The following is a 144,179-nucleotide window of genomic DNA, read 5'->3' as shown; positions in this document are numbered from 1 at the left end:
CTTAGAAAAAAAATGTTCCTGAATCATCGTAAATTCAAGAACACTGTTCGCTAATCCTGGATGACTCATTTTAATCGTAATTGTTTTATGTCCCAACAATAAAGCTTATTTTGAATTTACGCACTGCAATAAGTGTACATATTTCTAAGTGCCTGTAAGACTAGGAATTGCTTTCTTGTGATTTGTAAGTCCTGTTAACGCACTGGCACTGTTTATTCTGGCCATGAAGCAGCTGTATCAATACTTCCCGGATCATATCTTCATAATAAAAACGGTGAGATAAGAAAAGAGTCGATGGGAAGCTCTCACTGCCTTGCAACATAAAACTTCCTGCCCAGGAGAAAACAGCCTCTCGGCAAGAAAAAGACAGAGCCGCCCTCCACTCAATAAAAACATAATACCCACAATGCTTCACTCTACTTCTCAGTTACACCGAGTGGCAGCAGATGCCGGCTCATAAAAGTTACTTATAGTGGCTTTTAATTCAGCCCTGTAAAGACACCTCTACTACATCGGTTAACTAACAAAATAAAATAACAGGTCAGAGATTACACAGACGGAGGAAAACTGTAAAAAAAACTTCAATTCTAATTTATCTAATCTATAAATCTACCTACTTGGCCTAGTCTGCCCTTTTTTTAGCATATATTTTAGCACACTTAGATCTCCCTGATATATGCGTGCCTGACCACCTCACAACAACTGCATTCTGTGCCAATTAATGTGTCAGCTCACTTGCCACTGCGCTATAAATAAACTAAGTCATGCAAAGTAATAACCTGGATTTGTTTAAACTGACAATTTATTTCTTAGCAACTAGGCTAAAGGATAGCAAGCTAAACAGGCTAAAAGACAGCTAACAGGATAGTCACTCCTTATAAGGTGAATGTTTCTGCATTAAACAGTGCTAATTATGATATTTTCATTATTATATGCATCCCTGGCCAAAATATATGTTTTGTGAAAATACATTAACACATCCTAACACACTTAAATATGGCATTTTCCTACAAATTTGAGTGCACAATTTCTATTTATTTGCTGAGTTTAACACACACACACACACATATATATATATATATATATATATATATATGTATATATATATATATGTATGTATGTATATATATATATAAACATTAAATATAAAATGTGCCATAACTTTTGCACAGGCCTCATTTATTTATTTATTTACGTATTTATCCATCCATCCATCCATCCAATATGTAAATTCAGCATACTCTACATTGATGGGCAACTGAAAGTTCTTGTCATCCATTAGCAGTCCTTGGTTGCTGGGCAACAATAGTGTACTTTAAACAAACAATATTTCTTGGCAGAAGAATTGTTAATTGTGATTATTATTGATTGTGGTTATTATTAACAATTTTAAATATCTATTGAAAAGGAATGTGTTTTATCATATTTTATGTTGGCACTGTTCATAAAAGCGACTTTTTAATGGTGAGGGGGTTTTACTCGGCTTTGCATGCCTAAGAATGCCTCTTAGTTGATGAAATCACAGTACATTTAGTTTCTCATTGCTTATTTTCTTGTGGATTATATATATATATATGTATATATGTGCATGTGTGTTCTTTGTATTATGTGAACATTTCATGATAAATGTATTAATAGAAATGGTCCAAAATAAAATTGTGTTACATTAAAAAACATCAAAGTTCAATTCAGATATCCAAGGTTTTGTTATGACAGTGATGATGTCATCGTACTGGTCTTCTGATAATACAGTCTGTGACTTCACTTATTACTGTGATTCATGTGTTGGTTTTGGGAGGGGGGCATCGGTGGTCCGTTGTGCTAGTTGCATGAGTGTATTTGTGTGTGTTAATGCGCTCCATTATGTCTCCACTGTTTGAGAGCAGGGCTCGTCACCCATCTCCAGCACTTTGTTCTCAGCACATTGAATCTGCCTGCCACACCACAGGGGGCTCATCGTCTTCACTAAGACTGAGACTGACTCACTGCCTGTGTTCTTGTGGTTCATTCCTATAACATACTGTAAAAAGCAGAGAAGGAGCAGCATCTTCATACATAGAATTAACAGCATTAATTTACTCTGATGATGGAACTTCTAAAATAAAGAAGGAACCTGGAACACGAGAGTTTGAGGACTATAACCTTTATCTTCATTACTTCTAGATCCTATAATCAGGATTAAGTCCAGTGGTCCACATGATCAAAACAGGATTCAATATGCCAATCAAAATGTCCAAATAATAGTCACATTAGATATCCATCTATAGCATTAATTGTACATAACTGATATCTAATAAGAATATATAAGAATGAAGTGTCAGAAATGCAACATGTCGCAGGTGTAAACATTTCCAACAATGTGATTTTTAGGTGACCTGTATGTACTTCTCACTATAGGTGGGCAATATGATGACATTTATAATCATCATGATAAATTACATTTACACATTAAATCACAATATGACTTATTGTACTATAATATATCGTGAAATTGTCAGTACTTAAAGAATACTGACAAACGGCATTTATTACAAAGAGAGTATAATTTGTCTTGTTTTAGTGCTGCTACTGGTCTATTGTTGCCTGTTTCAATTTATCAAACTAATTTTTTTTTTAATTAAATAAACCTATTGTGTATTGTGGAAATGTCTTGAAGTATCGTGATGTTATATTTTGCCATATTACCAAACCCTACTTTCAACCTTCATCATTGTGTCTTTTTGTCAGTTAGTCCACCACAGAGGTGAGAGGAGCAGTCTAAACCCAAGCCTACTCTACACTGTAAAAAATGGCTCGTCAGATCAACCTACAAAAATTACTTAATGTGGTAAAAAGTAAATTAACTAGTTTTATTCAACCTAAATGACAAGCCATTTTTTTACAGTGTAGCAAAAGGTACTGATTTTGTTTGGTCATTTTTCCCCTAAATTCAGTCATCGCCGATGCCCACCAAAAAGCTTTGTCTCCCCCATCACATGCAGTCCAAGCTGTGAGAGTGAGATCCTACACAACACATCACCAGATACTTTCAAAATGTTGCTAACTCAATGTCATTAGACACTTGAGCACTCTTGGAGGAGAACGCTAACTGCTAATTCTGTTACATTAGCTAACAGATGCTGGCGTCACACTGATAGGGTGAAGGAGTGCCAACCTACCCACCCAGGCAGACTGAGGCTAAATGTATTCTACTGCAGGATCTTCCAACCTTTTGTAACTTGTGGCTCAGACAAACAACCACAAAAGCTTCCATGGCCCACAAGATCATTTAACCGATCTGAACCTTTTTTATGACTCTCCTAAGGAGATAGCTGAAGTTGTTTGGCAGCTACGAAGTGCTGGATCTCAGGCTGAATAGGATTTCTGACTAAATTTGATAGGTTTACATACATAGTCACTGTTTTGGATTGGTGATGTAAATTGTTTGTCTTCATAGCTTTATTTGATTAGACCTCTGAGTGTTCAGTACAGAGCAGTAGTTGCTCATTTTCAGTTCCCATGCATGTGAGCCTAGCGGCTTGATATTTACTGCTGTATTGTCTTCATTTTGGATTATGCTTGGTTTTATTGGTTTTCTCAGCTGGACACGATGGCCACTTCACTTGTAGATGGCCAAGCCTTGGAATCTTGCTTTTCAAAAGACCATTTATCCATGATGGATCAATTCTAAACGATTGAAGTGTGGAAAGTTTAAATTGACTGAAAGTATATCACTGAAAATATAAATTTAACTAGGTAGCATTCGTCTAGAATAATTGATGAGCATGATATAAATATGTTTTTATTTTTGCAAATAATTATCACAACAACGTTTTTCATATTTAAAATTATGTTTGGTTAAATGTCTATATTGTAACAGCCACAGCCCACTGTTCTATTAGATTCCTGGCCACAGATGTCTATGGCATCACTGGAGATCGCTTACATGGTTTCGCCACATGGGATCAAATGTATTGTTACTTCAATTAAAGTACTCCAGCAGAAATAAAAGTACAACAACTTTAGTAAAAAAAAAAAAGTAGCAGGTCCAAAAACTCCTGACAGTCTGAGTTCCCTGTAGGACTGAAGCAGAACTTTTTAGTATAGCCAACATCTATCAGTATAGGTACTGAAAGTTGTTAGGCTATATTTCCCTTTTTTGGGACTGTTTTAGCCTAAAAGAAAAGGCTAAAGTTCAAAAGTGAAGTAAAGCCAGAGAAGTTAAATTTGGTAATTAGTAAATACCTGTTAATTTCTAAGACAGAACTAAAGAGATATACTATATATAAGTATTACCACTTGAACATACAAATCTATCTAAATTACACTTGAGTATATGTATCTGAGTAAATGGAAGCAGTTATTATCCACCTCAATCACCACAGCAATGGTTTTATGATACGCAATAAAAAAAATATGTAAATTATTATATTAAAATCAAATGAGTCACTTGTTGGAGTAGAGGCAAAAATTCCCATGGAAATTCCACTGAAAACCGACAAAGCAAAGAATAATCACACCTCGAACAGAACACATTAGCAGCCTTACTATGGATCAGACTTTCAGATTAAAATAATGCAGATTTAAGAATTCATCCCTTTTACCACTTTAATGCTACAGCACAGGCAGAGGAGACGGAGACAGAGAGTGAATGGTTTCAATGCCTTTACCCCATTCAGATGATGATTAAAATTCATTGGCAGGCAGCATCCACACCCCACCCACAACCCCCACAGATTGCTGAGGCAATTTTGGAGCAGTCATAGCTTTCTCCGCACAAAATTAATTTGACAGGTTTGCATTAAGGCATCTGATCAATATCCACTTAGAGTGGTGAGGGCTAAGCGAAGAAAAATAACTGACCGGTGTGTGTTACGAGATGAGAAAAAATGAATCTTGGACACTCTCTCACTCTCCCTCCCTCTCTTTCTCCCTCCCTCTCTCCCTCTCTCTCTTAAGCTTGCACCTACATCAGGAGCCCCTGACCTCCAGCCATTGATCGACTGCAGTTAACATGACAAAAAGGGCTGGAAGTTATACCCCACTGTAGCTACCAGGGAACAATCAACCTAAATGTTTGATGGAGTGACTAGCATTACTTGGCCTATGTACAAGAAAAAGAAAGGGAACAAGAAAAAAAAGAAGAAAAAAGTGAATCTGTGGAAATGAAATACAGCAGTAGAGTTTTGACAGGGCCTCTCTCTCCATGCATCTTAACAGGCCACAGAGAGAGAGAGAGAGAGAGAGTTAGGAAAGGCCTGTTATCAGGAGAGGGCTGTGGCGGCCCGCCGGTGAACTATCGCTCAAAGCTCTGCAACTTTTGCCGGCCGGCGCGGCCTCGCTGCCGACATAAATCAATAGCGGCTTCTCAGCCTCGCCGTCTGACATAAACGGCCAGGCAAACGTTTGACAGAGCTTTTATAGAACGGGGCAGATGAAGATAGTTGGTCCTCTGTGAAGTTCGCTGACCTGTATGTTCGGTTCCTATTCTTTTCAAGGCCTGCGTAAAAACACTCAAACTTGACTTCTAAAAGCTGGATTTAGTCAAGAACTGGTCAAAAGTCTTATTTCTAAGACACATTATATCATTTGTAGGCCACTTAGAGCAGCAGTGAAAAGTCTGAATGCACCTGACTAAATATATGTTTTTCATAAAGCGACGAATGATGCTATTGCAGTTATCTGCAGAAATATATTCCAGCATAACTAAATTATTAGATGGACTGCAAACAGTCATTCAGAGTGGTTTAATGTGAAATGTGCCATTCTGTAGGCAGAACTGTTTACAGAGCTAGTTATAGTACACATGAGTCTGAAGAGTTTAAAAGGGAATTCCACTGATTTTTCATCATTTCTGCATAATTCACTGCTCACTGTAGAGAAACTTATTGACTCATTTTTTATTTATTTTTTTTACAGTGGTAGTGATAGGAACCAAGGTTCACTATATCTACAACACAAATCTAGATATTTTATTTACTAATTAACTAAATAAGTTTCCTTTGGGACTTTTTTGCCATAGAACACCCTTCTTGTATCCTTCCATCATGAAGGGATTAAAATAAACTGACTAAGATACGTTTTAGACCAAAAACATTATCACAAAACTAATGTAAAACAACGTCTTAGACATCAGGCTATTCAGAGTATTCATAACCAATTCATGTAATAACTTCCTGTGAGGGAGCTTTCAGACGCATCACATTCCTCAGACGTCTGGTTCCTATCACCACCAGTGTGAACAATTCTGACTCTCTAAGTATCTATAGAACAGAGCATTGCACCCCAAACCACTCTGAATGATTTTGTTGGCATGTTAACCATGTAATTATGCAGAAATTTAGAAAAATCAATGGTTCCCCTGTAATGCCTCAAAAAGCTCTATCAGAGAAAGTAATTACATTAAATGGTTACGAATACACTACTTGATGCATGAGACACTGTTCTCTGAGTGTTCTCTGATAGTTTTGAGATAAAGTTTCATTTTGAAATGTGTATAAGTTCTTTATGGCAGAGGGGTACATGATGTACGTGTTCCAAGATCCTCTAAATTTTGGAGAGTAAATAAAATATGTATATTTGCGCTGTAGGTTAGTTTCTCTACAAAACACCATTTTACATTAAACCACTTTGAGTGACTGTTTACATTTGAACCATTTTATTATGCAAGAATTTTCATTTAGGGCTTTAAAATGGATGCTAACACTGTTATAAGCTATATGGTGTACTTTTGTCCATTTTTTTATAGGTAATATTCTCTTACACAGTGTCAGAAACTACAATCAAGTCCTCTTGAGATGACTTAACAACCTTTCAATTATATAAGTTCAATAGCTGAACAAATTGGAGTTGGAGCATCTATTGAGTCAACCAGTTATCTTTTCTTCACAACAAACCCTTCTTTTTTTCATTGGTTCAGTACTAAATGCACAACATGTATAATGCCTGACATCGCTATCTTGATCATCCTGATTATCTGGAAGGTGGTGCTGTTTTTATTTCATTCATGATGCTGAAAAAGGTTTGGACTAGTCACAGTTCAATGTCAAAACAAGTAACAGGCAGAATTATGCTGGCTCTGAAGTAAACTAAACTTTATCTGTGTTACTATATTTAGTGTAAAATCTTTTTAATAAGATGTATAAGATCAGAACAATGCTAACATCAGTTGGCAAACTAGTTAGATTTTCCTAATTTAGCTGTAACAGGTTAATAAATTATTCTGAATAAACTGGACTGTAAAGCACTCACATACGTGACTGAAATATTATTTGTGTTATTTCATTAAAGTTTGCTGAAAGACCTAGTGTAAAAGACAAGTTCCAGTGTTTAGCAGTAGCTCATCTAAATGGGTAGCTTCTACTGATAAAACCAATAAGACCTGCTGGTCTGCAAAATGTAAATGTGGTTTCCAGAATCTGCTTCTTATTTGCTTTGAATTGGCCGGTTTTATTTTGTCTCTTCTCAAACACACATGTCTGCTGAACATCTTGCCAGTTTATCTTTGAATGAAAATGATTCAAATTAACTTCCTCTGTGAGCTTATAACTGAGCTTTTTTTGTCTGCTAATTTAGGCGTTATGGATTCCATCAGATACTTTGGCAGATGTAGCTACAAAAAGCAAGAGAGGCCAGACTTTTTCAGAATTTTGTTAGTCAATTAACTTCCAAAACAAATATGTTTCATTCAGATTTTCTCCCAATAAGTCATTTTTAAGCAGCCAGCAAGGTCTCCGAGTATGCGTATCTTTCAAAGTTCCACTACAAAAGTGTCTCAGCTGGCTCTTCATGAAACTGAGATAATAACAAGAGTGTCAAAAGCAAAGAGAGGCTTTTTAAACAGTTTTCATATCTTCACTACTATTCTATAATGTAGAAAATGTCAATAAAAACTTTCTGAGTAGTCGTGTCCAAACTTTTGACTGTCACTGTATCTGCCTAAGTGCCTCAGTCTGCACTGACCTCTGTTTTGTGCTGACCCCTGTGTGTCTCAGAATGGCTACTTGTTGCTCTTTGTACACAGACGTCATATCGTCTCCCACGTCCCGAACGCTGCGCATTACTCATTCACCCGCCGTCCTCCGCTGTTCCCCTCTCATTCCAAATACATTTTCCATTTGCTCAAAGCCCATTTCCTCTTCTGTTGGGTGTGCGCAGGATTGGATTGGGTTAATGTGTGCAGGTCCGACCCATTCATCTCTCCCTCACCTGAGGGCCTGTCGTATCTGTGTTAATGCAATGAGCGCCGGCTCACTCCAACCATGACTCCTCGTGCACAAGAACAAAGAGACTGAACTGAAGGGACAAAGAAAAGAGAACGGACTTCCAAAGCTGTCGAAAGTACGAGCACTGACCATGAGACAGGCTGGTTTAAGTCAGTTATTGTTGTAATCTTGATTTTATATTTTTGATATATGAACTATACATTAATATATCAAAAAGCTATGGAGAAAATGGGACTCCTAACAACTGTGCAAGAACTACCAGACCACTGAAATTGTCCCCATCAGATAAACAGACAAGCTTTTATCTCTGATAGACAGGAGAAAATTAAGCTCCACTCTTGCTTCAGATCTAAAAAATCCACAGGTGTTTCTGTCCATCCTTCCACAGTGAGAAGACAACTCAACACTATGAATCTTAAAGAATGTGTAGCTGTCAATAAGCTTTTACTGAGAAAAAGAGGTAGACAGAAAAGTAGAACATTTGCAAATCAAACACAGAAGCTGCTGCTGTTTTAACATCAATGGACTGACCATTTCAGAGTCCAGACCTTAACATCAGTGAATGTGTTTGGGATTACTTGGGTGAGAAGCAGAAAATGCAACCGACTTCTAAGACTGAACTTTGGAGGTGTGGATAAATATCCCGGCAGATTTCTTTGAAAAAAAACTAAAAGCGAGTCTCCTGAAAAGAATGTAAGCTGTAATAAAAGTAAAGGGTGGACACACTAAATACTGAAAAATGTGAACTTGGCTGTTAAGGATTCCGAGTATTTTTTTTGTTGTTTTCTGCCTTTTTTCTGCCCCTGAACAATTAATAACTTAATAGCCAAGTTAAAAACTTTGGATAAATACCATAGAAGAACCAATTTTGATTCCTTTTATATCACATCCTATGAATCCTGTGAAGTTTATCTACATTATACATCATAAATGCATTTCAAACATGATGTATGGCATACATAAGCGATTATAATGCATTATGCATACAGCATGCATAGGACATTTGACCAAACATTTCAAAAGGCTCTTTTTAGAAAGAGTCTGAAGATGCGAGTATGAAGATCTTTCTATGAAGTTTAAGGAACGTCCAGATCATGATAAGAGTTAACATCAATTAAAGGTTTTCCTAGAACTATTCCAAGCCAAGAACCATTTAGGACAGTTTAGTTTTAAAAGTGAATCTGGCAAAATGTTTTACCATTTTACAAATCAAGACTGTAAACATGATGATAACACCAAATTTTCATAAAATTCAAATCATAAACAAGTGTGGTATGATTTGAAAGTTTAAATCTGCACTTTTGACAGAATTTCTCTTTCTTTTTGAATGAGCTGCGAGTCAAAATGTAAGAACAGCATATCATGCGTATCATGGCATACGAGTCTGGTGGACCTATGCGGGTTAAAAACAGCGAGCAGCTTCCGAGGCAGCCAGCCTGGGTTATGACCAGAGAAAGTGTGTTTTTGGGCTATTAGTCCAGGATTTCAAGCAAGGATTTTAAACCACTCTCCTTTTTTCCTTTCTCTTCTTCTTGTTCTTGCAGAGTTCTGTGTTTTCTTTTTCTCTTTCTTTGGGGAGCAATGGGACTTGCATGTAAAGACATTTGCGACTCAATGCAATTTCAGCGTGCTCCCACGTTCCTGGCCTCGCGCCGATCCGCGTCTCTTCCCACTGAGTCCATTACAGCAGCGGGTGAACGGGTGTGCATGGTAAACAGGTTCCTCTAGGCACTTGTGGGCCATACTCTCTAGGCAGAATGTAGATTGAAGCAGACATCAATAAATAATTATGGGTCTTGAGACTTTTAAATAGGAATCTATGCAGTGTGAAACGCCGTTTAATCGAGTAACTTCTGACACTGTATCCATCATTGGAAAAGCTGCAGACATCGGCAGAAAAGCGGTGGCCTGTTCCTGCTCCGAGGATTACCAGCCATTTGGCTCTCTGTCTTAGCATGGGGCATTCGGTGATATTTAAATTCATCAATTCAGTTGAATTTCTTGCGGTCTCCGGGCGCAGTGCAACAAAACGAGGGAAAATCAAGCATACTGCGTAATCATAGTGAAGTAATAAAAGGAGAAGAAAAAAAAGACATCAAATTGATACCTTGAAGACTAATTTAATGAAGCCTGAATTCAAACGCTGAGAAGTTTGGTCGCTTTGCAACATTTCCATTCAGCGGTAATCATATCAGAAGTGATTGGTATTATTTGCAGAAGAGTACACAAATTGCGAATTCGTGCTCCACCTGCTTTTATTCTGTTCCACATTATGAGTGCATATCAATGAGTAAAAAGGAAAAAGGATCTCATATTCACCATTGTATCATCAAAAGTCAACAACCGACGCGTACGTCCCCGACACAGATATGATTACGGAGCACAATAGGACAACATTTGCTTCGGAAAATAAGCTATAATTCAGAAGCATGAGCGTGTGCTGGAGGAACATAACTTGTAGTGATGTAGTTAGATTCTCTTCCACTCTTTCGGCCAAACACGATCAGTTACAACCTTTGATGACTCACTTTATATCACACTGAAAGAGGAAAACTCCTGGGACTTGACTTCAATTCAGCCATTTACCAAAATATAAAACATTTCTGAGGCTACGACCCACTGTAGATGGAATTTGTTGATGTGCTCGGGCCAGGTTTTATTGATTTGTACAACTCTCCACACTGCGAGCTGGCAAGGAGGTTTATGGGGGCCGAGTAAAAACGTCCCCAGACCAAAGTGGCTCAGTCCCCACTGCTTATGGATGAAATAGCTTTATAAGGTGTCATTTTGCCAACAACAGACTGTAAATAAAAGCCAAAGACAAGTTGGTTAAATCAAAGCTTGTTGGGGATTTTTCAAAGATTTTAAAAATGACCTCTGGGACTTTAATAAATGTGTTTATGGATGGCTTGTATGATTCAAATACTTGAATATGTGTTCATTACACTGGTATTCATTTCCTTATTTCCTTATATATTTTGTATTCATTACCATTTTAGAGCTGCCAGGTAGTTACTGCAATAATTTTTTTTCAGCACTCATTCAGTAATGTTTGTTTACAGTCATAACATACCGTACTGTATTTTGTACAGATTAACAGCTGTATATTACCATAATTAACAACACCATCTTTTCTGAATACCATACATATTCACACAAAATAACTTTTTTACAGTTTTTTGAACGAAACAGCTATTCTTTCAAATGCTAGCAGGCTAACAGGCTTCTCTAATGATGCGCACAGTAAATAAGTAAAGAATTATAAGTAACACTGTTAAATGCATGACTTACAAGCTCCAAAATTCAGTTTTTAAGCTAGAGATGAATAGTTTTAATCTCAATGTGAGAAAGAGAATGTACACAACTGTTGGCTTGATGCTAACATGACACTGCAAATCCCATAGAAGCTGAAGCTAGCTAAAATGTACGATAATAAAATCATTATCGTAGCTGTGGTAGTCAGATAATTACAAAGAAAAATAAAGCTCTTTTAACATTTAAATAATGTAAAGCAGGCGGGATGGCGGCGCTGTAGCCTCACAGCAAGAAGGGCCTGGGTTCAATACCCTGGTCAGGTGCACATGGTCCTTTCTATGTGTTTTCTCCCCATGTCTGCGTGGGTTGCTCTGGATTCTCTGGATTCCTCCCACAGTCCAAAAACACGCAGTAAGGCCAATTAGAGATACTAAATTGCCCCTAGGTGTGAGAGGGTGTGTGTGTGACTGTGTATGTCTGTCTGTCTGCCCTGTGATGGACTGGCGACCTGTCCAGGGTGTTTCCTGACATCCGCCCAATGAGCGCTGGGATAGGCGCCAGCACCCCCCGCGACCCAGAAGGATGAATGATGAATGAATGAATAGATGATGAATGAACAATAAATTAATGAATAATGGAAAGCTGAAAAACAAAATTTCATTGCATTGAAGAAGTTGGTCCTTCGCAGAAAAGTACTTTTGGTGCCTAGTTTCACAAGAAAGCTGATGATACTGTAAGTTTTGATGTATTATTACAATATTGTTATAATAATACTATGGTAGCCACACATTAAGGTGTTTCATGCAGTATTGTCTGCCTGTGCTGTAAATGTTTTCCCAGAATTCAACACAGGATGCTATATAAAACTGTAAAACACATTTAAAGTATCATACTGGCTTAAGCACAGTACATTTTTTTAGAAATTACTGAAATTATTTACAGTGTATAGAAAAAATAAAAAAATCTTCACAATGGATGTGTTATAAGGCTATTAAATATGACTTTGCAGTGTCAGCCTATTGCTTTGGAAGACTGAAGCAATGTAAGTAAAAAAATATTAAAATGGTGAACAATGCTTAAGCACAAATGAATAGTAGTGAAATACGTTGTAATTTTGACTGCTGAACGACACGCATATATATAATCTCATGCAATTAAAATGATGGGCCAGGCCATGGTTTTTACTAACGGAGTCCAGATTATAAGTTCAATGTGAGACCAAATTTACCAAATGTAAATACAATTTAAACACAAATCAAAGGGAAAAGCTATATATATATATATATATATATATATATATATATATATGTATATCAAGGTGGCTTTACAGGGCAAGGAAAACATTCCTAACTTTTTAATGGAAGTAAATGGATAAATCATTTTTCCAAGTAATTTTGGACCATTTCTGTTGGTCCACTCATCTTGAAATTTTGAACCATCATAAAGGACAACTGATCTTTTCAAATTATGTCAAAAAATGGAAAATGACAAATATGGAGACAAGGTTTTGTGCTGACAGCAATGATATTTAAAATACCACTTTCCTAAGTGAAACAAACTTACTTAAAATAAATTAACTTAAATTTCTATTTAGTTGCTGAGTTTAACCTATTGTAACCTATTTACATATATATGTGTGTACGTGTGTGTATACTGTATCAAACACCTATATATTACACACATACATACATATATATGTTTTTTTTTTCCCTGACAACTAATATGAAAGCCATGTGCTCTCAGTCTTGCTCCCCCATATCCCCCCTTCATTACTCCTCCATATGCACAAATCACAAATTACAAATGCAGGATTCATCTTTATAAAGGTATTTCATCTTTGGACCCATAGTCAATTAAAGGTAAGTTAGGTACTGCTGAAAGCAGGAAATGAATGAAGGTAGCGGGTAGAGACAGAACATAATCAAGTGATGTGCTCTGGTCCTTAATCAGTCTCAAATCTGGTCTTTGAACCCAAAGAAAACCATCTAGACTTCACAGAGAACACGTGAGATGTTTATTCGTTTGGATTACTGTGAATGGAAACTGAGTTTCCATGATTTTGGTTACAACTGACCTCAACCAGAGATCATATCTGAATGACAATTAGATCATTACTGTGCATCTGACCAACATCACACGAGTCCAGAACAATAATAACTCAATGAAACTGCCTTATAGATCGATCTGACCCTCGGTCCCCTCCCCTCTTAACTGCCAAAAAGCCACTTCTGATTGAATCAACAGTATTGGCAGCTTTCAAATTACGGCACCTGAAATGCATTGTTGTTGAAGCGGGGCCGCGTCTACAGCTCAATCAATCTGCGAGAATCACATTGGCCTTCTAAACAAAAACTGCTCGGAGAGGTTTTTGGGCAACCAGTGTCACCAACCTGATTTCCACCAGTGCCCTCTGATCTGAAGTGTCACAGACCAGGCTGACACGGGGCGGTCACCACAAATCAATAGCCAGTGCTAGGGTCACTTCACCTTGTATAAAAAAGGAGACATTATATATTTATTCGTATAACAGCTCAAGTTATCCTCCTGCCACTCTAGATGAACCCCCCACACTAATGAGATGTCAATCTCAGGAAAAGCAGCTAGGCAGGGCTGGCCCGAGAGGCAGAGACACTAACATGTAAAACATGAATTTCAAACGCCACGTTTCATCACTGCATTTTATTTTGAAATGAAAACAAGTGTATCTGAAAATGACCAACAGAAACATTTTTAAGTGTTTATAAGTCTGTGTAGGATCAGTTTCATGTACAATGCAGAGAATAAAGCCTAGGGGTACAAAACCATGGCTATAATTACTAGTGCCATAAAAATGTGAAGAAACATGATACTGTGTGATTTTTATTTTAGCTTTTAAATATTGATTTCAGCTTTCAATTTAGTTTTTTTTTTTACATTTTTTCTGTGATAACATGCATCTATTAAATATAAATTATTCTCAAATATCCACATCCATCCATCTTCCAAGCCACTTACACTTCTGGGTCACGGGGGGAGCTGGAGCCTATCCCAGCAGTCACTGGGTGGAAGGCAGGATATACCCTGGACAGGTCACCAGTCCATCACAGGGCTTAAAAGATGATCATACATATATATATATATATATATATATATATATATGCAAAGCAAACACAGCTTTGAACAGTTGTACACACATAAAATCATAATAGTTTTCATTAATTCATTTCTGTAGTGATATCTTTATTTCACACTGATTTTCAGACTTCAGGACACATTTACTTCAAAAACAATGGGATCTAACTGATCACCGTGTGGCCATGAGGGACCTGGATGCAGTCTCATTCCTGCTCTAAAATGTAGCGAGTGGCTAAAATGTAGGGCTCCACCTATAGACTAAAACTGAAAAATGAAAATTAACCTCATGATCATCTTTTAAGTTCACTTAAAATGAAAGGGATTAGGTTTTGGGACAGCCACCTCCCAAAAGAATGTATCCTACATATAGATACACAAATTACTATTATTATTATTACTTATTCATTTATTGTGTAACAGTAAATATGCAAACTAGTAAAGCTGTCAGTGGTGACAGTCATTCAAGAACATGAACATGAGTCCTGTGCATCATTACTGGCCTATTTGCCTCATCAGCTCTATGATTGTACACTGCTTACCCCCCTTTAATTAGATCCATACAAATGTCATAACGCATGCCTCACAGGATGATATATTACCATGACACAAAAACACATTTCTCCTCTTCTTTGGCTGTTTTTTAACGCTGTGGGTGGAAGGGGGACTGCACACCAACCGCCTAGACTCCCACCCCCACCCTGGACCCCCCCTGAGTGAGGCCGTTGTTTTGGTAAATGGGGAGTTAAACAGATATATCCAAGCGTAAAATCTAAAAGTGTCCCCAGTGGGCGCCTGAGGGGTGCTGTTTGAAATCAACTACATATCAATTGAGCGGCATAGAGCAGATCCTATGATAAATTCTATTCCTCAGACGCCTATAAATTACATTCTCTCTCTTTCTCTCGCTCTCTTTTCAACTTATCCCCCCTTGACTCCCCCCCTTTTTTCTCTCATTCTACCCACCACAAACTATACCTTTAATGTTGTCCCCTGAGGGTTTTCCGCTGCAAACTCCAATTGAGTCAAAGCGACGTTCAAAGGGATATTTTCATAGCTTGAGTGACAATATTAGCACAGCGTCTGTGTGTGCGCAAGCCACTAATGCTCCTCCACATCTCCCCTAAATCTGCACCACCCCCCCACGGCCGTCCCGGCTCAATACTCTGCGTGTAATCCAGCAGTTCATTATCTCACTGTTTTCTGTAAGTACAAGCTTAGATTGAATTACTATAGGCTCTATTGTCTATTTGGAATTCTCCTTCCATGGCGCTCTGGTAATGAATGGGCAATTTACTACATCTTTGTGAAGACTTCTTCAGCGCATCAGTCACTTAATTACTCTGGCCGTAGTTTTATTACGGTACTGCTGCAGATCGGTCGAGGCCCAGTGAGCAGGGCAAAACCACTCTGAGACTGGGGGATTGTGGGTAATCCTGATAATACCTGAAACAGGTACTGAATCAGTAGCAGCAGTGAAAAAAACAGCGCTGAACTGTGGAAACATCCCTGAATTTTGATTCTGGCTCAGATAAATGGCAAGAATTAAAGAATTTGATTCTGATAAACATTAAGGATAAAAAAAAACACTCAAAAATGTTTGATATATGGCTGATTTTAAGAACAAGTAGTGTAACTGTTCATTCCACTTAAGTCTGAGCTGCTGGCTGTAGGTACACTTCTCAGAAAATGACTTGGCAAAACAAAATAGTACTTCAGTGTTTAAAGCTAAATGATGTCCTAAACAATAATTATGTGAGAATGTCGATGAATAAATCAGAGTCTTATGGAAGCCCTAAAGGGCCATGGATTTGCACATTTTTGATTCCCTTCCTTTTTACATGATTACGAGTTATTTTCTTTGGTTTTCTCAAGATCTTGTGATATTTATTATCACAGCAAAACAAATGTTGTCTTAAGATGTCAAGCTATTTATATCATTAACATGACGTAACAGACACTGTCTTATTGAGATTTATTGTGTCGCGATGATAACAAATATCGCAAGATCTCGAGAAAACAAATGAAAATAACTCACATAAAAAAACACAGTTAAAATAAACATGTGAATCCATGGCCCTTTATGGTTTTTAATAGAGTCTCCTCTCTGATTATTATCACCAAAGCTGCAGTAGAAAAATCAGTAATGCCTTACTGTAAGGCAGTGTTCATAAACTCATCATGACTACTGACTTCAATGTACATAAATCTGCTTGACATTAAAGATGGCAAATGCAATCTACTGATACCTACAGGAATAAGTGTTTATAATGTAAGTCTATGCAAGTTGTCACGAAGGGCTTATGTAGGTATCATGTCGTCTTATTAACACAGTCCTACAATAAAACGTTACCTGGTCTGGGCACTCCTGAAAATGTTCCGTATAAGTTTTAAGTGAAAATAAGTGCACATTCTCCACAGTGAACATACTTCTGCACATTTGAATGCACAATAACTGTTTAGGTGCTCAATTTAACATATTGAAAAATAATAATAAGCCATATAACGTGGCAGGTGCAAAAGTTATGGCACAGTTAATATTCTATGTTTTATTTTTTTCCAATATGCTAAACTAAGCAATTAAACAGACACTATGTACTAAAATTTTCAGGAAGATGACTTACGTAATTTTTTCCCTTCCAGGGATGTGCTAACATATTTTGACAGGGACGTTGAAACTTAAAGGTCCTGCATGTGAGATTATGGACTTTGCATTGACCTCTTCTTTCATTATCATCTAGGGAAAAGTGGCAGGATGTTTTTCTATCATTTTTCCCGCTGGCACTGCTGGTGGAACATGGGAGTGTCGTGATCTAACCTGAATGCAGGTAACAACGGCCATAATACACAAAGACATGAACTGGCCCAATGCCAATTCAACCATACCTTACAAACCCCTCTCCTCCTCCCCCCTCTGAGAGCAGAACAGACAGAATACAATGCTGCTCTCCATAGTCTCCCCCCATTTAGTACTCAGACCTACAGCCTGATGGGGCTCAGCAGGGTAGCCTGCAAATGGGATAGAGAGAGAGAGAGAGAGAGAGAGAGAGAGAGAGAGTGAGAGAGAGAGAGAGAGAGAGAGAGAGAGAGAAAGAGAGAGATGCTTTGCCTCAGGCCAAACTGTGTTCAACCCCCTCAGACCTGCCCCGTGCTTCCAGCGGCCACCGTCTGAATGAGGAAAGAGCCGCAGCCGCTGCTTCCCTCTGCACACCAACAACCAGGGGATTTGGAAATCTGGCAGGTTAACTGGAAAATCTCCATATGATCCAAATGTGATTCAAAACCCCCATCCAAACAGCGCAGTACCGCTCACCAATAATTTCCACTGGGGTTTCAATGCCCTCTAAATAGGAATGATATTGTTATGATATTGTTATTGCATGTAAGGGTGTCTATAACACGTTTTTTACAATACAGAATATAATTATTCCACTTGTCTGTTACACTTAAATGCTCTAAAGACCACTACATTTACATTTACAACCAGTAACCTAGTGAGGCAAGTACAATCCAAGCATACAGCTATGATAAAAGCCAACCTAGATGCAAATATTACACGAATTCGTGCTCACTTCAATAAAAGTGCATGATATTTGTAGGAGGTAAATGAGGAATGTCGCGCAACAGAAAAGTTCAGTACAATGACAAAGTGATGCTTTGAATTTGACTGATTCAAATGTGTACATCATGTTCAAATGTAAACAAGAGATTTCATGTTTATAATATATACAGTTGAGTGAAAATGTTTAAACGCCCCTGGTCAAATTACACCCCTGGTCAAGTTTTACTGATTTTCTGAGTGACTAAGTTAATACAGACCCTACAAGAAACAAAGTTAAATATGGCATTTGTAATACATATATCGCTGTTGTCGGAAGAAAACCTTGTATCTCCAAAACGGTAACTTTACAGGAGAAGGAAAAAACTTACTTTACTTTAAATGTACTTTATTTTACTTTTAATGTAAGTCAACGGAACCAGAGTTTTTTCAAAGTCATTTTGGGTCATTTCTTTTGGTCCATTGGTCATGAAATTTAAACACAATATGAAAGGCAACAGGTGTTTTTAAATTTTGTCAAAAACTAAAAAAATGTCAAAAATGGAGATACAAGGTTTTCTTCTCACAACAGCGATATACATTTGAATGGAAGTTAATATATAAACATTTTTAATGTTTTTTTTATAATAAAAATATGTAAGAAGAAGTAATTTTGGAACAAATCTATTGTTTCATTCATCATGAAATTTTAACAAAATGTGAAGGGTAACTGAGGTTCATTTAATACTGTGTGCAGCCTCCCTTTGCAAAGATAATAGCTCTTAGTCTACTCCTGTAATGCTTAATGAGACTGAAGAACGCACGGCAAAGAATCTGAGACCATTACTCCACACAGAACCTCTCCAGAACCTTCAGATTCTGAGATCCACACTGTGGACTCTCCTCTTTAGCTCATCCCACAGGTTTTCTATATGGTCAGGACAAGATACGGGGGTAGCCATGGCAAAACCTTAATTCTGTGGTCACAGAACCATTTTTGTGATGATTTTGAGGCGTGCTTTGGATCATTGTCCTGCTAGAAGGTCCAAACTATGTCCCAATTTAAGCTTCCTGACTGAGACAGTCAGGTTTTGATTTTATTTCTGCTGATACTTGAAGTCTGTGATACCATGTATCTGAACAAACTGTCCAGGGCCTTTGGAAGAAAAACAGCCCAACAGTATCACAGATCCACCACCACACTTCAGATCAAATATTTGGTACAAACTAAAAACATAAAGAATGCATTGGTGAGAAACACTAAAAATGACCAGCAGTGGTGGATGACAGAAGAGTTCTTCCCCTGGTGAAGAAAAACGCTTCACAACAGCCAGCCAGATCAAGAATACTCTCAAGGAGGTAAGTGTATCTATGTCAGAATCAAAAATCAGGAGAAAACTTCATTAGAGTTTACCACAAGTGGACCACTGTTAAGCCTCAAAACAGGAAGACCAGATTAGTGTTTGTCAAAAAAACATCTACAAAAGCCTGTACAGTTTTGAAACATCTTATTAACAGATAAGACAAAGATCAACTTGCACCAGAATGATGGAAAGAAAAGAGTAAGGAATAGGAAGGACCTGATAATGATCCAAAGCACACCACCTCATCTGTGAAGCATGGTGGAGGTAGTGTTACGGTAAGGGCATGTATGGCTGCCACTGGAACTAGTTCTCTTGTCTGCATTGATGATGTGACTGCTCACAAAATCAGTAGAATGAATTCTGAAGTGTATATGGCTATATTACCTGCTGAGATTCAGCCAAATGCTTTAAACTCATAGGATGGTACTTCACAGTGCAAACAGACAATGACCCAAAGTGTACTGCAAAACAACCCAAGACCCAAAGAAGTGGAATGTTCTGCAATGGCCAAGTCATTCCCGTGACCCCAGTCCAATTATTAAGGCATTTCACTCACTGAAGGGAAAATGCCCCAAGAACAAGCAGAATCTGAAGACAGCTGCAGTAAAAGCCTAGCCGAGCATCACCAAAGACGAAAACCAGGGACTGGTGATGTCTATGGATTCCAGACTTCAGACAGTTATTGACTTCAAATGATTTGCAACAAGGCGTAAAAAATGACAGTTTCATTTATGATTGTTAGTTTGTCCTATTGAGCTTCTTAAATGGGGTGGTGATGGTGGAGGGCTAAATTCTCACATTATTCACCTGACTTGGATGTAAATACCCTCAGATTAAAGCTAAAAGTCTCCAATATGACTCCAATATGCTATGACATGCAGCTAAAATAACTTTGTTCCAAATAACTTCTAAATATTGGACCCGAGTGTATTTTTATGTAGTACTTGCGTGATATGTGATACTAGCACAGAAACAGAATAAAAGAGAAATAAATTTTAAGATTTTGTTACATGAGTTTTGAACCTAAAGCTCATTTGGCCTACAACAGAATTTTCAGTATTATATACTGACTGTGTAAAGTAAATATTGGTATTAATCTCTATAGCATGAATCAGTAAGCAGAGGCCCTGTACATGCCAGCTAAATCCATTAAGCAGCAATTAGCCAGAGTTAAACACAGTGCTTTAACAGTCATCTGTTTCACTGGGCACAGATTAGCTCTGACAGCAAGTGTAGCAGATGACTGATGAGAGAGAGGAGAGAGGTTCATGCTAAAGCAATTGTACGTAAACGGTGATCATCAACTACATGTGTCAGATGAACAGGCTGAAAGGCAGTGTCACATGTTATTCAATGCTCAGCACTAGTTAAGTCAAAATGATCACAATCACGAAGCAGGTTATATGAGTAAAAACTGACAGTACATATTGAATGGGAAAAAACTTTGTTGCTTTCTTATGATTTTTAACAGTCAGACAATCCGATTGGCTATAAGGAATTCTACCCTTGCTGTTACATGTGGAACAAAAGGGAAAAAGGAAAAAACTGAAAAAAACAGGAATTTACAAGATTGGAGTTAAAAACTACACAAAAAATGCAATTCCTAACAACCATGCAAGATCTGGTACACTACCAAAACACTCCCCATCAGATAAACAGTACTTACAGCTTTCATCTTTGTGAGAGAAGAGAAAATCAAGCTCCACTCAGATCTGAAAAAATCCACAGGTGTTTCAGTACATTCTTCCACTATGAGAAGACAACTCAACACTATGAGTCTGAAAGGATGTGTAGCTGTCAAAAAGCTCTTACTGAGAAAAGGAAATAGCCAAAAAAGAACAAAATCAAATCAAAGAAGCAGGTGTTCTCAGAAAAAACAGACTGCTCACCCCAGAATCCAGACCTCAACATTGTTGAATGTGTTTGGGATCACCTAGATTATCCACCCATGAGAAGGAGAAAATGTGATGTTGGAGGTGTAGAGATATATGGAAATATAGAAGCTGTTATAAAGGAAAATTAATTAAATACTGCGTTTGTAAAGCATTTCTATAATTTTCTATTTTTTAATTTATTGAAAAAAGTTTCGTGCATGTACTTTGCTTTAGCTGTTTCTTTACTTTGCAAAACTGTTGTATTTAAATCAAAAGAACACTGTGTTTTAACATGAATAACATCATAGCTGGGATTTGCGCAAGCCGAAGGTCAGGATGATCCAACCTTCAGCATCTATTTGCTTTTTCTGCACTCCTTCTCATAAAGTAAATAAGACAACAAATATGCCTAAAAAGAACTTAACTGTTGCTTGCCCTTTGTTACTTGGATTTGCAATCATTACTACATACAGCACATCTAAACTGCATTCTGAATAAAACAATAAAACACCTTGACCGATAAAACAGCACCACTGCTAACCACACAGCAGAATTTCACTGCAAATTTCTAAAGCAGGTTAGAAACAAGAGCTTGTCCTTGTGTCACATGTTTAAAATGGAGTAATTTGAGGTAAATTGTTGCTTGGCAGGACATCATCTACAGAGCCCTTGTTCCAGGGGGACATGTGTGATGTACGTGTGCCTTATGGATCCTACAAAGCAGAGTGTGGCCCCTTCCACCCATCCTCAGATTCCAGCAAATTGTCTAAGCCAAGCTGCCAATTAACCCTGGGTCCCTCGCCGGTGGAGGGGGGAGGGGTAGGGGGGAACTCGCTGTTAGGTTAATTGCTTCATGTTACAGCATCACAATGTGAGTGAAGCTCCACTAGCCAGGGGAATCTTGCCGGAACATACGCGTGTGCGCACTCACTCACACGTAGGTGAGCCCTGTCAGCTTTACACTGGACCTGATTGTAGGACCTTACTGTACTGTTTAAAAGTCTTAGGCCAGCCAGGAAAATTATTTAAGACCATTTTGCTGTGCATTTTATGTGATTTCACTAGTAAACACATTACCACAAACACAAAAAAAAACACAGTAAAACATAACAAGGTGGTCTTGTTTTCAGTAAATGCATTGATAGCTTGTAGAAGAACACAGGTTTATTCTGGTTCTTAGACGTAAGGGTTGTACAACTATTCATTTTTACTAGTCGTCAGTCAAAAAGATAGTCAACAAGTTGGCTTGTCAATTTTACCACATTTTTTTTAATATTAGTGTTCTAAAACATCTGTGAAAAGTATTTTGTTATAAGCTTGCTAATAGGGGCTGGTTCTAGCAGCAGATGCTGCGGTTTGAGGTGTGAGATGTGCATGGCCAAAGAGTTTTTTCTGTTATATTTCAAGAAGTTTTAGCCTCTGGTACTCAGAGTTACATAGACTGTCTGATGTAAACTGCACGCTAAATTACACAGCTCTTATACCTCTCAATGAGAATTTAAACAGGCTTTAGCTATTTGTGCTTCCATGTACTAGCATTTTCAGTCCGATGGGGAACAAACTACAGTTTGTAAAGCTGAATACTGCTAGTTATAAATATGCTAATAGCAAGCAGTCACATCTGTATGCACCTAAAATTCTTTCAGAGAGAGATACAGGCCTAGTCACTCAACAAGGAAACATTCATGATCCGATGTTTGAAACTGTAGGTCATAGATAAACAAGATATCCTTGTGCATTTGCAGACCGGTACTCCAAGTTTGCTTTCATTGCAACGTTGTGCTAAATGGTCTGTGACTGCATGTTTTGCATGTCAGTCAAATGAGTCTTTCCTTTCTCAGTTCTTAAAACCTGACCTTAAATCTGAGGAGAGGAAAGGATTCCTCAAGAAAAGGATTTTTATTTCATTCAGAGGGACTTCATAACATGAATAAGCACTGAATAAAGTACTTATAGAGCAACACTTGAGTATTTGTGAACAATAGATGGTAAAAGATGTTTTATGAAGTAAATGACATTGTATTGACATAAAGGCCCTTAAACTGCAGCCACAATCATTTGTCTCATTTATAACACGGCTATAAAGCCTTTCCAATAAAATTTCTACTTTCTAGAAAATCTACTGTTACTCAAATAATACAACTGAACAAAAGGGTATTTTTACTTTTACTCAAAAAAGTAGTGCATATATGTATATTTATATCCATACACGTGGGAAATATGTATGGAAATTGTCACTTCAGTTCAAGAGAATCAGGTTCTTCCATAAAACTGATATATGGTGTTTGACTCACATCTTATGTCATCTTGGAAATACTGGCATTAGCCATTTATAAATAGTCAAGTACTGCATTATAAACATGCCATTAAATGCTTATTTTATTCATTTTATTTAATTATTATTCTATGCTTATACATGTAATGAAGTCCTTATGTCAATGGCCTTCAAATAAGGGTCTCTAAAGTTCTAACTGTTCCATATTTGTTTTAATAGCCAAAAACAAATCCATAATCATTAAGGAGGAAAACAAAAACATGAAAATGCTCACTTCTGGGGAGAAAGGTAACATATAAAATGTAATTTTTTCACTTGAATAGCACTTAATTGATAAAATGTGGAATTACAATTACGCTTAGTGGCATCAAGTGTCCACCTCAGATGAATCACTGTCTCACCAACTGAACTTTGCCCTCCAAACTTGAAACAATACCAAGCTGGACCTCCTCGGTTGACTCCCTGACCGTTAGCTTGGTTCTTTCAGAGCTGGAGCTGATGGCTAATTCATGACTAGAGAAAGCGATATTTTAGAGCAAGGTGGCGCTGTAATTACACTCCAGCCACATAGTAAAACTCTCCCTTTCCTTCTCTTTCTTGTCCACATTCTCACATGCCACGCTAAAACCTGATGCCAGCAGCAGCTGAAACCGTATCTTGCTCCATCAGACATGTCGTAGTTGGATGACAGTCTTCAGAATGATGGAAGGTGCTCGTTTTGACAGGCCGTGCTTGAAAGGTAGGTATTTGTAATGCTGGCAAGAAGTATTCAAATGCCACCCACACATCCACAGAGGTGGATGGCCATCTTTCACCTGGATGTCACAGCTTTGGGAGCGACGACAAATCTAAGAGGTGTTATTTGGACGCCAGTGACTGGAAAGATGTTGGCACTGCGTGTACCGAGCCTGGAGATTCTTTGCGGCGATGACAGACGCAGACGGTGTTTACCGCGGCCTTGCTAGCCGAGTGTCATGTGTAATGTGAACACAGAGCTGACCTGATGTCTGGCCGATGAATAAGTAACGATGAACTCAGGTTGAATCTCAGGTTGCCCGTTAGAATCATCTATGAGGGGCCTTCGGTAGGTAAATCAGCCCCTAATGATGCAAGCAGCCTGTATGTTAACAACAACTTGGTTTGCACTAAATCATTGGCTTGAACTAGCTAATAATTGTAGCTTTTAGGGGTCAAACCTTCATATCACAGGAATCCCTTTCTTCACACACATCTAAATGGTGTGAGAAAGGTGAATAATTAAACAGACCGTGTGTCAAAGAATGTGATCGCAGATGTGTGCAGCACTGTCAGTCACGTGACCTAACGTCTACGGCAAGTCCAACTCAAGGTCAGCGAGGGGAGGTAAATTTCCATTTGCGTTTTAATGTTACACTGTGACGTACAGTATCATGCACTGGCAGTTCTCCATCCTCTTTAGTAACACAATTTCCTCCAGCGCTTCAACCTTTCACTTCAAAACATAAAAACAAGGCTAATCCTCATGCCATATGCCGCAATATTACCACACATTCAATTAAACTAAAAGTACGCATTACAATGAAAAAGTCTGGACTACATCAGAAGTAGAGAAAAGCTTCGAGAATTTAGGACACATTATTACATTTTTCACCATGTTAATGGCACATACCAAGCATTATATATTAATAAATGCAGTCTAGTATAAATTCAATCCACTGTATAATAGTCCATCGTTTTCTCAGATTACAGTTTTTTCCTTTACTGTTCTCTCCTTGCACAAACGACAAAAAGTGATGCACAGCACAACTGTTAGATCAGCTGGCTGAATATCTGCCAAAATTGAAGACTCAAACTGAGGTATCAGCAAAATTCCTACAAATAATTAGAGGGTAGTCATAAATTGTAATAAACAACTGACGTGAAAAAAAAACTGGAAAATAACAAGTAATGTGGAAAACTGACAATTATAGTTGACGATTCAAAATCATATTAGTTAGTAAATAACTTTTAAAAGAATAGTAGCACTTCATATGTTGCTGCCCAAAGAAAAACATGTACATTTTACTGAAGAGGATATTCCTCATGAAATTTGTACCATTTTTACTCAATGTAAAGGACAGCTGCCATGTTCAAATGAAGTAGAAAAATAAAAATTAACAAAAATTGAGATTGATGCTTTTCTTTGGACAGCGACAATATATATATATATATATATATATATATATATATATATATATAAATAAGACAATAAGATGCACAGATGAAAATAAAATGCACATCCTTTACAGGGAACACACATCTGCACACTGATTTGTTGATTTGCTGATTTTAACATATTGGAAGAGAAAAAAAAAACATAAAATGTGGCCTGAGCTAAAGTTAGGGCACCTATTACTTTGTAAGTTTTATGATAAACCTAGGAAATAAAAAAACGTCATATTTAAGTTTGTTCCATGTACATTAAAAAAAAGGTTGAGACAGCACCTATATTATAATTGCAAAATATTTGTTTCTTGGACTTACAGATGCATTTTTCTCCTTGTAAATAAAGGAAACGTAATTTGACAAGGGGCGTGCAAACTTTTGCATACTACTGACTGACACAATTGAATCATGTAAATTTAAAGAGCTATTTTTTTCATGTACAGTGTTCTGCTATAGGGGTATATGGGCCGGCCTGGGTCATCTCCACAATCTCCCAGAGCAGGTGACCCAGGGGCTGGTGGGAGTGTAAGGGGGTGGGCCTGCGTGTCACATTCACTCAGACATCGTCTGCTTGTGTGCACAGCCGGCGACACCCTGCCCTGTTATTAAGCGTATGTAAACTGATCCAACGGCCCAGAGGGGTGGGCCGACACGTCGCATATGTGTGTCCGTGTATCTGTGTGTGCGTGTGTTGGGGTCACAAACGGAGTAATTAATTTCCATGCATCTCATTGCCAGGATTGCTTACTGATCCTGTGTGCGAGATCAGAGATGTCAGCAGGTAAATTGAGTCAGAGGCCCTGGCCCTTTTCCCAGCCACTCGCCCAATTTCCCCCCACCCTCGCTCTGACAAGGTGAGGCAGCGAGCGGGGCAGGGGGGCCGCCACACGGGCCTCGCTCTGACGGACAGGGGGAATTGGCCCAATAAATTGCGCCCTGTAAAAAGCAGTGTCTTGTTCATTAAAACACAGTGAATCTCTATTGCTATTCATTAGGAGGCTGCCTTACCAGACAAGATGTTTAATCTAGAGAGCACGCACCTCACCTCACCCCGGCCGGCCAGGCAGACAACACCGTCCCTCGGAAAAAGAGATTCTTATTTATTAACACGAGGTGACAGGTACTGAATAAGTTGTTGTTGTCCTCTTTTTTCCCCTCTCTACTCTGTTTCCTCGGGCAGAAAATTGCAGGCTTTGCTTATGAAGGGAGAGATTTTAGGGATGCCTGTCTTTCTAAACTAAAGCTGACAGTGCCCTGTTGGGTCAAGTAAACTGTCTATAGAAATTAGCATATAAAGAACATGGGGAAAAAGAGGGTTTCTGTCCTAAGATCACACGCAAAACAATATCTAGGTGAAAAATGTACCTGTGCATTACTGAGAGTGAACTGTTTTTCTTTTTAAATGCTTCTTTTACCAATTTAAAATTGCTACCATAAAAAACATTAAAAACACACCCAAACGTGTTCTTATTAAATCTACATTGAAAGGAAGCTGTTTTTATTTTCTATTTATATAAATTATTACTTTACAAAAAAAATTGTATCTACAAAACGGTCACATTTTGGCAGAAAAAAACATTGAGTGAAGATGTCATTTCTATTGGTCCATTCAACATGAAATTATGACACATGGTAAAGTACAGCTGGTGTTTTTGAATTATGTCAAAAAATGACAACAGCAGTGATATGAATATAATTTTACACAAATATAAGTCATTTTCTGTAGGGAAATAAACATTCCCCAACATGTTTATTGTTATTGACATGGAATCAGTCCTTCCACATATACTTTATAAATGCTCATTGATTTCTATTGATTTGGCATAAAAACTGTGATGTTTCAATTATATTGATGCTAACAATTATTATTTAGACATTACGTTATAGTTCAGTGAGAGGAAGTTGCAGACCCCCAAAAAAGAAGTTAAAGTTGTTTTACAAATAATAAAACTAGTGTAACTAGATTTCTAATTATATCTACTTTTCTATCCAGATAGTTATTTATTTCTATATTTATTCTGTAACACATTAGAACCTTTTAACAAACCTCCTCACTCTCATTACAGCACACTTAAAGCTTTGTTCAGAAGCACATTCTGTGGTTTTAAATGCATAAAGTGGCTCGTAAACACAAACCAGACACCAGGCCCAGAGGGATTCCATCTGGATTTACTCAAATCAGAAGGACTCGCCACTTCCTGTGACAAAATGCAGAGCCCAAGTGATAAAACAATATGGACATTCTTCCATACTAGCAAAAAAAAATTACTTATTTACTTAAAACTTATTATTTCTTAGTCAAAAGCAAGGCAAACTAATTAATCTGACCAAGCATCAAATAGAATAATAAAATCTGCCAATCTGCCTAATTCAAACAAAAAATTCTATACTAAATATATCCATAATTTTTTCACAATTTATTTTTATCAACATCCACAGGGCAAGAATCTGGCAACGCAACAAGCAGAAAGTAAGAGGTAAAAAGTACACAGTCTGCCACCCTGTGCCACCATGCACTTCCTGACAGCGTCAGAACTAGCAAAGACAAAAGAAAGGAAAAAGGAAGAAAAGTGGCTGCAAGAAAATAAAAAAAAAAATCAACATCAAAAACAATTTTTGAAGCACGAGTCCCATTGTGTGTGGTCTTGGGCTCGTCAGAAAAATGGACTGTATTCCCTTAGCCTGGACCTGCTACAAGGATTCCATCCATTTTCTGCCTCCAATCAATATTTATGAATCCCTGAGGATTTGTGGCATAAAGCACATAAACAATCAGCGGAGTAGATGGGCTGCAGCGTCCACAGCTCATGCTGGGCTGAAGAACACTCAGCTAGCCCTAACCACTTCATTCAAATGAGAGAGGCCTCCATTAGAACTGGCATCTCCAGATGAATAAACACAATGGGTCTCTACAGCTCCTAATAGTGGGAATGGAAGCAGGGCGCGGTGGTCCATCACCGCTGCTGCTGTTTGGGGACGAGGAGTGGACCGGCAGGAATTCTGTATGGCATGTTTGCTCACTTAAATGACTGAAAATGGGAAATAAATTATTTAATTTACTTAATTATTTAGTTTTAAAGACTGTTAATGGGACATCATCATTTACAAAGAGCCATGGGCCAAGACTGCAGTGTCAACAAACTTTAGCCTGAAAATAAATGTAACCAGTTAAACAGAGAATTATTTACACCTATAACCTTTTAATACTTTAATTTTATGAATATACCTCAACATGCAGTTGTATACAAAAGTTTGGACACCCCTGGTCAAATGACATGTTGATTATCTAAGTGAAAATAAGGGAACACATCCTCTACAGAGAACATCTGCACATTTTAAAGCACAGTTTTTGTTTATTTGCTGAATTTGACATATGGGTGGAACTGTGCAAAAGTTATGGCACACTTTATATTTTTATGTTTTATATTTTCCAATATGTTAAACTCAGCAAGGAAACAGAATCTGTGCCCTAAAATGAACAAAAAAGCCATATTTAAGTGTTATACATATTTACATATTTATATTGTATTATTTATCATTTAGCATTTTTTTGGTTCTGATACTGAATAAAACATTTAAAATAAATTTTCACAATTAGTTTATGATATTTGAATCTATAGTGATTTAAGTTATTGTATACAGAATGACGAAGCTTATTAATATGAGTCAGTTACATATCATTGCTGCCGCAACAAAATCTGGTGTCTTCAATACAGTAACTTTACAGAAGAAGGAAAAAGCACTTTCTTTACTTTGAATGGAAGTTAATGGAATTTTTACTATTTCTATTAATCCATTTATTAGGAAATTATCACATACTGAAAAGGACAACTGGTATTTTCAAATACTGAAAAAATGTAAAGAATAAAAAAATAAAACATGACAAAAATGGAGAATACCTGCTTTCATTGACCATAAACAAAAATATGAGAAATCAAAGATTTTAAAAATCCAACAAATTGTGCAACTTTAGCATAGTTTTATATTGTACTTCCTAACGTAATATTCCTCCAGCGCTGATAAATGCACAAGAAAAAAAAAACCCCTCCAAGATCTCTTACATCACCAAGTTCTCACAATTAATTGATTAATTAACAATTAATCGTCTTTTTATCTCCAAAACTGATATTTGTGTGGATGTATCTCCTTTTTTGTTTTAGAGTGCACCTATCAGCTGTGCAGGTGAAAACATGGCATGTAATTAACATGTCATAATCAAAATGACTAAGTTTGACACATTGTAATCACTGCATGGAGATTAGCCTGTAGCCAGGGGCCATCCATGCGGCCTGTTTTAATATCATTTGCATAATGAAAGCCCAGCGACAGTAATAGCTTTCCTTTCTCTTATTATCATCTTATTTCACCCTGGGCAGAGAAGACTGCCACCGTGTCTACCCATTACCTTGGAGAAACTGAGAGACAAAGTCATGCTCAACTCTGCCGCGTGTCTTTCCCGAACTCGCTCCGCCAGCCTGGCCTGCTCTTTCAGCACGAGCCGTTTGGCTATTAGAAGGGAAAAGAGCAGAGCCTAACAAAGAACAATGGCCGTGTCCTTAACAAGTCACCTTGATGAGGTGGGAGGGCTAACATGGTGTTGAAAATCTTAATAGAACAATTGAATGTGGAGAAATTTGGGAGGTAAAAAAAACTTTAAAGGGTCAATTTCACATCAAACCACATTTTCCTCAATTATGTAAAAGAAGAGTTTGATGAAGTATGTAAACACTGTTAAAGTTTTAAAGCGTATCATCCATTCCACAGTCCATACAGTTCATATGTGGAAACTTAGCTACAAATACAGCCTGTTTTAAATGCACTGTTTTTGTGATGTCACAAAAACTAACGTAATTAGAAACAGGCTATTCAGCCTACAGCAATTGAGCTCCACCCATTTACACTGAAGTTATAAGGAGTGTTTCAGCCTGGATTGTTTCTTAAATGAGACCTAATACAGGGTAGCCAATCAGAACAGAGCTCATTTACATTCATCAGTCTTAAAGGCACGGTAACAAATACTGTTTAAATTTAAGGGATAAAGAGAGATGGGAAAATTAATTATGATTGTTTTTGGTAAATAAACGTATACAGACATTATAAGTGGACATATAAAATGCAGGCCCTTCAATTTTCACAACATTAAGCTGCATTATAATCAATTGAGGTCTTTAAAAGGCCAATTTCTTACATTTTTCTTGCATGCTATTTCTCCCTGAGGTCTGCTTATGACATCTGTGTGGTTTTAATATTAATTTAAAAAGAAGCCATAAGTATCACATGATCATTTTAAAACCGTTCTTTATCCCTTAGATCAGGGGCGTCAACCTCGACCAATAAAAATTTCAACAAATCCTAGGGCCAGAGAGCATTAATACTTTGACACGCCAAAACTTCAACAGCAAAATATAGCCACTTGTAGTAAACATTCAAATATTACAAGTCAATACTTGATGCATTCAGGCTACATTAGATACAGCTAACTGTCAAGTCTCTTTAAATGTCCTCAGGATGTAGGTCTTTTAAAGCTACCAGTGTGCTTGGTCTTGACACCTGACATATTTCTTTGCTGCAAGTTAATTAATTCTTGGGATCAGTTTCTGAGCTGCTGAGTGTGTATAGTGTTTATGTTAGTTGAACTGCAGCTAAAATGCAGCTGGTGTGTTCGGTGACCTTGTGTTTGACACACGGGACCTTAGATTTAAACCAGCTATTTCTGTTACTGAGCCTTTAAGACAGATGTATGTATGTATGTAAATGACCACATGTATTGATTGGCTGCACTGTATTGTGCCTCATTCAGAAAGCAGTCCAAGCTGAATTGAACTTCAATGTGAACAAGTGGGCAAAGCTACTGTAAGTTGAATATGTGGATGTATGTAAATGTGTTGGTTTTTGTGATCACAGAAACACCAAATCTAAAACTGACTGTTTTTGCAGCTTATTTTCCACATATGGATTGAGGAGTGGATGTTATATCTGAAATTTTAACAGTCAAACTCATTTCTTTTGAAAAAGTTCAAAAAATGTGTTTTTCCAAGTTATGAGCCCTTTAATTGTCTGATATCTGTCATTATCTGTAGTTTTAGGAACAGCTTCCTCACTGGACTTACAGTCTCAACACACTGCACAACATATTACACAACAGGACCCAGATCAGCAGTGAGAGGGAACTTTTTCTCCTAAGTGGAGACGCAAGCTGACACTCCATCATGAGCCGTGCAGTATGTGACTCTTCTAATCATTGAATCCATGGCTCACTCACATCCCCCTGAGAGCGCAGCAGAGCTGCCCAAGAGCGGGCAAATCTGGCAGGATTTAGTCAAGATTTGGACACGTCCTGTTTTTCAGAGCCACACTAACATTAAACATTAAACAACACACTCAACCAGCACTGCAATAAGTGAAAATAAGTACACATCCTCTATAGGGAACACATTTCTGTAAATTTTATTGCACAATTACTGTGTACCACAAGTCACCCTGATGAGCTGAGAGGGTATAACATGGTGTCAGAAGTCTTAATAGAATGTAAAGTGGAGAAATGTAGGAGGTAATTCAGTAATTGAGATGTAAATAAAGTCATTCAGAGTGGTTTGATGTAAAACGCTTCAGAGTAAAGAAACTTACTGACTTTTTACATTGATTTCTTTACAGTGGGGTGATAGGAACCAGGGATTACAGTGTCTAGAATGCAAATACAGCCATTTTATTTGTTATTCAAAATGACCAGATAACCCACATGTCTTCAGAGGTTTTATATGTAATGATAATAACAGTAAGATAGGGGTAAATCTTTAAAAAAAATATTTGGGGGGACTGTTTTGCAGTTAAAACCCTGCATGAATCTCTCCACCATCAACAGATTTTAAAGACCAAAGCCTTTTCTCAAAACTGTCATAAAGCAATGTCTTGGGTATGTGAAAACATATTCAAGACCATTTCATAAAATAACTTTCTGTGTATTAAATTTCAGAGGCATTAAACTCTTCAGACATGTGGTTCCTTTCACCACCACTGGGAACAATTCTAAACAAAATAAGACTGTGGATAAGTTTTATAAAAATGATCTTCAATCTTTGTTCTGTAACCTTTTCTCATTACAGTTACCAGTCATTTTTGTATATCTTTATATCTCTGTTTCATGCATCGTCATGAATAATGTGTTGGTCTAACTGTTCAGTACTGGTCAGGAAAAAGAAGAACTATGTATTCCCACTTTATGCATCCTTATATTTTAACTACAATCATCGAAGATGGTTCTTCAAAGGGTCTCTGGTAAAGATAGTGTTTCTATATAGAACCATAAACACTTAAAGAACCATGTGCATGATCCTTTTTTTCTACTCTCTTAAAACAGATGGTTCTTCAAGCGTTCTCCATGTGCATGCTTAAAGGGTTCTTCGCATGGTGAAATGGTTCTTCAGATTGATAGAGAATGTGCTGTATATGGTATCTTTTTGAAAATGGTTCTGTTTAGCACCAAAAAAAGGTTCTTTTATTGGTACGATGTCAAGCTTGTAACAATAGAACAACCTTTTGGTGCTTTAAAAAAAAAAGATTTGAAAAGATTCTACATAGAACCATACACAATGCATTTTCCATGAATCAGAAGAACCATTTCACCAATGCGAAGAACCCTTTAAGCATGCACACGGAGAACCCTTGAAGAACCATCTGTTTTAAGAGAGTAGAAAAAAAGGATCTGCTTTATTGTGTGTGGCAATAGCGATATTTATTTGTTTTCTTCTGACACGAATCAAAGAAAGAAATGAAAGAGACAGGGTGACTGCATGTGTTAGAAATGCGTTTCTTCTCTGGTTAAATAGAACGCAGAAGAAAAATTAAATTGCGCTTTTTCAGACTTAAAATCAAAGAACAGAAGGCCCACGGGACTGACAGGGTGAAAAGGTGCTGAAGAGTGTTCTCACATGAAAGAACAAAGATGAAAAAGAAGACAGAGCTGAGTGTTAAAACTAATTGAATGTTAAACAGACTGTATTCATGGACTCCAATCTCACACCTGAGGCTGTATGTGCTTTAATAAGAACAGAATACAATGAACTCCAAAGGAATATGCTTACTTAGTCTATCATTCAGTGCAATTGTATGCAGTCACATATTGCTCTGAAACATTTTGTAAAATTAATATACTGTACAACAGAAGTACAGTATTAATTCCAGTCAAAATCCCTGTCTGATTCTTCTCCACTTTATTAACTAGCTTTTTCAACCATACAGGAAGACTACAGTTATAACCAGAAATCAAATTAATGTGCCATCGTGTCTCAGCATCCCATTGATTTCTGACAAAAATAAAATAGCGCCAAACATTTTTGCTCCATAAAAGTCGGATCGAGTTTTGTGCCGACGAGGAGCGGAGGATACCTCGGCTAATGTAATTCATTGTAACCTCCCAGTTGCCACATCTATGCAGCCATAAAGCTCTGATCCAGGCCGGGGGGGGGTCTCGGCAGAGTGGGACAGGGTGGGCACCCAAACCCAGCAGTATTGACAAAGACATGCATTTGCTAAAATGATAATGAATATTTCATGTGGACAAGGGTTTCAGAGCTCCTTGGGCGGATGTAAATAAGTGAAGAGCATATGATATTTACCCCAGTATAAAACATTGATGAGCACCAGGCCTATTTAAGAGGGCTAAACATGACATGGTGTTTACACTAGGGTCAGACAGAGGGGTCAGCCAGAGGCACAGGCTCCAGCTCTAAAGAGCCGGATAACGTTACAAGACAAAAAGGCAAATATTGCCCCAGCAGCAGTGACAGCCATCAGACTAATATACCTCTTTAGCGCTCCTTAGGACTCTCCGCCTGAGAGAGCACTCAGTACGCGTTCAGTGGACGCAAGCCTTGCAAAAGCGTGGTGTTTAAAGGTGATCATGGGTTTAAAAATGTATTTATGCATCAATTTGAAGGTAGCAAATATTACAGAGTTAGTAAAGATTACAATCGATTATAAAAACATTTCTTATAATAATAATTATTAATACATTGTTTATCTATTGTCAAATGTAAACATGCAAATGAAAAGCATGGCATGTTACTTTCGTTGGCTTTATTCCGTCACTGTAAATAACTAGTCCAGTTGCATTTGAATATTCAGTGTAAGTTTAAAAATAATTCTGAATCACACCCAACAAACAGAATCAAATCTAACCGTTTTGTAATCAAATAGAATCGTGGAAAAATGAATCAAATTTGAGACGTCTTGATGTACTGAATCATTTCCTAAAGGATCTTAACCAAATTATAATGAAATTAGAAAATTCTTAGTATTAGATTGTTTCCTAAAGAATCATAATCCAATCGAATCGAATCGTGGCAAAATATGAGACTTTCATGATGCTTGAATCATTTCTCATCACTAATCAGAATCAAATCGTAATGACACTAGAAAATTCTGTATGCCTTGCATTGTTTCCTAATGAATCACAATCAAATCAAAATGTGACAAAATTTGAGATTTCATGATGTTTGAATCATTTATCTTCTTCTAAAGAATCAGAATCAAATCATAATGACACTAGAAATGTCTTGGTGCATTGAATTCTTTCCTGAAGAATAATAATCTTAATCATGCTGTAATTTGAGATTTCAGGATGCATTTCCTAAAGAACCGTAACTGAATCGAATCACTGCAAAGTCAGAGACTTATACTGCTGCTGTTGATGGCTAGCTGTTGTAGACGGCCTTCTCTCTGAGCTAATCCCACAGGCCTTCAGAGGCAGTCTGAGTGCACTGCTGTCAGCTGCTGTGATGGCAATAGGGTCCGCAATCATAGAAGAGTTTATGCATCGGTGCCACTGCTATAATGACGATCATAAGCTTGTCAGACATTCCAGGCATGTCACCCAGGACCTGGGCTGCCTCTCGTTAGCTAATCGAGACTCCTCTGCATTAGCTGACAGAGGATGCTTAAAACTGAGACCCTTTTTAAGCGTGGTCAGTGGAGGAGCGTAAATACTTTGGCAGTGGTCAGAGCTGCTGCATTATGTATTTTGTGGGGAACTAAACAGAGGCTGTGCGGTCAGGCCGCAGAGCTGTTCAAGCCCCTCACTCTGAGCAAATGCATTTCTCACCACATGAATGCTGGCTGTTTGGGTGCATTACATCTTCAGCAGCCACAGTTATATGATCCTAGGCAGAGTGGTAGAGGCAGAGAGTTTCAGAAACACATGCACAGGAGTGTCACAGCAGGAGGAAAAGTGGAACTGACTACCTAGTAAGGCCTGACCGATATATTGGATGACCAATAATAAAAACTGATCCTGCAGAATTATCAGTATAAGCACTACCGTTCAAATGTTTTTGATACCGATACCAATTCCTTGATTTCAAAACCCAAAGGAATACAAAAGTGGGTGTAGCTTAAACCAGAATTGAGTGTGAGCTGCTGGAAGTGGTTGCATTTACTGTCCATAGCAGACTGCACATTAACAAGCGCTGATGTTAAGAATTTGCTCACGGCATTTCATTGGCATTTCACAGCCAATCAGATGTCTACATTATGCTTACTGGACAACAGGACAGCAGCGATAAAATATAAAAAGGCAAACTTTTGTGACAAGGAATGCAAGACAAAAACATGGTAAAGCCAAACATCTAATGACACATAATACCACTGATTTTGCCATATTGACCAGATACGGGCCGTTTTATATTGTAACAAACAGATGCCTCTGAGCCATTGCCTTTACAGAGACTACTGAGCCACCACCCTCTGACTTCTGTTACGGCAATGAGGCTGAACTGGTCAATTTAAGCACAAAACACCATAAAGATTACAGTACTAAAAACATGTGAAATGTTGAAACAGGAGACTAGCATGACATTTAAAAAAGACAACTTTCTGTGAAGAGAACTGCTGGAGAATAAGAAAAAAAGACAACAAAATCTAAGAATTCGGGGAAGCCCCTCCGCTACACTACACATATTTTGTCTACATACTCACATATAGTATCCATGCCAGTCCTTGTATGTACATTCATATGCAAACACCTGGTCAAATTACCTGTTTTCATTAAGTGATAATAAGCTAACACATCCTCTACAGGGAACAAACTTAAACATGGCATTTTTCTGCAAAAGAGTGTAAATTCTATTTATTTGCCACTTTCATCATGAAGGAAAAAAAATAAAACAAACTATAAAATGTGTCATAACTTTTGCACAGGCTACACTTCATGTTTTCTTGCTAAACCCCTGTGCAGAAGAAGTGAGAATCCCAACCTCACCTTAACAGGCCAGACTTGATTTTCATTCACAAACAGCTGTTTTTCGTTGTTTTTTATACTACTACTAGGTTTTCTCTTGTACTTTCCAGTTGGTATTGATATGAATAGGTTTTAGAGAGTAACTTAGTTAAGTAATGTTAACCGAGACTCATTTTTCAGGACATAAAAAGGAAAATAATCCTATTACAGTTTGAGAGAAGTGATTAGTCGTTGGTAATGGCTTACTTTTCTTAATTAACTACCCCAACACTGTTTAATACTGAACTTCTGCAGTTTGAGTATAAAAAATCTGACGGTTCACAGTGTACAACTGACAATCATAACAGTAAGTAAAGCACTGTTTAACTAAATCTTTTGCCATCTGTTTATTTTTTCTGGTTATGTAAGCCAATATTATCTTATATGGTATTATATTCAGTATTTTCATAATATTATATAATGTTATCAGATTGTTAAGCATGTTTGGAAGCAGTATTGGTCACAAAATGTTCATATTGGTCAGGTTTTGTTAGATAAGGCCTCAAGGAGGAGGCCTCGAAGGTGGCCTTAAAGGAAACAGGACTAAGAAGTTTGTTTTGGGGTACAATTTTATACTTCTGTGTAATTAATAGGGTCATAACTAAGTAAATATTGGTAAATAGTATTTTGTGACTTTTGCACAGGATGCAATTTTGCATGCATAACAAATGCTCACTGTAATTAAGAGATGGAAAATGGGGCCACAGAGCCTACTTTTGCACAGGGCTCAACAATATATGGGACGTCCCTGCACAAGCACATGAATTCATTCAATAGACTTGGCTCATGTTAAAGAATACAGGCGTAAGATACTTCCCTCACACACCACTGCTCCAAACACAACAAAGAGAAGTCAAAGCAAAGACACATAAAAAGACAAAGGGACGAGTGCATGCTTAAAAACTCCAGCAGGAGAGAGAGAGAGTGAGAGAGAGCGAGAGAGAGCAAGAAGGAGAGCGAGACGAAACTGAGCCACATTACATCTTGATCAACAGATGACTGATCATATTGAGCGCTGGCCATCTTTCACAAGCCCATTGTTTGATGACAGAACGGCGAGTCGCCTGTGTGCATCCATTTCCCACAATCCCCCCCTCCCTTCCTCACCCTGCCCCCTCCTCCCCTCCCCCTGGGGCGGGTGCATCAATAACGCAGGCGGCCGGCCGGTCGGAGGACAGGACAGGGCCTGCGCTGCCCTGGGGGCTCCCGCCGCGCGCCCCCACCATTACAGCCTGCCCATCCGTCATCACCCCGACCCCGCCTGGGGTCACCGCCACCCTCCGACCAGCCACGGGACGGGAGCGTCCAGGGCCTGCCTCGCTGCTCATATCACTCATATATCACACATCGCACTGTATGGTGTGCATCCACGCCACACTGTAAAGACTATGTTATACACATCATGCAGAATGCAGGCTGAGCGTGTCAGTCACACTCCTAAAATACAAAAAAGCAAACAAACAAACAAACAACAAAAAATCAGACATGGATGCAATAAGTTTTTATAAATCCTGGGTCCTGCATGGCATATGTGCCTTGAAACACCTACATACTGTCTTATGCAAAAGTCAGAGATCAACCTACATTCATTTACTTTCCATTTAAAGTACAAGTAACGGTTGTACTCTTTTCAGGAGACTTGCTTTCTGTTTTGCAAAGAAACCTGCAGGGATATTTTTCCACACTGCCAAAGTTCAGTCTTAGAAGTTGGTTGCATTTTCTGCTTCTCCTGATCCAAGTAATGCCAAACACATTCAGTGATGTTGAGGTCTGGACTCTGGGGTGGTCAGTCCATTGTTCTGAGAACACAGGCAGCTTCTTTGTTTGATTTGCGAAAGTCTATAATGATTTATTGACAGCTGCACAACCTCTCAGACCATAGCGTTCAGTTGGAAAGATCGACAGAAACACCTGTGGATTTTTTCTTATTTAAAGCATCTCTCAAAGATGAAAGCTTTTAAAATGAAATACTTTTAATTACTTTTACAAACGTCCTGGTTTTTCACTTATTTTCCTTTGGCATTCTCCTTCCTTACAGATTATCATCTATCATCATTATCATCCTAAAAAATGAATAACTTCTCTGACTTTCACACAGAACTATATAATTACTGTGTGGTTATGTGATTATGCAATGACAATTAACCATACAGCAAAATTACAATAAAGACCAAATTACAATAAAGATTGTTTACATTTATAGATTTTTTTTTATTCTAAACTTAAAGGTAATACCAGTACCTGAATTACATCCCATTCTCCTGTACTGCATCTTAATATAGTGCTAATGGTGCTAATGTGAAGCCTCCACACTGTAACACTCAGGTCGATGCCTGTTGGACTCAGCTCAGTAGGCACTGCATTGCTAATTGAATCTAATGGGCTGTAACGGTTGTCCAAAGGTTGGCACTTCCTGGAGCAAGCACAAGCCTTCACCTCAAGCAGGCCACAAGCTGGACCAAACAGACTGAGACCAAGCCAACATCCACACACCAGAGCTCATTTACACTGTAGTTTTGGGCTGTAGCAGTAGTTTACAGCTGAATAGACAATGATATCCACAAGTTTATCTGAACAGGAACCTATTATCAAAAATGATCATCTAATTTCGCTCTACTTCTAATAGACAGGGTTAAAAAATATGAACCTCTTAAAAATCTCTTAGTACAATTACTCCCCAAAAAGGATTTGCAATCAATTTGGTCAAGGTTTAAAGTGACGGTTCGGCAAAAAAAAAAAAACAAAAACAACAAATTTACACAATTATCAATTACCTCAAATGTAGTTGATGAGCTCAGATATATTTAGTATCTCTTTTTGTCCTTGATTATATACAACTACATGTATTTCAACACCAAAAACAAAGAAGCAAGGCTATTTAAGATGACTTAAAGGAGTATTCTATTGATTTTTTAAAGTATCTGGATAATTAAATTGTTGAGATGTAAACAAAATCATTCATAGTGTATTTTTGCAACATGCTAGAGAATTGCACCACTCTAGTCAGAATTGTTCAGTGGTGGTGATGGGAATCAGATGTCTAACGCATTTAATCCCTCTGAAAGCTCCCTTGCTGAAAGTTATTACATGAAAATGCTGTGAATACATTACTTGACGCCAGAAGCATTACTTTTACGACAGTTTTCAGATTCGATTTTGTCCTAAATAAAAACTTCATTCATGGCAGAAAGATACTTGCAGGGTGTTGTAAGGTAAAATACTACTTTGAAAATGTGTAGATTCACTGGTTATTTTATAAAGTAATGGTAATAAAATGGCTAGATTTGAACTGTTGACATCATGACACCTGGTTCCTATAAAGAAATATCAGTGTAAGTTTCTCTACAATGAACCATTTCACATCAAACCACTCAATGATTTTGGCTACATCTTAGTGATTGATTCATGCAGAAATTTAAAAAAAGTGGTGGAATTTCCTTTTTAACAACTTAACATGGTTTTAGAGAAGCGTATGATGATTGAGACATGTAGTTTGTGCAGTGATAACTTGTAAGCTTCTATTACTTGTTAGCTACATTAGCCTGGTAGCTCCAGCACAAAAACTAAAGAATACACTAAGCATATCTTGGCTGATAAAGTTTATGTGGAGTAGGGTTGTGTGCTCCCTGCTTAATCAAAGCTTTGAAGAGGTAAGTAAATAGAATGCATTACATTTTAAGTCACCCAGCCATTTCCTGCAGTTTATTAGGATTACTGTACTTATATTAGTCACCAGACACTTTTACACAACCAATTACGCTCCTCTTCCTTCAGCTAAAAAGAATGAATGACATTAATTAGCAAAACATGAGCAGAGGTGCGTCCAACACATGAAAACGGTTTAATAAGCCGTCCTCTCACCAAAGGGTGAACAAGAGTGGGGGAAAGCGGTCCGGCCCACAGTGAGCGTGCCTCTAACTGCTCACCGAGTAATGGGAGGGTCCTTCAACACCTGAGACCTCCTCACTTTCTCAAGGCCTTAGTGCCACCACTAAGGCCTGCTACCACCTTCTTTCCCTTTCTCTTTCTCTCTGCTCCTCCTTCTTGCACCAGCCTTTCTTTCATCTCTTCTTCCAATTCTCTGTTGGTTCCTCTTCCCATTTGCTGAGGGGGTGGCTCTCCTCCAGTTGAGAGCAAGAGGACAGAGAATTAAACAAACAAATACAAAGCTTCCTGAAGCAATGCTTAGAGGCACACATGGCTCCCTTTTTCATCTTCTCAATAGCCTCGCCTGCACGCGGAATAGATCAACACTCCAGCCTCGGCCTCTTCTGTTCTCTTTCTCTCTATAGAGCCGCGGATCAGCTGTATCAGCTCGCACTTTAGATCGCCACTTCAGATGGAGCTTTCTTCCTCCTGCTGACTTACTTTTTAATTAGATTGGCTGCTGCTTCTTTAATACTAAGGTTTAAACACTGAAGCACACAGTTTGCAAAAGGCTGCAATAAGCAAACAAGCCTTAATAATTTCACTGTGTGCTGTGAGCATCTAGAACAACAGCAGATGTTCGAGATGAGCTTCTGTGGGTGCTTTGACTGAGCCAATGTATTAATCCAACAAGGGTAAATACTTTTGGTTAAAATAATGCAGGCCAATCTTTAACCTTGTTAAATCACTACTGCAAATCTTAATACCATAATAGCAATATGGTATTTTGTGACAGGGAACCCTCAGGACCTGCAAGGCCTTCCGAGAAGGCCTTATGACTGTGAAATAAAAAATACATGCCTATAATTTTTAGTTCATTATTATTTAATTTAATAATGCTTGTTAATCCTTGTTATATTTAAACTCCGCAAATATTGTAATAATATTCTTATTTTCTTAGGTTTTGAGTGAAAATTATAGGATGTTTTTCTCTATGGCATCAAGGTAGAAACAGAGTTCTCCTATTTGTTAGACCTTCAGGAGCTGAACTGAAGGGCTAATGTGTCAGATTAACTGTTAACAGAATTAGGAACTGACAGTGGAACCAACCAATTATGGTTTGATTTCCAAAAGACGGCACTAACTTTGCAAGAAAATATCATTCTAGTCTTTCTGGAAGTCGTAGACATGTCACTGACTTTGAAGTGGTAGCCTAACCAGGTTTAAGCCAATTGTGAAAAATGGAAAACCATGGCAGCTTTATGTCAGGACTCTTTAATGAGTCACTGTAAAAGTGCTACACAGTAAAATGTTTGTTAATATCTTTTACAAGCTGCAGAAAAACAAGGATTTTCTTTTAGAAGCTTCAAATGTCTGCGTTTAATGTAGAACAGCCAAAACAAAGCAATGTAATTTGCTGTTAGCTTAGTGCTAACATACTACTAGAAACTCATAGGGGCACTAGCAAACATTAGTATTAATTTAGAGATATTTCTCCTTAGTTTTGACATGGCCCAAACTGAAGGCCCGGTCACAATTTACCATGGTATTTTACCATGCATGTAAAGCAGATGCCACACTTCTGCATTTTTAACCTAATCTCTTTCTGCCAGAGCTGATTCATATGGAGAATTATTTACAGTGTATTTCCCTGTACTTAGAAAAGAACAAAAAAACCTGTTTACTCAAAATACATTTATAATGTATTTTGTATAAAGCCAATGAGCAGTTGCTGCAAGAGTACTGGACAATCAGCATTGGTTTGACATTTAAAAAACTATTAAGCTTTAAAAAGAGCTATTTTTAACTACTTAATTTCAATTTAGCATCTAAAAGTAGACGATCATGCTCAAACTACCCTACTACCCCACAGGAATAACTACACAGCTAACAACATCACATCACACAGTGTGAGTAAATGCTGTTTCAGGACAGATTTGTTACAGGATTGAATCAGATTCATTCTAGTTCTCTAGTTCTTCTCTAATTGGTAGCAATGGATTCCCAGTATCGTGCAGAAAATGCTGGGTTGTGTCCTGATTTGAGAGAGAACGAACACTTCCTGCAAGGTGATTATGTGCAATAATTGTAACAATGCAGATGTTTAATGGGGGGATATAATTCACAGCTACAAACAGTGAAATCAGTCCTTTGTGGACAGGCAAATATTCTCTTCATCATCATCTGTATCTATGTGTCTCTGCAACAGACAATAAATCTCTGCTCAGTCTCTTCGCCAGTGTAAACAAAATAGCGCAGGCTTCCAGCGCTGACCATGCTGGCCTTGAAGTATCTACAGAAAATCAATCTGAAATCGAAAGCACAGTAAACAACAGCCCCGCCGACTCCTCGTCTGACTCAGGCATGGATTTTGAAGGGAGGAGGTGTGTCGGTATATTTAAGGATCTGACGACTCCCCCTTCCCTTAATTGAGCTCCTCCGTTATTAATTTTACTGTTAAATACTCAAAGAAAATGCTTCTAAGCGGCTCTCATTAATAAGCCTCTCTCCTCCAAGTAGCCTGACTAGGTGAGAACCATCGGCGTGGCTAATTATTACCTTGGTATGCAAATGCCGTTAGTCATGCTTAAAGTGTACTTTTTCCCTTATTTAATTAATTAAAACAATCATCTATGAACTTTAAATTAGTCTGGTGTAAAATAATCTCTTTTTGTCATTTAATAATTAGCAGCCGGTAAAGCGGCTGTATTAATTGCATTTAGGCTTACGCCCCGGGAGACGGACACGGAGGACGGGTCACTCCGCCATCTCTGCTTCCAGAAATAGCAAATTCCCATGAATTGAGGAAAGAGAGAAAGAGCAAGAGAGAGAGAGAGGCAGAGAGGAGGGAGGGAAAGAGAGTAAAGAGAATCAACTCTTTTCTGCGTGCCGTCTTTAAATTACCCCCGGGAATCGGAGGCAACCCTTAATTAGCCTAGCGCCGTGGTAAAATTGATTGAAATGCAGCACATCAATTATTAAGCGAAACAGTTTTTTTTTTTATAACTCCCCCACCCCACCCTGTAATTCTTTAGGTGGGAGTGGGGTGCGGTGAATGGTGAGGGTGTTACTTCTGAAAACAGCCTTCAAATGAGGGCTGTGTTTCAAAAAGGGTGTGCTGCGACTCAGAATCTCTTTCAGGCTCCAAATCTTCTCAAACCATGCTCACTGAGAGACTTCATATCAGCATCAGTGCTGCAGGAAGAGCCCGATGTTCTTCAGCTTTTGGGGTCACTAACTGGAGTGAATCTCCTGAAAGCATCACTGTATCAAGATTACTATAAAATGGGCCGAAACACCACTTCGAATTTTCTTTATGATAGTTAAGATGGTTTTAACTGATGGTTTTTCCAGAGCCGATGCCAGTGACGATATGTAGAGAGCAGTGTGCCTGATGGCCAATATAAAGGTCACATAAAAACTGTTAAATGTAGGTCATTCAAAGAAATTAGTACATTTACAGAACATACTTTTTGCACATACATTTACAAAGTAGTAAACGATGTTGCACTGCTATGTTTTAATAACGTTTGACTCAACATGACTCAGTCAGACCAGTTGGATGTGCCTGCATGACACCATGCCAAGCTTGCCCACCCTGACATCATCCTCACAAAACAACCCTTGAGGGCCTTTTCTATAACCTAGAAAACTCATTAGCCATTTAAGGGGTTACCGGCATTAGACCAATATTAAGCTTTATCTTAAATTTGTTCTGAGAAAGGTCCTAAGAAAAAGTCAACGTCAGAATCATGACGTGTTCTTAAATCGCAGAACTGTTCGCACCTTTGTGCTCTTGAGTGTGTAGATTCTGTTCTTACCTAAAAACAAATCCTAAATAAGAAAACTCGGGTCAAGGCCAGAATCTTCATGAAAACTGTGTATGTTTTAAGTATGTTCTTAAGTATAACATACTTCGTAAGCATGTTCTTAAGAACGGCTGGTTAATAAAGCCCAACGTGAGCATCTTCACTGGATGAGGCTGATGCTCCAATAAATGTATCGATATATTAGATGACCCAGAATATTAATAGTACAATGTTTATTTCATTCTGAGCACTGATTTCCATATTTTTTCAAGTCAGAGACCACCTTTTATTTATATATGCATATTACATGTTTTGTTAATCTTAACTTATACGTGAAAATTAATTAATTTATGTTTTATCCCCCCCAATATGTTAAAACAGAATAAACAGAAATTTTACAGTAAAATTTGTAGGAAGATGTTCTACATACGTTTGTTCCCTGTAGAGGATGTGTTAAGTTATTTTACTTTAGAAAATTAACAAAAGTTTGACTGGGGGTGAACTTCACAAGCAAAACATTTGAATGGATGTTAATATTTATACATATGCACATAGAGAAAGAGACAGAGAGATTTGTTTACATATATACCCATTTCACATAATTATATATGTGGCCTGTGGACACCAAAGAGACGTATGACAGGTTATGAGAACCGCGGCTACAACTATAACCTTGCGTTACATTATCCTAGGAATGATCACCATGACCTCAATTCAGATTAGTTAAAAACTTTTCAGAAGAAAGGATTTGTTTCAAAATTACCAAAAGCCTCTCACAGGCCAACACTCTACCACTCGACCCCTGAGGTCAAACCAACAACAGCAGTTAAATGGCCACTTACCTCTTTCTCTGTGGCACCACATCCAGGTCAAGATGAGGTCATAGCAACCACAATCTCTTCCTATCACTCATGCTGACCGCTATTGTTCAGGTGTCTTTAGATCTCTCAGCATAACACACCACTGACCATCAGTCTGGCCACCTGAACTTCCACGAGACCATGTCTGATTCCCTGTATCAAAAGCGTTAAGTAAATAAATCTGTAGCTCAGTCAAAATGCTAATAAAGCCAAAATGGTGTCACTGTAGTACTGTCTGTAATAAAAGCCAGTCTGACTGGCAAGGAAAAGCTTTCATTAGGAAAACAGTAATAATCGGTTTAATTGCTTTAATTACCATGCCAATGAAGAGCACTGCAGAATCACAGCTCACCACCACAGCTGTTGCCAAGAGTGACCTATTTCGCCTCACGTGCTGCCAGTTAGTGGCCATGAAAAGAACTGCAGCCTGGGTACATCTTGCTTGCTCTGTCCTCTATTTCTGAGTCTGCTCCCCTTCTAGCATTGAGATGACCTTTGATAAGAAGCAGCACAAAAATTTTCAATGATTTGTAGCCTTTGAAGTGCCTTAATTCAAAGCAGTTGCTTTTCAGCTATTGACTATTCTATTCATACTTTTTCTAGCGTTAAGAGTCACCTTCTAAAACAAACACACCCTGTATAAAAATTTGGGCTTTCTCCAGGGTCATTGCTTGGGTATCTACCTGACCCTCCGATGTCCTGCGTGTCCTGGTCATTGTCAGTGCTTACAGTGAGTGGAAAACTCATTTGGGCCTAATTAATTTTTCGCAGGGCCTCAGTGCTCCAGTTACCGCTCCAGACCTATGCCAAAGAACCAGGAAAAGGCCTCCAGAAGACATCCAACACTTCACACCGGACAAGTCAGAGGGCATCGCACAAAAGCATCTGGGGAACCCATTGTGGAACATGCGGGGTCAAGTATAGGTTAGGACGATGTTTTAATTAGGAGTCATAACTTATACATGATTTCTTTTCCTTATGGCCAAAAAATGATAATAGGTTTCTCCTGAGTGCTTCAGCCAAGACGGCAACAAAGGTGAGGCCATTGTGTACGGTCAAGAGGGGTAAAATGTAAAGAAATGGTCCAGGTACATTTGCTTCATGTAGTGAGTTCAACATAGAGGGCAATATTGTGTTTAGGCCCACCCCACCATGCATTCCTGCCCACAGACAATACAGGGTCAGGAGTTAGTTACCTCATCCTGCCAGAGCAAGGCCTTCCGCAAAAGGCTATAAACCCTTACAATACAACTGGGATACTTCTGATATCACAGATCAACAAAATGAGACTTGTTGATGTGGTGGATTTGTAAACCAAGACGTGATCTTTCATAATTCTGCTACACAGGTTTCAGAAATGTTACCAATCTATTCCCATCACGCCAGGTTTTTCTCCCAATCGATGAAAGGAAAAAGCCAACATATTACTGCACCCCAGCACTAACTTAACTCCAGATAATGCTCTATCAAATGAAATAGAGAGAAAAGAGTAAAGAATATACAGGGTAAAATACAATACAATAATATACAACTCAATTTCCAGAGTTATTTTGTAGTTCTTGTTTTCTTTTGTTTTTTGTTGGAGGATATTTTGTCCCCATGGTTTTACATGTTTTTATACTTTAACTTACCAACATTTGCAACCATCATGTTCACTTTGCAGTAACCCTGGGTTTTATTATGGGATTTTCTTTCTCACATAGAAATTAATTTCACTTTTTTAAAAATGTAATGAAAAAAAAATCACAGTTGTACAAAAATGTATGAAAATTTGGCCTATTTTTTGTGGTGAACATTAGCAAAGAACAGCTATAACTGTGTAACATTAGATGCCAGAAATCTTCCTTATGAAAAAGACAGCAATAATCTACAGGAATTTCTACAGAATTGCTAGTTTCCTTAAGAAATAGATTTAGTATAGTATACTATTTAAGTATATTAGTTAGATTACTATACGACTGTGCTACATAAATTAGCATAGCTAGGCCTACTAGCCAGCACTGTAACGTTATATAGCTCACTGTTCATTGTATTATACAGATATATCTATATATACAGACCTCCTTTTGTTTCCTTTTCCAAGAAACCTACACCAAAACTTGATTACATTTCCTGTAAGTCTACTGTAAACGTCCATTCGTTTGGGAAAGTTTTCTAGTTCGCGTTAACCGGCCATCAGGGATCAGGCCATGATGTGAACTGCTGTCTAACCAAGCTAAGACTGGATGTGTCACATAAATTATGTAGGATTACTCGCCTATAAAACGTTTGATATGGAGAAACCACGGAGTAGAAGTCCCGACCTCGGAGAAAACAGGCTTTAATGTGTGAGAGATGTTTAACGACACCGCGGTTAGTGAGCTTTTAGCAAAATAGCTACAGCTTAATGGGCAATTACATTAACAAATTGTTTTATGCACTAACCAGGAACACGTGTTACATTGTTCCGCCACCTGGTGGTCATTAGCAATAATGCAGGATAAAAACATTGGGACTGGTAACTCTGCTTACTACCAGACTCTTACAAATAAAACCCATCACTACTTGATAATTTAAAGAAAAGTTTATTGTGTAGGTATAGTTGATGCCTGGTGTGTGAAAAACACCGTGTATGTGCGTGTTTTGCCTCCCCCAAAAAACTCTGGGTTTTTTGTATTACGTGGCAACAGGGCTTGAAACCGCCAGTGAAAATGCGTTTAAAGAAAATTAAAAGTGATTTTAAAAGTTTGAATTTGTTAAAATAATTGTTGAATGTCATAAGGAAAGTAAAATATAATATCCTAATTACGATTTCAGTTCAACCTGTGATGGGACCAAGACGCTCAGATTATTGAGCTTTTGGCGCCCCCTAATGGTAAAAGTGAGCGAGAACACCTCGATCACTGAATCCTGTGATACGGTGATCAAAGCTTTAAATCTGTAAAAATAAGAATTAAATAAATAAAAAAAAATATTCATCAGATTCTTTAGAGCTTCTGTCCTGTGGTTCTGCACACTGGACAGAAATCAATACTGCGTTCAAACGTTTGGACTTGCCATGTGAACAATGTTACTTTATATACAATAATTTGCACAACATGGATTTAAACATTAAAAACTATTTGCCAGTCTTTTATTTGTTTTATGCAATATTTCACAAATTCTGTAAATAAGAATAAAATGAAAAATCCAAAACCTATTTACAAGTTTTTGTTTTGTTTTTCGCTGCTGTAAGATTTGATCTCCACTTTTGAAATATGATGAATCCTGGACATAGTTTTATTAAATTCATGTTATAAAGCTGTTTGCCACTTTAGAACCTTCTGCAGCTCTGTTCAACATTCTGGACACATCTACTTTTACTTGTGTTTTATTTACAAACAACCTTCTGGTGCCCTACTATTAATCCAAAATCTGTCAAGTTGCACAAAATTAGCATGTGGAAACATTTTATACATTCATTTGCTAACAAGTTGGTTTTATATGATTGAAAACAGCAATTCAAATCATTTTTTACACATTTTTAGATGCAAAAACAATATGCATCAAATGAGTCACTAACAGAAAAGGCAAAATAACGAAGGGTCAAACAGCATGTTCATGAGAATTAAAACTTTTTATTAGTGTATTTATGAAGTCTGCATATGCAACACGCCTGAAAAGCTTATCGCCTGATAACGTTCACGTCCTACCAATACATCTCTCTAATGGTAAAATAAGCTCACCAACTGTTAAATGCTTTGCCAAAAAAGAAAATAAAAGTAAAATAAAATTATATATACACATATACTGTATATGCATATATGTCTGGGCCACTTAACAGTTCTATTTGGTATCCTCTCCACACCCAGTCAAAAAAGGGCAAGCAGAGCGTTCCCAGTGTCTTAATGGCCTCCGCTTTAGGTTTCACACAGGCCATGATCACTGTCTTTTCCACACTAGTTGCACTTAAAGTACAATCGCAAGTGTAATAAGATCAACGAAACTAAAGAGAGACAAAGGTGGGAGAAGGGGAATGGATATTTCAAACATCTTGCCACTGTCACAACAAGTAAAGAAAGGCAGACAGCTAGATCACAGTCATTAGTAAGTTGTACAACAAGCACACACACTAAAGTTGCACAATTCTCCTTGTAAGAAGCAAATCATTTTAAGAGTCTTTTTTTTCCCCAATTGCAAGCAAATAGAACACTGCCATGTTTCTGCAACATCTGACGTTAGGTAGATGTTTTCCTTGCTGAAGAACCATAGGTTGTGGAAAAGCATCCAGGGCAGGCAAAGTGTCATTTGTCCAGAAGCCAAAAAAAGAGTTTTTTATTTCCTAACCATAATAGAAATAAAACAACCTAAACATGCCAGAGGCATATTTATGTTAATGAATAGGTAGGTAAATATTAGGGGCAAGATGTTCGGACAACAGCTTGAATTGGAAACAGGAGAATATAAAGATACTGTTCGTGAAAGAGTTCTACTAACAATTTTTTCGTATGATAGGACATTTCATTATGAAGCCATGTTGCGTTAAAAAGAGGGCATGATCTAAAAAAATATTCAATTCTAATAAAAAGGAAGAGAGCATTAAAGATTTTAAATATATTTATATATAAAAATACATGAAAATACAAAAAGTAGCTAAAAGAAAGATAAAGGAAAAAAATCTTGTGATTGTGAAGAATAACCTACTTTATTAACACTTAAAGCTTAAAAGGTTGGAATTTTTTTTGAAAGATTTGGATTGTGTGATCATTTTTATCAATTTTTTTTTATTTTTGCTCATACTTAAAAAGAAACCGTTTTCTAAGAAAAGGAAACCAGACTCCAAAACCACTCCACGGCGATCTAGTGAGCATTTCACCTAATGAACAAAACGGCAGCAGGGAGCGGCAATATGGGCTTCTACAGATATTGGGGAGAAAGAAAGAAAAAAAAAAATTGGTCCAGGTTTTTTCTTCCTTTTTCTTTTTGTTTTTGCTTGGTTTCCTTTTTGTTAAAACATTCCTATCTGTTCACGTTATATTTCAAAAGAAGCATGCCATACAACAGCACACTCCAAGTCAAAGGCAACATTCTTTTATAGTGGTTGGGCGCAGCAATCGTGAATTGTAAATGATTAAGGTGTCTTTTGGCAATACTGTCAAGAATCGAAGGTTTGGGGGGGGGCGCTAGGTGCAATAAAACTTTGACCTTGTTGATTAGTCTCAGCAATGATATCAAGGTTAAAAGGTATACGACTTTTTGCCAGCAAAAGTAAGCTTTGTTAGGCAAAGTATTTCAGGAAAAAAAAAATATTTACGGCAAAAAGTTTGTGGTCACTTCATCGAGGGGAGGGAATGCTTTACTGAAACATTTGTGCCAAGTTATCAACTGTCTTCTGGTACTTCTCTATTACAGACACACCTTCCCTGGTCTTCATTTATCAAAATGAAAATATCAAAATCAATATACATTTCAAATTCTATCACTAATACATTTAATATTGAGGATTTTAGGAGGGAAAAAAATAAAAAGAGCGAATAAAAGGTGCATGAAGCTGATGTGACAGCAAGTGCCATGTTCAGTTCCGAACAGTGAGAACGTCAGGAATGAGAGAGCAAGACAGAGAGATAAAGAGAGAGACAGAGAGCGAGAGACAAGTACTATGAGTGGGGGATTATAGCAAGTCTGTTGTTCTTCTAAGTTGTCATTTGTTGTGATTGTAGAATTTGTCATTTTCGAGGGTGGGGGTCGTTGTCTTGGTGATTAGGACATACTGGAGCAGCGGACAGTGGGAGAGCCCATTTGGGTCAGAACCTTGTCTAGCCACTGCAGCGGACCGTTCAAGTGCAGCTCGATCCAGCACGGAGTGCTCGTCACAGTCTGCCGTCTGACACACAGACACATACATCAGAATCAGTTCATGTTTTCTATACATAACATGTTTTACAAACCAAATAGCGACTCATTAAGACCTTTCTAACAATAAATTTACTACAAACCCAATTCCAAAGAAGTTGGGACAGTAGGTAATATCCAAATACAAACAAAAAGCAATAAATTTGCTAATCTTTCTTGACCTGTATTCAATTGAAAACAGTACAAAGAACAAACATAAACGTTTCAACTAATTTGTCTAAATGCTGCTGAATGTACACGCTTATTCTAAACTTGATGCCTGCAACATAATCCAAAAAAAGTTGAGACAGGAGCCTTTTTACATAACCTTTCCTTTCAATGACAGTTTAGTAGTCATTTGGGATCTGAGAACACAAATTGTTGTAATTGTGAAAGCAGAATTTCTTTTTCCTTCCTCACTTGATATAAGACTTCAGGTGTTCAACAGTCTGGGGTCTCGCTGTTGTATATTGTGCTTTATAATGCGCCACACATTTTTTGTGGGTAACCGTTCTGGATTGCAGGCAGGCCAGTCTAGCACCTGCACTCTGTTTCAATGAAGCCACAATGTTGTAACACATGCAGAATATGCATACTGGGCTTAACAAGGAGGGTGCAAGATACCCATGCCATTCGCACTATCACACCACCATGCCATGAGAGACAGCGTTTTTTGATCTTTACAATGGTAACATCGGGGGTGGTCTTTTTTCCTCTTTTGCCTGGAGAGCACAATGTGAATAATTTCCATAAACAATTAGTAAGGTGTCAAACCACAATAAATGTTTCCACTTTGCGTCAGTCCATCAGAGATGACCTTTAGCCCAGGGAAGTTGGCGGTGTTTCAGGACACCGTTTATATACGGCTTCCGCGGAATTACAGAAACACATCTTTTTAATGCAGTGCAGTCTGAGGGCTTGACAATCATATGCATTCAGTAATGGTTTGAGACAGCACACAAAGAACTCTCCAGATTCCCTGAATCTTTTGATATCAGAGATGATATCAGAGTGGTTAAAAAAGGTGAAAATATTGTGTGGCTAGAGAAACAACTGAAAACACCCACAAACCAATCTGCATCAGCCCAACATCAGATTAAATATAACATAGGTGTGATTTTCAAAACCAAGGAATACGTCTGTTATTTGTCACAAAACCCAACATACTGGAATTTGACACTTTTACATTTCTCTACCACGTCACCTTAGAAAAACTGTGGGCTACACAGGCAGCTACCTAGCTTAAGCTAACTACCTAGCTAGCCAAGCCAGCTACACTGACCAACTGTCATACCTTTAACACTGATTATTGCTGTTACTGACCTCCCTGGGATCCTAAGCAAAATTCTACAAAGCGGCCCTCCTACCTGACCCATGTAAATCATTTGCAACTGCCACACTGTCGCCCCTGACACCCCGGTGCTCCCACTACAATCCTCCCTCCTTTATAACAATTTGTTCCATGTCAGTCTAAGAATAATTAGACTTATACATAACAGAATGAGGTACAAACAAATTATTTATAGTTATAGATAATACTACTATTAATTTTATCAGCTGCATCAGGCCCATTTAAAGTGGCTCCCCCACATTTCCTTTTACACACTTTCAACTATAAAATACTACTTATACTATGGCTTGGCTGAATATTTGATGGTTATTATTTACTGAGAGATGTGCATCCATATTGCCCAGCAGGCCCTGCTAATCAACATTTTAAATTGAGTATTTAATTAATATTGTCAACCCAGCTTTCTTTTTGCATTAGTTGTAAATAAACCTTAAACTGAGAGATGAGATAATCATTGTCTTGTTTTAAAATGATGTGCGCCTATCATGCCCATATTCTGTCTGGACTGGACTGGTCTCTACAGAGGCTGCTGCTGCGAGTCTCATTTAGTGCACACGCATTTACAGGGGACGCGATTATCTTTTCTGAGCTACAGTTAGTAAACACCGCTGCTCGTTGGCATTAAAATGCAATAAATAGCTGTATTCCACTTTGACATCAAACGCTGAAACGAGAGAAGTTTACCTGATGCCTATTCCCACAATTCACTCGTGCATAGTTTCGGTTCATCTGCCCATCTTTGACACAAGGGGAACGGGGGGCCCTTGTGTGTTTTGCAGGGCCCTACGCAACATGCATAGTGAGCGTACAGGGCCGAAAGGCTTCGATTGTTATTAATAATCTTTTTCGTCTGCTAGAATTAATAGAATAAGCTCAACTGACCTCACATTTGGCAGAATCCTCAGTCCTTTTCATTTCCTCAGTATAGGAGAATGAAGAACAATATACTGATGCCTTTCCTGCCAGCATTCTGCACAGACCCACCTAGTCTGCCTCTGATTGACTAGTACTCGTTGCCATCATTAGGTGTCTCAACCCACTTTGGGGGACACGGCTGTGACTGTGTTCGTTTAAAACATCACACAGGTAAAGTTTGGCAAGAATATATATCAAGGAGAAATGTTTAAAGTGACCGACAGCTTTGCATCCGAATACCAATAACACTTCTCTATGAGAGGAGAGCCTTGTTTACTGCAAGCTTGAGTTATTTGTTCATTAGCATGGCAGTGTACACTAGGCTTATGTCACATGGTATCACCTGGTATCGGATGTTGGTATTAGTGAATTTTTATGAGGTTGAGTACAAGCAAATGAGCATCGTATCGGCCCTATACTTGATAGCAGTATAAGTATCAATGCATCCCTACTCGTAAAAGGTGAGGCCTTTCTGCAGACATCAGTTTCAGAATGAGCATATTTTTACAAAAAATAATGAAACTCAAAAGTTGATTTTATTTGCATTTTACTTACTGTCCCAACTTTTTTGTAATTGGGTTCGTATTATAATTACTACCTGATTATCAACATCCCTACCTGTACTCAGCCCCCCAGCCTTTGACAAAGCTCATGCGAATGGTGCACATTCTGGTCAGCTGATAGACAGCCTCAAAGCCCTGGTTCACCGACTGGGCCAAGAGGGCAGCAAACTCCTGGTTGTTGAAGATCTTCAGGTTACAGCCTAGGAAGAAAGACATAACATCAAACAGGGATGTCCTAAACTGAACTGAAATCAGTACTGCTCAATATTGTAGCTACCACCCGGAATATTCAAAAATGTTAAGTCTCTGCCATTTTGCCGTATTTCCCTCTCACAGAAAACATGAATCTATAGGATGTCAGGATTTGCTGCTCAATGCAGTGCCACATAGAGCAAATGGCCCACCACTCATTCACCCAGCCTTCATACTTTCACCGCCATAGCTGCAGTTTCGTATGGACGTTTCAGAGGGACAAGACTGTGTAAAACAGCAATGTAACATCACATATCGCAGTACTAAATTTTGTTTAGTGCCTAATTCAGCAGACAGTCATTTCATATTGGCCCTCTCTCATGTAAACAGGCTTTTGGGGACTAAAAGGACGATATCCCGTTGAGCATACTGCTATCAGGCTAACTGAGTCCAATAACATTTAGAGAGAGACAGTAAAAAACCAAATAGTAACATCCAAAGTAAAGAACAAATGTTATAGAAACATCTGTTAAAAGCTTCAAATATCTGTGTTTAAGCTAGAGAACTTCGGTGAAAAAAGCTGATTTAACCACTGTTAGCTTTGTACCAACATAATACTGAAAATCACATTAACAAGAGAAAATTTGCAACGAGATCAAGGGTCATCAAATCCTTTACAGAAGAGGACAGGGTTAAGACTAAAGTAAGGTGTTATTTTATATTTTTCACCATTAAGGCTATTTACACAATGGTTGTAGAAGGAGACAAACCACAACTTACACCAATGAGGCTCATTTTCAGAGGTGAACACAGTTTAAATGTCAGTGTGAAACTACTTTAAAATGAAAAACCAAAACAGCCCAGCAGCCACTTGTAATATCTACAATGCCACTGTTGTTAACCTAGCCACCTTCTGTAACACATGTAAACTTGAGTGCCCAGCTCAAGCAGTAACACTTATATTAGGCTACTTCACATGCTGGACAAACTTGAATAACAGTGTCAGTTTAAAGTGTCACACTATGAACACGCTAAACAATATTTTAAAGTAACTGTCAGATTAAAAGATCAGGGCAAGAAAACTTGATTGACACAATGTTAATCATATTATTCACATCAGATTGTTCGAACTAACAACCACACACAAGCTCAGGTTGAGTAGCACTGAGAGAAAGGAAAGGTCTCCAAATAAAACCATGGCTGGACGAGCACACATGCAGCTTACCTGGGGGGATTTTGCAGACAGTCGCAGGGTGCCAGCCATACCTCTGGTTACAGTTGGGGCTTTGAACAAAGATGGCACTGTCACTAAGACACTCAGCAAACACTTCTCCACCGATGTAATACAGCCTGACTCCTCGGCCTGCACACATCATCAACAACAGCGTAAACGGGACCACAAATACTAACCCATTAACAGATACATTAGTCCATTTCTTTCCTTTGATGGGATGGAAACGTTTCTCCTTGGTAACAGCACTTCTACTGATCCTGCTTGTGTGATCTGTGTAAAGTGCCCAACCAAAATCATATACCTTATTATTTAAAAAAAAAATAAAAAAAAATTATCTGCCAATACCAATAAGATAAATGATATCCCCATACTTAAAGCGCTATTCAGATTGGATTAGTTTATCAGGAGCTGTCTGCACCTTTTTTTTGTGTTTTTTTTTGTTTGTTTGTTTTTTTTTTTAAACACATCTCCTCAGTTGTGAAACTCTCGCATGCAGATGTCAAATTACCACCGGGCGAGAGAAATTCTTTTGGTTGTATTTTATTTTGATCAGAATTGAGCATCAGGTCCTTAAGAAACGGAGTGACACAACTAGTCATTATTTATAGAGAACTTTTTAAAAAAAAAGTTAGACATAATGCTTCATATCTGTAGTTACCATTGTAATTGCCCCTTTATACTTATAGCTTATTGTAATTGACCTATTAACGAGTCTACAGAATCTTACTTTTCTTTCACAATGATTTTTTCTTCGTATACTCCTGATAATGATACCCAGGTGGAGTTGATGTTTCATCACTCAGACCAAGTTTATGGTTGACTGAGCCTTCAAAACCATCCAGTTTCCGTTTCGGAAAATCTTTTTACCCCCAGCACGAGGCAACATTTGCCTGGAAAAACACGGAGATGTGTATCTGGACGGAACTAAAATTATCAGAGCACTACTGAGTTTGGTGAAAAAAGTAGGTAATTTGGCCTGTAGTTTTTTTTTAAGAGGAGATGGGCTTAAAAACAACAACATAGTCAACCTGGATGGCAATAAAAGTAACTGTAAAGAGAAGCACCAAAAAGCACCTGTAAGAGAGTAGAAATCACTGCAGGACCACATGTAAGCTTAATGCCGTTTGAATAGGAATTAAGGCAGAATTATTACTCATGAGCTTAAGAAACTTCACAAAAGAAAACAGAATAATATTTGACAGTTAACAACACACAATATGATCAAAAGTATGTGGACACCACACAACTGCACCTATATGAGGGGAAGGCCTTTTACAAAAAATTAGGAGGGTGTCTGTGGGAATTTGTGCTCATTCAGTCAAAAGAGCACTTGTGAGGTCAGGCACTCATGTTGGATGAGAAAGGCTGACTCGCAAGCAATGGTCCCATTTATCCCGAAGGTGTTCAGTGGGGTTGAGGTCAGGGCTCTGCAGGCACTGTACAGTAGCGTTCCTCTACACCGAACTTGTCAAACCATGTCTTTATGGAGCTTGCTTTTTGCAGTGGCACATACACATACAGGGCTTTCCCACTGTTGCCAGTGTTGGAAACAAATAGTTGTCTAAAATGTCTTGTGTGCTGTAACGTTAAGATTACCCTCCCGAGGCACAGTTCTTGTGCTGATGTTACTTTCAGAGGCAGCTTGGAACTCTGTAGTTAGTGATGCAACAGAGGACGGGTCATTATCACATGCTACATATTTATACACTCGCTGATCCCACTCTACCATTGGGTGGTCTACAGTTTCATGGCAGAGCTGTTAATTCTCCTAGATGCTACTGTTTCACACTCACATTTGACCATGGCAGATCTAGCATTGCAGAAATTTCGCAAAATGACTTGTAGCAATAAGAGCACCTTATAATAGTGCAAAATTTTAACTCACTGAGCTCTTCCATAAGACCAATTCTACTGCCAATGTTTGTCTATGGAGACTGCATGGCTATGTGCTTAATTTTACACACTTGTTAGCAGTTTGGCTGAAACACCTGAACCCAATAATTAAGAGGGGTGTCCCCACACCTTTGGCCACATAGTGTATCAGGAAGTAAAACACTAACACTACTGAAATCTTTTTTTGACCACAAAACAACACTGGCCAACATCATTAATTATCTGAATTTTTAGCTTCTGTACATCAGTTAAACACCTATATTGGCCATAAAGGCCCTAGTGTATACCTATGTGTCTCCGGGTCATCTCCACAGTGGCATTGCGGTTAACGTTGGACAGGAGGCCCAGACAGAAGCGTTCAGAGTTGGAGGGGTCCGTGAAGCCGTCCACAGTGAGGGAGGGCTGCGAGGCATGGAATGTCTCCCCCACCCGCTGGTTCAACTCATAGTAGGCTATGGAGCACCAGAAGGCAGGCTCTGAATAGGTCACCGGCTGCAGATCTACAATAAAGACAAGACACACGGTTCTCAAATTTGTAATAATAATAATAATAATAATAATATTATAAAAAAAAAGTTGTGCTTAAGCTCTAAACTGATTTCTGATCATTTTCATAATGAGTGCTGCTAAATCTGAGCATAGCACTGAAAGCAGTGTGGGTTCAGGAAGATGATGTAACAGGTTGCCCTTACCCATGCCATGATTGACGGGCGAGAGCGTGCTCGGCGACAGTTCTGCAGGAGAGCCTGGCCAAGAAAATAGAAAATGTATTTTTAACACTTCAACACATTCCAAGACAAACTGAGCGCCTACACACCAAAGAACCACAGGGATAAAAATAAGCCCACTCTTCCTTTCTACTTTCAATCCTAATTGACTTTAATGGACACAAATGTTTATTTTTAAGTATTATAATGTAAATATTAAACATCAGAGTCTAGCAAAAGCTGAACAAGACTACCACAGTAAGAGCATGAAATACTTTACTGGCTAAAAGGCACAAACACACACACACACACACACACACACACACACACACACACACACACACACACACAGCCATTCCCATGTAGTGTTAGACACTGTGGGAATGTACCTGTGTCCATACTTTGATTCAACTGCTGGTCACTGGTCTCTCCATCCTCACTGATGTAGCCTGGCGGAGGAGTCTCTGTGGATGGACCAAAAACACCACACAACATACACGCTTACTATATTTTGCATATGCACACTGGCATGAAAAATGACAACTCATGCTGCAGTTCCTCTGTAATCAGCTAATATACAAATAGATGGGATGAGGACACTGTAAACACATGATTTCAGTAAAAGATGCCATAGAAAGAAAGGCATGCTGGGTACCTGGTATGTAGTTGTTAGGGGGTTCAATCCCAGCAGGAAAGTTGGTGTTTTCAGGAATGTTATGGGTGTAGTCATCCAGAGGAGGCAGCTCAGTCAGAATCTCCGTGTGTCTTGGCACTAGGACAGGAGGAAGGACTACAGAAGCAAGCATTCAAAACCAATGCATTAGGTAAGAATCAGAGAAACTGTTAAAATAACAGAACAATTGTTTTTGGAACATGCTGCACAAATGTTTACATGTTGCATTTTCCACACAATAACATATTAAAAGCTAAGCAGCTTTAAGTTACTATAAATGTTCATCCCCCAAAAATTTGATTTACAGTGTAAAGCCTTTAAAATTCAGGAAGCTGACTAGAGCAACCAAGAGAACCAATTTAACATATTTAAAGCATGCTTTTCTGCACCTGGTGTCTCCACCCGCTGGTAGTGGTAGGGGTTGACGCACACCTCGTCCTTTTTGAGGTTGAAGGCGTACTCGCAGGTATCGATGGCGCGTAGCTCATGGTGGCTGTGCAGGTCCGGCCATCGCCAGAGACGACAGTAGATGACATGAGGCAGCCCCTTACGGTGAGACACCTGCAGACGGCCATCCAGGGATCTGACACGGGCACACACAGGAGAGGAGAGACAGAGATAGAGAAAGAGAAAGAGAGAGAGAGAGAAACAGAGAGAGAGAGAAACAGAGAGATAGAAAGAAAACAGAGGAGTAGAGGGAACGTGCCAAATGGTCAGAGGAAGAAGAACATGGATGGAGAGAGGGAAGAGATTTGGTTTAGACCTAAAACAAGCCTGTCAAGTACCAAAAGTGTAACTTTTTAAATAGTATTACAACTACAAAAAATAACTACCATTAAGCTTGTCCCTAAGAGGATGAGAGTGTATGAATAAGAAAAACGTGCTAAACAATAAACTAAACAAGTTTAACTCAGCTAATACTTAGCATTTTAAATAAGATCTCAAATTTTAATCCTTCACTTAGATTAAAATCACTAAGAAAGGCCTGAAAAGTTAAAGTGAAATACACAGCCCCTGGAGGAAGAGAACAGGAAGGCTTCTGCGCTCTCTCTCCGAACCTGAGTGGACCGGATCCCACGGCACGGGTGAGTGCAGCACAATGACAGGAGAGGATAGTCACCTGGTTTGGTCAGGGTAGCTGTATAGGCCTGAGGTATCCCACTGTTCTATCGTATTTGGTGTACTCAGTCCCCAAATTTCAGAGCAATTGCTGTGCACAGAAAAGTAAAAAAAAACAAAAAGAAAAAGAAAAAAAAACAAACAAAAAACACAAACAAACAAAAAATGATAAACATGGGGCATGATTCATTCAAAAATACCAAGGTGATGTACAATGGTGGGATATAAAATGTGTTTTTTCTTTTATTGGAGATGTTCTGCGTCTGGAGGCTGCAATGCAGTTCACCTCAAATAAAAGAAGCCACTCAAATGGACGAACCACAATACGACAGTGAGATGAGGGAAAAAAAAACAGGACAAACTGACAAATGTACTTCAATAATTACAGTGTGTTACAGTTCGGCCGCTATGTTACAATGGAATTAAAGTGAGTTGAGGAAATGTTAAGAGATAGTTTTCATGGCGGGTTGGATTAGACAGTTTAACATTTAAACATGCAGTACAGGACATAAATGAGTTGAAAACAGAATGATATTTTTCTAAAAAATACTACATTTTCATTCAAACTTTGTTAGACATGTACAAAACCTTGGGCAACCTTTGAAAAAAAAATAAAGTTTAAAAGACATCACTGCTGTATTTCTACAAAAGTAATTAATTAATTGATTTCAAACATATTAAGTTGAAAAAATGACATGGTGTAGTTAGGAAAAGCAAACGTCTTCAGCAAGTGTTGTTTTCCATACATCTCTATTCTGTTCCTTTCAGGAGTCTTGAGTATTCTATAGTCAGGAGGAATGGGGCACTCATAATGCTTTTTAGTTTGCTTTACATGGTTACCAAATAAGTAAAACTAATGCATGATTTTCAAGCCATCATTCAACAAATGTCAAGCTATCTATCGAGCAGTTGCTAAATGTTACAGTGCTGCTAACTAGGAGAGAGGAACTGGTTAGCATTAGCTTTGCTAGCAGGCTAAAAGCTTTGCCAAACCAAAACATTTTCATGATTCTGGCTTACTAATACATGGAACACAGGTTTAGATGATTAAAAAATAATGATTCAAATCTGAGAGAGTGAAACTGAGCAACCACTGAAGGGAGGAAAGACGAAATTAAACCTGTTCTGTGGTGTTTGGATCTGTACGCTGACAGGCTACCTTACGGTTAGCTTAGTGAGCAGGCTGCAGACCTGAACAGTGCCACCCATGACAAGAGTACAAAAGTACAGTGGCAGTAAGCTGAAATCGAACCTGTTCTGTAGTGTTCTGTTGCTTAAATGACATCAAGTTAGAGGACAACAGAAAGTCAAATGACTGGTGTTGGAGTGAAGTGCAGTGTGTGCAGAGAAAATGCGATTTTGTGTAGCTCTTTGCCGTAGCTGAGATGCTGTCATTATGGCTCTGATTTCCCCCCTTTTTGTTAGCGCCACCCATCAGTGAGCTCCCACACTAATCAATGAGCCCTCTAAAACCTAAACAATAAATTTGACACGGCAGAAAAGGAGGTTGGTTAAACTGGAATTCTGATTGATCATTATCAAAAACAGAATTTCAAATGTGTCACATCTCAGTTTTTTTTTGGCTTATTTATTAATAATGATTTTAATACTGAAAGTACATTGTGCAGTTATTTTGGGTGAGACAATAACAAAAGGGGATTTGGCCCTAATCATACTGCAAGCAGTGATGTTTCAATGTCTTATCTCTCATCATTATTGGGGCCTTATATTAGGGGGTAGAATGACGACCAGTGGTGCTTTCTATGCTGAAATTCTTTCATTAATTGATTAGAATACATAACCTGTGTGTAGGAAACCTTCTGGAATCTAAAGGCAATAGAGGAAAAAAAAAAATAATCAAAGAAGAGTCCAACTGAAAAAGCATTATTTGGTTACCTTCACTGAACCTCAGAGTATTAAATCCCCTACTACCTGAAGTGAAAGGGCAATGAGGGTGACGCTCATGCAGTGGCGTTACCCGAGATATTGAATGATACTCTGCTTCGGATATAATGTGTCCCTTTCCTTCAGGATATTAACTTCTTATTATGTGCCAGGGAAAAGCTTGATAAATTGATGGGTAATTTTATTCCTCACAGGCGGTTCACTGACGAATAAAAATCTGCCCAAACCCTGCCCACTATTTTTTTGAGCAATTAAGCAGTGATCAAAGAGCACATCACTGAGAACTGTAGTAGCAGGCGTTAGCAGCAAATAACAAACTACATAAAAACCAAAAGACCAAAAAAATCTTTTTCCAATCACTGTACCCAAAATAAATGTTTTGTATGCTTACAATGTTTTGCCACAGTGCTGGAGTTTGCATGGCAATGAGAAAATGAGGCAAAGGGCAAAATCAAAAATAAAGGCCAGTAAAGAAGTGAAACTACCCACGTTCACATTAAGTGAAATGAGCTGTGTTAGGGGAAGGGGGCTTAGTTTCAACATCACAGTAGCTGGAAGATTTCTCAACAACCTCCTCGAATACACAAAAGCATAGTTGCTAAACAGAATACAAACCTTAAATTAACAATCACTCTTCCAAACCAAGAGACCAATCATTATTTAATATTTCAAATATGCTCCTTCTATTATTCCAATATAATCAACGGTGACCATTGTGATAATAGCCATTTACTGCATACACAAAGCTACTTAAAAATGACATAGCTCATATCACTATCTCTCTTTTCTACTCTTAATATGGACTATCCACATGTGAAAAGAAAAATATTTAAAGTACTAAAAGGTTTATGCCAACAAGAATGCATGTTTATTGGCAGTCATCCAAATATATGCAATACACTGTTCTACTCCAAACACGCCATTTTTAGAATCGCTTTTAAGTCTAATTCTTAACAGAATAGCTGTAGCTTTGCATACTTAAGGTTGAATTGAGCACTTAAGCCTTCTATACCAACAGTATCAGTGAACGTCCGATTTCCAGACTGGTGACACACATTTTGGGGGAATTAGCCCCAGTTCCCTGGAGTGCAAGAGACCCCAACCCCACTCCTCCACTAAGAACCCATCTGCTAGCAGCCCATTGTCTCAAGAGGCCAAAGCCACTCCAAAACAATCTCTGCATGCTTATCACAGTCAGGATAAAACCTAAAGATGACTTTAAGTCAATTGCTCTTGATAGGATAACTTTATTTATTAAAAATTACAAGTTATTTGAAGCAGAAAACATTTTGCTAGCACTTCACTTCTCCACCTCAATGCCAAGTCTCAATGCCAAGTCTCAAAACTGATCCCAGAAGAGATTAAACTAGAGGGGCAGACCACTGCATCAGAGAGAACCATATGTCCTCAGCCTATAATCTAAGAATTATGATGGCTGAAAAATGAGCAATGCAGCTGATACGTCTCCTCCTCAGGTTGCGTCCTCTGAACGCACGCCAAGTTGTCATTTTCATAATCCTGTAAGAGGTAGGTGTAAACCCATCATTTCAGCGAGGGTCTCTAATGTATAGTGCTCTTTGTTCCATGATAAATAACAATGGGGTTTGGGGGCTAGAAGTTAAGTGCTGAATGCTTATGTGCAAAGCTGTGATAACCTAAAAACAGCAACATTTAGAGAAAAGCAAGCTTTCCTTTAGATATGTACATAACTCTTGTACAATAAGCTATTCTACAAGTAGTGGCATTAGCAAACTACATTTAAGTTGGGCAAAAGTTTAACATTAAAATCTAGCTTATGGCTTGGCCAATACATTTATATTTGAGATCAATAAAAAACTATTTGACTTGAGTTTTTTTCCATCATATTTCTACTTAATCAAAATTAAAACAGCTATCTTTAGGACAAAATTAGTATCCTGTGTCAGTATTCTGCTTTTTGTCATCATTGCTTAACCAACAAACCCCCCCCCATTACAGGACCAATGTGATATCCTGTCTGCTTAGAAGATAATGTCATCTGCTCTACGTAAATACTGACCTGGAGACCATTATGCGCTCCTTCATCAATTGATGGAATTATACGTGCACATACAGTCTCCATTCTCGGCGGATTTATCAAAGTGGATGAAAACGGGGTCTTAATACCACCACACAGAGGCAGCCAGACAACAGAGTGCTAATGTTACAATCAATAAGCTTTAGAAATGCAACCCCATCACTCTCGCTAGGAGAGCTGATGGAAAAAAAAAAAATGCTCTTTGCATCTCTGCACTCGCTGAAGGCATGTCTACAGATACCCTATCAGTGCTTCTTCTCAAAGGGACCTGGGCTGATAGCGGGGGCTGCCAGGAGCTTCAACCGGAAGTTACATTATCACAGATAAGGGTTTGTTTTCCTTAAAACAGGACAAACAAAAACAGTGAATAAGCACACACGACTGTGATTCAACACTTGTGTGCAGCGTTTAGCAACCTACATGCGAGCAAAAGCCCACCAATGGCTCTAGTTTCAAATGACTAATAAAACTAATTGGAAGCAGCTGCAGCTGAGATTGAGATAGATTATCCAAATAAGAAACAAATTTCAATAAAATATAAAATAGCTCCTCAATTTTATCAGGGGAAAAACTGCTAATCCATCGCCACACTTATTATTAACATTAGTTTATGATAGTTATAATGGCAAACTTCCCCATCTATTTAATTATTTCTAAATAAGCTGGTTTATCAAGAGCAAGAGGGTTTATCAAGCATTTATCATCCACACATAGCTGAAAATCAGCATTCAGCGCATAGTAGACTCAAAACCATTAATCAAACTATTCAAGCTTGAGTGCTCATTTCAAAACCCTGAAGTGAAGTCTGGTTAACAGTGTGGTAACAAACAGTAGGTGCATTCATCCACAAAAGGTAAAAGATCTACTGGGGGCGTAGGGGAGAGAATATTTCTTCCCACCAATATCTTGCTAGAGATGTCCATATTTTTCTCACTCATACAAACATTTAAATTAAATACTTTTGTTCTTAAGCAACACAATTCCAAAAAATTACGACAACTAAATGATAACTTTAATTCAGTAAAAGCCCCTTTAATTAAACCAACAAATACAAAAAAGAATTACTTATTTTCAGGTCTTCAAATAAGCTCAAAGGACTTGGATCATATGCATGTGTAAAAGTGAAAAAAGTAATGGAGACTAAGGGGTCAGTCTGTATTAGGAGGCATTTGAGATAGTTATTACAAAACATGAGAACTAGTGCAGACGATGTCTTCAGCCATTCCCACCAATCTCCAAGGTTAGCGGTCTGATTAGAGCAGAAAAAACCCACACTGGCAGTAAACTTTCCCACCCTGAGAAATCTCTCCAGACAAGCTCTCAAGGGAAGAAAGAAGGTGAATGAGTTCCCTTGACGAATTTAAAGCACCACAATCAGCTGACATGGGTCATCTTTGCTGTATAGGGTGACTAAAGTCTTACTAAAGATGGCTGACCTGCGAAACCCTGTAGGATCTTAAGTGGCAGGACTTTAATATAATCCCTTGTTGTAGATGCAGTGTCCACTAAACGCACCTTCATAAACTCCAGCTTTAGCATGAACAGCTTAAGATTTTGGCTTTTTTTCCTTTCTGCCAAACGTAATGATCTCATATGCGAGTTAAAGCTGATAATTCAGTCTTCATAAGCTGAATACAAATTAAAAAGGTGTGCTCGTTTCTATTTTTTCAAAGAAAGCTTAGCATAGATAATTAGTTTTTTCTTTTTAACTTGTGGGTTTTCCCATCCACCCATTTCTGGAAATTTTAAAAATTTGGAGGAAAAAAAATGGATGCAAAAGCCAGAAATTCAAAAAAAAATAAATAAATAATAAAAAAAATAGATGAGGTGAAAAGTTTATCAATGAAAGTGAAATGCAAAAGTCAGTGATGAAAACAGATTTTTCTAATAAGCGTTAACGTAACTGGAATGATCAGAACACTTCTGATGTTATGGACATTCCCAAAGGTTACATGGGTGACAGCAAAGCAAGACAGCAACTTCAGTCCTCACTGAATGGGCCACTGCCCATGAGCCCACCTGCCAACTCCACATTGTTAGGGCTACAGTCATGTACAATTAACAGGGGGCTGTTAAAACTGTTCTTTAACTTGCTTTTTTGTGAATTCACTTAAAATTAAGTAAGTAATGTTAGAATAAAAAACAAATATTAGGGATTCACCGAGAGAGATATCAGAGACAATATCCGATATGGTTCATGCACATATCTGCCCCTAAATAAGCATTTATAAAAGTAGAACTTGGGACTACATCTACCTGGACTAGCATCATGGACAAATGCAGCATTTACTTCTATACAGCTACAAATATATTAAAATGAATAAAACACAGACATTTTAACAATAGTAGTCCAGCGTCACCTAAACATTCTGCTCTTTCGGAGTACAATAACTAATTATTGGTCTGAAACATCGGCCAAATGTAAACATCTGTCCGATGCCTGTCAATTTTTTAAGGAATTATCTGCTAATCTTGATTTAATGCATAAGATTACCACGCATCTCTAATGAATATGAATGTGTGATACGTCAGTAACGCCAAAAAGATGTGAGATGCCAAGAACTGAATTTGTTTCCTTTTAATTGGCTCTTCAAACACCGATAATGTGCTTCTTTTGGTAAAACACAAGGTTTCAATTTGTTGTGTCTAAACACTCTCAGATTACAGCCTTTCACTCTAGATAGGTTAATATCCGCCAAAGTAAAAGCAAGAAAACTCAACATGATGACTGAGCCTCAGAGTGCAGATGAGGTGAAATGGGAAAGGTACAAGAAAAGGAGAAGTAAAGTCAAACTGACAGACTTGAACTGAATACAGCGTGGATGTGTGGTACAGACACAATACAAAGAAACAAAATAAAGCAATGCCAATGTGGTAGGTGCACCCTCAGTATTAAATAAAAAAATAAGGCAATATTAATACGACAGTTGGGATTAAATACATGTCCAATTAAAACTTCGGAAGTATCTTTTCACAGCATAGGGGGATACTTTTTTGATAGCTATGAGTAAACATAAACTGCATGATAGCAGGGGGGAAAAGCAAGGCTTGAAAAGGTGTGTGAAGGCATGAAAAGGTGTGTGTTTATGTGGAGATGGCGTTCTCATTGGCTTTGGCATACCTGGGAATGGTCACACACTTGGTGTTGTTGCTCTGTGTGGTGATTGCTTTCTCCAGCTCGTCCAGCTGGCCTGTCTTCTTCAGCTTCTTCACCAAGCTCTTCACGGCCTTCTCGCACCATTTCTCCTCCTGGCCATTCTGCTCTCCGCCCCCACCCGCTCCAACCGAGCCGCTGGCAGATTTCTTCCAACCCAGCAGGCGCTTCACCACCGGAGGGGTGAATGGTAAGATGGACGACATTGTTGGGGTTTCAGGCGAGCGTTTGGTCAGCCCCCTCCTGGGCAGGTAGGTTAGAGATGCAGACGGAGGCGAGAACTCGCTTTCCTAACAGGGATTTAGGAAGAGGGCCACTGGGCTAGGGTTCTGTGGGAGCGTTAGTGGGGGGGAGGGGTAGGGGGCGGGAAGAGGCGCTTAGGAGATGGAACAGGGAAGGGAGGGGGCGAGGGGTTACCTGAGTGAAGAAAAACAGAAATCAAAAAGTCTGATGACAGACCGTGCAAAACACAGGCTCAAAAGGGATTAGAGGAGAACCTCCATACTGTTCCCACACCCCGAGGCACACCCCTCCAACCTAGATGCCAAGAACACTACTGCTACCGATTCACATGCATTGCAAACACAAATAAAACAAAAAGGGTTAACAGGTTCATTTAAGGCAACCTTGACAAACTGAAGAGCAAAACTAACTTGGTTATCAGTATCCCGCAGGCAACAGCAAAATAATTAGGTCAAGTGGTCTATGATTTGTCAATTACTAGGTTTGCTTTAAGCCAGTGCATCTGCATTTCCTATGAACAATATATAAAAAAGGTTAGTTAAAAGAGCTGTAAGTGAACTAATGAAGCAGTGCAGCAGTATTTTCTATAAAGAATGAGAAGCACGGTTTCTTGGGGGCACAAGCCTGACCACAGAGCAGATTACAGATAATGCAAGCCAAAAGTTCAATATTTGATTCATGGAGAGGGAATGCATGCATGCAAGCCTTTTCATTTCCCAGTATAATTTTAAAATTGGTTCCACTCAAGAAGGAGACACACCATGCCATTAGGTAAGATCAGCCTTTCTTGTTGCAGGCAGCAGTGACAGTGATGTCCTCTGACCTCACTGCCCGTTAAACGTTGATTGTGAACATGAGGAAGTGGAAGTAAACATTAGGAATCCAGGGCTATTGCATTAGCTTTACAAAATGGCCAATTCCCAGAGAGAGCCTTGCTGCCATAAGCTTATTTATCATAGCGGAAACGAGCCACAATGAAGAAAGAATGCTTTCCAAATGACCAGCAAAAACATAGCTGGAGACAAAATAAATGGAAAAATTAGTGGATATAAACGAAAATCCCAAAGCATCAGCATTCAAATCACTGCTATCCCTAAAACAGACGCATTCAAGACTGAAGCTAAAACACTTCAGTAGTTGATGAGAAGGCACAAGGGTAAACCGATGACCATATTTTAAAAGAGAATTCAACCAATTTTTCAAATTATCTTTATTATTAACTGTTCATTAACACGTAAACAATGTTACTCAGCAGTTTGATGTGAAATGCTCCATTTTCTGAGAAACTGAGGCAGAACTGCTCACAGTAGTGGTGATAGGAACCAGGCGTCTCAAGTGTTCAATGCCTTAAAAAAGCTCCCTCATAGTTACAGCATGATATAGTTCCAAGTATGTTGCCTGAGGTATGGTTTTATGATGGCTCTGAAATAACGTTATGGCCAAAACCATATACTTTTATAAACTGTTATGGCAGAGACATGCATGCATGATGCTGCAAGGCAAAATAATCCCTAAAGAAAACTTATTTTCAGACTGACCACTATTTTACAATTTTTCAACGAAACATTAAAAAAACTGAAGGTACGTGCAGGTTTACTGGTGGTTTTGGATAGTAAATTAAATAGCTACATTTGCATTGTAGGCGTCATGACCCCTGGTTCCTATCACCATCACTGTAAAGAAACCTGAGTCGACAAATTTCTCTGCAAGACGCCATTTCACATCGAATCACTCCGAATAACTTTGTTTACATCTCAACCATTAAATTATATACATTTTTCTAACAACAGACGGAATTCTCCTTTAAGCAGCTGGAGGGGTACTACGTTCACTTCATAAGAGTCGTGTAAAGCAGGACACGAGTATGTGAGCATACAGCGAGCCAAATTTCAGCATTAAAAACCTCTAATACAACTGTTTCAGGACTAAAGTCCGTGGAGCTGATGGCTCGTCTTGGAGAGCCTGGTGCCTAATTAATCTCTTTATGCTGCGTTTGGAGAGTGGAGCGTGTGGGAAGGTCTGGCGATGGCATTTGGTTCAATGACTAACCTTTCAATTATAACGGTCTATACCGTTTATTGTACGAGCATCTTTACACAAAACTGACTTGTGTAGGAGACATGCAGCAGACGACCGATGCGGCTAAACAGCAGACATGTAAATAACATTAGCTAATGCCAAAAGTGCACCAAGCTTAACGATTAAAAAACCCATCTCAAACTTCTACACTCGATTAGACAACAAAACCGACAAACCGGTAGCGGGGTAGCAGAAAAATTGTACCCAATAGGCCATGCTAAACGAGGCTGAAGTTGGCTTCCTATTCGCCAGCTTCTTGTTTGAATTTTCCCGTTCCACCTTAAATGGTGCAGCAGTTACATTCTGGCGCCTCAGGCGTTATAATAATAAGCGCTGCACCATTTAAGGTGGAACGGGAAAATTCGAATGAGAAGCTGACTTCAGCCTCGTCCAAGCTAATGCCGAGGCAACGTTAGCAATCGCTAGCTTGATGCAAAAAGAGTTAAATATCTATTCCCTAATTTAAAAGGGATTTATGGGTACAGCACTTACCTCAAGCAGACGGACTGATGGAAATGGAGGAGTTGGATGGCTGCATGAAAGCGTCGTCCGACCGACCGAGTCCCCGGAGCGAGAGAGAGGGCTGATGCTAGCGGCTACAAACGAGAACAAACCCGGAGCTTGAATGCAGCTGGAACCGGCCCCGATTAAAAACACAACAGCATTTTAAGGGGTTTTTGTAAATGAAGTGAATGAGGGAGCTGTGGTAGTTTTTTAGCGATGAAGGAGGTGTGTTCGTGCGTTTTCGTGGCGATGCCGGAGCTCGAAAAACCCGCTAAGTTAAGCTCGCAGCCTTCGCCACTTTGTTTGACAGAAAAATAAACAGGTTAGAGACGTGTTCGCGAATCAGTTTATTTTCGGGGGGCAAAAAAAACTCACCTGAACAATGAGTGGTCGGGCTTTATGCAGACGCAAAAACATATATATACTCCACAGCAAAACCCGACTTTTATCTCTATTCTTGAGTGTCTAAAAATCGATTTTAAACTGTATTTTCTTTCCCTCTGTGGCCAAATTACAGCAGCAGACGACGGCGGCCTCTCGCATGCGAACAACCTAACTTAACGCACGGAAAGCGTTAAGTCCCGCCCTTGCGTTTCTAGTGGTCTAAACGAAGAGCCCATGCGCTTACGACCCTCGTCTATTGGTTCAAATTCGACGTCGATCATCGCCAGTATTAATTATGCAAAACAGAGCGCGATTTCTATTGGTCGTTCCGACTCGTCACTCGTTCGGTGACGTTCGGATTCCAGGCCGCAGGCTGTGGTTTGTCGACGCGGCCGTCCGTCTGTTCACTTCACAACAGAGCTGAACGGAGGAAAAAAACTGCTAACTGGGTTACAGCTCCATCAAAAACAACGAGCGTATTCCTCCGCCATTCAACAAAGAAGAAATAAATAGGACTGCAAGCAACTTGAGATGTGGCCTGTGCCCGGTGCTTTCAATCTACCATGCGAGAACCCTTATAATAAATAGAAAGACCCCAATGAATAATGTTTAAATGTTATTAATCTCAATGTGCATTACAATCTTGTTCAAATTATAACGTCAATCTCCTATTAGACTACACAGAAGATTTTAGTGAGCGCCAATGATGTCAGTGAACCTCTGCAGGAATGTATGTATCGGCTGAATGCGAGAAAAGTGTCGCAACAAATGGGATTTTATTTGTAGGAAAACGTAACAGAAAAAAAAGATAATTGAACTGTAAAATACATTGAAACTATAATGCAATGGAAACGTTAAACAGTTTATTCCACGCGTGTCCTCCAGGTGGTGCTGCTGTGCGTTTGTTCTGTATAGTGGTTGTCAAGAGCAGCTCCATACACAAAGTGTCTGGATTGACTTTTCACGTCACCTATTCTGTTTACAAAATTCAGTTACTTAGAGCAATGGATTCATTCGTTTGTTCCACATGTAATATGGCTTTCAGATCATCGCATTTTCTTGCGAAGCATAAGGAGAGATTCTGTATTGGGGATGCTGATCATCAGACACAGGAGTCTGATTTCACTCAAAACATGGTACTGTTTTTTTTTAAATGTGTCGTGCTGGTTGGGTGTAATAACTACACTGTGGAAGTATTGTGGAAGATTTTGATATGCATTGCTTTCTGTGATGGTAGATATTTTGTATCATGTTTTGACTATGATTGATAACATTTTAAAGGAAAGAAAGGCATGCCTTGGCCTTTGGGCTGCATTGAGAGGTTCGACAGGTTCACACAATGCCATTTACAGGAATGGAATAGAATAGAATAGAATTCAGTTGCTGTCAGAACAACAAAACCTTTTATCTCCAAAATGGCAACTGTGTAGGAGAAGGAAAATGTTCTTAAGTTTTAGAGTTATTGTAAAAAGATTTAATTCCAAGTAGTTATAGAGCATTGCTACAGAGCTTAATACGATATAAAGGGCAACCATATTTAATCCATTTTTGTGAATTATCTTTTTTTTCCAAGAAAATTGTTGTTGGTAGTGGTCTTTTCACATACAAGAAATAAGAAGTGCTATGGTATTTAATGTAGGTTTAATATAACTTGCATATGAGGAACATAAATGCATTTTTTGACACAGCATTTTTTGTCAGCTGTTATTCTGAAATAATGATTGCAAAAGCTTCCTACAGGGTGAGAGGATCAGAGAATTGCGAAGGAAACATCAGCAGGAAAGGCCTTATAAAGGAGCCCAAATGACCCAGCAGAACTTTGACACAAGAACTCAGCACCAGCTACGAAAACCCAACAGCGAACCAGTAAGAATCACGCATAAACAGTCCCACAAATGTTTTATGGCCTCAGCTTTTGTTGTGATTGCCACCACATGCCTAATTGCAGTGATTTCGGTTCGTTTGATAAAGAGTTGTGTAAATAAATTTGCACAGACAGCAGACAGAACAGATCAACAAATTCAAGACCTTTCTGAGATTCCTAAGCGCCAGGCACCACAATCGAGTGACAGCAAAAAACTGAACAAGCAAAGAAGAGGTAATAATGCATTCCCTATACATGTTTAGATCTAAATATAACTGAAATGTTTTATGTAGTTGGACAGAACAAGGTCACACAATTAAAAAAGAGGAAAACAATTACATTTAACAGAATATTACTTTAAAATCAAGTCTGTTTGGCTTATGCATTGTTAAATTGTAAAACCTATAAAAGCACATGCATATTGGCATAATATGAGCTACGCTACCACAGAAAGCTGTGTTTTTTATAAGTGCCAACTTTTCACTATTGTTAAGACAAAACCTTGTATCTCCATTTTTGTCATTTTTCAGTTTTTGATATAATTTGAAAATGACTGTTGCCTTTTACACAGTGTGTAATATTTATGATGAATGGAACAAAAGAAATGATGAAGAATGACTTGGAAAAAAGTCTGGTTCCAGTGACTTACATTCAAAGTAATCTTCTGTAAAGTTATCAATTTTGAGATACAAGGTTTTGTTCCGACAACAGCGATTTATTTCTTTACTAATTGCAGAGATTAATCGACAGGAGCTCACAGTTCAAAACAGGAAAGTAGCTCAACTAGAGAAAATGCTCTTAGAGCTGAAAGAGCAGGAGGAGAGGAACACCACACTACTGGAGTCCCTCATAGATCACCTACAGCACAATCCCACTGAACCTATGGCAGCTACCTCTAAAGGGTTTGAAAGAATTTCCTTAATTTTTTTACAATTTATCTTCTTAAATTTTTATGTATTGATGACCTGAAGTCTTGCTATAGTAATTCTAATGTGTATGTTTATTTTTTAATTCTAGAGACCCAAATTAAGTAAAAGTAATGTCTAAAATGTGTGTTTGGTATTTTGTTGGTGACATCCTGTATAAATAAAAATAATGCTATGGCTTAGTAAGGCATGAGAACAAGATAATCAAGTAAGATAACTTAATAAGACATGGGAATGAGATCCTAATGCATGGCCACAACTTGGTAAGGTGTGGGAACAAGATCCTAAAGCGTGGCCACGACTTAGTAAGGCATGAGCCCATTCCCAAGCCTTACTAAGTTGTGGCCACAACTTAATAATCTTATTCTCACACCTTACTAAGTTGTTGTCATGCATTAGGATCTCGTTTCCACACCTTAATAAGGTGTGGCCATGCATTATTTTTATTTATACAGAATGTCACCAGTGGGGCTTCATAGTCAGTTAGAGCATTTTTAAAAGTCTCATTATATAAAATTTATTTTTTAAAAAAGCAGTAGCATTACTGAGTCAATAGAGGAAAACCTGTACAGCTCTAGTTTAAAAATTCAGAGTGCTTATTTTTGCACTGTCATATGTCTTTACATGCTGATGAAACAATCTTAGGCTCAAAAGTGCCCAACTATTGAGCACAATAGTTTTTGGGCCAGACTCCTAATGCTACCAGATTAATCATCAGTGTGTTATTCAGCACAGGTGACTTTACAAAAACGTTCTTGCTTGCAGTTCCATATTTCCTCCAGAGAGGTCTCCAAATCCTCAAACTCAATGCTGCTTTAAACTTCTGCTAATAACACGTCCCACACCTTATCTCGTAGGCGAGACAGTCTCCAAAGCAGCAACCCACACCTGCTCATACCTGAGACTAGAGAGGGAGTAACACAAACCTACATACCTGTTTATGGGGGTGGAGTCCTTTCCTCAGAAATCAGGTAATGTGTGCATTTACTTGAGGATTACTGATAAATTCATATTTCAGATTCGTTGCTTTGGCCTTTAAAATGGAGCTGACTTATGAAATAAAATATAGCTTTATCTAAATGGATCCATGCAATCTGATAATCTCTTTCCACAGCACTCTCCATCTCTCCTATCTCCAGAACGGCGGGACGGATCCTCAGATATTGGCTCAGCTGCAGGACTTGTTAAATGAAGCCCTCAAAGTGGAAATACTGCCTGGGAAACAGCCTTTGCCCAAGACCTATCACAATGAGAGAACAAAACATGGGCCAAGTATACCTATATCCAAGGGCCAAGTCCTAGCAAAACGTCATAACCGTTTGAAAATGCCAGCTGTCCTTCACACTGTGTCAACATTTTATGACAATTAGACCACTAAATGGAATAAAATCTTGTTAACGTACATTAAACCTATGTCTTTTTCCTTTATCCTATAAAGTTACCATTTTAGAGAGATGAGGTTTCATTATGACAGCAGATATGTTTTTTTTTAATATTACTATTGTGCTAACATTTTTACAATTAAAAAAGTTGTACAGTATTGTACATTTTGTTTGAGATAAACATTTTTATGTGCTGTCTGTAACACAGAGCCAAAGGACAATAAGAAAGATTTCTTTAGAGAGCTCATCTCCACTGAGATCGAAAACCAGCGCTTGGAGGAGGAAATCATGAGACTGCAGTTAAGAAAGAGAAGATCTGCATTCACCAGAACAACTCCAAACTGTAAGATCTGAGCCCTTTAAAAGCTGCATAACTCCGTTTGGCAGCAGTCCTGTGTGAAAAAGGAGCTTTGACTTTGTTTTCCTTAGACCAACCTAGTGAACAGGAGATGAGGAGTATGAAGATGGACATTGACCTGTTAAAAAATGAGATTGAGATTAATCATCTGAGGAAGCTGATTAGGAGCAGGAAGGTGGAACCAACCCTAGTGACTTTTCCTCCTTTGGTCAGTATAGATTTAGTGGTCAATATAGAGATACAGTTTGAAAATCAAGCTTACACAGTTTAATTTGCTTACTCGAAATTAAGTTAATCAGCCGAAGTATGTTTGGTGTCTGAAGTTTGCTTCTTTAGTTTTGCATTAGAGCTATGATGCTAATGTATCTAGCAATGGAAGCTTAAAGTCACCAGTATTGCAGAATGATGTTTAACATTGTGTAAATTACATGCCTAAATTATTGCACACACATTGCTTTAAACCATGTCCAGTGTTTCCCTCAGGTTAGACACAAGTCGGATGGTGAGGGAGGTTATTTGAATATGTGGATATCCGGATGCATATAATTTGTTTACCTAAGTTGATATTTGGATAAAACATTGAATATGCATTTGGATAACATGGGAAATCCCATAGAGGAGCTAGTGAAAATTGGCGGTATCATAACAATGAAATCGGATCGGAAAAGACAAATGATTCTTTTAAAGCTGTTAGGTGTGGTGATTTATTTGTAACGATATGAAATAATTTATCTTTGAAATTTGTTCAAATGGGACAAAATGGAAATTACATATTGTTATAATAGGACAAAATATACTTTTAGCTATGCAATGTACTTGAGTGAGGGCAAAGTTGACCACATTTAAACCAAAATTATTTCTTTAAGATAAGATTTTACGTAATTTGCATATGGGACTTGTAATCATGCAGCAGTCTTTTCAAAATTTGTGCATTGTCTCATGTCATACTACTGCTACTGTTCTTCTGATCTTCTTAGGAGGAACCCAGATCACAGACACCATCCCACAACACATACTCCATGGATGTATCAGAAGGCTTAGGTCCTGCTCCCTATGACCCAACGTTTGTATTTTGTTAAATAAACATTAAAAGAACAGGCAAAAAATCACGTCCTTATGTGTCCCCTACCCCAAATGTAGCCCATCAGCAAAGACATGTTTGCATCATTAGTTTGCACTGGAGATAAGAGGATAATGTAGCTAACAGGTAATGGAAGCTTAGACGATTTTGTCAATACCTATGTCCATTTTTATCATACACAGCAACGTTGACATAAAAATCAACACAGTTTGGGAAAAAATGTGATGCTTTATGCATGCACAACATGCAATCCTAATTGTTGGGTAAAAGCTTCCATTATTTGTTAGCTATACTGGCACTGTAGCTCTACTTCTGAACCAAAGAAGAAAATTTCAGACACTAAACATGTCTTGTTTGACCAGCTACATTTCTGGTAAAGGGAAACCTGTAAATTTAATGTTTTACAAAACTAGTTATGTATGATGAAATGAACCAGCAACCCAGTATTCAGTGATGCCAATCATACGCAACAACATGGAAGAATCCACTTTATCTCTTGTGTTTTGCTGTTGCAGGGCAGGTTTCGTGGTGTTTTATGATTTCCTCTTAGGCTTATGTCCATCATACAGAGTGTGTCGCCTGATGGTAGGGTTATACAGCGGAGAGCAGTGTCTGGGGAGCCCTTCTGTGTTGCCCCCAGTCTACTGTGAGCCCTTCATCTTATCCACACACCCTCCTCGACACAATCAAGGACAAAAAGCAGTCCTCGCCTCCAAGCAAGCAGTCCCAGAGTAAGCGGTCAATGGTCTGAAATGGATGTTTTCAATAATATAAAATTACTTTGGGTGCATGTAAGGTATAAAATGATTTTAAAGTACTAGGAACTACATGTTTCAAATGATTAGTAGGAAACTTTAAGAAACTGACTGATGACTAGAGCTGTAGGTGATTCTAAAATTGAGTTTAATATTCATATTACTATTAATATTAAACTGTTTACTATTAAGAATGAAGTTACAATATTATCCAGAATGCCTCGTATTTCAAAACTGTTGATCAAACAGTAATTTATTCATTATTTAATCATTTCTTGTTATTCTCAGAAAACTTGACATTTTGAACATCTAAATATACCTGTTGATGTTGAGTTTGTAATATTTAAATCTATGTTTTATAAATAGAAAAAATGTATATTGACAGAGTGATTCCAAAGGGATGCAACTAGGATAATCCACTAAAAGTCAAATTATAAATATAATTTGTGTAGAAATTATGTCTGACTCTGATGTTCTACCTCACTTAGGGTCCAACCTGCCCCATCGGTCTCTCTAGTGATGCAGGTGCAGGCCTCAGGAGGATATGATGTTTACGGACAGGAGGTTACCCATCTAGCTCCACGGGGTTGGGTGAAGCTGGACATCTTCGACCATCATAATCGCATCATTAGTGGAAGATGGAAAATACCTGTTCGCATCCTTCCAGCTAAACCCTCGATGACAACGGCAGAAGTCAATACTGTTCCACAGGTTTATGCAAACACATTTACTATCCATTCACCACTGGTAATGTGTTATTGGGCCAGATTTTTCCAGCGTCTCAGAGTAAGAGTGGATTGTGTTGTTAATCACCTTATATCACATCCTTGACAAATGAACCATGAGGTGTTCTCTGAGATGCTCTAATGTGTTGTTTTTATGCCCATGTTTTATATTTGATTAACATTAGAGGCATAATTTGAGTGTCCTTTTTTAATTGTTTGATTTTCAGCATTGGCTGGTGGTGCATAATACATAAATCTGATTAATGTGCTCTCTACTCTAGCTGGACAACACAGAACTGTACCTGAGGATTGTGAACGCAAGAGATGCAGAGATTCAGAGCGCTGTTCCAATCAGCATTTACACTGCAGGGATCTACAGATATGCTCCTGTGGTATGCATCTGAAATTTCAATTTGATGTTCTATTAGTTTGTGTTCTTAGTATGTTCATATTTTTAGCTGTACCTACTATTTCGGGTCATGTTATCTGCTTTTTTATATGGAATGTGTTAAAAAAGTTTTATTGGAAACTATTTTGCCTGACAACAACCTGCATGTACCTTTCTGTCATGAGCATAAAACCCCAATTCCAAAAAAAGTTGGGACGCTGTGTAAAATGTAAATAAATGTAGGTGAAAACAGATCAAAACAGTGCAAATCTCATAGACCCATATTTTATTCCCAATAGAATATAGAACACAGATGTTGAAAGTGAGATATTTAACCATCATTTAGAACTTGATGGCAGCAACGCATCTCAAAAAAGTTGGGACAGGGCCTTGTCTACCATTGTGTAGCATCCCCTCTTCTTTTAACTGCAGTCTGTAAACATCTGGGAGGTGAGGAGACCAATTACTGGAGTTTGGGAGAGGAATTTTGTCTCATTCTTGTCTGATGTAGGATTCTAGCTGCTCAACAGTCCTGGGTCTCCTTTGTCGGATTTTCGTTTCATGGTGGGGCAAATGTTTTCTATTGGTGAAAGGTCTGGACTGCAGGCAGGCCGGTTCAGCACCCAGACTCTTCTTCTCCGAAGCCATGCTGTTGTGATGGATGCAGTATGTGGTTTAGCATTGTCTTGCTGAAATATACAAGGCCTTCCCTGAAAGAGACGTTGTCTGAATGGGAACATATATTGTTCTAAAACCTCTATATACTGTTCAGCATTGATGGTGCCTTTCCAGGTGTGTAAGCTGCCCACGCAATAGACACTAATGTAAACCCACACCATCACAGATGCAGACTTTTGAACTGTGCGCTGATAACAAGTTGGATGGTCCCTCTCCTCTCGAGTCTGTAGGACATGGCTTCCAAAAAGAATTTAAAATTTTGAAAGGTTTTCTATTTTGTCCATTTTAAATGAGCTTTGGCCCAGAGAAGACGGCAGCGTTTCTAGATCATGTTGTCATATGGCTTCTTCTTTGCATGATTCAGTTTTAACTTGCATTTGTGGATTGCACAATAAACTGTGTTCACAGACAATGATTTCTGGAAGTGAAATGGCCTGAAGATCATGAGCATCTAATATTGACCGTCAGCCTTGTCCCTTGCGTACAGGGATTTCTCCAGATTCTCTGAATCTTTTCATGATATGTGCTGTAGATGGTGGGATATCCAAAGTCTTCCCAATTTTACGTTGAGGAATATTTTTCTAAAATTGTTCCACAATTTTTAGACGCAGTTTTTCACAGATTGGTGAACCTCTGCCCATCTTTGATTCTGAGAGACTCTGCCTCTCTAAAATGCTCTTTTTATACCCAGTCATGTGATTTATTTGCAGCTTGCTCCTCCAGCTGTTTTTTATTAGTACCACTTACTTTTCCAGCCTTTTGCTGCCCCTGTCCCAACTTTTTTGAGCTACGTTGCTGAATGAGTTCTAAATGAGTTAATGTTTTTCATGAAATGGTAAAATGTCTCACTTTCAACATCTGATACGTGTTCTATGTTCTATTGGGAATAAAATATGGATCTATGAGATTTGCATATCATTGCGTTCTGTTTTTTATTTACATTTATTTTACACAGCATCCCAACTTTTTTGAAATTGGGGTTGTATTTTACAAATACATTTTAGTTCAAAATCTTATCTCAGTATCTCAGGCATCACTTTTAATGGTGTATTCATAACCATTTAATGTAATAACTTTCTGTGATGTAACTTTTACAGACAAACACTTCAGACATCTGTTATCCATTTCACATCAGACCTCTCTGAATGACTTTGTTTACATTTTAATCATTTAATTATGTGGAAAGTTTGAAAAAAATTACTGGACTTCTCCTTTAAATGATTTAGCACTTTTGTACATTGTCAATATGTATATTAACAAATGGATCCTTAAATATTTGCATATTTCACTCCAAAACACTCCACTTACTGTGTATTGCAATTGCAATTTGCATTACTCAGCAATGTCCTACAGGGGGCAGAGAAGTCACATTGCAGTAACAGTATTCTCCCACTGGTGTTAGTTTAAACAGAAACTTCAGCCTACTGTGTTAATGATACTCATGATAAATGAAAGTTAGTGGGAAGATGCAAACAATGGTGAGATCATGCTAATTGGACCCTGCTAGCTTTCATTCATTGTCAGCCTCATTTTCATTCCTTTGGCAAGAGTGGCATTAAGAAGATATAAAACAGTGTAAATCATACTATATATTGCAATTATCTTATTTCACTGTAAGTACATGAGGGGTTAATTCAGTTCAAACTACAGCAGCAAAAACAAAGGAATTAAAGGAATTGCTTCAAGATATGTTTTTTCAGCTTCATGACTTGTTCTTGCATACATTACCCTCTCTATGAATTTAATGTGGGCAGCTTTTATGATGGTCCCAGTGAGTCTTTATACTGAACTGATCAGCAAGGTCACAGATAAGATGTTATAAATTCATAGTGTTTCTTAATTGGGTGTTTTCTCTTCTCTTATGTAGACAACTCCAAGGCACCGCTTCTCCAGGCAGTATTCTCGTGAACCTGTCAGAACTCCAGCAGATCAGAGTGCTCAGGTTTATATACCAGCCTTCACCCAGAGCCTGGACCCACCTTCAACAGGACTGTTTGATAACCCTGAGTGACCAACAGGAACTTTTGTCTGCAAATCAAAGAAAAGCACTTCTGCATTGCGCTCATCATTTGTAATAAACAAGATCTTGTGTGCAGTAATTACTGTAAATTTAATGACTTTTAAAGCATGCATTTTTTAAGACTCAAAAGTGACAATATGTAAGATATAATCAAGTGAAAGCAAGGTTTCTACTTGTTACTTTTAAGTAAAAATGTACTCTAGGTCTGCTTTCTGCATAAATGCAGTCATGTATTCATCTTCAAAAATAATAAACAAGCCTAAAATTTAAAGAGCTCATAAATTGGGAAACCAAATTTTCCTCAAACTCTTTTGTTTTATTTTTGTTTTTTCTCTAAATGATTTATGCTAATCATAAAAAATATCTTATAATGACATTACTGATGACTTGAAAAAAAAAACATGTGATTTATTTATGTGTGTGTATATATATATATATATATACATGTGTATACATATATATATATATATATATGTGTGTGTGTCTATATATATACATGTATATATATAGTTTTAAGTTCTATGTCTGATGTAGTTTATTATTGTTATAATGTGTTTACTTTATCATTCATTAAACATTTCCTTATTAAAAATGAATGAAGTAAGTGCTGTCAGTATGAAGTGTAGCTACATCTGCTTTCAGGTTAACAGTCTAATCTTTATGCCAAGTTCTACTGCTCTAGCTGAAAATATGTGGGTTTCTATGGCAGGATGGAGGGACCAAAGAAAGAATAGCAGGGACAGACAAATAAATACTCTAAATATGAAACATAATTATGTGCTTTGAGCCAGAAGTTCAGTATTTACATCAAGACTTGAAGATTCAGTAGTAACTGAGATAGTAACAATAGAAGAACTGTTTTTGGTGCTAACCAAAAATTTAATTCCATAGCACCCTTCATACATTAGAAGTGCAGCCCAAAGTACAGTACAAAATAAAAACAAAGAAAGAAGAGAACAAAAGTAATCAAGAAATAAAACAGACTAATAAATAAAAATGCAACAAATAAAAGCAGCGACAAAAATCGAAATTAAATGCACAAGATAAAAGTATAAATAAAAATAAACTAAAACTAAAAATGCAACCAACTCAAGGAATGAAACATTCAGAACGCAGCCTCAATTTGTGCTCTAGTTTAAACCCCGCCCCCTCAACGCATGTGCGTAATTGGACGCTCCTCCTCATAAATCCGCTTCTGATTGGTCGAATCGTGTTTGGCCAAAACTTGTGGTGGTGGCCATGGCCTCGCTGCACCTCTCTACACTGCCTGCAGTTTTTTGTATATTATTAGCAACAGGTAGCAGTTTTTAAGGCTATCCCAATGTAAATATACAAAAAAGCTTCTGGACGTAATAGTGGACGTAATATAAAGATAAGAGAGATAAGATAAGAGTCTGTCTTCGTGTGAAGTGTGATTTTCATGACTAACTTTTCTCAGATTCCAACTGTGGGTTGTATTTTTATCTTCAACCTTCAAACATTTTTACCTTCTTTATTTAAACCAAACAAATCCACAGTCTTTAATTACGAAAGGAATGGCTTCGTTATGCTGATTACTCGTCAGTTAAACGCTGCAAAACTTTAACAAAGTTAGCTAATTAAACCTTAAGCCGGAGGCAAATGCGCGCGAAAAAAATCGCTTTGGCGCCAAAACGCTTCTTCGTGATGTTGATGATGTTTGTAGAGTTTTAATGGTGTGATATTGACGAAGTTTCCAGAGTTTTAATGGTGTGATGTTGATGAGGTTTAGAGTTTTAATGGCGCCTTCTTCTCACTGAGAATAAATGTATCACTCTCCAGGTGTGGCTCAGAAATGCGGGAATGGACGCTGGCAGTGCGATGATGGTCAGTGCATCCCCCGGAGATGGCGCTGTGACGGAAGTGGGGACTGCCTGGACGGCTCAGATGAGATGAATTGCTGTATGTTTTAGTTTTTGTGTGTTTTAAGAGCGGAACCCAAATGATGTGAATGTTCCAATACAAAATTAAAAACTAACTTAAATGTTTAAAACAGTTTATTGAAATTTAAAACCCTCATGCCTCAGATCTCTTATTAGGGTTTCCTATTTGCTGTCTATTGAACTCAATATAACTGAAAGAGTATGATAAGTATATTTAAATGGGTATTTGAGAGGGTTCTCACAATTTCTGTATGATTGAATATGTAGTCATTGAGTGTTTTAATGTGAAATGCTCCTTTCTAGAGAAACTAGTCAGAATTGTTCACAGTAGTAGTGAAGGGAAGCAGATGTCTAGAGAGTGTAATACCTGTAAAAGCTACCTTGCAAAGTTATTTAAAAAATATTATGAATACTAGACAATATAAGAAGTTTTATTTGTACAGTAGTTTGGAGAGGCTGTTGGCCTCAAACATATTTTTAAAAACTGTTCATAGTGGAGAGGTACATGCAGGGTCTGGTGTGTGTGTGTGTGTGTTTATAAAATATAATCTTTTTTACCAGCTATGCCTTTGTTCTACTGTCACCAAAATGACATTTAAACTCAGACACATGTAGGTTCACTGGTGGTTTTGGATAGTAAATAAAGTGAAGTTTTTCTGTAGTTAACCATTATTTAGATTGACACACTCTTAATGACTTCAGAATTTTTTATTCAGAAATAATGGTGGAACATGCGCAGCATAGATTTTGCACATATATTAATTGTGCTTTTGTGTCATGCTGATGTTTCAATGTAGGGAGTTGATTCGGGTAGCTTTAGGTCCGATTTCTACATTTTATAAATGTTTGTTTTGGCATCACTAGATACATACATGAAAAACATTGGACACTGGCATCAATACACAATTCCTGTATCTGTTTGTCCTTCACTTCGCTGTCACTTTTAGTCTTAAGGATGTCTGTTATGCCCAGATGTCTTCGTATGTGTTCCTATAGCCTGCCCACAGGAGGACTTTGAGTGTGCTGACGCCACCATGTGTGTGACCAAGTCAGCAGTGTGTGATGGCCGTCCCCAGTGCAGAGACGGGTCAGATGAACTCAACTGCAACCAAACCTCAGGCTGCCTTCTGGGCGACTGGGCGTGCAGGAATAGGGTCTGCATCCCCCAGGAGCTCCGCTGCAATGGGGTGGATGACTGTGGTGACCGTTCAGATGAAGAGGGTTGTGGTGAGCTGCTGTGGAACCTGTGGTCAATTTAGATCTCATGTTTGTACATGTCACATGCTGTTAAATGTATGACACAAGAACATTACTGTGTGTTGATCTTGTCAGGGCCTTGTGGAGATCTGAGCGTGCGCTGCCCAAATGGATTATGTTTGACCCAGAGAGAGAGATGTGATGGAGTTGCCCAGTGTTCTGATGGGAGGGATGAGCCAGTTACATGTGGTATAGTGATGTCTTATGTTCGTTTTTCAGTATAAATGACAGGCTTACTTTGAGGTATTCTTCACACCAAATTGTCAGACACTAATGCCTTTGGGGAAAAAAAAAAAATACAAAAAATCGTCATTAAAGGTAGTTTGCTCATATTTCGAATAGAAATGCAGAAACAAGAATACCAGACTTTTTACTTTGAGGGTCTGTGGTAAACTATTGCTGCCTTTTTTTCATTTATTAATTCATTTCTTTGCACTGTTTTAGGTAAAACATGTGCAGTCAGAAACGGTGGTTGCAGTCACACATGCACTGACCAGCTTTGGGGAGCATTGTGTTCGTGTCCTACTGGGCTGAAGCTCTCTTCAAACGGGGCCAAGTGTGAAGGTAGGCACAGACATCTTACATCTGAAATATGACAAGCAAGTATGAACTATGCTTTGAATGTTACCCAGTACTGCTCTGTGGACATTTTTCCTGCTCCATAGATATTGACGAGTGTGCTCAGCCTTACGGGCCCTGCATGCACACATGCATCAACACCAAAGGATCTTTTCGGTGTCAATGTCACTCAGGTTTCAAACTTCAGGGTAATAATGTGTGTCAAGCTCAAGGTACCTTCTCAGAAATAAATTCTAATTATTATTGTTGTGTGTTTTTATAACCAAACTGATTATTTAATGTTGCTTTTAAGGAAATGTCACCAAGCTTCTTACCACCAAGAAGGGTTTCATTGGATTAGTCAATGTAAAAGCCAAAGTATACAAGACCCTCTTTGCGATTGATAGCGACCCTGTAGCCCTGACATTTGGCCTTGCGCAGAACCTGTTTTTTTGGGCTGATGGAAAAGGCAACATCTATAAGGCTGAAGATCAGAAGAGCAGAGTGCTTTATTCAGGTTAGCTGTGTTGCCAAGACATTTTTAGGTGTTTATTTGGTTCACTGTGTGAATAGCACTTCCTAACTCATTTGTATTTTGCCTGTACTAATTGTAATCACTTTGTTTTAATCTATCTTTAATACTTTTTCTTTGCTCAGGACATAGTGGCATTAAAAGTCTAGCTGTGGACTGGCTCCATGGACAACTTTACTGGTCCAACTTTAAACTAAAAAGCATCCAAACAGGGTCTTTTGATGGTAGTGCTGTAGGCATAGTCATGTTCAAAGATACAGACCCAACAGATTTGGTCCTCCTGCCAGTTGAAAGGTATGTATTCAGTTTTACATTTGTTAAGTCTCTGCAGCTGTACATTAAAGCATTACTGCCTCCTTCTGTTCCTTGTAGTACGATGACTTTTTTTTTTGGGACCTTTTCGTCCTTTCATTGTAGTGCCTTGTTTTGGATAAACAAAGGACCAAATGATGAAATGACTGTTGAGAGAGCTGGGATGGACGGCTCTATGCGCACAACTTTGGTTGTTGTAACTGCTCAGTTGCCGAGAAGCCTTACTTTGGATGTGGCAGCCCGACGATTGTATTGGATAAGCGATTTCAAAATGGTAAGTGCTCTTTACTTAAATCTGTAAATTTATTCCTTTCATCAGTGTATAATATCTGCACTGAGAGAGATTTTGTCTAGGACTTGTTTTATGAATAAAACATTTTCATTGTTCCAAAAGCAGTTTTAGTAAATGCTCTATAGTTTTTACCGCAATTTTAATGCTCAGTCTGTGTGTGTTGCAGTCAATTGAAACGGTGAAAACAGATGGTACAGGACGTCATACCTTTAAAGAGTTCTTTAACGGAAGGACTACTCAGAGCCTGGCTGTGTTCAGTGGCTGGTTCTACTGGTCTGATGGCAAGCGTCTGTGGCAAGCTCCTCAGACCCAGCCTGACCAAAAGAGTTTTGTTCTGAAAGCAGCACTACCGATCCTAACAGTATATCACGAGCTCCAGCAGCCTCGAGGTAAATAAATTTCAGCAGTAGTGCCTGCTTTTATTTTTATTATTATTATTATTAATAATATTATTATCATTTAGTTTTTTCTTGGAAATCAAAATCTAAAGCACTTTTGTTAATATGTTTCTGTGCTGTAGGTTCTTCTCCATGTAGAAAGTCAGACTGCCAGCTTTGCTTGCCCTCTCTAGCCATTCGTGGCAGTTTTACCTGCTCTTGCCCCAAAGAGAAGCTTCCTGTGGCACAGGGCTCATGTGAAAGTATGTGGTGGATGTTGTGTACGCCGACAGAGATCTCTTGACACTGAAGATGAGCAGTGCTTAATTTATTTTCTTTTTTCAACATGACAGGTTTTAAGCTTGCCTATGCAACGTCCACAAGCGTGTACACAATGGAGTATACAACAGAGGGTCCTGTAAAATCTCTTCTCTTCACCTCGGATGAAGACATTCAGGCTTTTGATATTGACTGGAAAAGAGGATGGGTGATTTGGGCTAATGGCACAGGTCATGTGAAGGCTAGACTTTTCACAGAAGATCTTTCACAATATATTTCAACTTTGAAGCCTGGTATGTAGCACAACTGCCATTTGTCATTGGTCAAATCATGATTCTGTCCATTTTTAATTGTTAATTTACCTAAAGTTCTTGAGCATTAATTGTGATTTTCTTAGCATGCACTGTCAAAGTTGACCAGAAGACTGGAAATCTGTACTGGGTGTCTTGTGATGATCTGTCTATTGGAGTCACCCACATTATCCTCCCTGATGAGAGCATCTCTCAGCAACTGTACCAGGCCAGTGAAGAGATAAACGATGTATTTATGGATTGGCAAAGAGGCCAGTTGTACTGGCTGGAGGATGGTCAGATCATCAATATGAAGCTAGGCTTGATGGGTGGGAATGCAAAAGCCATATACAGTTTTGAGGAGAAGAGAGTCAACCATATTGTGCTGGACAGAAGAGCGAACAGCTTCCTTTGGAACTTTCAAAATGGTTTGTATTTTTTCCAGATTATCTTTAAAATGTACAACTTCCACCTTGATATGAAACACATGCTGTCGACTCATCACACCTTATTTCCTTCACGGTTTTAGAGCTGCAAGTAATGAGTCTTCTAAAGATGAGGAAGTACTCTGCTGGTAAAAAATGGTCTATTCCAGACCTGATTGTAGCTGCCTATGAGCCCTTCATGGTGACCATGCTCAATGATGTCATCACGCTGTGGAAACGGCAGGATGGGACGCGTGTTTGGGCGGTCAGTGTGGAGAGCGGTGTATTTGGAGTTACCATAGCTATGAAAGAAGTAAAGCAAGGTCAGTAAAGCTATATCTTTTTTTTTTTTTAATTAAGAGCTGAATGCACTTTGTTTTAATCAAGCAGATTAAAAAGCAGAGTAAAGCTCTTCTGTCTTAAATTTCAAATTAACCTTAAGGGCTGCAGCACAGATTACTCTGCTGTGATACACCTGTTTTAATTAGGTGGGCTTAATTAGTGTGGTCAATCCTAATTGATTGATTGGATTTCGATGCTGGATTCACGGATTGATATTGCCACTATATTTTGATCACAATTCAAACGAAGAAAATGATTACGTTGTTGCACAGCTTACTAATGAACATACATGTATGAGTTCTTTGGTGCTGGTTGTTTGCAAACTTTGGTTTTCGGCCTCTCACAATTGTTACATAATTGCCTAATCGCAATTATTTGTGGTTGCACATTTAAGCTACCTGCAGTGATTTTTCCACAGTTAGGTTTCACAGTTCAACAAGATGTCAATTATAGTTGAGGCAAATATAATAAGAGTAAATGCATTCAATGAGACATTAGGCTTATAAAAAAATTTCACATTAACTTGGTGCTCAAACATGTTTACAGGGCAGCGCTGCGTAATGACCACTAAAAACCACTTTGAGACAGCACAGACTTGTAGGCAGAGGTGAAAAGATCTTTAAGCAGATTTAAAATTAAGAACGAGAGGACCTGATGACGGGTAGACTATTCTACAGTATTTGGCTGATGCAGAGAACGCACAGTGCCACTTAAACCTCTCTTGGGTCTGTGAAAGGCATTTTATAAGAGAATCCAAGAGACCTGGAGGTAGAATAGGAACAGCAAATCAGAAATATAGGAAGTAACCATTATAACATTTTAAAAACAAATGTTCATTTGAGAGCTTGTTAGTTTATAAATGTTAACTATTAAAGAAAGGCCTGTAAAGGGAAGTGTACTGTCTTTCCTTACTTTAGGAATATGGAAGTTAATGCTGGTGTCTTTTTCTGGTAATGCTTTTCCCCCCCACCCCCTCTTGCATCAGAGGAAGGCTTTAGGAATGTGTCACCCACTCGAGTGACCTGTAGCAGCCCCTATGTCTTGTGTAGACAAACACCAGTCTGCATCTCACAGATCCAGCTGTGTGATGGAAAGAAAGATTGTCCTGATGGATCAGATGAGACATTCTGTGAAAATATCTGCAGAAAACAAGGTAACTTAAAAAGAAAGTGGAGATAGATTGGCAGATGTAGTTTATTGATCAATGGGAAATTTGGGTGCTGCAGAAGCAAAAGAATGAATTTCATAAACACAGTTTAATACACGTGTATGCATCCACAGTGCAAAACATCTGTTGAAACATCAATTGAAATTCACCTTCAGATGGGAAAATGTGTTCAACGTGACTTGTTTTTAAAGCGTTTTTCTCATCCAGGTGACTTCTTGTGCAAGGACAGAAAGTGCGTTAATAGAGCACTTGTCTGTGATGGGCACAGTGACTGTGCTGATGGATCTGATGAGGTGGGTTGCCCCACTTCTGTTGCAAACACCAGCAAGGAAGCTTCCGTGAGGTGCCGTTTGGGCTCAAAACCCTGTAAGGACAGCAGTGAATGTGTCCTGCTTAATCATGTATGTGATGGAGAGGTGGACTGTAAGGATGGCTCTGATGAAGAGGGATGTGAACATCAATGCAGAGCAGGTTGGTAGTACAGAACTGACCTTTGCCTTATGATGTCCAGTTTACAGGATGCATGTGAAGTCATCTTAATGTTTCCCAGATCAGTTCCACTGCGCTCATGGGCGAAAGTGTATAGACAAGAAGCAAGTCTGTGATGGGACTCCTCAGTGTCAGGATCGCTCTGATGAGATGAACTGCTTTACACGCTCGGAAAACTGCAACCATCACTGCGACAATAAGACTCGCTGCATTCCAGAAAACTTCCTGTGTGATGGGGAGAGAGACTGTGTAGACGGCACTGATGAAGCAGACTGCCGTGAGTCTTATGGACACTGATGTATATTGTAAAATATCGATGACACTCTTTTGTGCTTTGTTAGATCCATTTTAATTGTTATTTCTTGTGACTTTTCCAGCTTCAGCCACGGTAGCTCCTTCAGATAAACCCTCCACTGAAACAAGCTGTAAAAGTCCCTCTGTACTGTGTGAAGGCACATTACTGTGCATCAATCAGTCTCAGCTGTGTGATGGGAAACTGGACTGTCCTGATGGTTCAGATGAGTTCTCGTGTCCTACTTGTCCTTTGCACTGTGATGAAGGGGCAGTGTGTCTGACCAACCAGCAGTTGTGTGATGGAAAAACAGACTGTAGAGATGGCTCAGATGAAACAAACTGCTGTACGGTCTGAGTTTCTAAATGTAAATTGTTCGTTAGGAAATGTTGAACAGGACTCACTTTTTGTTCCTAAATGTCTGCTTTTTCAGACAATCAAGGACGCAAAGGTACAGCAGCCTCATCCCTGAAGTGTCCTCTTGGTTTCAAACCGTGCAGGGATGGAAGTGACTGTATTCTCACTAGTCATGTGTGTGATGGAGAGAAGGACTGCAAGGACGGGTCAGATGAGAGCGACTGCAAGCGCAACTGTAAAAAAGGTAAAGATTTGGAACAGGATTGTGGAAAACTCCTTCTTTTAAACCATTTAGAGGTTTGCATGTTAGTTGCAGCACTTTGTATTCAACACAATTTTTGTAGTATAATCTAAATAAAGAATTAATAGGTTGAGAATTTAGTGCTCTGCACATTTGTGAATTCTTTAATTTGACATGACTTGTTAAACTTGTAAAGGATTTCAAGAGCACAGAAAAGATAAATGTGCAATGCATGGAGTAGAGCATTGATCTTCCCTGAAGTTTTGGTCTGACCTCAAAAAGACGTGAATTTTTTTTGTCCGAGCCCAACCAAACACGCGGCATCATGCATTGCATCTGAACTAGTCCTGGGCGATTTCTAAAAATAATTTGCATCCCCCAGCAAAATTATGCAGGTTAGGTTAAGCGGTGGGGGTGCAGAGTAAAATTAAAAAATAATGGGAATGGGGCTGTGAGAACCTATGTTAGAAGAATGTTAGAAGTTTGAACGCTATTCGAGATGGACACATGACATGAGCAGTATGTTCCTATTTAGTTCAGACCAATTTTTTTCGCATCTCTAGCATGGCAAACTAATGTACTCTGTGTTCTGGCAATGACAAGTGTTTATAATTTTGCTATAGCATAGTTTTGTTATTGTGTATTGTGATGCCACTCTTATCAAAGTCACATTCATTTCTGTTCTTCTCTCCCACCAGACCAGTTTCAATGTGCCCACGGTATGATGTGTATAGACATGAAGCAGGTGTGTGATGGGACTCCTCAGTGTCAGGATCGCTCTGATGAAATGAACTGCTTTACATGGTCTGAACACTGCAAGCATCACTGTGACAATAGGACCCGCTGCATTCCAGAAAACTTTTCTGTGTGATGGGGAGAGAGACTGTGTAGATGGCACTGATGAGACAGACTGTCGTGAGTGTTTAAATGGACACCAGCTGATATGGAAAATGTTTCATATTGCATCAGATTTGTTCTGATTAATGTTATTTGTAACTTTTTCCAGCTTCTACCATGCTAGCTCCTTCAATTAAACCCTCTATCGAAACGAGCTGTACAAGCCCGTCTATGCGGTGTGAAGGTACATCACTGTGTGTTAGTCAGTCACAGCTGTGTGATGGGAAGTTGGACTGTCCTGATGGATTTCGATGAGCTTTTCTGTTTACATGCATGCTCAGATCCAGGTAATGTATGAATGAGACCTCTGTGACAGTTTGGTACAAGTTTGTGTTTCCATTCTACACATATTTTGTTATTGGAGATAATGGGGTATCCCATTTTAACATAATTTTGAGTATGGTAGAATGTGTTTTTTGGACTCACTGTTTGTTTTCTTGTGTAGGCCAATTCCTGTGTACGAACAAGAGAAGGTGTATAGAGCGGGCTTTTGTGTGTGATGGCTACTCCGACTGTTCTGATGGTTCAGATGAGCTGCAGTGTCCTACTTGTCCTCTGCACTGTGATGAAGGAACTGTGTGTCTGACCAGCCATCAGCTCTGTGATGGAAAAATGGACTGTAGAGACGGCTTAGATGAAAGAGACTGCTGTACGGTCTTTGTCACTACCATGTACATCATTCCTTTACAGCAAGCTCTCATCACTTGTTCTTACATTTCTGAATGCTTCTATTTTGCAGTTAACTCTGTTAGAAAGACTACAGAAGCTTCATCCTTGACATGTCCTTTGGGCTTCAGACCATGCGTGGATGGAAGCGACTGTATCCTCAACAGTCATGTGTGTGACGGAGAGAAGGACTGCAAGGATGGGTCTGATGAAAGGAACTGTGAACGTAGATGTAAAAAAGGTGATTTAGAAAAATACTTTACATAGCTTTCATTTGGATCGTTAGAGCTTTAGTTGCTACAGTTAGTATTACACTTTGTCTGTATTGAATAGAGATTAGCACAGTTCAGTCTTAACTTCCAGAATAGTTATATTACATTTTTGACATTGCCTACTTCTAATAACAGCTACATAGAATTTAGTGTAGACCTGAGTGCCGGCAAAGGACATGGCTTTTGTGAAGCTTGTAACTTTCACTGTGTTTCCTTGTAACCGTCAGGCCAATTTCAGTGCGGAAACGGGAGATTGTGTATAGAGAGGAAGAAGGTGTGTGATGGGACTGCTCAGTGTCAGGATCACTCTGATGAAGTGAACTGCTGCAGTCATCCCTGTGACAAGAACCGCTGCATTCCAGAAACCTTCCTGTGTGATGGAGAGAGAGACTGTGCAGACAGCAGCGATGAAGCAGACTGTCGTAAGTGTTGTGATGGGGAAAGGGATGAAGGAAAAATGTGGACCATCTGGGGGGCCCCGAGGAACAGGTTGGGAAGCACTGTGCTAAATCAGTTCAATTCTTAAAAAAGACTTCTTTTTATAACCAAAACTGTAAAGTAAATTAATCAGACTATTACTCAATTAACCATTAATGTAATTGGATTCCTAATTCCTAAACACTGACTGGCTTGGAATCAATACTAAATGTTTTTTGAATGTCTTTACAGCAAGACCAAATGGAAATATGGTAAATAGAATATCTTCCAACGGTGTGTCAACACTCTTACCTGCTCGGACTCCAGTCTGTAGAAGTCCCTCGGTGTTGTGCGAAGGCACGTCAGTTTGCATTTCTAAGAATCAGCTGTGTGATGGAAAGACAGACTGTCCCAATGGCTCTGATGAGAGGTCCTGTATAGATTATTGTGCAAAAACAGGTAATGTTTTTAAATGTGGATAATTTACAGCTGGTCTACTTTTCACTAAAATAAGGAGGGGGTTTGCAACTGGTCTTAACAGGATGTGTGCTGTTTTGTGTTTGTTTTACTAGGTGGCTTCTTGTGTAAGGACACAAGGAAGTGCATTGAGAGATATCTTGTCTGTGATGGACAACCTGACTGTACTGATGGCTCCGATGAGGTGGATTGCCCCAGTGTTGCTGTAAAGGCCACAGATGCAGGTCCATTGAGGTGCCGTTTAGGGTCAAAACTCTGCAAGGATGGCAGTGACTGTGTCCTCCTTAGTCATGTGTGCGATGGAGAAATGGACTGTAAAGATGGCTCTGACGAAGAGGGATGTGACCTTCAGTGTAATCCAGGTCAGATGTGACATAATGGGGCAGCTGAATTTTCTTTCATTATAAGTTGTCAAACATCTGCTTTGCAAATATCTGAATTTTTATTAATTATATGTTTCCAAACATCTGCTACATATACAGTTTTGTACAAATACCACACTTCCATAGATGCTGCAGGATGCTCTGATCTTTATTTGGCCAGCTTTTTCATCATGCGTCGCAGTAGTTGTTGGAAGTGGGTACAGCAAAAGCTGTTTACAGTGTTCACCAGGTAATGTAATAACTAGCATTTTCTCTCAGGCCAGTTTCAATGCATTCGTGGCAAAAAGTGCATAGAAAGGAAGCAGGTATGTGATGGGACTCGTCAGTGTCAAGATGGCTCTGATGAAGCAAACTGCTGGAAAGCTACAAGGAGCTGTGCCCTGCGCTGTGACCAAAACAGCCGCTGTATTCCAGAGGTCTTTATCTGCAATGGAATGAAGGACTGCTGGGATGGGTCTGATGAATCTGACTGTGGTAAGTCTTTTCTACTAGTTTTTTTTTTTTTCCCCCACTCTCAGTTTGATCAGTACTGCTGACATGGCTTATACTTGGAATTCTTGTGAGCAGCTCATATTTTAGTTTCTACTTCCATTTCTGATCTTTGCACATCCCTTTCCCTTTTTCTGCCTTATTTGTCTGCAGGCAATCCAGCTGCTTTTTCGCACTGCAAAAGCCCATCTGTACCCTGCTTAGGGAACTTAAAGTGCATCTCCCAGAAACAGCTCTGTAATGGAAGAAAGGATTGTGCAGATGGATCTGATGAGAGACCCTGTATTAAGAACTGCCCCTATGATGGTAGTGCATTTCAGATAACTTTACGAGTAAAACGCATCTGAGGGGAAAAAGGCACCATCAACCTTTTATTTATTGATTGATTTTTATTTTTAAAGTACACTTTTCTACTCCAGGTGACTTCTTGTGTAAAGACAGACGGAAGTGTGTTGACATGAATCAGGTCTGTGATGGCCGTTTTCAATGCACTGATGGCTCTGATGAGGTGGATTGTCCCACTGTGGCCGCTGACACCACCACATATCCCAGCTCCATTGAAGTGCCGTTTGGGCTTAAAGCCCTGTAAGGATGGCAGCGACTGTATCCTGTATAGTCACGTGTGTGACGGAGAAGTTGACTGTAAGGATGGTTCAGATGAAGAGGATTGTGATGTTAGTTGCAGAGCAGGTAAGGGAGGGGGTGTAATCAGGCAATCAGTGGTTACAGTAATAAACTTTTCCATCTGAGTTTTTTCTTTGTCTTTCTTACTGTCTTTCTTTTATGTACTTTTTTAGGGCAGTTTCAATGTGCTCATGGAAAGAAATGCATTGATTCTAGTCTTGTGTGTGACGGGAAGCCACAGTGTCAGGATCGCTCTGATGAAATGGACTGCTTTACACGCACGAAAAGCTGCAGCCATCGCTGTGACAACAAGACCCGCTGCATTCCAGAAAATTTCATGTGTGATGGAGAGAAAGACTGTGTGGACGGCAGTGATGAAGCAGACTGTGGTTAGTTTATTTATTTATTTATTTATTTATGTATAAAATAATAAATAATAATTATCAGGGCTGTATTACTTACCAAAGTGCTGAAACTAGGCCTGAGTGATATCTAAAAATAATTAGTATAATAATCTTCCCCGCCCCTCCCCAGATCCACGCTTAAACGTTTTAGATTATACCTACTTTTTGTGCTATTTTTGGCTTATGTGTTTCTGACTGATTTACAGAAAATCAGATATAATACTGATGACTCTTTACACTTTCTCTAAAATATTTTGAAAGCTATTTAACCTCTCACTTTAACAGTTGTTACATACATTTATGAATTCCTGCTAGTATGGTTTTGTGACCGCTTGGCCTGAAACACACTTCGCACAAGGACATGAACACGGACCCTTCGGGCTACGCTGACAAAAATAAAATATGCCGTAACCTAGTGGCTCCTTAATGCCCTGCAATAATCCATTGTTTTAACTGTAAAAGGGAGTAAAAATTACATGTGTATATTTATATGTGTGTGTGTGTGTGTGTGTGTGTGTATATTAGATAGATATGTAGATATAAAATATGCAAAACTATCATGCTGTTTAATTTTAAAGAGTCCTCTCCAAAGTGGTTATCGCTATCTGAAGCATCATCAGCGGCTTAGTTGTCAGTTATAGTTGGTTATTTGATTACATGATCCAGGCCTAAGCTGTGACATTGCATATTTTCATCACAGACGGCTGGATAATTAACTAATGAGTTGTGAAGTGGATGCGTTAGATGAGGGACAAAGTGATGCGGCCTTTGATGAATAGTGGTTATAAGCTCTTAATATTATCTTGTCTAGGCTACCCTACCCAGGTCAGAAACTGTGATAGCCCCTCTGTCTTGTGTCGAGGGGGGAGATTGTGCATCTCTAGCACTCAAGTGTGCGATGGAAAGAGTGACTGTCCCAGATGGCTTCGATGAAGAGTCTTGCCTCAAAAGATGTCCTAAGCGAGGTAACAGGAGAGTTTGGACAAAATACATATCTTTAAAGCCTATATACACACCCCTGAACTTTAAAATCTGCACCCAGACCGGGTGGATTTTAATTATTGATGTTTACCTTTCATTATTGCATATAGGTGACTTCTTGTGTAAGGACAAGAGGAAATGTGTTGAAAGGTCTCTTGTCTGTGACGGACGCAGTGACTGTGTTGATGGCTCTGATGAAGTGGGTTGCCCTACTGTTGCCTCAAAGACCAGCATGGTGGCTCCCTTGGGGTGCCGTTTGGGCACAAAGCGATGTAAGGATGGCACTGAATGTGTATTACTTAGTCATGTATGTGATGGAGAGGTGGACTGTAAAGATGGATCTGATGAAGAGGAATGTGAGCATCAGTGCAGAGCAGGTAATGAGGTTTTCCCTTGTTTTTGTATTTCTTATTTATTTATTTTATTTTTATTTATTTATTTATTTATTTAAAAACATTTAGACTTAAATCTTTTCCAGATCAGTTCTACTGCGCTCATGAGCAAAAGTGTATAGATAAGAAGCAGGTGTGTGATGGGACTCCTCAGTGTCAGGATCGCTCTGATGAAATGAACTGCTTTACACGTAATGAAGTCTGCAGCTATCACTGTGACAACAAGACCCGCTGCATTCCAGGAAACTTCCTGTGTGATGGAGAGAACGACTGTGTGGACGGCAGTGATGAAGCAAACTGCCGTGAGTACCGTTGTGAAGGGTCACAAAAGGGGAGGACAAACTATCATGGCAAATTTTTTATTTTTTTTTAATTATTGTTTTAATAACGAAAAAATACAATAAAAATGCAGGTCATGAGCGGTTATGGGTTATTATAGCTTGCCTTGAATGTCGTGCCTGGAGTTGTTTAGACTGAGTCAGTGTAGTTTGTTTGGTTTGTCAGCAGCTGACAGTAATACAGCAACACTAACTATTTAGCAGCTTTCAAACTGCGATGATTTGAAAACGTCGTACCTCTTTACAGCTGACACCCCTAATTGGTATTAGGGATGCACAGATATGTGAACTGTGGGCTGATGCCGATGTCTCATAAATAAAGCTTTATAAATTTGCTTCAGTGTGTAGAGTAGGGAAAACGCAAGGTGCAGAGCATGAGGTCGCCAAGAATTGGAAACCTCTGGTCTAGATAATGCTTTGTAGCACTTGCTGCGTCTTTTAATCTTAACCTTTCTAGTTTTCCTATAGGGATAGTTTCTTCATATTTTAAGGACTTAAAATTCTCAGAGTTACGTTCTGTGTGAATTAATTGAAAGAACACATTTATACTCATTTTAATCCTTTTTCCAGCTCCTGCCACTAAAGTTCAGGCATACAAATCATCTTCTAAAATCAGCTGCACAAGTCCCTCCGTTCCGTGTAAAGGCACATCACTGTGCGTCAGTCAGTCTCAGCTGTGTGACGGGAAATTGGACTGTCCTGATGGATTTGATGAGCTCTTCTGTTTACATGCATGCTCAGATCCAGGTAATATGTGATAATATAGTGTGTGTCTCAAATGTAATTTCCATTCCAGATATGGTTTCTAACTGTATACTGTATTCCTTGTTTAGGTCATTTCCTGTGTAAGAACAGGAGGAAGTGTATAGAGCAGGCTTTGGTGTGTGATGGCCACGCTGACTGTCCTGATGGTTCAGATGAGCTGCACTGTCCTACTTGTTCTCTGCACTGTGATGATGGGATGTTGTGTCTGACCAGCCAGCAGTTCTGTGATGGAAAAATGGACTGTAGAGATGGCTCGGATGAAAGGAACTGCTGTATGTTCTGCTGTAATGATGCGTACATGTTGACGCCTCTAATTTATTTATTATTACTGTGTATATATTAATTTTTAATTTCTAAATTAGACAACAGTGGACGCATAGCAGCAGGAGCTTCAACCCTGAAGTGCCCTCTGGGCTTCAAACCATGCAGGGATGGGAGCGACTGTATCCTTAACAGCCATGTGTGTGATGGAGAGAAAGACTGCAAGGATGGCTCAGATGAGAAGGACTGTGAACGCCAGTGCAAAAAAGGTAAATGGAAATGTTGGCCCGTTTGTCAGTATATCAGTGGTTCAAAATGCAATTAAAAGGGATTTCCACTCATTTTCCTAAAATCATTATAATTCAGTTGTTCAGACCTGAAATTTTTGCTATGCAGCACTCTCTACTTTCAATGGATTTTAAATAAGATTTTAGGCCAGTGGCTATCTTAAAACAATGTCTCATCAGGCAGCACTGATATTGGGACACCTTACCCCTAGGTGTGAACGCGCAAAGCGGAGGGGTAAGGGCTAAGTAGTAGGGGCAAGACGTGAAATGGGATTGGGCCTTTATCTTGCATGAATCAACCAGTCAAATCCTTGGTAAAATTTAACTCTAGTAGTCAGTGCAACATGAGAGCACTGAGAATGATGAGATTTTTGTTTCCCTTTGACCCATCAGGGCGTTTTCAGTGTGCTCATGGAAGGAAGTGCATAGACATGAAGCAGGTGTGTGATGGGACTCCTCAGTGTCAGGATCGCTCTGATGAAATGAACTGCTTCAAACTGTCTGAGGATTGCTACCATCACTGTGACAACAGAAGCCGTTGCCTACCTAAAAGCTTTGTCTGTGATGGAGAGAGAGACTGCTTTGATGGCACAGATGAGACTGGCTGTGGTGAGTTCAAGAAGGCATTGACATTCCACTACTTTTCTGCTATTGTTGTCATGCATTTCTTTATTGCTCAAGATACCCCTGTGTGTTTCTCTCAACACGTAATAGAATCGTCCATAATTAGTTAAAACCTCATAACATTTAACACTCATATCATTATTTTTTTTACTTTTATAAAGTTATGGTTTCACGGATGTTTGAAGAAGGTTACCTTGTGACAGCGACATTCACATTTGTGTACATCATTGTAAAATAGTTGTCGTTTTTCAGCACCAGGGCCATGTTGGAGTGGGCAGTTTCAGTGTGTCAGTGGCCAGTGCGTGTCCACAAAGCTCCGCTGTGATGGTCATGCAGACTGCCACGATCATTCTGATGAGAAGGGCTGTCGTAAACCTCCGCACTGCCCACTGGGGGAGCGTTGTCCCAATAGCCATGAGTGCCTTCTGAAGGAGTGGCTCTGTGATGGTCATAAGGATTGCACTGATGGTTCTGATGAACAGGTAAGGGCCAGTTTGGCTTCTTCCAGCTTCATTTAAGCACTCATCTTTATCAGCAGGAATTATTTTTATGGTTTATCACATTTAAAATCTGAAATGATGTGGTTCAAGATGTTTTTGTGATTAGTTGGAAAACCACATGGATTTTCTTTAGAGATGCTGTTTCACAAGCCCACTGTGTGCTGTTATTCAGGATTCCACAAAGACTGATCTGTTTGAGTGAATGTTGTTTTAGAATTGCAAGTCATCTGTGCTGCAGTGTGGGGAGTTCCAGTGGTCGTGTGCATCTAAAATTCAGTGCGTTCCCTCATCTTGGAGGTGTGACGGCACAAGGGACTGTAAAGATCAAAGTGATGAAGCTGGATGTAAGTAAACTTTCTGTTCCTGATGCTGCCGCAACGCTATTGTTGGGTAGGCCTGCACAGTGTAGACAACTTTATATTACAATGCACTTTAAGACATGTGGGGGTACTTACTTGCTTACTTACTCAGTCAGTCAGTCAATCAGTCAATATTGTTATAATGATGAGCAGTTTCATATTGTAGCGGCCCAACAATATTATCCCTTAAGGAAAATTCAAGTTTGCTGTTTTTGTCCAGGTGGAAAGGTGAAATGCCCCACTCACCTGTTTCAATGTGTAAATGAGGAGTGTGTGAACCCTGAGCTGGTTTGTGATGGTGTTACTCACTGTCAGGATGGCTCTGATGAGGGTCTGGGGTGTCTCAATAACTGCTCCAGCTCACGAAGGCCACAATGTGAACACTACTGTATCAGCACTCCCCAAGGAGCGGTTAGTGATTATACAGCTTGTTTATAGAAGATTTGTCTCTAAGTGACCTGAGTTTAAGATTAAGTTGTGCTCTGATTTTTCTTTGTTTAACGTCTGTATGTGAAGTTTTTGTGCATAAGTGTCCCTTGTTGTTCTTACTCTTCTAGAAGTGTGGCTGTCGGGCTGGCTTTAAGCTCCAGGCAGATGGTTTATTTTGTGTAGATATAGACGAGTGCAAGGATACTCAGCCTCCTGTGTGCAGCCATAAATGCCATAACACACACGGCTCTTATGTGTGCCAGTGTCAGCCAGGTTTCTTACTGGAGCCAGACGGCAGCACATGCAAAAGCCCAGGTAGGAGCAACAAATCAGTCATAAAACCATTAGGTTCAGCACACACATTGGCTCTTGTTTTAGAGTTTTGATATGGTGGTGATAATTTGCATATACGCTTGCTGAATCGTTCCCTTCACAACATATTGTCATACATACATTATGTGGATTTATAATGATTTTCACAGTCTGTGCAGTTTAGAAATTCTAACAGATGTATTTCATTCACTATTAATCTGGTTCTTTATCTTATGCTACATATAGAGGAGCCCCATCTTTTGGCCGCAGTGCAGTTTGAGCTGTTGTTTAAAGACCTGCGGAGCGGCAACCTCCAGATACTGCTTCCCCCAGGGCAGACGCCCATCTTTTCTCTGGACTATGACTGGATGGAACAGAAACTGTTCTGGGTTAACCTAGAGGAAGAGAGCATCAAATTTGCTGTCCACGGAGACAAGGGCAACATCAAGGCACTTGTTAAAGGTCTGAAACTGAGAAAATTACACTTGCTTCATTTGTTCACTAAAAGCAGGGTATAATTCTGGTTATAATTTTTGGATGACATTGTAGGGTTTAAATTGAATAAAATGGGGTACTTTTATTTAAGCTGGATTTGTGTTTTGTAATTCTGTATTTTGTAATTCAGTACTTCAGCCTTTTCAGTCTGTATCTTTGTTCCCCATTCTCATCCATGACTAGGTGTTAAGTCAGACTCCATTGCTGTGGACTGGGTTGGGAGGAACCTGTACTGGGTGGATGGTGTTGCTAGACAGATTTTGGCAGTAAGACTTGGCAGCAGTGTAGTGAAGCCCCAGAACTACATAGTGATTGTGGATGAAGACCTGGAGCAGCCTCGCTCTCTGGTGCTCCTACCACAGAAAGGGTGAGTAAGAGTCCTTCCTCATGTAAATAGAAGACACATTTGTTAATGTAAGTGATCTGTTTTATTTATTTTTTGTAAGAAGTGTGTGTGTGTGTGTGTGTGTGTGTGTGTGTGTGTGTGTGTGTGGAGAACTTCACTCCTACCTCCCTCATTGATTAACTAAACCACTTTATTGCCTGTACTGGTATGATACTTCAGGATGATGCTGTGGTCAGAGATTGGCAGTGAGCCACGGATTGAGCGTGCTGGCATGGACAGTTCACAGAGGAAGGTGGTGCTACGCCACAGTCTGAGCTGGCCTGTGGCCATGGCTGTGGACATTCTGACTGACAGAATGTACTGGACAGATGAGAAGCTCAAACATATTGCTTCAGCCACACTGGATGGAGAGGACATCAGGGTAATTGGAGCTTTGTTTCCTAGAGAAGTCTCTCTAGGAGAATCATTGCTCTAAGATCAGTGAGGGATCACTTTGCTCTGAAGGTTAAAAATCTTAAGTATAAAATCTTGTGAACCCCTTTAACTTCATGGTGTAAAAAAATGTATTGATACTGTGATGCATTTATTTAAAGTTGGTGATTCAAGTACATTTGAGTATTAATTAGGGTCCATGATTTGACTAGTTCCTTAAAGAGTTGTAATGGAATCTTTTAAGTTATATTTACACCTTCTGACCAAGGGTCCATGCAATGAAATTTTTTTCTTAACCTTCTTTCCTGTGTAAAGATCCTGCAGCTCACTGAGACCCCAAGCCCCTTTTCTGTGGCAGTGTTTAATGACATGGTATATTGGTCCGACACCCAGAGGCGAGCAATTCTTGGGGCTCACAAAACTACCGGCAAGAACTGTACAGTTATTCTAAAAAGACCTGGTCAGCCATTTGGGCTCAAAGTAAGTATTTACCTTCCGTTACTGTGTACAGCTGTGAAACTGTCCTGTATCTGTTAAGAACACCAAGAGGTTTAAAATGTGATGTGCAGTATTATACTTAGCTTACACAATTACTGTCTTTTGTATTGTCCAGGTTGTCCATCCACTTATGCAGCCTAAGCTGTCTAGGCCCTGTGAGAGCCTCAGATGTTCCCACATCTGTCTGCTGACCCCAGGATTACAGGCAGTATGTCGCTGCCCAGCTGGGCTACTGTTGGCTAAAGATGGAGTCACTTGTAGCCCACTTGAAGACTCCTCTTCATTCCTCCTAATGCTTTCTCCTTCTGTGCTCACTCAGGTACAAACAGCTATCATTTTATAAAGAATCATTTGTCTGTTGCATTTGTTCTGCCTAACCTGAACTAAAATGCCATGTTCTTACTAGATTTGTTTTACATCTGGTAGTACTATAATTTAATCAAATACACTTTTGTACTAAATTTAAATCATGATTCTCTGTGGTATTGTTCATAGTTTTTACAGGGTTGATGATGTTGGGGGGGAAAAAAGTCTATGAACATTCCACATTGTACTGTAATGAATCCAGTTAAACTTGATTAACTGGACTAATGCTCTCATTGTAACAGGGACATGCAGTTGATCAGTGTTCATTAAGTACTGATGAACAATATGCACAGAAGCATATTGTGACAATTTATAACAGTAATAAATGTTGCAATATTCCCCTCCCTCTTCACTGTTCTGTTATTCAGTATCATGTAATTCAGATGTGTACATCTGAGTATGTTTTCATGCACTTGGTTAATCAGATAATGGGAAAACTCCGGGCTTACTTGAATTTCTGCTTTGCATCTGGCCAATAAACTCAAGATGACGTCACGTAAACATAAGAAGAAGAAGAAAAAGAAGAATATTTAAAGCCTTCATTTCATCAAACATGTATTTGGTTTCAGCATCACTTCAAAATTTTGTCCTCATCTCAAGGGTGCTGTGCTTATTTCCAGTACTGCAGTCTGGTTTTGCACATGCATAGACTGAGAAATCTGAAAGAAATCAGAATGAGTCTACATCGCTGAGAAATCTAATTACTGAACTAAAATCCAGCTCTATCAGATTTCTTAATCCGATTTCTAGACCTTACTTAAATCTAAGAAATCAGAGTACGCTGTTTACATGACCATTTGACCAATCAAATAACTGCAGAAATGATCTCCCCGATAAGTCATCTAGCTCCCATAATATTCAAACATTTAGGCTAGAATATAACTGTGATTGTACAGAATCTACAATTTATTAGCTCAGCATTCTTAGGGCGGTCAGCTACATTTTGACCCAAATCCTTGAAATAGTTGGCCCATTGTTATTTTAATGTAAAAGGTTTTCTTTTTCTTCTGTGTAGATTTATACCAGAAGCTTGCGTGGGGAGGTTGGATTAAAGCAGTGGCCCGAACACCGTGCCTTGGCTCTTCCTGGCATAAATGGAGCTACAGGTATAGACCTGGTCCTCCAAGACAACATGCTGTACCTAGCAGATTCCAGCCAGCCCTCTGTGGCTCAGCTTAAACTGGAAGAATCAGGCCTTGTGCCTGAGGGCGATCCTCTGCAGCTGTTGGGAGACACAGTGACTGCTCTGGCTGTGGACTGGATCACACATAACCTGTACTGGAGCAGCATCAAGCAGCCCCAGATCTACGTCTCCTCACCCGGCTGGAAGTACACCGCCATGGTGGTGCAGGCTAAACTCCAGGACACCACCTCCATTGCACTACACCCACCCACAGGCAGGCTGTGCTTTACGGCTGTGGAGCTGGGAGACAGCAAAATCCTGCCTCAGGTGGACTGCGCCTCTATGAACGGCCAGAACCGCATGGTGCTGTGGAAAAAGACACAGATGCCTATGTTTCTGACCTTCTCCAGCCAGGGCTCAACAGTTTACTGGGCAGATATTTGTGAGTTTTGACATTCACTGCTTTAAGTCCATGTACATTATTGCAAGGTTTTACACAGCCTTTACACAGCCTTATGGGGCCATGATAAAGACTACATGTCTAAAAGTAAAATACATGTCTGCAGACAGCTTATTAGTTTTGGTGATAGATTGCAACATGGATGCCCTCCCCAAATTCTTTTAGTTCTTTTATTGTCAGGAGTACAATAGCTTATGTAAGCAAGCTTGCTAGCTAGCAAAACGCTATCATTAGTTAACAGAAGTGTTTTTTTGTGTATGTAATGTGTTATCTGCACATGCATCATGGGCAAATGACAGGCTTGATGTCAGTCTGTCAATGATGATGAGCATACCATCACCCCTTACAAGGCTTTGAATTGTTCAGGGTTAAAAAAACAAAACAAAACAAAAAACTATATGCAAGGTACCTAAAAGATTCATTCACCAAAATCAAATTTGAACAATTTTCAGTTTATCACAAACAAAATTAATCTGCTGTATGTTTTGGTGTCCAAAGTTTTCTTCTTTAAGTTTGCACTGGAGCTTCAAAATTAATGTCAATTGTTAGGACGTTGCCAAAATCTTGGGTGACACCTTATGTTGGCGTTGCACATACACCACAAAGCCAAGGAGGCAAGTGGACACCATACATGTCTTGGCCAGTCAACTATGTTTGAAGGGGAAAATTGTGTAAATTAGATTTTTGTTAAATCATCCCTTCAGGCATCTTACATTTAGTTTAGTTTTATTCTTTTACAAAGTATAGCCTTGTAATGTACATGGAGCTTTTCAGTAATATTTTGGCCAGTTGTGCATATAGAAAAAAATGTTGCTTAATTTTATTATTGAATTATAAATAGGAGAATTCTGAAATGAAATCTAATGAGTAACAACAGAATATGGCAGTATAATGGAAGATGAGTTTTCTTCCAATGGGCATTATTAGTAAACATTCCTGCACTGTGTCCAGAAGTAAGCCCACATGCTTCCGGTAAGGAGATAAAAATATTGTTATAAATTTACTGGAATAGAGGACGTACATGATTGTGTCTGTTGCAAGAAAGTACAAAATAATTGATTGAAAAAAACAGTATTGCAAAATTTTAATAATGCTATGTGTGTTTTGTTTGTGTAAAATTAGTCATTTTCTGGAATTGGCTGACTCACAGTTAAATAAACAGGCAAATATTTTTTGTTCCCACAACACTTAATGTCCTTGCTGTCTTATGGCACATGCGCGCAACAGTTTCAATATGATGCACCAGCAGCTAATGTGCATTTCCCAGAATTTGTACTCATTTCTCTCTTCCTCTTCTCCAGCTGCTGAAGTTATTGCCTCTGTGGACATTGATGGCTCCAATTACAGAGAGTATAAAACTGGACCTCCCTTAATTGTCTCTTTTGCCAGAAGCGAGAATATCCTCTTCTGGGTCACCCTCTACAATGGTAATTACTATAGCACTTGTTACACTCATTGATAAAATACAACTCTTTGGTTATACCAGCAGATGGCGTGATGGTGTCATGTTTACATTGTTGCATTCATTAACTTGGAGCCTTAATGTATCATAAATCTTTGACACCTTTCTCTTTTTCTTTTTTTTTTCTTCGTAAAAAGTGAGTTTAGCTGTATTGGAAATACTAGATTTTAGTGTTATTCCAGAACACTGATTATAGAATTTTATTAGAACTTAAATCAGTGAAAATTCCTTTTTAATTAATTTTTTCAAAATGTATGTATAATTTAATCGTTAAGATCAAAAATGGTCATTCAGATTGTTTTGATGTGAAACAAAACATTATAGGGAAACTTACGAACTCTGATGTTTTTACCATGGTGGTAATGAGATCCACAGGTTGCAATATTTACAACGTAAATATAGCCATTTTATTTGCCATCCAAAACACACCATGAACCTACATGATCAGAATTTGAATATGTAATGTTGGTGGCAAATCTGTTTTAAATGGGTTCCATTTTGTCTTACAACATGCATGTACCTCTGTGCCATAAATGCATTTTAAAAATATATTTTAGGTCAAAAGCTTATCTCAAAACCATTAACATTTCATCAGGGCATAGCTTTGAGAGCCATTAAACGCTTTGGATGTCTGCTTCCTATCACTACAATTTGTGAACAATTCTGAACCAAGATTCTCAGGTATAATTCAGGTATACAAAATTTTTAGAAAATTTGGTCTAATTCCTCTTTATCAGATGTTGGTCAACTCTCAATTTAACATTTACTTGAATTCCTTCTAGGCACAACCAAAGTGTGGTACAGTGATGGCGTCCAGCCTAAAAAGATGTGGTTTGAAGTGCAGACCAACATTGTTGCATTGAAAGCTTTCAGCAAACACAGCCAGAAAGGTATCTTCATGGTGCACTGCTCAGATCATCTATTATTGTCATCTCTTCTGTCCCTTGTTTTTCTTTCTGTCCCTCCCTTTCTGTCCCACTCCACTCCTCTCTGTGAAAGGCTTGAAAAGAGGGCAGGTGATCAGATATCTCTTCAAAAGACAGTGTCTGGTATGCAGAACAAGTTCAAGCTTACAAAACAGAGCCACATTTAGGCCTCTCCTTTCATTCAGCTGTTCTCACACTCTGACATCTGTGCATAGCTTCAGCTGTAGAACTAGTTCAGCAAGTAAATACTTTGCATACAACGTATTAACCTGAAAGTAAGTGGAGCTATTCTTTATCTCTGCCATATTCTATCAAAAAAAGCCATGTGTATGTGATCTGCTTATGTCCCACCCCTTCTTGGTACTAGGATCCAACCTGTGTGCTGAAAACAATGGGGGTTGCAGCCAGCTGTGTCTGGCATATCCTGGTGGGCGTACATGCCACTGTACGCAGGGCTACCTCGTCGTAAACGCAACCCAATGTGTATCCAGTCCGGAGTGCCCAGCAGGCAGTAAACCATGCAGGAATGGACATGAGTGTCTGTCCAGTGTCAAGTTTTGTGACAGAGTTCCAGACTGTCATGATGGCTCAGATGAAGAGGACTGTAAGTTTAATGTGAACAGTTTCATACACATTTCACTAAAGATGAACCAGTATGGGAATTGCCTGCCAATGCAAAAACTCAGAATTTCACTTGCATTCAGTGGGGTTTAAAAGTATAAGAACACTAGTGCAGATCTTTCTATTTTGCATTTTATTCTAATTTAATACAAAATTTTTCATTCCAAATTATCAGCATAATTTTATTTAAAAAAAAAAAAGTCTTTTGAAATATTTACGTCCTTTACTTTAATCACATGTAGTCAAACTGGCATGGACCGAAGTTTGACTAAAATTAGTTGATCAAATCCACCTGAGAGTTGCCTGAACACAAGCTTCGGTGGAAGAGAGAAGAACCAAAAAAAAACTGACTTTTGTACAAAGGGCTTAACACAATGTCACAATTTTTTTTAATTCTAGTGAAAATTAAATTATAGTGACCTAGAAATAGTGTAGAACCCTTTTTTTCAATTTACTTGTCATAACTTTTTCTTCATTTTAAACTTTTAAAAATTCTAAAAACTTATATACAGATTTTTGTTATTTTTTTTATTTTATTAAATATGCATTTAGAACTTTGGACCCTTTGCCTATGCCATTACAACACACATTTAGATTTTTTTCTTAGCATGGTGAAAAAGCAGCGTATCCATGCGGTTTACTTAATGTTAGCTTAGCGAACAGGCTACAGACACAAACGGTGCAATCGCCACAGTAACAGTTTGATTCTGACTAAGCAGTGCTCTACTGACAGAAGTTTAGATGATAAAAAGCTAAAGTCTCAGAGAGCAAAAATCAAGAGTGACAAACTCAAAATCGAACCTGCTCTGTGCTGTTTGGGATTGTAGGGTTTTATTTAGCAGGCCAAACATGCCACACAGCGCAGGTTTTGTTCCAGCTAACTGATGCTAAAACTACACCCATTTAGAGGACATCTGAGAGCATAAAGTTCAGTGACACAGAACATCCAACATTCAAAACCATTGCTTTTAATAAAAGTATGTGCCCCGGTGCCAGCGCTCAATGACTCTGAGCACTGTCTAGTTTCTCTGTATGTCACAGAGCACCACTTGGTATTTAGTATGTTAAATTAAAGCCACGTTGAGACCACAGAAATCCACTGTAGATAACGTGGCTTAAAATTTACACAGAAAGGCATTCAGATCTCAGCTAACATTACAGCCTAGTCTTTTTCAGCTCAGCTAACGAAGAGCTGTTAGTAAAGTAGTAAACTGATGCCTAGTGTGATTAATCATGATGAGCAAAAAAAAAGGAAACCCAAAAAAATAAAAGAATGATATTTGTTTATACTGTTGCACATATCTAGTGATTGACGTTGAAGTTGTGACTGTTTTTAAGCCCCATCACAAGTGACTGTATGCCTGACTGATATTCCTTTCTTTACACTCTCAGGCACATACATGAAGGTCAAGCCCGGTTTCAAACACAGAAAGCCTTCTGCTCCAGGCTCAGCTGGTATTGCTGGCTCCCCTCAGGATAATGAGGTGTTGGTACGCACACTGGGCGGTCAGTCCTGCAACTCTGAGCTGTGTAATGGCCGAGGTCGATGTGTGATGCATAAGGGGGAGCCAGGCTGTGAGTGTGTGCAGGGCTACAGTGGAACATACTGTCAGGAAGGAGGATCCAGCAGTGCTCCTGTTGTCCTTTCCGTTCTCTTCATCATTGCAATAGTCATCGCTGCTGCTGTGATTTTAAAGAGGAGGTATGCAGCCTGTTTTTCAGAACTGTTTCAAAGCTCTGCAACATCAGAAAAACACAAGAAATGGCTGCTTTAGAGATGAGCAGTGTGATACTGTCACATTCAATAGTTGCAACACTGAACAACTACATGTTTAATTAAAAAGGTTTAGATGAGGCTTCCAAATTTGCATTGTTCGGTTTTTGACAATGCTAAGTTCATGAAGGCATGCCTGGCCCAGCTCTATTGTTGTGATGTAATGCTGCTGTGCAGCAGTGAATGGGAGAGAAAATTGACAAATTGAACTGCTAGTTTTAGTAACTTTTTTTATTTATTTATTTATTTTTTTAAATAAACGTGACATTACTGGTGCAATGTGCTTCTCAAACTTTAGAAACTGAAAGTGTGTTGTTGATTTTCACAACACACAATATACCTAACTGTCATTTTGCTGCTTAACTAATTTGTTCCTGGCTGTTTTTATTGATCTGTTTACTTGTGTCCTCCTCCATCTCCATGACTTTTTACAGAAGAGACAAAGAAGCAAGGGGGCAGCCCACTGACAAGGAGACACTCATGAAGGACATGGAGGAACATGAGGAACCTGAGGCTCATCCTCAAAACTTTGTCAATGAACTCTACAACCCTAAAGAGGAGGTATGTTCACTTTCCCTATAGTGGTATGTTATTGTTACTCATTGTTTCATTTTAGTCTAAGCAAGCTGTAACTAAAGAAAATATGGTGTGAAATGGTTGATACACTATTGTTCTTTTGATTTGTTTAGTTGTCTGTTCTGAACTACCTTCTATTATGTGGCATCTTCTCTTCCACAGGAACAAGCAACTGAATCAGTGAACTAAATCTAAGATTTTTAAATAAAGAATGTAACCTGGGCAGAAACCTTGGTGTGTTTGTGTTTTTATTTGTACAACCAGTCACAGACTGGGCAGACATTACAATACAGTGCAAAATCAAGAGATTAACAATCATTTTTAATTTCCATTCTTCAGAGATGGTTAGATAGAAAATCCACCTCCATAAATAAGGGGAAAGTCAAAAGATCAAGAACTTCAGATCTCTTGCCTGAGATCCATTTCTGTCCATCCTTCCACTGTGAGAAAACACCATGGGTCTGAAAGGATGTGTAGCTCTCAAGAAGCTATTACTGAGGAAAGAAAAAGGACAGGAATTAGGTCTCATTCACCAACCTATCTTACGAAGAACTTATACAGCTTTCACAAAGATTCTGACGTTTACCAATGTTTTATTTGGGAGTTATTAGGTAAGAACAAACTCTACACACTTAAGAACACAAAGGTGTAAACAATTCTGTGGTTTAAGAAAACATTAATCTGATGTAGACTTTTTTCTTAGGACCTTTCTCAAGAACACATTTAAGAAAAAAACAGACATTGGTGAATGAGGCCCAATGAACTTTGCACTCCAAAGCCCAGAATGTGTTTTGATTACTTGGATCATGAGAAGCAGAAAATATAGCCAATTTCTAAGGCTGAATTTTGGAGGTGTGGAAAAATGTCCTTGCATATTTCTTCGAAAAATGGACAGCAAGTCTCCCAAAAACAATGGAAGCTGTAATTAAAAAAAAATGGATAAATACTGAAATCATTTTATAATTAGTTCTGTAAATAATCTGTACTGCGTTGGTGGATTAATTAATAACAAAGCTAAACTGGACCCCAAACTAAGGTTCCACCCATCAAAGCTGTAGAAAGTTACTGTGACTTGTATGAATTTTGTAAGGCCCCTTCCACACTTTTATGAGTGACGCGTGCTTATAAGTTTGGTTTGAACTGTGACGTTGCTCTATAAATATTTACTCTGCTGATAAAGGAGTACAAAAGGTGAGCGCTATAAGCAGACTGTAATGAAAGGTTGTAGGTGTGCTGCAGTACATGAACCTCTTGCACAAAATAATTAATCTTACTAAAATGAATTTGTAAATTACTACTTGAGCCTTATGAAAACATGCTACACTCTGTACTTACCACAGGCAATTAGGACTTCAATATCTGGTGCATAGCTGACTATAATACTTGTACACTAATAGCAGTAATAAATACACTGCCTGAACTGTTAAGGGCAAGCTGTAAAGTACTGTTTAAATTGTAGAAAAATGTGACTCAATTTACTTGCATTGCCTGATAATCTTGTTAAAGCTACCATACCAGTGAATTGTAAAAATTGCAGAAGAAATTTAACAGCACATTTGTCACTTTTTGTTTATAGTAGCTTGGATTACACAGCAGTAACTTACTTAGTGTTCAGCTATGTACATACTTCCCCATTGCATGCTGTGTACATGCCTGTGTTCTATCTTGTCTAACCATCTTGGAGTGCAGTGTCATACAAAACAGGTCTTGTCCAGTCATGCAAAGCCAGACTTTCTTTCAGCACGGTCACGGCAGTGGTGACTAAACTCCATAATCTGGCATGTAGCCTGAAGTGTGGGGAAGCTACATGGGTGAAATATAATTAGACTCCCTGTTCCAGTCCTGGGGAGGGTGTTACCTTTTCATTTTAGCCTCTGGCTGAGTGGTCACCTGACATTCTTTCTCTGCAAAAGACTGTTCTGTTTCTTTTAACTACTGATATGTTTGAAGTGTGAGTTAGAATGTTCTGTGTATCCAACATTACATGACTGCTTTGATGTCTGAGTAAAATTACATCTCCAGACAGTTCACACTCTGAACTGTCATAGAATTGTCTTGAAATAAGTAATATTCTGGATGTGAAAGTCAAACAAGTAAATTTTTAAACTGTGATTTTAGTTTTTTATTCTTAACATGGTTAATGGAAAAAAAAACTATATATATGAGAAATAAAGATTAACATGCATAAATTTGAAGTGATTTTTGTGAACGTTACATGTCGCTGTTGTTGGAAGAAAACCTTGTATCTCCAAAATGATAGATTTACAGGAAAAGGAAAAAACTACTTTACTTTTAATGTAAGTCAATGGAACCAGACGTCTTTCCAAGTCATTTTGGACCATTTCTTTTGCTCCATTGTTTATAAAATTTACACCCAATGTAAAGAGCAACAGGCATCTTCAATTTGTCAAAAACTGAAAAACGACAAAAATGGAGATACGAGGTTTTCTTCCGACAGCAGCGATATAAAAAAAGTCGTGTTAGCTTGTAGCATTAAGGTCAAATGTTTAACCTTCTGACTGAAATCCTGAGTGGTTAGGGCCTTCTCTGGGTTGTTTTGAGACGCAGTCCAACTATGCTGAACCCAGTTTGGGCAATTAAACTTTCAGCACGCTTTACATGTAGACAAACTTCTACCCTCACAGTCGCCTCGTTAGGCAGGATTCTGGTATGTCTGGATGAGAAGCTCACCTGAGATTGCAGGTATGCTGGGTGGCTCCTTAGCCCACAGCGATGAAATGAGGCATTTTTTCCACCACCTGTATTCGGACAAACCCCGCCCCCTGCGCTTGGATTGCTGAGTAGTACAGTGCACGCGCGTGAGCATGAACTTTTGGCCAATCCGAGCGCAGGACGCGGGATACTATCAGCCAATTGTCATTCAATTGCCTGGATGCGGGTGGAAAAACAAATAATGCCACTGAAACAGGGAGGGGAGCTTTTGGCTGATCCTTCCTGTTCGGAGTTATTCAAGACTTGGCTTGTTCCCTCACTTGTTTTTCTTTTTTAGTTGTTTTTTCCCCTCACAAACGCCTTCTTCCATGTTCCCTTCACGCTGAATTCTTACAAGTTGCTGACTACCGCCTTTCACCTGGAAAGTGCCCTGATAGCTTGGAGTGATATCCACCCTGTACTTGGAGAGCCGGTGAGTATAGCATGTAGGTGTATTTATAGTGTGCTGTGTACTTAGCAGATTGGGAAGTTCTTGCTGAACCTGACTAACCGATTGATGAGTCTATAGATGTAGCGCCTCAGTGCGCATGCTTTTTATAAGGTTTGGCTTCAGTTTTGCTATGCTTTTGAGTAATGCTGGTGCCATAGTTCAGACGAGGAGATATTCAGGGACACTGCAGGTATGTTGATGTTAGCATGTTGGACACGGTTTTAATGTTGTGGGATTTGCTATGGAATAGGTGTGTCCACATTATTGATTTAGAAATCATGTACAGCCATTGGCCAAGATTAACTGCACAGGTCTGTGTGCGAAGCCATAATGTGGGTTTTATATGCCATGATTTGTGTATAACTGGACAGGGGTTACAAGTACTTTACATACTGAAAAAAAAGTAATACATTCAGTTTACTTTATTCAAATATGTACATAATTTCCATATTTGTAAAACGTAATACAGCATGTATAATGTTTACAAAACCTGTGTAGAATTTTAGGAATAGAGTAGGAGCAGAGTCATCAGTGTTTCTCCTCACATGGCTTTGTCTCCCTGTAGAGCTTTTAGGAAAGCGTGACATGCCTAGCCTCACCGCCGACCTTCAGAGACTGATGGACTGCAGTGCTCAACGGTGCAATGGCCGTGGCGAGTGTGTGACAGTGGATGGCTTGCCAGAGTGTGAATGTATGCTGGGCTACAGGGGGGACACCTGCAGGGAGACGGTGAACGGCGGGCTGTCTGTTCCTCTCACGCTGGGGGTCCTGGGTGTCCTCGTTGGCTTGATTATTGTGGCTTTCCTCTTTGCATACTTTCGACAGAAGAGAAAAGCACAAATAAGGTATAATCTCAGTGATGTCTGTCTGTCTGTCTGTCTGCCTGTTTCTGTCTTTCTCTCTTTTGCATATTTGCAGTCTTATAAGTCAAGATTCCTAAATGGTTCTTGGTTTGGACATAAGATCTACACTCATAAAAAGGAAAGTTTCCTAGATGGCTCTTTGCTTGGATATATCGTTCCACACTCTTAAAAATAAAGGTTCCACAGTAGTTCTCGGCTTAGATGTACAGTTCTTAAAAATACAGGTCCCTAAATAGTTTCTGGCTTGGGCCTGTGGTTCTACATTGTTAAATAAATAAGGGTGCCTACATGGTTCTTGGCTTGGACATACGGTTACACACTTTAAAACAGTAGTTTCCAAATGGCCTTTGGATTGGATGTACAGTTCAGGGGGGGCTTTAATTTTCATTAAACTTTAAAAAGTTTCTTCCCACTCACACATCACATTTACAAGAACGATGCTTTAAAGAACTTTTCACTGTAAAGTTCTTTAGGGAACCAAAAGTGGTTCTTCTATGACATCACTCCAAAAATTTCTTTCTCTGAAAAGGTACTTCCAGTTTACATTTCTTATTTGCAGAGATGATTCTTTAGAAAAACAAACATTGGAAATTGGAAGGAACCAATAGTGTCCTTCTTTTACTTCTAGCACAATCATGGACGATCTGTTATTTGAACTGTGCTCATAGGGAGCAGGCAGCTGCTGCAAAGGAGGCCCTGAAAAGAAATGGGGACGTTCATTCCCTTCCACACAGTGAAACAGGTTAGTCATCACTAACTCCTTATTTTCTCCACAATATTTTGTAAGGAACAGACCTGGGACTTACTACATGTAATATAGCCACACTGACATATATTGTGCTCCAGGCAACATTTTATTTGTAGACACACCACAACATTTGAGGTGTGCATACGTAGAACAGTTTGCTGGCACTGCTTAAGGCGCCTGCCTATGTTGTAGAGGTGTAACCGAACAACATGATTCTGTGATATGACGAATTTCCGATAAAGAATATTAATTTTGCTTAAATTTTTTAGTCAACTAGTCCAAATTAAGTTCAACTGCCAAATCCAGACCAAAGGATGTAAACAAGCTGTTTTCTTAGAAGACGAATTTAATACACACAAATCATGGCGGAGCATGTAGCACAACCTAAAAAAAGTTTGGTTATGGCAGAAATTATTATAAAAGTATTTGCAGACTTATAAGTAACCTTTATATATGCACAAGAAATGAAAACACAAACTTTGTTTCAGCTGAAAGCAGAATGAGAGTTAAAAACATAGGTGGGGTTAATTGTGTAACAGCTGCTAAAAAGTCTGGTAAAATGCAAACACAATTAATTCAGTATAGTGCTAGGTTGTTTGAGGGTGATAAGATTTAAAACCTAAATGCATAAAATAATTCAAAAAGAGGCTACAAAACTAAAAATAAATAAATAAATAAATCAAATTTACCCCCTGTTAGGTTGTGCCCTGTTGTCCCCTAAATGCTTTCAGCTACAAGATTCAGTTTATATCTAATTTATAATTTATATCACTTTTTGACAGCATGAAACTTGACTGTATCTGATTTACAGTGCATGTTGTTTTGCAAAAGACAGTTAACATGCATAGCACTCATATTACGTCTATGCCTCTACGGACAGTGTTGCAGTCACTTGTGTTGTATTCTGTGCTGTAGTTAGTGCTGTATCTCGCTGATCACTTCCTCTAATTCTCCCAACAGGAAACAAGAGCCCGACAGTATAAAACATCTCCACCTCGACAAAACAGAATATCTCCTGCATCATTTCGCTCATTGCACTTGCTTGGAAATGTGTCTCATTTTGTGACCTTCTTCTTCAGCAAAACACCATGCACTTATTATTTTAGAAGAAAAGGGAAGGACAGGATCCTGTGGCCAGGTGCTCCTTAGATGTGTGTACATGATCATGATAATGATACATTCAGAGTGTTTATATCACCTTACCGTGCTTTCTTGTTATTAAAGCATACAGTGTCTTTTGCTCATGTACAATTGAACAGGCCAGTGAAGTAGCCAAAAGTCTGATTTTATGGTATGTAGATGGACAAATATGTTAGGCAAATGAGGGGAAAAGAGAAAACATCACATTTATGCTTCATATGCTTCAACTGCTGGTTTACAGACAAAACATTATACAATTTAAGCAGCACTATGTAAGATTATTTGTTATAACTGAAAGAAGTAGCATTACAGATTTATAAAAAAAAAAAACATGCTAACATATGGTGAGCACTGCAAGTTGCCCTGTAAAGCCTAAAATAATACTTTAAAAGTCAGAGGCTTTAGGTCGGATTTGGAAGGAGTTTTCCAGACCGCATTATACATCTTTACGCGTGAACATTACACGCACTGGCTCAGTGTTTGGTGCTCAAAGGCAAAATCAACATTATACTGATGAAAATCTCATGACAATAGTAGATAATTCACTCACATCCTCAGAAGACATGTTCTTCTCCAAGTTTTGACTGAGTTCTCTTTCAATACTCTTAGCATGCTCACAATCATCAGATTCATTCACTCGGGGAAGGGGTCCAAAGCACAACCCACATTGCGTTCAATTACTCATTTCCACCAGAGAGGTCTCCAAACCCCAAATATTACATATTGTAGCTTTAAGTTTAAGGATTTCATTCTATCTGTGAAGCTAATACATCTCCCATTTTGTTACAAATGAAATGATTTGTGATGAATGATGATGAAAGACTAATTTTGTCAGTATAAGTACTGGCAGCATCCACAATAAATAATTAGAAAAGCATATTGACGTAATTTATTATATGTCATCATATTGCCCATCCCTATTTTGGAGGTTTGTTCAGGTACACTAATCAAAGCTCATACTTACAATACTTGCAGCTGAAAGTGGTACAACCACATCCTAAAAAAGATATTGCTTGCGTATTCAATAGCAGAGTCATTTTAAATATGTCTTGTAGTTGTAGGTGCTGCTTTACTGATACTGATGTGGCAGTAAGGGAGACAAACGCTTGTGACGAGTGTGTAGTGACTAGTCCCTTTAAAATGCCAAGTATTTCAGTGACGCGCTTTGTCCTTACACAGCTTCAAACCTGACTAGTCGGTTCAAAAGACGCATGCAGTACTGTGCAAAAGGCTAAGGCCACCCTCCATTTATTTAAGTTTAACTGGCCAAGTTATATACAGTGAAATAAAGAACATATTTAACAGAAGACGACACAGAAGATACAACAAGTAAATATAATTCCATATTTTTAGTGTTTATTGCGTCCACTCTTTATCTTTATTACAGCTTCCATTCTTTTCAGTAGACTTGTTTTTCCAAGAAATCTGCAGGGATGTTTTTCCACACTTCCAAAGTTCAGTCTTAGCAGTTGGTTGCATTTTCTGGTGCTCACCATCCAAGTAATCACAAACACATACTGTGACGCTGAGGTCTGGACTCTGAGGTGGGCAGTACATTGTTCTGAGAACACCAGCAGCTTCTTTGGCTAATTTGCAGATCTTCTTGTTTTGTCTATTTCCTTTTTTCTGTAATGGCTTCTTGACAGCTACACATCTTTTGAGCCCCCTAGTGTTGAGTGGCCTTCTCACAGTGGAAGTACCGTTTATCAGATGGTGACAGTTTTGGTGGTCTAGCAGGTCTTGCTCAGTTGTTAGGAGTTCCAATTCCTCTATATCTTAGTTTTTTTTGTTATGTATATCGCTGCTGCCAGAACAAAACCTTGTATCTCCATTATTGTTGTTTTTCAGTTTTCGACATAATTTGAAAATGTCTGTTGTCCTTTACATTGACTGTACATTTTATAATGAATGGATCAAAATACACGGCCCAAAATGACTTGGGAAAAAAGTCCGGTCCCATTGACTTACATTAAAAGTAAAGTAAGTTTTTTCCTTCTCCTGTAAAGTTGTCGTTTTGGAGATTTTGTTCTGACAGCAGCGAGAAGTGAATAATTTTATACCTCATCTCTTCAGAAATAACTCCTGAAAAAGTGATGTGTACTTAATGGCCATTTTGACTGGAAATCAAATAAATGTAGGCTGACCTCTAAACTTCACACTTTACTGTAGGTTGACTCTGCAATGATGAACTACACCTACGTATTGATCCACTGTGGTTCATTTAAACCTTGTGAAAATGCTACTTAAAATCCATCAGAATGTTACGGTCCACTGTATTCAGGTTTGATGCTGAAGCAGATTTATCAGATGCTCTTTTAAAATATGGTTAAAATATGGCTATGGACCATATTAGATACATTTTTTTTTTATAAATTTGTACTTTTCTTAATAAAGACTTCTATTTAATAGTGTGGTTGTTTACCTGTGAACTAAAAATGTCAAACCCATGACATCAATGAGGAAAGATGTTGTTAAGTCGCCTGTGTTGGTGTAAAGTCCACTACCTGCTGTATATATAGGGTGAGGTTCACCACTCTCAAGAACATTCATGATTTACTAACTTACAAACTTTAAGATAAACATGGCAGTGCTTACAGCTTAAAACACGTTCTTAACATGATTAATATTTTTATAACATCAACATTATAGTATCTGCAATGATTTCACAGTAGTTAAGGCACAAGTGCTGTGCTCTGTAGATCATTAACTTTAGCTGTAATCTATATACTAAATGTGTGGAAAACAGTTGTAAATCTTCTAAATTGTTTTTTTATATCTTCTAAAAAATCATATGTTGAAGTACGAGGAACTAAAAAAAAACAAGTTTTGTGTTTGCACAACTTGGGCATACTTCCTTCAGTACTTCAGGTGGAGACACACCAAAAAGACCAGCCAAACCTGTTGCACTGGATTAAACATGTAGAATGGTTTCTGCTCTTGTTTTCTTGGGCAATACAGATCCTCTGAAATCATTCAGCAACATCTCCTTGCATGAACTAAAAGAAAGCCAACCTGCATGTTTTCATAAAGATGAATATTTATTTACACCATCATGTATGAATATACCTGAGTGATAGGTTTGTCCACAAGGCTCAAATTCAATATTTAAAACATATATTTACAAAGTCAAAGCTTCAAGCATCATAGGATTGTTAAAGTCGACAGAGTTAAACATCATGTGACCGATATTTGACCATAGCCCTTACACTAAACATTACAGATGCATCCTGCCCTTTTTTATTAAAACCAATGTAATTGCTCTGAGAGTCAGTTATAGCTAACTCTGCCAGATGTTCCTTCTCAGTTAAACGCAAATGATATAGATACATATATACAGTATAATTATTCTTTCCCTGATCAAGAGACCATTATATCAATGCTGTTCCAAAAAAATGTATCTCTATTTATCCATTTGTTTTTACTTTTCTATATCATTTGAACACACCAGCTGTCCATTATCTTATATGACAATTTCATCATGAATGGACTGATAGATGTGCTCCAAAATCACAAGGAATAAAGTCACTTCACATTCATTTTAAAATTTAAGAACATTTTTGCCTTCTTGTTCTATTTTTTGAGATGTTTCTTTTTTGAACAGCAGTGTTATGTTATCTGTGTTATTATGCCATGTTGTATGATGTAAAGGGAAGGTTATCAAACTATTTGGTAACAGTAAAATAAATTACTTCAATCTGATTAGATAGTACAGGTTCTCTTATGCACAGACTACACTATGGTTGGAATCAGATGTTCTTTCAAAGCATGAATCTCAATCCTTCATGCAGGCCACTGCTGCAATCTCTTCATTAGACAGTCAGTGCAGGAGGAGTGCTGTGGCTCAAGCAGCTGTAAACAGTCATTTAGTTTAAAAGATCTTTAAGAAACCTTCAGATGAAGGGTTTAAAAGTTCAGAGGAAGTTCAACGGTGATGTTTAGGAAGACAGAGGTGGGTAGTAACTAATTCCATTCACTTATTTGCATGGACCACTTAGTACAATCTGTACTTTCCTTTTCCAGGCAATAACTTCTCTAATCAAGTATTTCTACCTGATTTTAATCCGTCACATTTTTTAGGTTCCGTTTCATTTGTTTCGGTTAGTTCACACCTCTTTCTTTGGAGCTGTAGCTCTTTATTTAAGACCAAAAAGAGAAGGACAACACCTAACATGCAGTTCTATATGGAGCTCAATACCTACTTCAAACTGAGACACTATTTGATTGATGGAACAACACTTACTCAAAGTATTCTTACAGAAGAAGAACGTAAAGGTGGGAGTGTGTAATTCTCAACCTGTGTGCTTGGGTAGATAAACGGATAGAAATATTACTGTTATATCGCCTTCATAAAGCCTAAAGCAGGGTGGCCCAGCAAAGGGTTACCAAAATCACTTAGAATAAAATCTCTTTACAGTAAATTACATGAAAAGTTAAGCCCTCTCCTGTAAAGTTACCATTTTGGAGATACTTGCTTTTCTTTGGACAGTGATGATATTCATATTTTGTATTTTTGTATTTAAGTATGTATAACAAAATATAGTGTAATTTTATAAATACTTTTTAAAACCTGATTTAAAACACACTTTCTTTATTTCTATGCTATTTATTTTATCAGTGTTTTTGGCTCTTGGTCCACCACAAACACTTTGCCCCATTCAGACAAAAAGTTTGGGCACCGCTGGCCTTGAGTTTTATTTCTGCATCTGTCTCTGAAGCATTGTTCATCTTAGGGAAGTAAGTGTTATAAAAGTGTTACCTTTTAATATTTTGGCTTTTGATAGCATAAGTACAGTATGTTTGTGAGGAATCTACTTTTTCTACAGCTTACATTCCCTTATGAAAAAGATCTTTAGTAATACTGCAGGATTTCCATAACTTACAGTACTTAGACAGTTTAACGACCTATAAACGATTTATAATAGACAATCACTGTAGTTAATACTACGTCAGTATTATAGATTATAAAGGGATTATGCAGCACTATGTTAATCTGGTCGTTTCTTACAGTCTCACTCTTCTCTCTGTAGGAGTTTTCATACAGTTACCTCTTTTACCCTTTAATAGCTTTTGGGGTGGTTTCACTTCATTCTGTCCTGAGTCATTATTTCACTTTAGCTGCTGCTTGGGTAGGCTCTCGCTACCCCTACCCACCTCTGCACCACACAAACACCGTGTTTCACAGATCTGCGTCGTAGGGTTTACCGTTGTATGACGGGTTCACGGTTCCTCTGGACTGGCTCTTAGCTCTGGGGAAGTCAAGTTCGTCGTCCAGCGGGTCTCTGGAGTAAGCTGGAGTTGAGGCGCTGCTCGTGGTGCTCGGGGCGTTGGTACGCGGGTAGGGCTCGGGTCTGGGCCTGGCGGTGTACCTGGTCGGGCCGGTGTTTGCTACGGGCTTTTCTCCGCGGTTCTTCCCACCGCAGCACCTGCAAACGCCCACGAAGAGCACGGCGCCGGCCAGCACCTCCATGATGCCCCCGATGTAGCCCAGCACGATGCAGTAGCCCACCGTGATCCCTGGGCTGTTGGGGTTCGAGAAGGTCGTGGTGGTGTTGAGCGAGGGCAGCACGTGCGTGTACCACGCAATGGGGATGATTGTCAGCACGCCCGAGCAGAAGATCAGCACGCCCCCGAAGGACGTGAGCGCCCAGCGCGGGGGTCGGTTCCGCCAGCAGCGCGCTCCAGGAGTGACCACCGCGAGCCCGATGAGGGTCACGACCAGCGAGGCCACCATCATGCCCTGCGCCACCGGGATGATCTGGTTGTTGAAGTAGGTCTGGTCCGTGCTGCGCAGGTTGCACGTAACCGAGCTGGACGTGGTGAAGCTCTTGCAGATGTCCCAGATGCCCTGGTTGAGCACCGTGTCGCTCGACTGGCCGGACAGGCCGGTCAGCGTGCGCCAGTTGGGCGCCACCGTACTGGTCAGGTCCAGGATCCAGCCGCACGGAGACAGCACCAGGCCGAAGATGATGATGCCGGGAGTGCGCATTGTCGGTCCCAGCGCGGAGCTCAGCTCGCGAGCAGAAAACAAAACAACTACGAGCGTCCCGCGCGGTGCTTTTAAGTAAATGCGAGGCTGAAACTCTGGGTGGGTCCTGGCGGGGGGTGTGGCGCTTCGTTCCCTAAAGCTGCTTCCGAGCGCGCAGTTTCGACAGCTGGACTGGACTGGACTGGACAGCCACCGCTGGTCATTTATTTCTTTTTTTCAAAGTTCTTTCATGACAGCAGCACAATGAAGAGTTCAGCAGTGAATTAAACGCAGTTCTTTACGACTTGTTCGCTCTTTTTTCAGGTCAGATGGAGGCTGTGTGGCTTCGCCAGCCGAGTTTCGTGAGAGCTTCCCTGAAAGAGTCGTTCCTTCCATTGTACACAGTTAGAAATAAAGGATCTGTGCAGGTACATGTTTCATTCATCAGGGTACAAACAATGTAAATGTTCCCTCAAAGGTACAGCAGTGGTTTTAGGGTCTAACTGTGTACCTTAAGTAAGTTTTTCCCAGTGGAAAAGTTCACATTTCTCCCTTTTCGTAACCTAATATTTAAAAAAAAGAACAGAAAAATAAAATTGAAATTATGTTCCCTGACTAAAGCTCCTTAGATTTAGCCTTGAGGAGACCACCCCAGTGACAAGAGGGGTACTGCCTCAGTGACAGTTTCCTTCCTTTTTTCTGAGAGTGTGGTATCACACGGAAACATCCCCGGTCAATGAAAGTTATTTTATTGTTTGTTTGTTCTCTCATTGTTTCTCTCCACTCGAAAAACTGAGCCAACAGGGTTCAACTCACAGAGCAAACTGAAACTGAACATATCAGTTACAAACTGAAGATATGTTGACATTAAATAAATGATTTGTGTTGTCTTTAAGTAACCGGTTTGTAAAGTTCATTTCAGTGGATAAAAGCCGTTTATGTTGATCCAAATAGAGTTCAGTTCCAACGAAATGTTTCAATTTTGTTCTGTCAACAACTGAAGTTTATGTCGAGGTCATAAAGTCCTTGTAAACTGATGTAAGTTTGATTGAATGAAAATGTGTGGCATCATTAAGTTCGTACAACATTGACATTGTATTCTTTAGTGTAAAGGTGACTTAGATTCACCAGTACTTTTGAGTCTTTTTGAGTCTTTGTTAGTTCTTTACCCAGCGACCCAGAAGGAAAAGCGGCTTAGAAAATATGTGTGTGTGTTAGTTCTTTACCCATTGCTGCTCTTCTGTACACCTAAAACTTGTTTCTCTTTCTTCAACTCAACCGTTCAGATCATAATCCAAGGGTGGATTACTGACCTGGCCAGTTGGTCCAGTGCCCAGGGGTCTCTCACTGTTAGGTTCCTAAGAAGGCCTACAGAAAGTCCACTGCAGATATGTCCAAATGACTATATTAATGAAATAAATGAAGAAAAGGCATCTGCCCTCAGGCCCCGAAACTCAAACACCAGCAATTTTCTTATTTCAAGTTTTGTTTTATTATGAATTCATGCAATATTGTTGGCATTGTTTTTAGGCATACAGGTGTTACAAATCGTCGTGATGTGGACACAGTATCAGCTATCTCACCTCACATTTCTTTCTTTATTTTTTATCTGGTTCTATTACTTCTGTTTTTTATTTTCTATTTTTACAGAAGGATTGTTTTTGTTGTAGGGAGCCTCTCAGGTCTATGATCTATCCTTGTCATAATCTGTGGTGTTTGTATCATCAGCACCTGACAATTTTCAACAAGTTCAAATACTGAACCTTTATGAAAAGGATGAATAGTAATACTACTGAGCTTTCTACAGCAATAAAGACAAACATATAAAAAATCGTATACTGTCCTACAGTATTACTGTACAATCTTTTTTGCAAGGGCAGTTTCCTTAGTCTAAAGTAAACCTAACTGTACAGGGTAGACCAGGGGTTGGCAACCCAAATGTTAAGAAGTGCCATTTTATCCTTTCAATAAAAATCACCTAAAAATCACGCTTCACCTTCAGAAGGTGAAAATAAAAGTACAATATTATCTACTTGACTGCAAGCTGCACTCAAAATCAAACCGCAGAGCAACCAGGACTGGGTCTAGAGATATGTAGAGATGCCACTATTGAGTCCTCTGAGCTCATCTATGACTAGCGGTGAGGATAACCAACATGCATGGCGGCCACTGCCTGGTAGCTGCGCTGGTGTAAAATCCAAGCAGAGATCTAGTTGAATCGTTGAGTCCAGGATCAGGTTCTCCAGAATTCTGCTGTATTGCATTTGCCATGAATGTTTGGGCTGGTTCCAGATCAGCTATACCCTAAATTCGCTAGACTTAATTCAAGAGAGCCTGTTTTTATTGTCAAAATGTCAAAAATATCATTCAAAGAGCAAAATTCTCATACAAATTTATTGTCATACACTTGGAAAACATTTTTGCTGTTCAAAAAACAACTGTGTGGTGGGCTTACATTGAGCCAAATAATTATTTTCATTTGCATGGTGACAGAATGCGAAGTCCTTTGGAATGGACATGGTAATGAGTGAAGAGATGAACAGCTGCCCAGATAAGGAGTTTGAGAGTTTGACAGTCTACATTTAGGGATCAGTGTGCTGGCTACTCAAATATTGTCTAATAAAAAGATCTGTAGTAATACTATAAGAAACTATAAGATTGCAAGATCATTGTACAACATGTCCAACAAATCCAGACCAGTCATTTCACCAAAATGCATTTCAGCTGCAACCAATATAAACACCTAACATTAGCTAAGCAGCCCAGAAATTGAGCCCAAGTGTGAATGAATTCACAACAGCGAAAGGATGCCAGGTGTCTAGTTCAAGCAAATAGGTAGATTTAACAGACAAAATATCCTGGGGACATTTAAATTTTAAATATTTCGAGTGTCCATATAATATTTTAAGGCCTACTACAAGTGTCTGAATTTTACTGTTGAAGTTTTTGCATATTTTAAATAAACAATGGCCAGATCAGGTTATAATATAGTTCAGGTTATAGTACAACATTAATTAAAAATGAAATAATGAATTTTTTTTTCCTGGCCTGCAGATTTGATGAGATTTTTTAATATGGCCCTTTTACTAGTTGAGTTAGACACCCCTGATCTACATTACGCAATATAAACAAAACAGCATTCAAACAAGACTCACTCTTCAATCACAAATCAGCCTCATAAGTGTATGATGTGTTGACCAGTCCATTTCCTTGACTTCTCTGTGGGGAGTTTACATTGTCTTGGGAGAAAACTCCACGATATGGTTCCTGGCTCATGCTGTTCTGGTTCCCTATGTCCCTCTGTGCTATCACTGCCCCAAACGTATTCCTGCTGCGCTTCTCTCCACGGTTCAGCCCATCAAAACATCTACGTATTCCTGCAAACATAGCACCCCCGCCAAGAACTTCCATAAGGCCCCCCATGTAGCCCAGCACAATGCAGTAACCAACACGGATATCTGTAGATGGAGCATTGATATCCTGAAGCATGTGGGTAAACCACGCAATAGGGATGAGGGTAAGGATCCCAGAGAAGAAAATAAGAAAACCACCGACCCCAGTCACAGTCCAGTCTGGTGGTCTGTTTCTCCAACACTTTACTCCAGCTGCTACCACAACCAGACCAATCAGGTTCACCACCAGAGACGTCACCATCAACTTTTGGCCAGTCGTGACCACTCGGTTGGCAAAGTATTCAGTGTCCTGTTGGTTGCAGTACACATTCCTGGATGTTGTGAAGGTCTTGCATATGTCCCACAGTCCTTGTTGCAGCACCAGATCTTGTGGTTGTTTTGTGATATATTGGATAGTACGCCAGCTGGGTGCGACTGTGCTCGTCAAGTCCAAGATCCAACCGCAAGGTGCCAAGACAAGCCCAAAAATCAAAATCCCAGGAGTGCGCATTGGTGGACTGTATAGATTTGATCACTTACTTGTGGAAGTAAACGTGTACAGCAGCAGCAGTAGCAGTGGTACTGGGATGTAGGTTGGAGTCGTGACTGGCTATTCAGCCAGGATGAAAAGTGCCTCCAGTTTCAGCAGTGTTTTATTACAGTCTCTTGGGGAATAAGAGCCGAACTGTGTTAGAGTAGCTTGTGGGGTGATTGGCCCCTGCAATGAATGCAGCAGCATTGTACAGACTTAGTAGGCCTACAAAACAAAACTGCAGTCAAGTGTACCAGAAATTTAGCTCTTAATAGGGATTTCAAAATTTCAGAGTAATCCAATCAATGGAATGTCAACAAAAGTCATTTTGTGAAGTGTGAAATGGTGATATGAAATGGCTCATTGTAGAGAACTGAATGAGTATTTGTATGTTATGTTGATAATGATAAAATAGTGGTAAATCTGAAAAATATATATTTTTCACTACTTTGCCTTACAATACCCTCCTGTCCTCTGTCTTGAGTGTATTTAAAAAAAAAAATTAGGCCAAAACCTTTCAAACCTGGGCTTTTTCAAGCTATTCGCAATTTCCATCATTACCACCTCACTTTTTTTTAGATACTATATTGAAAACCAGCCCACAGTCTAAGAAATGCATTGGTGTGGTGTACTGTCGGCTTAATTCTACTGAAATGGAAGGATGAGTTCCCGCCCACCTTTAAATACTGGATTAGGGATTTAATGCATTACGTGAGTCTAGAAAAAATTTGTTACTCTGTGACTGGTTGTGATAATAAGTTCTATAAGACCTGGCAACCTGTTATGACATACGTAGATAACATGGACTTGATATTTCACATTTTTGAAATTTCCCTTTGAAAAAATTTGTTTATTTGTTTATCTCCTTTTTAATCAATGTCACTTTTCTCACTGTATTATATAATTTTGTGTTTTTATATCTGTGTATGTGTATGTATATATGTGTATATCTATATGAGTGTATACTGGTTGAATGACCGCTTATGGTGCAGTGGTGCAGTGTTGTTGGGAGGGTTTTTGTTTGTTCTCTCATTTTTCTTTTTTTTATTTTAATTTTTTTTATTGTCTAAAAAACAATAAAAAGACCTTGGTTCAAAAAAAAAACCTCTCAAAACTGCCATAAAACAATACCTCAGGCATCAGGTAGCATATTCATAAACATTTTATATAATAGCTTTTGGTGAGGCCTGTCTCATCAATTGCTATTACCGGCCATAGTGTGGGTTACTCCTTAAGGTTACTACATACATTTTCTATACCATGTTTTTCCTTAGAACCAAGTTGCAAAATACAGGGGGTCCTGGGTGGTTTGGGACCCCCTATTTAACTTCTTGGATCCCATGAATGTCTCAAAATCAACATTTTATGGGATCCATGTAAATAAACTTATTGTGATGTTGTCATTGTTTAGCTGCTTCACCCACAATCGGCGAGCTTCTGTCTTTGGCATTCCTTACTAACTAGAGATGCAGCACTGGACTGCCTCAGGGTGGCGCTGTAGCAAATTGATTCACCCAGTTGGTCCTTCTTAGCCTAGCGACTGTAACTATGCCCAGTATACCTCTTTACAATATGCCTTAGCAAATTTCCCAAGACATTGGTGGCAGAAGTGAATTGTCACTCATTTCTCAAACCAAAGACAAAAGTGGTTTGTAAGATCTCAATTAATGTGTGGAAGAGCTCATTACCAAACTAGAAAAGAGCATTTACAGAAGAAAAATTGTTAAACCAAACATTTTGCTGCTATTGAGTTTAGGGTCAGCGCCACTACAGTGAGTGAGCAGCCAGCTAATGCTGGATTAGCAGGCGAACATGCCCCCCCATCTCAGTGAAAATTGATTAAATTTAATGTATAATTTTAATTGTGATTACTAGTGTGGAAAGTCATGAAGGATATTTCATAGAAGTTTAGTTTCAGTTTAGATACTTTAGGCACATAGGTCAATGGCTGTAAAGCGTCTCGAAACTACTGATACATGCCTGTCATTCCTGACAGTCAGATTATGTACCGTGATAATGCTATCTAACAGAACGCCACCTGGAATCAACTTCCTAGTCGTTAGTGGTTGTTACTCAGCAAAAAAAATCCTGGCAGTCCAGATAGTTGGTCTTTCAGGTACAGCAGGTTCGAACAAGGGTAAATCGCTGTACATGTAAGCAATTGTTAATACATTTCTAATATAGACATTCTTGGCCTAAATGTATATGTTAGCAAATGATCTGAATCAGTCAAAATGCCAATGAATAGATAATACCTTGCTGTAATCTGTTTTGTGAATGCATTCTCTCCTTGCTCACAGTGGTAAATTGTATTTGACTATAATACTCTTCTTAAGTCTTGAGTTGAAAGAAAAAAAAGAAACTTGTACCAAGACAGCATGAAGCGTGGAATGAAGCCCAACCTGATTTTCACTGTTGTTTTCTTCCCAGGTTAAGGAATGACGATGCACTAGGCCTACAGTTGTGGAACCTGCTTGTTATTTCAGCATCCATGTCAGCCAGAGTAGCTTTTCTCACATCCAGTTTTGAAAATGTACTGTGCAATATAAGCATAGCTTAGCCAGCCAGTGTTTTCTAAATGCATCCTTGTGTGTTGTTTTGTGCTTGTGGAGTGGCCTGAGTTCAGATCCATTACTCAAGAATGCAAGTGCTGAGAACAGTTAAAATACCTGGAAGTGTTCTTGACCTAAATACAGAGGGTGGTGACTTGCCAGCAAGACTGAATTTAGAGACATGTCTATCAATGCAACATCACTGTGATAACTAATCTAATGTTCATGAAGCTTTCTGTGCCAAAAAGGCCATAATAATACTTTCAAACAATATTTGTATTCAGAAGATATGAGTAAACCATTATCTTTATTAAAGTAATGAAAAAATAATAAAGTAATGAAAATATTCATGGACATAGAGTCATATCACATGTTTATGAGACATTCTCTGTTCACATGTTCCACTTTGTTTATTCTTGCAAAAGTTTCTTCCCAGGAAATTAGGGCCATTATTCCATTCAGTCCAGGCCACCAACCCAGATGTCATGAAGTCTCTACCCATGTACCAAGATTATCCAGAAGAAACCTTCATTTTGTCACACATGGAACAATTTAACAACTCCTTTGCTTAGAATGCATCTAATTATTTAGTTTTTCTTCTTTATAAAACTAACTGCTAAATATTCTACAAATGATTGAAAACAACACTCACTATGATACATACTGGCATGTGTGTTTTCAGCTGAGGGCCCATAGGGCCTGTCCACTTTCAGAGACGTTAAGGCTTTAAGTTTGTCTCCACCTTGTGGTGATTCGAGTAACCTCGAATGCCTTCATCGATCACTGTCGTTGGCAAACTGCTTTATATTAAAGCTGACCCTGATATAAAAGACTTTTTGTACTTGTATGATAAAAAGCTTAGCCTTCTCAGGGTACAGAGTAGTAGTGATTAGTATTGGCATCATTCAACGTGTAAGAACAGATTTTCTTTTCTTAAATGGCTCCTTACTCATAAAAAATATGGTAGATAAAAAACTGGGCCAATGTGTCATATTCCTACAGGCGGTGATTATAAAGTATATTGTATATTATTATATCATGTTATATAAGATGATTCATATTGTGTGATATATCACGAAAAACCCACATAAAACCAGTATTTTGCGTGGATAATTTTGCATCAGCTGTATATATCGTTTGCCCTGGTGTTTGATATGTCTGTATGTTTATTATGACTGTATGTTAACACTGTTTATCTGATCCTGCAATCCTCCCTCGCAAAAGAGATTGTAACCTCAACATGGTTTCAACGTGGATTAAATAGAAGTTAAGTAAATACAAAAAAAGTAAAAGATCCACTCACATAAAATCCCAGAACAATAAAAATGAATGAGGTTACGTTTATCGTTGCCGTGTTCTGTAAAAGACATGTCATGACGGGAACACGTTGGCCCCGCCCAATTCCGGACAAACCCCGCCTCCTGCGCTAGCTCTGGCTCTGGGATTGGCTAACTGTATTTAGCGTCCTGCGCTAGGATTGGATACTAGTCAAGGGTCCGCATTAGTCCTGATCTACTTTCAGACACTTTCTTTTTGCCACCTTTATTGTGTAAGCAATTGCACCTTCACATTAAACGATTTATAGAGCTCTACTTGCGAAAGATGTATTTTGAAAAAACACTGACAGCTTCTAAACACGACTTCTCTTGCTGCCAGACTGATAAAGTATTGTAACTTTTTTTTTATTTACAAAGCTATTGCTGATTTTTTAGCATGTAATGATAAAACAGAACGGTGCAGTTATTAAAATATGAATATTATACGAGCCAGTCCTAAAGCATGACGCCAGAGCTCTCAGCCAATCCTAGCGCAGGACGCCAAATCTCACAGCCAATCCTAGCGCAGTACGCTATACCCCACTAGCCAATATTGTAAAAGGAGGTGGGGCTGGTCCGGAATACAGGTGGGGAAAAAAGAAAGCGAAATTGTGGTTCATCACTGACAGTTTCCTCTTCGCACCAGCGCGGAAAGTGCTCTAGCAGTCGTGGAGTAGCCAACAGTAGCCCAACAGCACCGGGACAGCAAAATGAAGAACTGTCGTCCAGCAGTGAGCCTCTCGTTTGTTGTGTTAGCAGGTAGGTTTGTCTACAAAGTGTTAAGAGGGTTCAGGTGGTTCAGTTCTTTTTGTGAAGTTACTACACGCTACTTTAACGCCAGCGTCGGCCAGTCCATGATGTACATGATGAAACTGACATCTTCAGGGTTGATAGTGAGCTTTGATTATTAAAGCGCTGTCACTGGTTGAGAATGAATGTAATATAGCTTTGTAAGGATGAGCTGATCATCAGATTACAGATATACTTTTGCAGTCATCCAGTCATGAAACATAAAATGAATACTGAAGACTTTGTGTGGTAGTTAAGTGTGTATCTAATGATCTTTCTTTAAGGTTTGATATTCAGTAAAGGATGTGCGAATGAAAAACAGACTTCTTCCGTGGGATCATCACTGGCGCCTTCTTCATCACCACCACTAGCAACAACTTTATATAAGAGCTCATCCACAGGAACTGCTTCTCCGAAAACAACGGAAACTACACATACAACTAACTCGACATCTGCTCATCCAACATCAACTGAAAGCTCTCCACTTCCACAAACTACCTCCACAAATAGGTCAACTACATCATCTCCATTTTCAAGTACCATCTCCCCTCAAAGCTCACAGACTACAGGACATGTCACCTTAAACCAGACAACCAATGGGACAACTACACAATCAGTGTCAACTTTGGCTGTGAATCTCACCACATCAACAGAGCAGTCCAACAGCACAAACACTGAAAATTCAACCACTGCCATGGCAACAGCAGCGCCTACATCAGTGAGCGTGAACTCCACAACACCATCTTTCAATTCAACTACAAAAGAAGTGAATTCTAGTACTGAACGCAGCACTCCTTCAACAAAACCTCAGCGCTCCACTTCAGCCATTCAGGAGACATCAACAAAGATGGTAACGAAAACATCATCGGCGCAAATGAAACCTTTATTAAGCACAATGCAACACAAAACATCAAGTAAGCCAATCAGCGGCAATCCCCCCAAGGCTCTGAGTTCAGGTAAGGCCTCAGATTTTTATCTTTTGGGCCTATACTTTGTGACATTTCTGAAGGCTTTGATTTAACAAATACACTGATGGATGGAAAGGCTACAGACAAAATTTAAAGGCATGTACCTGTTCAGTTTACTCCCTAACCCATTGCTGTCCACATCTGAAATTTTACACTTACTTTGGCTAAAGAGATCACTTTTATCATGTTTTCTCTGTCATACATGACTACTTATTTGTAACAAAACAAAAGAAAATGCAAATTTAATAGTCAGTTAAAGCATGGGATTTACTTATTATGGAACATCAATAAAAGGAATACTGTTGGATGCTTTCCAAGGTATAACCATACAAAATGTCATCATTTAAAACCAGAATCAGAACAAATTTTGTGACATATTCCTAATTATACTAAATTTAGTTCTTGGACATGATTGTGTTAAGATTATAAAGGTCACGTTACTGCTGCTACTATTACTGCTTCTAACGTCACTACTGCTACTACTACTAATAATAATCGTAATTAAAATATATATTTTTTTAACTGAATCTTTCTCGACGCCCTGCCTTGTAGATTTTTAACACACCTGATCCAGATCCAGAAGGGCTTGATAATCAGTACTTGGGGCGAGGAGGTGTGGAGGGGGTGTCTGTAACAGTTACATTTCTGCAATCTGTAAAAGCAGTAATTGTTTTATTGAGCCATTACCCAATGCTGTGATATCATGGGGAGATGACTTGAGGGAAATGTTACACAAAGTTGCTTTGTTTGCAGTTTTAAACATCTCAAACCACAAATTTGCTCTGTAAAAATCCAAAGTATTTTGACCTCAACCAGCATATCTAATATCAAATGTCAGCGTGACCTAGATTGTTTACAACATCATCCATTTACAAATGTTTCTTCTGATGACAAACACCAAAAACTAGAGTCCAGTACTTTTGCATTTAAAGCTCTATTAGCTAAATGCATAGAAATACATAGAAAACTACAGTTTTCAGTTTTATGTTACTGGTAACATTTAAAACTGCAAAAGATAATTTGTCTACTAATATATGAAGTGGTTCCTCAAAATTGAACCATTTCCCAAATGTTAATGTTCACCATGAGTGTACCAAGCAACAGTACAGGATGTGAGTACTTTGTACTCTTGTTCTTATGACTCATTTGTGATTTAAAAAATAAGCTATTCAGATTAACCTTAGGACATGCATTGGTGATTATTCATATGTTAATTAAATTTACCTCCTATATCAGGATGGTACTGGCCTAGGAGCAACCACAGTCTTCTGGGCCTGCCCCACACCTATGCAGTCTGTGATGATCAGCAGCACCTGTTCCTTGTCTATGGACTGATCAGACTACACTTAAAAAGGTGCCACAAAGGGTTCTTTGAGTGATGCAGTAAAAGAGCCACTTTTGGTTCTTTAAAGAACCAAACAAAAAGATGTTTGTGAGTGTGACCAACCTTTGAAAGGCTTAAAGAATCTTCACATTATGGAAAAGTTCTATACCAAGGGTCCTTCCTAGACCTTCTACATTATATTAAGGTTCTTTAAACTTTAAAATGATTATTCACATGCACACATCTCATTTAGACAAATGGTTGTTAAAAGAACCAGCTATTGAAAGGTTCTTTAGAGAATCAATAGTAGTTGGTCTATGGCATTGCAAAGGAACCCTTTCTGGCTTACTTTTTTTGGAATATGTTGCAGGTATCAATCTCATAGTGGGTGTATATTTACAAAAACAATGAAGTTGATCAGGTACATCTGTAAATATATTACCTTTGTACCTTTGTACTGCTTTCGTTTAACTACAGGTCAAATCACCACTTTCTGTGTTTATTAACATTTCACGTACTGTCTCAACTTTATATGAACTGGGTTTGTATATACTGCAGGCCTCCCCATTGTGTCTTGACAGAGTGGTTAGCTGTTGACCTGTTTCTGTAATCTCTACAATGACTTTGGCCTACTATGGCTTGATTTGTTTACTGGATTTATGATTGTATCCTCTTATAAAGATGGTTCTGTGTGGAAGTCCACAATAAAAGCTGATTCGTATTCGCACGCTACAACCTCTGGCTCACCTCTGTTGCTCATGATCCATGAGTTAAAAGAACCTTGGCAATTACATGTGTCTGTTTTTGACTGCTTGCTCATTAGCAGAATTGTGATAAGTGCTTGGCACAGTCCTTGTAAACTTGTAAGATATGGAGATCCTGAATTTGACTCATTCAGTAACCTCATGCTAAGGATTGATACTAACCAGAAGTCAGTTGACAATGCTTTGGCTGTTTTTGTGTTTCCTCTACAGCGAGCGTTGCGGCCATAGTCATCGGGTTCATTATCCTTGTGATAGTCTTATTTGGTGGAGCCTATTATTTCAAAATGAGGTAAGCAAGGTCTTATTTAGTGAGTATACTGCAAGTCATTGCTGTTGGTACAAAATCTCCACAATGCTATTTTTATTGGAGAAGGATAAATGTCCTAAACTTTAATAGAATGTAAATTAATGGGAGTCATTTTGAGCTATTTCAGTTGGTCCATTTCTCATGCTTCAATGAAAGTTGCTTTACTTATGTATTATTTTGGAAAATGTGTATTTGAGTATTATTGAAATTGTATACTTTTATGGCATTTTTCACTGCACAATGTACTAGAAACTTTGGCACCAAAAAACTGTGAATGTGCTTTTTTCTTTTGGCTATCGGTCCAGTTGGCTGTTGGTTCTAGTTTTATGGTTTTTGGTACCTGATCAAGATTGGTACCAGCAGGACCTAATGCTGCTCAATAGTGTTCTTCTCTGCATTTGGTAACACTTGCAGCTTAAGCCAGCAAATCCTTCACTTGTACAGGTGATAACATCACCAAGCACTATACGTGCACCAGAGTGTTAACTAGAATGTTATGTCAGTGTGTGAATTGCTGTTTTTAGAATTATTACTTTGCAAAAAGTTTGTTAAGGTAACAATAAGCCAGTTTGGAAGCTAACGCTAAAGTTATCAGCATTTATGCTAGCCTCTATGCATTTTCCTCATATTTTTACATTCGTCAGAGAAAAATATTTTGTTTTATTCTTCACATAATTCTGTGTAAATGTGGGCAATTGTGTGAGTATGTAAGAGCAGAAAGACACAGCATACTGTATTAGCTAGTGTTAAGCTAAGCTAACTATTAAGCGAGATGGCTAATGCATTAGTTCACACTATCAAGAGAAAACAAATGGGAGTTTTGCTTCATTCTACCTCAGTCTGAGTGAATGAAGATGTTTTTTGACTGTGTGCATCCGCCATGGGCCATGCTGCTGTGAGGAGCTTAGGGGGATGTCTCTTGGGGGACATCCCACTCCCAGTTTAAAAAGGAACAGTTGTAGCAGTTGTGGTTGTTGCTAATGTTGTTAGCTGTGTTGCTTGGTGTAAATTGTGTCCGAGGAGGGTGGGCTTTGCAGTTATCTAGTGGTTAAAAGTGTCTACCCTCCTTAAATGCCGTGTCCTCCAGTATCACCCCCTTCCTGCGTTTCATGTCGGGAAGAGCTGGGCTGGGCATTTCTTGCTGCTTGTTGAAGTGCCTGTTCAAAATAAAAGAGCATTTGCCTGTATGTGCAGTGTTTTCCAAGTCTTCTTCTGCGCAGACGCTGCAGTGTTAGCCAGTTAATAGCAGTCATTCTGATGGTTCCACTTGGTGGAAAATGAACTAGAACTAGAACTATAAGTTTTGTTTTCCCTTTTGGGTCATTTCTTGTTTCTGAAAATGCAGTAGAAATACCAACTTACTCAATTTCATTTCCAAGAGGAAAAAAACATACTTTCTACTCTGTACATTTTCATTCAGGCCTTCAAATTACTTGTTAGAAATTTCAAGCTGCCCACAGCTATGCTAATTTGTCTGTGTGTGAGGACCAGTACCGCTTCTTGTAGACACGGCATCACACACCACCAAAGAAAATGACTTTTTTACTGTTATATACTTGAGTATGTGCAATGTCTGTACTTGTCTGTACTTAAAGAACACTGACCAATTGCTTCATTACAAAGCATTTTTTGTGATACAATTAGCATATTTTGTCTGTGTCAAAAGTAAAAAAAAAGTAAAAATGTAAATCCTCCAATGTAAAGTGCAGCTGGCTTTTTTCAAATAATGTAAAAAATAAACACAGAAAAAAATAGTTGAGGTTTTGATATGATACTGGCAAAGTTTTCCATCTTTATATATCTCCTTCTTCTCTATTGACGCAAATTAGTTTCCTGAATGATTAGAGAGCTTGAAAGTTCACATGTAGTATACTCTGTTATCAGCTTGTCCCAATCAGCTGTCCAATAGCAGTTTAGGTTACATTCTTCTATGTTCATTTACATGTCATAAAATGTTAACACATTCCAGTAAACAATTGGTCAATAGTGGAGATCTGGGTTATGAAGTTATAGATTAACCAGTAGTCCATGTCCTCATGTGTTCTGTCTCTCTGTGACAGGCGACCTTCTTACGGCCGTCTTCTGGATGACGCAGAGTACGGATCAGTGGGCAATGTCCTCAACCCCATGTTTGAGGGCTAAGGGAAGAACTCACCCTGCTCCAGTGATCTTTATTCAGGTGCCAGCATTTGGACTGTAGGAGTCCAGATCATCTACTCCCATCTACTGCTTTGGGCAAGAAGATGCTGTGCGATCTGACAATCAGTGCCGTCTGCTGTTTTTCTCATGAATGTGATATTGTGTGATTGTTATATACAACCACATCACTGGATATGTAAAATGTGAATTTTATTAGAAATGAGTCAATAGATTTGAAGTGATAAATGATTGAAAGCTTTTAAAATTTTTAATTACTTTGAAAATTCACTGCAAAAAAATGATATATTGGCAAGTGAACACATCTTAAATCTAGTCAGTATACAGTTGTATGCAAAGTTTTGAACAGGTTTTGAGATTACACGTTTTGTTGATTTTCTAAGTGAAAGTGCACACATCCTCTACAGAGAACACACTTCTGCATTTTTTAAATGCACAATTACAGTTTATTTGCTGAATTAAACATATAGACTGAAAATTTCATTTTGTATTTTTTATCCAATATATTTTTCCATTTTATTTACAGTATAATTAGCCCAGCAAATAAATAGTGCTCAGCAAATGAATATGCTCTAAAGTGCTAAACTGTGCACTAAAATTTGCAGAAATATGCTAAATTGTGTCCCTTATAGAGGATGTTAGCTTATTTTCATATGTCACTTGACCAAACTTTTACATATGACTGTATCTAATATCTCTCAATTCTTACTATTAGTAAAATTGTCTTATACTATTGGCAGATCATTAGGGGTCCAAGCGAAAAAGGTGCTGGATCTCTATTGGTTTTGCTCAGGTTTGCATAAATTATTTTTCTTGCCTAAAACAAATTGTGCAGACCAAACCATAAGACCTACAAGCATGAAATATGTTCAGTAGGCACTACTTCCTTCCACTACTCAGGCACATGAAATGAACCCGACTAGCTACAAAAGAGTATTTTACATTTTGGCCCACACCTTCTACATTTTGCTACATCTTTGAGCTGACTTTTGAGTAGGTTTTTTAAAGATAACCTGATAATTGTAAAACTGGAAAAGTTTAGTAAAAAAAAATTACACTTCTTCTATCATAAATAGTTTGAATAAAGACCATTTCAAACTAGTCTTTAAATGTAATCGCCACATTTGAATTAATCATTGCAGCCTAGGCACTTCTGAATTAAATTTCCAAAACTCAAAAATTGTTAGCCTCATCATCTCAAAATTTAAACTTGATATATGAATTCAGATTCAGATAAGGCATTCACAGTTTGACCCAGATTGGCCTTCAAGGGGTGCTACAGGGCACAATGAGACTGAAAATAATTAAAAATCCAATTGCTATTATTTTCTTCTTCAACTTTTTTTTGCAGCTGCAAGTTATGTTAGAAATTTGAATGCTTGTCTGCCATTTTCGCTCATGTTTAATTTCTGCAGCTTAATATACCAATGTCACTAGGTCAGTCTGTACTAAACTTGGTCAATAATCATAACATATAAAGTACTTTTGATAAAATCTGACTCCCTATTATTAATTGTCTGTGAAAAGGCCCGCGTTCAACATATCAGACCTCATTGAGCTGATTTGTGTTTGGACCCCGCAGATTGCCGCTTGCCAAGATATGATTTTTTGGAGCATAGATCAGGTGTTAGATATTAGATATGTTTTTGTGCCTTTATGTGCATTGTATATGTTATTAAAAATTAATTTATGGTTTTGTTTTTTGTCATTCGTTACTTAATGCACCAGTCTGGTCAACCATTGCAATTAATAATGATCACACTCATTGAAATGTGCCCTGTGTAAATAGTTTACGTATCATTGTATTTTCATTTTAATCACTTGTCATTGTATTTGTGATTCCTGAGTGTTTAAAATGGTTTTAACCCTTAATGAAGGTTTCCTTTTTTGTGCAGATTACAGCATGCTTGTGTATTTTTAAAATGTTATTCTATATATCATCATCATCATCAGTTTTTATTTATATAGTGCCTTTCCTGTGCTCTAGGATGGTATATAAGAAATAGAGACCAGCACAGCACAGCACAGAAAGTCATGCAGTACTGTAATATTCATTCAGAATGTACTCAGCCTCTGCTAGGTTAGCCTCAGTGAGCTAATCAGCTTTCCAGGAAAATTTGTTTTGCACAACCTTTGAGATGTTTGAACAAAAAGTACATAAAATTGTAATAGTTGCTTTGTCTGGCTGTAAATTCGCTTTAATCATTGTGCAACTCATCCGCAACAGTTGCAAGAGTCTCAGCCCAAAACAGATTTCATGAAACAACCAATCAAAACACCCATCTTCCAATCAACTGACTCCAGGTTGGTAGTTTTCCATTTTGTTTCCTAAGCCATGACAACAAATATGAGTTTGTTAAAGCTTTTTAAAATGCCTGCTCGTGGCACCATTTATTCTTCTAGCCTGCTGATATTGTTATCTACATAGATTCAGATTCATTTTCTCCTCACATGATGCTTGAGCTTAGATTATTTTAGAATAAAAATGATGAACATTTTTACAGAAGAGGAGATCGAGATGCACTCTTTGATTAACTTCTTGTGCTTCTAGGACAGATTGAGTGAGATATCAAGTATACTATAATCATTATGGTAACCCGAATATTAATTTTCAAAGGCTTAGCATATACACAACTTATATATAGTAAAGAACCACACATAGATAAAATACAGATATTGCACGGAAATTATGTTGCAGGCAATGCACAGCATGCAACTAGTTGCATGGAAGTTTCGCTGCGCAAAGCCAGCCTTAAGTTGGTGTGGAATTCCCTGAGGAGAAATGGCAAAGCTAAGTGGACAAGCGTTCGTTAAAACCAGTATTGAAATGGATGGTAGATGGTGGCATTCTAATCAGCACATCTTAACATTAGTGGAGACAACAGATGAGACAATGTTCCACGTTTTGGGTCTTCAAAACCAGCACATGTGCGCATTGTAAATGTGATCTGATTCCCCCAAATCTCCTACCTTCCTGTTCTTTTCACTTCATGGTATCATCACAGACTCATAATCACAGCTGTGTTCCTTCACTTTCCCGCCCTCCATTCATCTTAAGACAGTCTGTCGGTTGAGAATAATTTTTTTCAACCTTCAAAAAAACGAACAGATGAGAGTTTTATTTGCTTGTCAATATAATGATAGGGATTAACAGATAGCATGCAATTACACATGGAAACGGTCAAGGCTGTTATTAGAGACTAAAATAAAGCACTAAGCAAGAGGAGGAGATGGAGTCACAACATCTGGCCATCTGATGGACTCAGTGCTGCTTGTAGCAGTTCTCTAAAAGAAACTGTTTTGTTCCTCTCTCTTCCCAGTGAACATGCTACATTGTTTACTGACTCATTTACCACCTCTGCTTCCTGTTCGACTTACAACCTGATTCTAAGCACAATTTCAAACCACATGAAACGTCAACATGTTTTTGTAACCCTGCTAAATAGTGTTGTAATATGCAACAATACATGTAAGCAAGTCTCTGTGTACAGTTATGGAGATGATCCTGAGCAACTGGGAAAATAAAAGGTGGGCAGTGTTATAAAAGAGCAACAGGTTGTTTTGAAGCACTGCATAGTTGATGAGCCAGAAGCTTTTGGGCAAGAAAGCCATGCTCTTCCTGTGTGAAAACAACGTCATCTTCATTTCCGTTTTGTGTGGTAACTGAAACCTGCTTTGGCCTTTAGAATGAAGAGATTTAAAGCAGCCCTGGTTGATAAACAGTATTCATTCACTGAATATAAGGCAGATATTTTAACATGTTTTAAATCATCAAAGTTATTAGAATTAGGGTTCACATTTTACTCTTAAGACATATTATTCTGTAGCTATGATGAACTATTCAATCACAACTATGAAATGAAGAACTGAAGTTTAGAGGTACATGCAGGCCCCTAGGGTTTAAAGTGGGAATCTTTCTAAATTTCTGCATAATTATTAGTTGGTAAAGCAAAGTAAGCAAGATAAACAAAGGTAATTCAGAGTGGTTTAATGTGAAATGCTCCATTCTAGAAAAGGAATTGCTTACAGTGGTGATGATAAGTCTAATAAGTCTAAAGTCTTCTTTAGTCTAATAAGTCTAAAGAATTTAATCCCTTTAAAAGCTACCTCACAGACAGTTATTACATGAAATGGTTATTAAAACATGAGCTGATACCTGAGACAGAATGTAATGAGATCTGTGAGTGTGAGGAAACCTTTAAAGTTACTCAAAAGTTCCATAACAGTTAAAGGTTTTTCCTACAACTGCAGGTCCCAGCCAAGAACTATTATTTTTAAGAGTGTACCATCAAATAAACATCATTTTTTTAAAAAATTCAACGTATTATCAATAATAGTCCCATGTAGTTTGGGTTTAAGTACTGGTTAATATTTGATGTCAAAGTCAAGATTATTTTTTCTCAAACAAGGGAACAGTGTGATGCATTAACTATTTCATAAAAGTGTTTAAAACCCAATCATTTGGATTTACAGTGAAGATTTAAGAGTCTAAGGGGTTAACATGCTCTGTGAAATGCATTTGTTCTCATGAGCACCCAGTGAAAGGTGCACACATTAATGAAAGCAGGCCTGACTGTGTGGTTAAATCACATAGAGGAAACTCACACCACTAATGAGGGGGTGCAGAAGGGAGAGAGCCTAATAACCGTAATGATGACACATGTGGCTGTTGTTCCTCTGACACTGTTGTTCTTGCTGTACGTGTCCTTTAGCAGTGTGTGCGTGGTGAAACATGACACAATTACTGAAACGCAAAGTGAAATAAAAGGCTAACTAGAATTAAACTGGGACACTACCGTTCAATGGTTTGGTGTCTTTAACAGTACGAAATAGGGATTGTGCCAGATAAATGTATAATATGATTCTTATGTACAAGAACTGTGCAACTTCACAAGTTTGTGTAATTCCAAGTAATTAGCACACTGTCAGAATAAAAAAGTACTGTATTGGTACATCTTTGTTTCCTGTGGTATAAACAATGTGAATGTGCTCTGAAAGGTACAGAATAGTGCTTAAGGCCCAATGTGTAACTTAAAGGAGAAGTATTTTACTGTTTCTCTCAACTGAATATGCTTCTCTGCACTCTTTGAAAGACATCTGTCATGAGTGGGCGGTGCTTTAGTTCAGCTTTTGTATAGTGTGTTGTAACCTAGAATTTACTCATCTGTGAAGAAAGGCTTGTTTTCTGGGCTTTGATTCTACATTCAAATGAGAGGTCTCTCATTGGATGATTCCATGGAGGGTGTGACTGGGCAAAACATTTGTGGGGGGGGGGAGTCATCATTGTGTTGCTGTGTATAGTTCGAAAATGACTGCGTTGGGAGGCAGTACAGCCAGAGCCGGTTTATGAGGAGTCTGGCCTCTTACTGCAAAACGCCAGAGGGCGCCCGCAAGTCCTCAATGAATGGGAGGAAGGTAAAATAGTTTCTAATCACTTGCCCAGAACTAAATAAAACAGAGAAAACTCACCTGTATGTTTCCTTTTTTTCTACAGCAAATGGGTTTTGGGCAGCAGAATGCAGGCATTACAGCTACTGAGTACTGATTGGTTGGCGAGCGGAGCAGCTCTTTGGCTGTTCACATTTACAGACGTCAGGTGCCGTTTTAAACTCCTATAACTCGAGTTTAAAAACTCTTTAAATTATAACAGCAGTGTTAAAATGTTTTATGCTGTTCTGTGTCCAGGAAATGAACGTATTCTTTTACATTAAAAATGTTTAGGCATTTAAAAACTATGATTTTGCTCAAATGCTCCATCTTAACCCATTCATTTTGGACTGGCTAGGAGCGCCCTCATGGACACCTCGTGGACGTTCATGACATCAGTGAGCGTGAACAGCCAATGAACTGCTCCTCTTGCCAACCATTAAGCACTCATTAGCAGAAATGCCAGCATTCTGCTCCCCAAAACCCGTTTGTTGTAGAAAAAAGGAAACATACAGGTATGTTTTCTTTGGTTTTCAGTGAAATACATCCTTCTTCTTTCTAAAATTAAAGGAAATTTCTGGGCGAGTGATTAGAAACTATTTTAACTTTTTGTTTTTAGCTGTCCAGCTCCATCTTCTCTCATTCATTGAAGACTCGCCCGCGGGCGCCCTCTGACGTTTAGCAATCATGTTTTTGATGTAACAGGGGATATAGGAAGCGGCCAGGCTATTCATAAACCGGCTCTGGTCTCCCCCTACAAATCAGGTCCTCAGGCGCGCAGATTAACTGAACAGAAACCAACGCCAATCAGCAACGGAAACCGAAAAAAGTTCAACAAAGCCTGTACAGTCGAAAGGTTGACAAATGACCATGTAATGATAACATTTCCTGAAATTTTTTTGCTTTCCATTGTTCCAGTTTTGTTCAGCGTTGATTTTGGGTGCAACACCAGTCCACACCATAAGATTTCGAATTGTTGGACTCTGCATGGCCTGTAAAGCTTGTGACCAGGACACCGGATAATAGTATGGGTTTATGTTCACATTCATAGCCTTGTTTCGCTGTGTGACTGTATGGTGGTTTATCGACGATGAGTTGAAAAGTCACCCGTGTGGCCTAAAAACTACATATTTTTCCATAAGAGCCGGATGCTATGAATGAATAAATGAATGAGTGAAGAGAATTTAGATGAGTTCAGAATGATGAACTGATGCTGTAGTTGATTCTAAAATGACTGCAAGAAGTTATAATGAAATTAGTGTCCATAATACCTTGTATTTCCAACAATCTTAAGGCAGATGACTTAATTAACAGATGACAAAAATGCCCTATAAATAGACAGTACAGTGTATTGTTTATCTTCAATTAACTTTTAGTTCTTGCCAAAATACCTGAAGTCTTTAAGTCCCTGTTGTCTAGTTTAGAGTATTTAAATCTACACAGTATAAGCCATGATTGTATATAAAATAACAAATGATTTTCAATATGGAAAGTGATTCCAAACTTTTTAACCATAGTTCAGGGTGAAATAGAAACCTGCAAGGTGGTGGTTTAAACCGTCAAAGCGACGATTCTGATGTAAAGAAATAAAAGACTGACCTTTAACAACATACTGGCGCAATATTTCGTCACTACCAGTGTTTAACCAGCAGGCGTCAGCATTTCCTTTGAAAATGTCTTTAGTGTGTCCCGGTGTGAACCGAGTTGCTTTCTCCTCCTCTGCTCGACCCCGCTATGACGTTTTATGTGTGTAATATAAACCACGAATGGAAAGACAGTAATTAGGGATGGGTGAGGATGAGTGTGGAACTAGAAAAACATTCAAAGAATTGCACGAGATCTGGGGCAGGGTTTTCTACAGTCTGCACCTTAGAGGTTCTTTATTATTAGCACATTGTTGGTCAATAAGATTCATGCAGATAATAGCATCTGCTCATTGGGTCACTCTGTATGAATCTGAATGTTACATGTTTTAAGCATGCTTAGGGCTGGTGTTCTGAACTGTGGCTTTGGTGAAATATAACATTTTCTGAATTCTCCGCTTGCCACAAATGTAGTCCATCAACCAAGACAGTGTCTGAAGTTTAAGAAACAATTTGTCAAAGGAAGTAATGCCTTATATATATATATACACACACACCAATTACAATAACAGACTGTACTTTGTGAGCCCCCTTTTATCTTGTTCTTCAGTGGTAAGGACCCCCATGGACACAGAGCAGGTACTATTTGAGTGGTGGATCATTCTCAGCACTGCAGTAACACTGATGTGGTGGTGGTGTGTTCGAGTGTGTTGTGCTGGTACGAGTGGATCAGACACAGCAGTGCTGCTGGAGTTTTTAAACAATGTGTCCACTCACTGTCCACTCTGTTAGACACTCCTACCTTGTCAGCCCACCTTGTAGACATAAAGTCAGAGACGATAGCTCATCTGCTGCACAGTTTGTGTTCGTCAACCTCTAGTCCTTCATCAGTGGTCACAGGACGCTGCCCACAGGACCACTGGGGGTCCTGACCACTGAAGAATGGGGTAAAATGGGGCTAATAAGGTGTGCAGAGAAACAGATGGACTACAGTCTGTAATTATATATATATACATTCACTGGTTAGGCATATCATTATATATATATACATATATAAAATATACTAATACTGATAGGTGAGTGAAAGCTTCTGTTACCTCTTAGCTACATTAGATTTGCTTTTTGTTTGTTTTTTATTCAGCTAGCATGTACAAATAAAAAATAATATATTTTTAAAATATCTTAATGAGGGCCCCCTTCAATCAACAAAATTGATCCAGTAAAGTAAACAGTCTTTAGACTTTTTCCCCATACCTTTCAGAGATTTTTTAAAACAATTGAAGATTGAAGATTTTCAAATTGGGGCATCACTTACATTAGCCACCACTTTAGACACCAAACATGACCCTTAGTATAATGCAACAGCAAATACTCAAAATGTATCAGAATATAAATAGGTTAATTTCGGCAGAATATGAACACATACTAATGAGTATGTTGTACTTGTTTTAGTATTCTTTACTCTATATACTGTACTGTTTTTCACTAGCACTAGCATTTCTATCTATGTTTTAGCTTGTTCTTTTCTATAAATGTTGTTAAAGGTTGGGCTAAGTGGTTACCGTGACTTGTTCTGTGCTTTTTGTTGCACAAAAACTGTTAAATCGTGTCAAACTGAGTTCCTTCCAGGCCACAGCTCTGCATAGATTAGCATTAGTCCTCATCAGCCAATTACCAAGGCCTGCATAAGTCTCAAATTGTTGGAAAACAGAAATCAACAATCTTTGCTGAGCTGTGGCCCAGAAGAAACTCAGTTTGACACCTCTCCTGTAAAGCGTAAGGTGAATTTTAATGCTAGAGCAGCATTTTAAAGAAATGAAAGCTGCTATAAAGATAAAATTATTCTTGTTTCATTTTTATTGATGATGAAAAGATGTTGAACAATGTGACATAAATATAAGCAATGTTGATGATATAAGAAACAGAAACAAAGATATAACCATTTATATTCAGAACACTGGACAGGATACACTGATGGCAGCCATTGGGGGGTGATGTAGCTGCTGAGGTCTGTATGGAGAAGGTAAGAGGTCTGCTGAGTTATGGAGTTCGCCTTGGCAGGCTGATGACAATAGGTGGCAATGTGTATGCAGTACCATCGGGGTAGTTGTAGTAATTGTAATATGGGTAGTAAATGATGAAATCATTATGAAATGGTTCTCTAGGGAAAGGAAATGTAGTTTCGGGTCGAGGAATGGGGTAGGAGATGGTCCTTAGGATGCCTCTGTCTGTCTGAATCATTGAAGCCATTGGTTCAGCAAAAGGCATTTGCACCTAAAAATGCCAAAGCATATACCAAAACACACACACACACACAAACACGTGTCATATGCTTTAGGATATCTTACATAAAATGTATTTTTTGAACGCTGCCCGAAAGCACATAGCAACAGTTCAGCCAAAAATAACATTTACACAGTTTTCTCCTTCAGTCTAAATGTGCTTGATCAGGGCATGTTTAGTGTCTTAAGCTTCCTTCTTTAGTTTTGCACTGGGGCTTGAGGCTGAT

General features: G+C 38.7%; 6 protein-coding genes across 8 annotated transcripts; 3 read left to right on the top strand and 3 right to left on the bottom strand.

Annotated features, from left to right (window-relative positions):
- Positions 1-50,541: 50,541 nt before the first annotated feature.
- Positions 50,542-70,600, bottom strand: smad2 (SMAD family member 2). 3 transcript variants are annotated; one of them, XM_036594542.1, is made up of 12 exons: positions 70,427-70,600; positions 70,040-70,143; positions 67,193-67,642; positions 60,112-60,201; positions 59,381-59,574; positions 58,974-59,108; positions 58,720-58,782; positions 58,304-58,357; positions 57,899-58,111; positions 55,710-55,847; positions 54,348-54,492; positions 50,542-51,455 (listed from the first exon to the last, which is right to left on the bottom strand). In XM_036594542.1, exons 3-12 carry the CDS (start codon positions 67,429-67,431, stop codon positions 51,332-51,334), a joined length of 1,395 nt encoding a protein of 464 aa, XP_036450435.1. In that variant the 5' UTR covers positions 67,432-67,642; positions 70,040-70,143; positions 70,427-70,600; the 3' UTR covers positions 50,542-51,331. The 3 variants fall into 3 exon arrangements, with proteins under 3 accessions (XP_036450435.1, XP_036450433.1, XP_036450434.1); XM_036594540.1 differs by having other exon boundaries at positions 58,708-58,782; positions 70,427-70,598; XM_036594541.1 differs by lacking the exons at positions 70,040-70,143; positions 70,427-70,600 and having other exon boundaries at positions 58,708-58,782; positions 67,193-69,035.
- Positions 70,601-70,608: 8 nt separating this feature from the next.
- On the top strand, positions 70,609-80,791 carry LOC118824415 (coiled-coil domain-containing protein 17-like). Its single transcript, XM_036594538.1, has 13 exons — positions 70,609-71,571; positions 72,176-72,301; positions 72,431-72,533; positions 73,036-73,201; positions 74,083-74,196; positions 74,340-74,497; positions 74,816-74,950; positions 75,037-75,173; positions 75,943-76,028; positions 76,562-76,777; positions 77,290-77,512; positions 77,808-77,918; positions 80,460-80,791. The coding sequence occupies exons 1-13, from the start codon at positions 71,281-71,283 to the stop codon at positions 80,601-80,603; spliced, it is 2,010 nt and encodes a 669-aa protein (XP_036450431.1). The 5' UTR covers positions 70,609-71,280; the 3' UTR covers positions 80,604-80,791.
- Positions 80,792-82,396: 1,605 nt separating this feature from the next.
- On the top strand, positions 82,397-115,106 carry si:dkey-88l16.3 (prolow-density lipoprotein receptor-related protein 1). Its single transcript, XM_036594442.1, has 39 exons — positions 82,397-82,532; positions 83,510-83,740; positions 83,846-83,865; positions 85,631-85,853; positions 85,985-86,104; positions 86,195-86,350; positions 86,518-86,706; positions 86,940-87,158; positions 88,553-88,816; positions 88,896-89,111; positions 89,212-89,472; positions 89,560-89,727; positions 91,067-91,270; positions 91,787-91,981; positions 92,549-92,815; positions 93,878-94,015; positions 94,123-94,338; positions 95,238-95,318; positions 95,445-95,711; positions 97,771-97,986; positions 98,254-98,483; positions 98,716-98,845; positions 99,081-99,271; positions 99,418-99,604; positions 99,848-100,063; positions 100,280-100,463; positions 100,662-100,863; positions 101,190-101,354; positions 101,488-101,691; positions 102,754-103,303; positions 104,623-104,748; positions 105,566-105,673; positions 106,077-106,313; positions 107,723-108,032; positions 108,539-108,665; positions 111,691-111,829; positions 112,409-112,688; positions 113,375-113,448; positions 114,415-115,106. Exons 1-39 carry the CDS (start codon positions 82,397-82,399, stop codon positions 114,435-114,437), a joined length of 7,470 nt encoding a protein of 2,489 aa, XP_036450335.1. The 3' UTR covers positions 114,438-115,106.
- A 2,505-nt stretch (positions 115,107-117,611) lies between these two features.
- LOC118825220 (claudin-23-like) lies at positions 117,612-120,622 on the bottom strand. Its single transcript, XM_036595798.1, has one exon. The coding sequence runs from the start codon at positions 120,578-120,580 to the stop codon at positions 119,771-119,773; it is 810 nt and encodes a 269-aa protein (XP_036451691.1). The 5' UTR covers positions 120,581-120,622; the 3' UTR covers positions 117,612-119,770.
- A 2,503-nt stretch (positions 120,623-123,125) lies between these two features.
- Positions 123,126-124,861, bottom strand: LOC118824907 (claudin-23-like). The gene has a single exon (XM_036595365.1). The coding sequence runs from the start codon at positions 124,460-124,462 to the stop codon at positions 123,722-123,724; it is 741 nt and encodes a 246-aa protein (XP_036451258.1). The 5' UTR covers positions 124,463-124,861; the 3' UTR covers positions 123,126-123,721.
- Positions 124,862-128,949: 4,088 nt separating this feature from the next.
- Positions 128,950-135,000, top strand: parm1 (prostate androgen-regulated mucin-like protein 1). The gene is made up of 4 exons (XM_036595810.1): positions 128,950-129,110; positions 129,425-130,096; positions 132,407-132,485; positions 134,564-135,000. Exons 1-4 carry the CDS (start codon positions 129,062-129,064, stop codon positions 134,643-134,645), a joined length of 882 nt encoding a protein of 293 aa, XP_036451703.1. The 5' UTR covers positions 128,950-129,061; the 3' UTR covers positions 134,646-135,000.
- Positions 135,001-144,179: the final 9,179 nt, after the last annotated feature.

Source organism: Colossoma macropomum, unplaced genomic scaffold (genome assembly GCF_904425465.1).
Source record: "Colossoma macropomum unplaced genomic scaffold, Colossoma_macropomum, whole genome shotgun sequence".
Classification (NCBI taxonomy): Eukaryota; Metazoa; Chordata; class Actinopteri; order Characiformes; family Serrasalmidae; genus Colossoma; species Colossoma macropomum.
Note: the sequence above shows the minus strand (reverse complement) of the source record. Positions and strands in the feature narration are given on the sequence as shown.

Bases quoted from the DNA above. Each gene is read 5' to 3' on its own strand.
- smad2 (XM_036594540.1), bottom strand. From the start codon at position 67,431: ATGTCGTCCATCTTACCATTCACCCCTCCGGTGGTGAAGCGCCTGCTG. The intron at 59,109-59,380 runs GTGCAGAAAAGC...TTGCTTCTGTAG, and splicing joins CCAGCGGGTGGAGACACCAG to TCCTTCCTCCTGTCCTAGTG. The intron at 55,848-57,898 runs GTATACACTAGG...TGATGTGTGCAG, and splicing joins GATGACCCGGAGACACATAG to GCCGAGGAGTCAGGCTGTAT.
- LOC118824415 (XM_036594538.1), top strand. From the start codon at position 71,281: ATGGAAACGTTAAACAGTTTATTCCACGCGTGTCCTCCAGGTGGTGCT. The intron at 72,534-73,035 runs GTAATAATGCAT...TACTAATTGCAG, and splicing joins ACTGAACAAGCAAAGAAGAG to AGATTAATCGACAGGAGCTC. The intron at 74,498-74,815 runs GTATACCTATAT...TCTGTAACACAG, and splicing joins GAGAACAAAACATGGGCCAA to AGCCAAAGGACAATAAGAAA.
- si:dkey-88l16.3 (XM_036594442.1), top strand. From the start codon at position 82,397: ATGTATCACTCTCCAGGTGTGGCTCAGAAATGCGGGAATGGACGCTGG. The intron at 89,473-89,559 runs GTACGGTCTGAG...CTGCTTTTTCAG, and splicing joins CTCAGATGAAACAAACTGCT to ACAATCAAGGACGCAAAGGT. The intron at 100,464-100,661 runs GTGAGTAAGAGT...ATGATACTTCAG, and splicing joins GTGCTCCTACCACAGAAAGG to GATGATGCTGTGGTCAGAGA.
- LOC118825220 (XM_036595798.1), bottom strand. From the start codon at position 120,580: ATGCGCACTCCCGGCATCATCATCTTCGGCCTGGTGCTGTCTCCGTGC.
- LOC118824907 (XM_036595365.1), bottom strand. From the start codon at position 124,462: ATGCGCACTCCTGGGATTTTGATTTTTGGGCTTGTCTTGGCACCTTGC.
- parm1 (XM_036595810.1), top strand. From the start codon at position 129,062: ATGAAGAACTGTCGTCCAGCAGTGAGCCTCTCGTTTGTTGTGTTAGCA. The intron at 130,097-132,406 runs GTAAGGCCTCAG...TTTCCTCTACAG, and splicing joins CCCCAAGGCTCTGAGTTCAG to CGAGCGTTGCGGCCATAGTC. The intron at 132,486-134,563 runs GTAAGCAAGGTC...TCTCTGTGACAG, and splicing joins GCCTATTATTTCAAAATGAG to GCGACCTTCTTACGGCCGTC.